Source organism: Pleurodeles waltl, chromosome 5 (genome assembly GCF_031143425.1).
Source record: "Pleurodeles waltl isolate 20211129_DDA chromosome 5, aPleWal1.hap1.20221129, whole genome shotgun sequence".
NCBI classification, from domain to species: Eukaryota; Metazoa; Chordata; class Amphibia; order Caudata; family Salamandridae; genus Pleurodeles; species Pleurodeles waltl.
This window is the reverse complement of record NC_090444.1, coordinates 16,494,103-16,638,281: the sequence shown is the minus strand read 5'-3', so window position 1 is coordinate 16,638,281 and position 144,179 is coordinate 16,494,103. Positions and strand designations below refer to the sequence as shown.

The 144,179-nt window shown below is 48.2% G+C and overlaps 2 protein-coding genes across 2 annotated transcripts; both read right to left on the bottom strand.

The window, feature by feature from the left end:
* Nucleotides 1-49,055: 49,055 nt before the first annotated feature.
* Nucleotides 49,056-143,132, bottom strand: LOC138295290 (zinc finger protein 420-like). Its single transcript, XM_069233495.1, has 3 exons — nucleotides 142,952-143,132; nucleotides 78,141-78,188; nucleotides 49,056-52,071 (listed from the first exon to the last, which is right to left on the bottom strand). Exon 3 carries the CDS (start codon nucleotides 51,606-51,608, stop codon nucleotides 49,917-49,919), a length of 1,692 nt encoding a protein of 563 aa, XP_069089596.1. The 5' UTR covers nucleotides 51,609-52,071; nucleotides 78,141-78,188; nucleotides 142,952-143,132; the 3' UTR covers nucleotides 49,056-49,916.
* LOC138296929 (octapeptide-repeat protein T2-like) lies at nucleotides 141,999-142,484 on the bottom strand. The gene has a single exon (XM_069236450.1). It carries the CDS (start codon nucleotides 142,482-142,484, stop codon nucleotides 141,999-142,001), a length of 486 nt encoding a protein of 161 aa, XP_069092551.1.
* Nucleotides 143,133-144,179: the final 1,047 nt, after the last annotated feature.

The following is a 144,179-nucleotide window of genomic DNA, read 5'->3' as shown; positions in this document are numbered from 1 at the left end:
GTGTCCAGAGCTCCTCCAGTGTTCTCCAGACCTCTGCCATCTTGGAAACAGAGGTGCTGCTGGCACACTGGACTGCTCTGAGTGGCCAGTGCCACCAGGTGACGTCAGAGACTCCTTCTGATAGGCTCCTTCAGGTGTTGCTAGCCTATCCTCTCTCCTAGGTAGCCAAACCCTCTTTTCTGGCTATTTAGGGTCTCTGTCTCTGGGGAAACTTTAGATAACGAAGGCAAGAGCTCATCCGAGTTCCTCTGCATCTCTCTCTTCACCTTCTGCCAAGGAATCGACTGCTGACCGCGCTGGAAGCCTGCAAAACTGCAACATAGTAGCAAAGACGACTACTGCAACTCTGTAACGCTGATCCTGCCGCCTTCTCGACTGTTTTCCTGGTGGTGCATGCTGTGGGGGTAGTCTGCCTCCTCTCTGCACTAGAAGCTCCGAAGAAATCTCCCGTGGGTCGACGGAATCGTCCCCCTGCAACCGCAGGCACCAAAGAACTGCATCACCGGTCCCCTGGGTCTCCTCTCAGTACAACGAGCGAGGTCCCTTGAATCCAGCAACTCTGTCCAAGTGACTCCCACAGTCCAGTGACTCTTCAGTCCAAGTTTGGTGGAGGTAAGTCCTTGCCTCCCCACGCCAGACTGCATTGCTGGGAACCGCGACTTTTGCAGCTACTCCGGCCTCCGTGCACTTCTGGCAGAAATCCTTTGTGCACAGTCCAGCCTGGGTCCACGGCACTCTAACCTGCATTGCACGACCTCCTAAGTTGTTCTCCGGTGACGTGGGACTCCTTTGTGCGACTTCGGGTGAGCACCGTTTCATGCATCCTCGTAGTGCCTGTTTCTGGCACTTCTCCAGGTGCTACCTGCTGCTGAGAGGGCTCCTTGTCTTCCTCGACGTCCCCTCTGTCTCCTGACGCAATTTGCGACATCCTGGTCCCTTCTGGGCCACAGCAGCATCCAAAAACCCTTACCGCACAATTTGCAGCTAGCAAGGCTTGTTGGTGGTCTTTCGGCGGGAAAACACTTCTGCACGACTATCCATGGCGTGAGGGATCCGTCCTCCAAAGGGGAAGTCTCTAGCCCTTGTCGTTCCTGCAGAAACCTAAGCTTCTACTGTCCAGTAGCAGCTTCTTTGCACCCACAGCTGGCATTTCCTGGGCATCTGCCCATCTCCGACTTGCTTTTGACTTTTGGACTTGGTCCCCTTGTTCCACAGGTACCCTCGACTGGAAATCCATCGTTGTTGCATTGCTGGTTTGTGTCTTTCCTGCAGAATTCCCCTATCACGACTTCTATGTCCTTTGGGGAACTTTAGTGCACTTTGTACCCACTTTTCAGGGTCTTGGGGTGGGCTATTTTTCTAACCCTTACTATTTTCTAATAGTCCCAGCGACCCTCTACAAGGTCACATAGGTTTGGGGTCCATTCGTGGTTCGCATTCCACTTTTGGAGTATATGGTTTGTGTTGCCCCTATCCCTATGTGTCCCCATTGCATCCTATTGTAACTATACATTGTTTGCACTGTTTTCTAAGACTATACTGCATATTTTTGGTATTGTGTACATATATCTTGTGTATATTTGCTATCCTCATACTGAGGGTACACTCTGAGATACTTTGGCATATTGTCATAAAAATAAAGTACCTTTATTTTTAGTATATCTGTGTATTGTGTTTTCTTATGATATTGTGCATATGACACTAAGTGGTACTGTAGGAGCTTCACTCGTCTCTTAGTTCAGCCTAAGCTGCTCTGCTAAGCTACCATTATCTATCAGCCTATGCTGCTAGACACCCTGTACACTAATAAGGGATAACTGGGCCTGGTGCAAGGTGCAAGTACCCCTTGGTACTCACTACAAGCCAGTCCAGCCTCCTACATTGGTTGTGCAGCGACGGGATAAGTGCTTTGAGACTACTTACCACTCTTGTCATTGTACTTTTCATAAGAGAAAAATATACAAAACAAGTTCAGTGTGTGTACACATAACTAAAAAGTTTTGCATTTCCTCTTTTCACTCTTTTCTAAAGTGCTGAAAAGTACTTCTAAACTTGCTAAAAAGTTCTACAAAAGTTTTAAAAGTTTTTTTTCTCTGTCTTTCTAAAAGCTCTGACAAACTTTTTTCTCTTTTTCTATCACTTTAACTCTCTCTAAAAAATGTCTGGCACAGGCCAAAATGTTGATCTGTCCAAACTTGCATATGATCACCTTAGCTGGAAAGGAGCAAGGAGTCTCTGCATAGAGAGAGGTTTGAGTGTAGGGAAGAATCCTTCCTTGGAATTGTTACTTAACATGCTTAGAGAACAAGATAAGGCTAAAAGTGCCCCATCTGTTGAAAAAGTAGCTAATGGTTCCCAATCTGATCCAGGGACTCCCCCAGGAAAAGATTCAGGAAAGAAACTTCCTAGCCTGCCCATTACTAGACAGTCTAGCATAGTTGGTACTGAGGTTGAGTCACATCATACAGATGGTGTGCTCTCACATTACACTGTCAGCCAAGCTGTTAGGGTGCCCTCTGTAAGGGACAGGTCTCCTTCTGTTCATTCTCATCATACATCTGTGTCTAGGAATGTCCCTCCCACCAACCCTGATGACAGAATGTTAGAAAGGGAACTCAATAAGTTGAGGGTGGAACAAACCAGACTGAAGCTTAAAAAGCAACAGCTGGATTTGGATAGACAGTCTTTAGAACTAGAGAAGGAAAGACAGAAGATGGGTTTAGAAGTCATCCTGCAAAAGAGCATGATTCCAGGAATCTGCACAAGATAGTTCCCCCTTATAAGGAGGGGGATGACATTAACAAGTGGTTTGCTGCACTTGAGAGGGCCTGTGCTGTACAGGATGTCCCTCAAAGGCAGTGGGCTGCTATCCTATGGCTATCATTTAGTGGAAAAGGTAGGGATAGGCTCCTTACTGTGAAAGAAAGTGAAGCCAATGATTACAAAGTTCTTAAGAATGCACTTCTGGATGGTTATGGCTTAACCACTGAACAATACAGGATAAAGTTCAGAGAGACCAAAAAGGAGTCTTCACAAGACTAGGTGGATTTCATTGACCATTCAGTGAAGGCCTTGGAGGGGTGGTTACATGGCAGTAAAGTTACTGATTATGACAGCCTGTATAACTGGATCCTGAGAGAGCATATTGTTAATAATTGTGTATCTGATTTGTTGCACCAATACTTGGTGGACTCTGATCTGACCTCTCCCCAAGAATTGGGAAAGAAGGCAGACAAATGGGTCAGAACAAGGGTGAACAGAAAAGTTCATACAGGGGGTGACAAAGATGGCAAGAAGAAGGATGGTAAGTCTTCTGACAAGGGTGGGGACAAATCTAAAAAAATGAGTCTTCATCAGACCCACAAAAACACTCTGGTGGGGGTGGTGGGCCCAAATCCTCTTCTAATCAAAACAAGGAAAAGAAACCATGGTGCTATTTATGTAAAATAAAAGGCCATTGGACAACAGATCCCAGTTGTCCAAAGAAAAGCACCAAGCCTCCTACCACTACAACCCCTACTGCTACACCTAGTGTCCCTTCTAATAGCAGTGGTGGTGGGAGCAAACCTACTAATAGCCAATCCAAGGGAGTAGCTGGGCTCACTTTTGGTAACTTAGTTGGGGTTGGTCTGGTTAGGGAGACCACAGAGGCTGTGTTAGTCTCTGAGGGGGCTATTGATTTAGCCACCTTAGTTGCTTGTCCCCTTAATATGGATAAGTACAAGCAGCTACCCCTAATAAATGGTGTTGAGGTCCAGGCCTACAGGGACACTGGTGCCAGTGTGACTATGGTCATAGAGAAACTGGTCCACCCTGAACAACACCTACTTTTGGGTGAAGGGGGGCCTGCCAGGGAGGAGCTGAGTGTGGCACAGCAAACCTGTCCCACACTAGAGGGTCTAAGACAGCAAGCTGTCAAACAGGCTAATGGGGATGTCAGTGACTCTCACAGAGTTTACTGGGAGGACAACCTCTTGTACACTGAAGCAAGGAATCCTAAACCTGGAACTGCCAGGAGGTTAGTGATTCCTCAGGAGTACAGAAAGTTCCTCCTAACTCTAGCCCACGACATTCCCCTAGCTGGACATCTGGGACAAATGAAAACTTGGGACAGGCTTGTTCCCCTGTTTCTTTGGCCTAGGATGTCTGAGGACACAAAGGAATTTTGTAAGTCCTGTGAAACCTGTCAAGCCAGTGGCAAGACAGGTGGCACTCCAAAGGCACCCCTTATTCCACTGCCTGTGGTTGGGGTTCCCTTTGAAAGGGTAGGGGTTGACATAGTTGGCCCCCTTGACCCTCCTACTGCTTCAGGCAATAGGTTTATCTTGGTGGTAGTGGACCATGCCACAAGATATCCTGAAGCAATTCCTTTAAGGACCACTACAGCACCTGCAGTGGCAAAGGCCCTCCTGGGAATATTTTCTAGGGTGGGCTTCCCAAAGGAAGTAGTATCAGACAGGGGAAGCAATTTCATGTCTGCATACTTAAAGGCCATGTGGAAAGAGTGTGGTGTGACTTACAAGTTCACTACACCCTATCATCCACAAACAAATGGACTGGTGGAGAGATTTAACAAAACTCTCAAAGGCATGATTATGGGTCTCCCATAAAAACTCCGCAGGAGATGGGATATCCTGTTACCATGCCTCCTTTTTGCCTACAGGGAGGTACCCCAGAAAGGAGTGGGCTTCAGCCCCTTTGAACTCCTCTTTGGACACCCTGTTAGGGGTCCACTAACACTTGTCAAGGAGGGTTGGGAACAACCTTTAAAAGCTCCAAAACAAGATATTGTGGATTATGTACTTTGCCTCAGATCAAGGATGGCTGAGTACATGAAAAAAGCCAGTAAAAACCTTGAGGCCAGCCAAGAGCTCCAGAAGCAATGGCATGACCAGAAGGCTGTTTTGGTTCAGTACCAACCAGGGCAGAACGTGTGGGTCTTGGAGCCTGTGGCCCCAAGAGCACTCCAAGATAAATGGAGTGGACCCCACACAATTGTTGAGAAAAAGGGTGAAGTCACCTACTTAGTTGACTTAGGCACTGCCAGGAGTCCCCTTAGGGTGTTCCATGTCAATCGCCTAAAACCCTACTATGACAGGGCTGATCTCACCCTGCTCATGGCAACTGATGAGGGACAGGAAGAAGACAGTGATCCTCTACCTGATCTCTTCTCTTCCACAGAACAAGATGCTCTTGTGGAAGGGGTAGTTTTGGCTGATTGTCTTACTGCTGAGCAGAAAGACCATTACATAAATCTCCTGGGTCAGTTTTCTGAACTCTTCTCTACTGTGTCAGGTACCACTTCTTGGTGTGAGCACACTATAGATACTGGAGACAGCTTGCCTGTCAAAAGTAAGATCTATAGGCAGCCTGACCATGTCAGGGACTGCATAAAGCAAGAGGTGCAGAAAATGTTAGAACTGGGAGTGGTTAAGCACTCTGAAAGTGCATGGGCTTCTCCTGTGGTACTGGTACCAAAACCCCATTCCAAAGATGGAAAGAAGGAAATGCGATTTTGTGTAGACTACAGAGGTCTCAACCAGGTAACCAAAACTGATGCTCACCCTATACCCAGGGCAGATGAGCTCTTAGATACACTGGCATCTGCCAAGTATCTAAGCACTTTTGATTTGACTGCAGGGTATTGGCAGATCAAATTATCAGAAGATGCTAAACCTCAAACTGCATTTTCAACTATTGGAGGACATTACCAGTTCACTGTAATGCCTTTTGGATTGAAGAATACACCTGCCACTTTTCAGAGGTTGGTGAACACAGTCCTGCAAGGGCTGGAAGCTTTCAGTGCAGCATATTTGGACGATATAGCTGTCTTTCGCTCCAGTTGGGATGATCACCTGGTCCACCTATGGAAAGTTTTAGAGGCCCTGCAAAAGGCAGGCCTCACTATCAAGGCTTCTAAGTGCCAGATAGGGTAGGGTAAGGTGGTTTATCTGGGACGCCTTGTTGGTGGGGAACAGATTGCACCACTACAGGGGAAAATCCAAACAATTATTGATTGGGTTCCCCCTACTACACAGACCCAAGTGAGAGCCTTCCTAGGCCTCACTGGGTATTACAGGAGGTTCATTAAGAACTATGGCTCCATGGCAGCCCCTCTAAATGACCTCACATCCAAGAAAATGCCTAAAAAGGTATTATGGACAGCAAACTGTCAGAAAGCTTTTGAGGAGCTGAAGCAGGCCATGTGCTCTGCACCTGTCCTGAAAAGCCCTTGTTACTCTAAAATATTCTATGTCCAAACTGATGCATCTGAATTAGGAGTAGGGGCAGTCCTATCACAACTTAATTCTGAGGGCCAGGATCAACCTGTTGCTTTTATTAGTAGAAGTTTGACCCCTAGAGAAAAGCGTTGGTCTGCCATTGAGAGGGAGGCCTTTGCTGTGGTCTGGGCACTGAAGAAGTTGAGGCCATACCTGTTTGGAACTCACTTCATTGTTCAGAGAGACCACAAACCTTTACTTTAGCTAAAACAAATGAAAGGTGAAAATCCTAAATTGTTGAGGTGGTCCATATCCCTACAGGGAATGGACTATACAGTGGAACATAGACCTGGGAGTAGCCACTCCAATGCAGATGGACTCTCCAGATATTTCCACTTAGACAATGAAGACTCATCAGGTCATGGCTAGTCTTATTGTCCTTCGTTTGGGGGGGGTTGTGTAGGAAAGTACCATCTTGCCTGGCATGTTACTCCCATTTTTCACTGTATATATGTTGTTTTAGTTGTATGTGTCACTGGGACCCTGTCATCCAGGGCCCCAGTGCTCATAAGTGTGCCTGAATGTGTTACCTGTGTAGTGACTAACTGTCTCACTGAGGCTCTGCTAATCAGAACCTCAGTGGTTATGCTCTCTCATTTCTTTCAAATTGTACCTAACAGGCTAGTGACCAATTTTACCAATTTACATTGGCTTACTGGAACACCCTTATAATTCCCTAGTATATGGTACTGAGGTATTGGGGTTCCAGGAGATCCATATGGGCTGCAGCATTTCTTTTGCCACCCATAGGGAGCTCTGACAATTCTTACACAGGCCTGCCACTGCAGCCTGAGTGAAATAACGTCCACATTATTTCACAGCCATTTTACACTGCACTTAAGTAACTTATAAGTCACCTATATGTCTAACCTTTACCTGGTAAAGGTTAGGTGCAAAGTTACTTAGTGTGAGGGCACCCTGGCACTAGCCAAGGTGCCCCCACATTGTTCAGGGCCAATTCCCCGGACTTTGTGAGTGCGGGGACACCATTACACGCGTGCACTACATATAGGTCACTACCTATATGTAGCTTCACCATGGTAACTCCGAATATGGCCATGTAACATGTCTATGATCATGGAATTGCCCCCTCTATGCCATCCTGGCATAGTTGGCACAATCCCATGATCCCAGTGGTCTGTAGCACAGACCCCGGTACTGCCAAACTGCCTTTCCTGGGGTTTCACTGCAGCTGCTGCCAACCCCTCAGACAGGTTTCTGCCCTCCTGGGGTCAAGCCAGGCTTGTCCCAGGATGGCAGAACAAAGGACTTCCTCTGAGAGAGGGTGTTACACCGTCTCCCTTTGGAAAATGGTGTGAAGGCAGGGGAGGAGTAGCCTCCCCCAGCCTCTGGAAATGCTTTCATGGGCACATTTGGTGCCCATTTCTGCATAAGCCAGTCTACACCGGTTCAGGGACCCCTTAGCCCTGCTCTGGCGCGAAACTGGACAAAGGAAAGGGGAGTGACCACTCCCTTGACCTGCACCTCCCCTGGGAGGTGTCCAGAGCTCCTCCAGTGTGCTCCAGACCTTTACCATCTTGGAAACAGAGGTGCTGCTGGCACACTGGACTGCTCTGAGTGGCCAGTGCCATCAGGTGACGTCAGAGACTCCTTCTGATAGGCTCCTTCAGGTGTTGCTAGCCTATCCTCTCTCCTAGGTAGCCAAACCCTCTTTTCTGGCTATTTAGGGTCTCTGTCTCTGGGGAAACTTTAGATAACGAATGCAAGAGCTCATCCGAGTTCCTCTGCATCTCTCTCTTCACCTTCTGCCAAGGAATCGACTGCTGACCGCGCTGGAAGCCTGCAAAACTGCAACATAGTAGCAAAGACGACTACTGCAACTCTGTAACGCTGATCCTGCCGCCTTCTCGACTGTTTTCCTGGTGGTGCATGCTGTGGGGGTAGTCTGCCTCCTCTCTGCACTAGAAGCTCCGAAGAAATCTCCCGTGGATCGACGGAATCATCCCCCGGGCAACCGCAGGCACCAAAGAACTGCATCACCGGTCCCCTGGGTCTCCTCTCAGCACGACGAGCGAGGTCCCTTGAATCCAGCAACTCTGTCCAAGTGACTCCCACAGTCCAGTGACTCTTCAGTCCAAGTTTGGTGGAGGTAAGTCCTTGCCTCCCCACGCCAGACTGCATTGCTGGGAACCGCGACTTTTGCAGCTACTCCGGCCTCCGTGCACTTCCGGCGGAAATCCTTTGTGCACAGTCCAGCCTGGGTCCACAGCACTCTAACCTGCATTGCACGACCTCCTAAGTTGTTCTCCAGCGACGTGGGACTCCTTTGTGCGACTTCGGGTGAGCACCGTTTCACGCATCCTCGTAGTGCCTGTTTCTGGCACTTCTCCAGGTGCTACCTGCTGCTGAGAGGGCTCCTTGTCTTCCTCGACGTCCCCTCTGTCTCCTGACGCAATTTGCGACATCCTGGTCCCTTCTGGGCCACAGCAGCATCCAAAAACCCTTACTGCACGATTTGCAGCTAGCAAGGCTTGTTGGCGGTCTTTCGGTGGGAAAACACTTCTGCACGACTCTCCACGGCGTGAGGGATCAGTCCTCCAAAGGGGAAGTCTCTAGCCCTTGTCGTTCCTGCAGAAACCTAAGCTTCTACTGTCCAGTAGCAGCTTCTTTGCACCCACAGCTGGCATTTCCTGGGCATCTGCCCATCTCCGACTTGCTTGTGACTTTTGGACTTGGTACCCTTGTTCCACAGGTACCCTCGACTGGAAATCCATTGTTGTTGCATTGCTGGTTTGTGTCTTTCCTGCAGAATTCCCCTATCACGACTTCTATGTCCTTTGGGGAACTTTAGTGCACTTTGCACCCACTTTTCAGGGTCTTGGGGTGGGCTATTTTTCTAACCCTTACTATTTTCTAATAGTCCCAGCGGCCCTCTACAAGGTTACATAGGTTTGGGGTCCATTCGTCCAGCCGCCACCTCCCCTACCAGCACCGCCCTACCAGCAGCCCCTCAGCGTTCGCCCCGTGCCCGCTCACCCAGGAGGGTGGGCATCACCTTCGCCCCAGGCACCTCAGGCCCTGCCACTGTCACCCCTGCTGCCCTCAGTCTACCATTGTGAATGCCATCCAGGGTGTAGATCGAGAGTTGCAACACGGTAATGCATTCCTGGAGGGCATTCATTCTGGTCAGGCTGCCCTTCAGCGAACCCTGCAATCTCTGGCCTCAGCATTGATGGCAGCCATTGTCCCTGTGTCCAGCCTCCCCCCTCCAACTTCCTCCATCCAGACCCAATCCCCTGTACCCCAGCCCATCCCAAGAACACCTACAGACCAGCATGCACACAAGTCAACACACACAAGTAGCTCAAGCAAACAGAGGCACCACACACACCACAGGCACTCACGCAAGCCTCACCCACATACAGACACAGCAACATCCACTGTCTCCACTGTGTCCCCCTCCTCCTCTTCTCCCTCCTCCCTCCCAGTCTCGTCTACACACACACCTGCATGCACCATATCTACAGGCACTAGGACTCGCACCAGGACACCCAGCACCACAAGCCGCTCACCTGCACTCACCACCTCCACTGCCATTTACACGTCCCCTGTGTCCTCTCCCAGTGTGTCTGTGACGCCCCCTCCCAAAGTACACAAACGCCGGCAATCACTCACCCAACATCCATCCACCTCACGACAGCCTCCAGTACCTGCACCTGCACCCAAAACACCTAAAGTGACACCTCCTACAACCACCTCCTCTTCCTCTACTCCCAGAGCCCCTCCAGCTACCCATCCCAGTGTCCGTCAGAAACTGTCCCTATGACAAATTGACCTTTTTGCCCCCCCCTCCAATTCATCAGTCCAGTCGTAGCGCCTCAGCCAAAAAGTCTCCAGTACCAGTGGTGCGTGTTCCAGGTTTTTGGAGTGCACCGTCCACCAGGGCAGGCAGTAGGACCCAGAGCCAAGCACTGGCAGCCCACCCCCTGTAAAGGCTCTGAAATTGGGCAGTGGACGACGGGACCGTGTCAAGACTCCTGGTGGGACAACAAGTGAAATGGGGTCCAAGGCGATCGGTGAGTCAGCTGTAAATCCAAAGAAGGTGGGGAAGGTCCAGAGGAAGTCTCCCCAGCCTGTTGTGAGTGTCACGGCGGAGAAGTGCGCCATCATTTCTGGCGGTCCAGACACAACCGCCGGAGTCAGTGCCCAGGAGGGCCCAAGTATCGTCACTGGTCAGGAGACCATCGCCGGAGTCAGTGCCCAGGAGGGCCCAAGTATTGTCACTGGTCAGGAGACCACCGCCACCGCCGGAGTCAGTGCCCAGGAGGGCCCAAGTATCGTCACTGGTCTGGAGGCCACCGCCAGAGTCAGTGCCCAGGAAGGCCCAAGTATCGTCACTGGTCAGGAGACCACCGCCAGAGTCACAGCCCAGGAGGGCCCAAGAATTGTCACTGGTCAGGAGACCACCGCCGGAGTCCTAGCCCAGGAGGGCCCAAGTATCCTCACTGGTCAGGAGACCACTGCCAGAGTCACAGCCCTGGAGGGGACAGGATGCCAACAGCCCCGCTGGCCAATGATGGAACGTCATGCCACACACCAATGTCCAGTGTGGAGCTCGTCATGCCACACACCAATGTCCAGTATGGAGATCGTCATGCCACACACCAATGTCCAGTGTGGAGATCGTCATGCCACACACCAATGTCCAGTATGGAGATCGTCATGCCACACACCAATGTCCAGTGTGGAGATCGTCATGCCACACACCAATGTCTAGTATCAGAGCCGCCATGGCAAAGCACCACTGAACAGTCCTGAACCGCCATGGCAAAGCACCGCTGAACAGGGCAAAGACCGCCATGTCAAAGCACCGCTGAACAGGGCAGAGACTGCCATGTCAAAACACCACTGAACAGTCCTGAACCGCCATGGCAAAGCACCACTGAACAGTCCTGAACCGCCATGGCAAAGCACCGCTGAACAGGGCAAAGACCGCCATGTCAAAGCACCGCTGAACAGGGCAGAGACCGCCATGTCAAAGCACCACTGAACAGTCCTGAACCGCCATGGCAAAGCACCACTGAACAGTCCTGAACCGCCATGGCAAAGCACCGCTGAACAGGGCAAAGGCCGCCATGTCAAAGCACCGCTGAACAGGGCATGCACCGTGTAGGAATGAATGTACCGCCACATCAGGCATCCTTATCCCATGTGCAGCTGGGACAGTGACAGGACAGGAACTTTCACGGGGATACTCATCCAGTCTGGGCACCAGTCCCCCTCCAGAACCAGTGGAGACCTGCATCTACTTGAGAGACTGTGGCTTTGCACTCTCCAGGATGGCACAGTGGGCAAACCACCCACTGTAGAGACTTGAGAGACTGTGTCTTTGCACACCCCAGGATACATCAATGGGCATGGAGCCCCGTCGTGGATGTGGCTTTGCAGTCACCTGGCTGAGGTGCCCCCACTTCCATTCCCCCTGAGGTGCCTGTAGTATTTCTATCTGATACCCCGGCAGTGTTCTCTCGGATTTTGGTCAGGTATCTATTGTGGGCCTCGCCCATGCATTTTTGCACTGTTGGTGCACGGACATTGTTGTGTACATATCTGCACTACTTCTTGTATTGTATATATAATTATGAGTGATTTAGAGATATATATCTGTATATTTTTGTATGACATGTATATTGGCACATTACAATGTTTGACCGAAATTCACATTGATTGTGGGTTGTTAATGTGATATTTTTGACTGCATTGGTGTGTATGTTGTAATATGCGAGGGTGGGGGTGTTTGGTGGGTGTCCCCCTGACTTTTGCCTCCCTCCTCCCCCGTGTCGTAGATGCAGTACTCACCGGTATCTTCTGCGCCTACGTCGCTGTTGGTCGTAAACGAGCAGAAAGACAAGGGCAGGTAGTATTTGGAGTTCCGGGTCCATGGAGTCGTCGTTCCTCGTGGGATGTGTTGAGGTGAGCGTTTTCCCATAGCAAAAGCTGTTTCCGCCGTGTTTTTATCCATGGTGAATCCGCCCCGGAAAAGGTGGCGGATTGGCCTGTTGTAATACTGTGGGCGGTACATTGTCTCCCGCCTGTCTGTTGGCGGTAACCGCTGCGCTGCTTGTCTGTACCGCCGTGGCGGGCGGTGTGTTAAAGTGGCTGTCTTTGTTGCCGGTTTCCGCCAGAGTCAAAATTCCATTTTTTTGTCCGCCGGCCTGTTTGCGGTATTACCGCATCTTTTCCACCGTCCGCCAGGGTTGTAATGACCCCCTAAGTCTCTTTGCTTCGGAAATATCTGAGCGAGTGACTGAAAGGCAATTCCGTCGGAAACGTAACCAATGAATGACCTTATTGATCCAAGACTCCTGATCCTCAACTAAATCTGATGACAACTTAGGAACATCGGTCATGAAGATAATATTATCTCCACACTTTATACCTAGTATTTTAGTGTTGGACCACCTAAGTCATTACCAAGGGGAGAGTCAATGATGGTGGGAGGTTCTAATGACCCATTCGCAAGAGTATAAGTAGTGGAAGTATCAACCCCCTTAACTACAGGATCAGCAATGGCTTTACACCCCCTTGATCTTTGCCTATCTAGAGTGGCATTAGGCCGAATAGATTTACTGGCAGAACTCACCATAAAATCCCTATTTATAGATGTAGTATTGAGTCCCCATCTCTTGTTTGTGGAAACATTTACAGGATTTGATTGATAGACCTCCGGATGAGGCAGACACAAATCCACACTCTGGGAAAAATTTGCAGGTCCCCCAAAAGTGGTATTAGAAGGGGTAGTTGACTTAATCACAACAGACTTAACATCCCCCTTTCCCACCACCTCATCCTGTAGGCTACTACAACCACACTGGTGTGCCATTTTGCCCTTCACTAGTTTAGCTAATTGCAGTACCAGGTGCTTGACTTCATCGACCCTCTGTAAAATAAGGGCCATATTAACTTCGCAAACAGGAGGAGGCTCTAAACCATTAGATAAGAAGGGACAGTTCAGTAAAGAAGCATTAGACAAAATAGCATCCTCAGTAGCAGAATTAGTCAGAGGGTGTACCTGATCCATGATGATATCACTACCCTCAGCCAAGAGACCATACCGATTAGAACATATTATATTGGAATCGCCCTTATTTCGAGGCTAAGGGGTAGAGGTACAATTGTTGCATCTTCTACATCTTCTACTGGTGTTACCCCCTGTCTAGGAGGGGAATTGGGAGCACTATACAGAGTTCCTTGGGAGGGTAATAGAGTAATAGGACTTGGGTCCAACAAACCTTCCTCACCATCACCCTTAGTAACTGAGTCTAATTTTCGACCCCTCCTCTTCCTCGAAAACAACTCTGGTATTTTCCTTGCTTGGGTCGGAGCCCTCTTTGTAGACAGGCCTCCATTGGTATTTAGATCTGAATCACCTTTCAAAATGGCCTCTACTTCCTCAAGTAATATATCAATCTCGTCTAGTGCTTTAGGGTCACAATCCCTACCCGTTGCTGGTATCCTGGGACGGGTTTTCAGTTTTTTTTGTAATTCAAGGGCACGGGCAAATCCACAGCCTTTCTTTTCCTCATAGTAATAGGAAAAAGTGATAATAATTAACAACCAAATAGGGAGAAAAAGAAAAAAGAGAAAAAAATGCCACAGGCTCTTACTGGATGCTTAAACCTTCTCCCAAAGAGAAATGCCCTGCCTGGCCTCGATCGGGCGATGACAGGTGAAGATGGGCCCGTCTTGGCCCGGTCTTGGCCCGGGCACGTGCCCAGGCGCGTCCTGCATCCCACGAGGATCTCGTCAATTTCAGTCTCCAGCCGGGGCCAGGGAAGCCGGGATATGAAGTTCTCCCCAGGCAGCGAAGGTTTTGCTAAATGTGTGCTGGTTTTTCCTTTTGTTTACCCACCCAATTTATTGGCAGCCTACTTGTGTCATGAGTGTGTCTCACACTCTTTGCCTTCATCTTGTTTCCCCATTGCCAGGTGGAAACATTAAATGCATACTCTGATGTGGTGTCTTGAACCACACGCAACTGTTTTACTTTGTCTAGGTCTGGCTTTCATTTCGCATCAACACTTCATCAGGTAAGAATGAAAACTGCCCATGGTTATATTTTCCGAAGAGTCCAACTGCATTTATGGTGGTTGGCACTGAGGAGTGGCTCCTGAAGTGCTTTTGGCAGCCAAGCATCGTCCAGACTGTATTTTCACTACTTTAACTAATTCAGTTATATCTTATTGCTAATTTAATAATAATGTTACATTCAAGAAAGGTTGCTAACATATTTTATCATTAACTAACAAATATATAATTTTAAAAATGATTTTTAACGTTATATTATATTTATTTCTAATTATTTAAACTTTTTTTGTTTAACATTATTAGCAATAGGCTTTTATTTAGAGTCCCTCTTTCCATTATTTAAAATGGAATGGTGTTGTAATACCAGTGGTTGGCATGGCGTGTCACTGGACTCACTACAGTTTGTTTGTTTTTTCAGCAGCAACTTTAGAAGTGCAGTTTGTGAACAGCAATGTACTTACTCTTTTGTTGGTGGGTGACATTTCTCCTTAAACGTCTGCATAAACCCCTTTCCTTTAGCAGAACTATTCTTCTATTTCCAGCCACTTCACGTGCCCCTCCCACATTCACTGCTAAGGCCTATACTTCGAGTGAATCCCCTGTTATGATTAAGTCCCAGGTTGCTTAGCTTGTTTTAGGCCTGTTAGAGTTGACACTATTGTTTCCAGGACGCTTTTCCTCCTCACCAGGTAACGATGAATATAAACATCAAATAGGACCAGTGGTGGTCTTGTATCTTTTGACCAGTGGGGTGACATTTATTAGTTGTAGGCCAGAATCAGCTGAGTGTAGTTCCTGTGTGCAGATGTCTAAGAAGAGACACACATATATATATATATATATACACACAGCAAGGACACTCGAAAGCCTTCTGTGAAGTATTTTGGTGGCCGGAGAATGGTAGTGTATAAACCCACCTAGTGGCAGAGATTCTATGGCACAAGTCTCTTGCAGTGCAATAATGTCAAAAATGTTCCAGTTTTCCGGTGGTGATCCATCCTGCAATAAGGTTCTGGCCACAGTAATATTCCAGGCCAAATGTGCTACAAAGTGTGGTTTGTGAATCAGTCCCTTAGACTTGATTCCTCAAATATCGGGAAAACCGTTGTGTGTTTTTGGCTTGACTTACCCAACTGTGCTCAGATCCCACTTGAAAGAGATATAGACTCACTGGAAAAAATTAAAGGATAAAGTGAAGTTATAGGTAGGTTTTTAAATAAGTTAAAAACATTAAAAAATACAAATTCACCAGTTAGAGTTTACTGCACTAAGTCCAACTTCCACTCCGCCATACACATCTTCTCACCTGACACAGTACACCACTCATGACATGTTAAGTCACATCAGTGATGACATAAGTCAATACATAATTCTTCTAGGGATCGAAATGTTGTTGACACAAGGGGTTACTGTTTGATAAATTACTTTCAGAGCACTTATGAACAATCAATAATCTTGTTTCCTCTTGGATTTCATGGCCAATGAGTCCTCTTTTTCTTGGCACGCTCATGCGCTGCACTGAGCTTCCCTGTGTGACCACTGGTGCCCACAGCACTCGAGGACCTACTTGGGCCCTTTATGTTGGCAGAGGGTACCTTTGGTGTATTCAGTGACATGTTCATCTTTTGATTTCACCGGTTGATTTTATTTTTAGACATGATATTGCTTTCAGCCTTGTTGTTTGTATGTAACCAAACAATCTCAGCCTCTTCGAAGAGAACATCTTCTCTTTACCAACTTGGATTTCAGCCTGGTGGTAGCACACACTCTGCTTAGATTGCTCCCTGAGAAGACAGATCATTGTTGAATCCAGTGATGCCACTGCGGCTCTGCTACTGGCCCTCTCAGTGCCCTTTGGTGGTGTGCCACAATACAGGAATACATAGGAGTAGAGGGCACTGATTGCCCTCTGCCTGACAGACAGGTCACCGGTTCCCTCCTTGTCTGCAGCTCAGGTATTGTTTCACAATGTTTCATTATCACACTACTGCTCTTTACGTAGCACCACCCATTTATGGGGAGGGAGAGGGAGGTCACCGTGACACGCCGGCTGAATCGCAGTCCTTCAGAGGGTAGGTGCACGCCTGAAATAGTGCACTTGCTCACTGCAGAAGCACACAACAAACACTTGCAATGTCAATGCACAATGTTCAACCTGCGGCCCCAGGAGTGGATCGGAGCGCGTTTAAGGGGTGGCGTGGCACATGCTGGGAGAGGGGCGGAGAAAAATGAATTTTAAAAAAAAACGAAACACTTGCCTGAATCGCTGCCGCCACCACTACCACACCGCTCCTCTTGTCTTTACTGCAGCTGCAGGCACAGGCTCCCAGCCTGCCTTGCGGCCAGTCTGAACGCTGCTCTCATGCTGCTGGCAGCATGACAGCAGCGTTCGGATTGGTCGGAATGCCCAGCTAGGGCGCTCCAAGGCAGAGTGGGAGTCTCTGCCTGCTGTCTGCAACCTAGCAACACAGTGCCTAGTGCGCAAGTGTGTTTGGCCAGCCCGAGACGCCAGCCAAACATAGATGAGCACTGAAGGGGAAGTGCTGTACACTTCCCCGTCATGCTTGTCACAGCCCCATGGCCCTGCCCCTTTTACAATAAAACAATAATAAACATTTATTTTTGTTTTCTAGTAAACGTTTTGCAGCTGCTGCTGCTGGCGGGGGGCAATGCTTCTCCACCCTAGCAGAGAAGCCGCTCGTGTGGGGCCCATGGCAAAAGCAGGAGATTCCGGTACAGTTTCATCTGTTGGCTTGGCTCGGACTGAATATCTCTCTCAGCTTTCTTTAAAAGTGCATCAAAAGGGGAACATTAAGGCCCTCATTCTGACCTTGGCGGGCGGCGGAGGCCGCCCGCCAAAGTCCCGCCGTCAGGTTACCGTTCCGCGGTCGAAAGACCGCGGCGGTAATTCTGACTTTCCCGCTGGGCTGGCGGGCGGTCGCCTTCAGACCGCCAGCCAGCCCAGCGGGAAAGAGGCTTCCACGATGAAGCCGGCTCGGAATCGAGCCGGCGGAGTGGAAGCTGTGCGACGGGTGCAGTTGCACCCGTCGCGTATTTCACTGTCTGCGCAGCAGACAGTGAAATACATGTAGGGGCCCTCTTACGGGGGCCCCTGCAATGCCCATGCCAGTGGCATGGGCACTGCAGGGGCCCCCAGGGGCCCCGCGACCCCCCCTACCGCCATCCGGATCTCGGCGGTCCGACCGCCGGGATCTGGATGGCGGTAGGGGGGGTCGGAATCCCCGCGGCGGTGCAGCAAGCTGCGCCGCCGCGGAGGATTCAATGGGGCCGCGGTACACTGGCGGGACCCCGCCAGTGGTGCCGGTCCGACCGCGGCTTTACCGCCGCGGTCGGAATCCCCATTGGAGCACCGCCGGCCTGTCGGCGGTGCTCCCGCGGTCCTCCGCCCTGGCGGTCAAAGACCGCCAGGGTCAGAATGACCACCTAAGTGTATTTTTGCAGAACTGTGCGGCCACTGACCGGGTTAGGCCTGCCACAGCGTTGGTCGAAGAGGGAGTGTGAGAGCAAAATTTGCCATTGCCTGAGTTCATGTGATCCATCAGTAACGCCAGATTCTTGTGGTCACAGGCAGGTACCTGCGACAAACCACGCCTTCTGTCCATTGAGGGGTTTTGACTCTTACCCGCTCTATTTAGTGAGCATCATCCGGGGCTGAGGCAGCTAGAAGACAGCAAGAGGTGAGGACACTTCCACCAACAAGAACACCTGAGCAGTATTTTACATGATCACGTGAAAGCACAATTAGTACCTGAATCACAGCGCGAGCAGCCGACGGCCAGCGGAGGGGCACCAATCAAAGCAACTTAATTTGTACTTGGTCCAGATGCCACAGGAAGTGATGCATGGCAAAGGCTGCCAAATGAGAAGACAGCAAAGAGCGACAATTATGCGAACCAGTGATAAGCAATGGGGGGTTCCATGCCCAGAGCTGAATATAGGAGTCTCAAAAGCGAGAGAGCATGCACCAGCGCATGCGCTCACAGGCTCGACCTCAAAACGGAACCTAGATTTGAGGTGAGTGCCTGCAACTCCATTACACTTGAGAGAGAAAATACAATAACCATTTTGATTGGGAGATTTGACATTAGTCAAACAAGGGCCTGGTAGCATTTTCTGTTGAGCTGCCGGATCATGTAAAATTGAAAGAAATAAACAAAAAACATTCTGCTTTTTATTAAAAGAGGCAATTTTGCCTACGAGTTCCAGGCCCTGAAGGGGACTTCTCTTTAAGCTCATATGCACATTGTGCACAGGAGAATTGCACTCACTCTTGGTAGGATAACTCAATGGCCAAAGTGGGTTGCCCTCTTGCCCCATGCTGTACCTTGTGGTAGGCAGGAACAAAATGTGAATGACAGTTGAACAGACTAATGAGTGAAGAGTGTTGACTGAAAGCCCTTGTATTTAATATATGTTTATGTATTTTTAACACCTATTGACTAATGCCAGACTTAGAACGAAAGATAGTGTGGGGGGCAAAAGGCAAACCTTCTTCAGCAGCTCAAGGCGGTGCTACTACCAAGACTTACCAATGAAGAGGGGTCCAAAGATATGTACACATACCCTGTAGTCAAAGTGATCTTGCTACATTTACTAAACATTTACCGAGATTGAGGGAGAATCCTGACAGTGGTCTTTAGGGGGGGTTTGAATGCCGTTTTTGATGTTGTGGTTTCAAGTGATTTGTGGGTTGACTGTAAAGTGGCAATACACTGGGCCAATTCTGGGCTTCCCAGAAATACCCAGACACATCAGGCTCATCTCCTGAAGTGATAGAGAAATATGAACAAGTGATTCGTTTCTCGAAAGGGAACGTCCCACAGAAAGAGGTTGATTGGCTAAAGATTACTGAAACCACCCAGGAAGCCAAGGAATCAGTGCATGCTTATTATGGGCATTTGTTGCAGGTGTTTAAAAAACATAGCAGCATTGATAACCCAGAAAAAGGAAACATGAGTAATTTTGTGCCACAGGTTGTTCTTGGGTTGCGTCAGGAGCTTAGCTTTGAGATTCAGCAGAACAAGATTTGTTGGCAGAATAAACCATTGGATGAGACTCTTCAGTATGCGAAGTATTGTCGTGATGAACAAGAAATGAAACAGAAACGACTTAAGGAAAACCCATGAAGGGACATCAGAATCCTAACATGCCTCAAGTCCGGATGATGCAGCTTCCTCAAGCCAGATGCCCCAGCAAAATATGAAGAACCCTAGGTTCAATGCGAACCAGGTTCCAAGAGGAAATCAGAACCCTTTTGCAAATTAAGCTTTACTCCAACAGTTCCATGTCTATGATGCTTCTGATGGTTACGGTTCTGATCAATCACAATGATGGGACCTGAGGGGGGGCACAGGACTGTGTTCTTAGCACAGTCCTGGAGGTAGACCAGAGTAGTTCATTTGTAGAACTTCAGGTTAATGGCCATCAAGTGTCCTTTTAAAGAAACGTGTACTACCCATTCCACTGTTAGAACAGTGGAAGTCCCAAACTTACCCTACAGATCCAAGTTGTAGGTGTTGCCAATAAACAAGTGATAAAACCCTGCCCCTGTCTTACAAAGCGCCCCAGTCAATGGGTCTTTTGAAGAAAACCATTGATTTGTGAAATGCCCGTCAACTTGCTAGGACAACATCTTTTGTGCAAGTTAATTTGCACCATTTATTGTACATTGGACGGTGATGAGTTTCAAACTCATGATGAAGATGCTAATTTTAAAATCATCAAGCAAGGAATGGTTGTTGGGCTATTTCCCATGGTGACTGTGGGCTCGATTGACAAAGAGACTTACAGAGCGAGGTTTCTGCACTCTCAGTGGAGTCTCTGCACTCCCGCTGGACCTCCGAATTTAGGGCAGAATCTCCATATGGCACAATCTCTGCAGTGCTAAGTATCTCTGAACGCCACAGTACAATCTCACACCTGAGACAGTGTCTGGAATTGCCCCATTGATTGAGTCCATGATACAACATGGAATCTTAAAATAGATTATGGGGATCCAAGTTATTCCCCTAATAAGGGCCTGCAGAAACTCAATGGCAAGTATCACATTATGCAGGATCTGTGAAATATTAACAGCATTGTTGTTTCAAGTTGTTGTGTGGTACTGAATCATGCTGTGATATTGTATCAGATACCCTGCGAAGCTGAATTGTTCTCTGAAGTTACTGTGTAGCTCAGCCATTGTGCAATTCAATGGTGTGGTAATAGTGTTGATGTCACAAGAAGTATGCAAACAAGACACCATCATCTTGTTGAATCACTTGGCTGAGAAAGGACATAAAGTGTCCTGAGTAAACTGCAGTACTGTCAGAAAGAAGTCTTGTAGCTAGGACATCACATTGAGAAGGGTGCAAGGAAGGTGCTCCAAGAGAGGATCTCCACCCTTTTGAAAATGAATCCTCCAAGCATGCAGAGAGAAGTAAGGATGTTTCTGGGAACGGTGGGCTGCCCATATTTTTTCAAACCTCTCTACAGAGGTTGAAACACAAGGGTGTGTCTGATCCATTACCATGAGACGATAGCATGGATGCTTTCCAATAGTTGAGAGAAACTTTGTCCTGCCCGACTCTTGGAATGCCAGATTACATTGAAGAATTTGTATTATTTTGCAGTGAAAGGGAGGGAGGTGCTTTGTTAGTGCCCACCCAGATGCATGGTGGTTCCTGAAGACCTGTTGCCTACTTTGTCTGCTCCCCTTGATCCTGTAGCTACAGGACTACCGGCTACCTTAAAGCAGTCTCAGTGGTTGATGTTGGCGTTCAGCAGAGTGAGAATATAGTTATGGGCCATGCTCTGATAGAGAGGGTCTCTCACTCTGTAGAAATATTGCTTACCTGTACTAAGACCCAACATTTGACCAACAGTCATCCTAACTGTTATGAATAGGTCATACATGCTGCTGAAAATATCACTTTAAAGTGATGCTGCAGCCTAAACCCTGCTATTTTATTTTTTTAATAACACATTTTATTGTTTTAAACGTAAGACACAAAACCATAAACATATAGACAGCATACATGTCTGCAGTCCCAGAAGCCCCTCTTCCAGTGCATAGGGTCTTATTCTCAAGATAGTCGGTAATGCAGGAGGGCACAATGCAAGTGGCGGCAGTCCAAGCTGAGCATAGCAAAAGGTGCTGGTCACCTGCTCTGCTGCCCGCCCATGAACGGAAAGTTCTATTTATCTGCAATAAAGTTCAAAATGGTGGCTTTAGCCTGAGATTCCAGAGAGTCCATATGTGGTCGTCTTTATGAGGGATCCCCCTGGCCTTCCACCAGTATTTCCATTGTGGACCAGTAATCCATACCCCTTATCCATTCATGCAGGGGTGGGGCCTATTTGTCTCCCCAGTGTTTAGCCAGGTCTCTCTTGGCTACTGAATAGGCTGTGGCAATAAGGGCATGCATGGACTGGGTCTCCCCAAACGTAGCCATAATCTGCTATAAGATGATTTTGGGGTCTAGTGGTAGGCTATGGCTGACTACTCACCTAATCCTACTGTTGACTTCCTTCCAGTAGTCCAGCACCCCTGACATTCCCATATGACATGGTAGAGGGAGCCCCTGGAGCAACAGCATTGGAGGCTGTCCAGGGTGTAGTAAATCCTATGAAAATAACTGAATTGAATCAAGCGCAGGGGCATGGATAGAGCCAGTCCATGTGCAGCCATCTTTGCCTCTACCCACTCAGCGTTGTCCAGAGTACCCACGTCTGCCTCCCAGTGGGCCCTGAGAGTGAGTAAGGGGTCTAGTATGTTATTGACTAGGGTATTGTAAAGGTGTTATGATGCAACCCCTACCCAGTTCGACAGTAACCAGTTTGCAGTCTACAGGCCTGTATTCCTGGTGGGTGTCTAGTCAAGATATGTCGAGTGCATGACACAGTTGGAGGCACTTGTACAATTGTGATTAGTGTAGGCCGAGCTCTGCAGTAAGTTTCTGGAAGGATTTCATGTGCCCCTCTGCCCAAACATCTCCCAGCATAGATATATACCTATGAGGTCACCGGAGCGAAATACTGCAAGCCTATCAAGCTTGGACAGCCACATCCAGTGCCAGAGAGGGGGTTGGCCTGGTATGTGTACCATACTATTTCATGTGGTAAAGGGCCGAGTACCAGCACTGGGTGGGGACCTGGAAAGTAGGTGGCAATGAGTGGGAGAGAGTTCTGCAATATAGCAGTGTAAACATACCATGGAGGCACGGCAGCTCCAATTCTAGCCTATTGGCCAGGTCATTTCTGTCTGCTCAGAACCAGTCATTAATGGCAACAAGCTGAGAAGCCCAATAGTATAGTTAGACAGCCGCCCACCCAAGGCCCGCATCATTTGGAGAAGACGTGCATTTGACAAAAAAGACTCCGGGAGATTTGCCTGCCTACAAGAAGCTTGTAATTCTTTACTTTGGCACTGTGAACTGCGTAGAAACTTTCAGCTTCATTTCAGTACTTGACTTTTAGGTGCTAATATATGGGGGGGGGTGCTTTCAAGTCTAAGATTGTGATAAGCCGGAATTTACTGTGATGAATCACATAGGAACACTTGACCTTGCTGCTCCAGTGGGCGTGAAATTTGGTAGCACTTGATTGGAGCCTCTCCTCTAAACCAGTTCTGTGATTAGTTCAAGTTATCCAATAAAGATTGGTTTCTTGATGTCCAAGCAGGGACCCTCACTCCAGTCAGGGCAATGGAGATACAAACTTAGATAACCCCTGCTCACACCCTTGGTAGCTTGGAACAAGCAGTCAGACTATCTCAAAGACAATGTGTAAAGTATTTGTATTAAAACATACAGTAATACAGTGACAACACTACAAAATGGGCACCACACCAGTTTAGAAAAAATAGCCAATATTTATCTAACTCAAACAAGACCAAAACAAAAAAAAATCCAAAACACACAAAGCAAGATATGAATCTTCAAAAGAATAGATTCTAACGCCATAGAAAACAATGGTAACATTGTTGCTACACAAAGTACCTGGTTTGCATAAAAAATAAAGCCACACAAGTGAACGTGTGTCGGAAAAGTCAGCGATGCGTCAATTCCTTACTCGCAAGTGAGGGCGTGCGTAATTTCTTCTCTGGTCGGGTAGGCGATGCGTCGTTTTTCTCTCCCGCAAGAGAGCGATGCATTGATTTCCGGACAGGCACCTCGGATCCGAGCAGGTTCACAATGATTTTGACGCCAAGGGATGATGCGTGTGAAATATGGTCGCAGGGTGATGGAAAACGTGCTGCATGGGGTTTGCGTCATTTTTAGCAGCTGCAAGTGGCTGTTGTGTCTTTTCCCTAGCCGTGGTTCATGTGATGCTTTGAATTTCCCAGCCGCAATACAGGTGGTGCATCGATTTTAGTTGCAAGGCAAGAGGTGCGTCATTTTTACAGTCACGTTGCAGGTGGTGCGTCAAATTTTCCCTGCACGGCTTCCTATGCATGGATTTCAGTCCTTGTTCTACCAGCTTCACCTTTGAAGGGCCCAGGGACTGGATGGGGCACCACTTGGAATATACCACAAAGCCCAGTCTTTGTCCCCTTTCACAGGCAGAAGCAGCAACTGCAGGATAGCCAGAAGTAATCTAAAGATCTGAGGTTCTAGGTCCACTTCTTATACCTCTGTCTGCCTTTGAAGTAGGCAAACTTCAAAGGAAAGTCTCTGTTGTTCACAGGATCCTGCCTTGCCCAGGCCTGGCCCCAGACACACACCTGGGGGTTGGAGACTGCATTGTGTGAGGGAAGGGACAGCCCATTCAAGTGTTAGTGGCCTCTCCTCCCTCCAGTCCAGCCCAGATGGGTCATCAGGATATGCAGGCTACACCCCAGCTCCCTTTGTGTCACTGTCTAAAGGGGATTCACAAACTGCCCAACTGTCAGTCTGACCCAGACAGGAAATACACAAGCAGGCAGAGTCATAGAATGGTTTAAGCAAGAAAAATGCCCACTTTCTACAGGTGGCATTTTCAAAAAGACATTTTAAAAACCAACTTTACCAAAAGGTTTATTCTTAAATTGTGAGTTCAGGGACCCCAAAATCCATACCTCTATTGGCTCTCAAAGGGAAACTTCACCTAAAAGATATTTAAAGGCAGCACCCATGTTAACCTATGTGAGAGATAGGCCTTGCAACAGTGAAAACGAATCTGGCAGTATTTCACTGTTAGGACCTGTAAAACACATCAGTACATGTCCCACCTTTAACATACGCTGCACCCTGCCCATGGGCCTACCTTAGGGGTGCCTAACATGCAAAAAAAGGCAACGTTTTGGCCTGGCAACTGGGTACAATTACCAGGTCGAATTGGCAGGTTAAAACTGCACACACAGACACTGCAGTGGCAGGTCTGAGCCATGTTTACAGGGCTACTCATGTGGGTGGCACAATCAGTGCTGCAGGCCCACTAGTAGCATTTGATTTACAGGCCATGGGCACCTCTAGTGCACTCTACTAGGGACTTACTAGTTAATCAAATATGCCAATCATGGAAAAGCCAATTACACATACAATTTACACAGGAGCACTTGCACTTTAGCACTGCAGTGTAAAATGCCCAGCGTACCAAAAACAGCAAAGAAAGAGTCCAGCACACAGTCAAAACATTGGAAGCAGAGGCAAAAAAGACAGGGGAGACTATGCCAAGGATGCCAGGTCTAACAACCTCATTGCTCCAGGTGGCTTGAAATCACCAGCACTGGATTAGTGCCCCTTTTACACCACTATACTCTTGTGATGGTTTAAGTACCATCCAATATGGATTGGCGCTTTGGATAGTTGAGACAGTAGAGACACTTGGGTGGCTATTGTTTACATTGGCACTGCAGACCACATAGGAACATTTAGCCTCATTACTGTATTTGACTTGCAAGCACAGATATATGAGGGGTGCTTTCAAGTCTAAGATTGTGATTGGTCAAGGTTTACTAATGGTATGATGAGAATCATGTAGGAACTCTTGACCTCGCTGCTCCAGTGGGCTTGAAATCGGTATCACTTGATTGGTGCCCCTCCTCCAAATCTCTGGTTGGTTTAAGTACCATCCAATACGGATTGATGCTTTGGATACTTGAGATAAAATGAACACTTGACCTCACTGCTTCAGTGGGCTTGGAATCTGTAGCGCTTGATTGGTGCTTCTCCTCCAAACCAGTTCTGTGCTTGGTTTATGTTTTATCCAATACAGATTGGTGCCTTGGATACTTGAGCAAAAAGGAACATTTGACCTCGCTGCTCCAGTGGGCTTGAAATCGCTAGTGCTTGATTGGTGCCCCTCTTCCTAACCCGTTGTGTGACTGGTTTATGTATTATCCAAAATGGATTGGTGCCTTGGATATTTGAGCAATTAACTTTGTTGCTCCAATTGGCTTGTGGATTAGTGTCCCTTTCATACTCTACTCTTGTGATTCGTTTAAGTACTATCCAATATGGATTGGTGCCTTTGACAGTAGAGCTTGTGAATTTCGTTGCTGTAGTGATCTTCAAATTGGTAGTGCTGCTTTGGTGTCCTTTTTTAAACTAACCTTGTGATTAGCACAAGTACTATCCAATACTTCAATACCACTTTACGATGTATGGAGCGTGATGATTGGCTACATTACTTGTTAAATGGAGAGAAAGCTATTTCAGCTTACAAAGCTTTTTACTATTTGGGTGCTGTGGTGTGCAGTGGCTGTTATTCTTTATGGGTAAGTCAGGAGCATTTGGTGTTGTATTTTCGAGTTGGGCGATATGTGGCTCATGAGTGTGTATTTTTGTTGAGCTTTGGTATTCATATTTTTATTTCCCTAGATATAGAAGTGAAATCTTGAGTATCAGGAAGGTTTGGTTCTTGTTGTAGGGATGACTTTCTTTTGATTTTATGATGGAATGCTACATATACAATGAATTTATGATCTCTCTATATACTCTATATGTTTGTGCTCAGATTCCACTGGGAAGAGATATGATCTTGCAGGACTGATGACTCGAGGGAATGTTGGGAACCTGTTCATATATGAAATTATCATGGATAGAAGAAGTTACTTTTTTACTGTTTGTGATATACATTTTTGGTATGATTTCTCTAGAAAAATAAATTTGTCAGTAGGTTTAAAGGATTGTTACGCAATCCTTATTCAGCTTGTGATAAAATATTCTAATCCCTAATAGATTCATTTATTGGGAAGGGGTATGACTGTGAAATATGTTGTTTAATACTTGAACTAGTTGGCATTCCCTTTTCTTTGTTAGTCTTATTCATAGGAAGTTACTCTTAAACAGTAGAGTCATAGAAAGGTTGTGCACTAAGATACTTATATATCTAAACACTAGCACCTGTGTGATTCTCTGGGGCCCAAACTGTTCTAAACTGGTGACTCATTTACAGAAGTGGTAATGATTATGTGACAGCTGGTAACCAGTAAACAGATGGGTAACAGGGTACTGTATTTGTGATTCCTGTGCATTTAACTGAGAGTATACAAATGAACCTGAAAACACGACCAATCTCACTCTATTGTCGTCTGTTGCTGATACTTGGGAGGAAGTCAAGAGGTTGAGCAGCAAGGTTGGACCAGAGCAGGCTGTGTGAAGAATGAGGATGAGAGGGCTATAGCAGACGGGAGACCTAATCGCTAGATAATTCAATGGTCCTGCACATATAGGGAGAGACACCATGCTCAGGCTGTTCAGACAGAATTGGTTCAAACACCAATTTAGAATCATTACCGAGAATTAGTGTCAGAGATGTGTCTGCCAGTAGATAAACGTAGGGAGAAGAAAACCAGTAACCATGAGTCACATAGGCTGATCAGGAGGTCCCTTTCACAGAATGCAGTTGTGTGTAATGGGCTGAGATATGTTCTTGTTATAGCATGCATGTTCTCCCGTTGAGTTGAAGCATACTTGATGAGAAGGAATGACTGCTTCACTGTAGCTAAACTGTTTTTGTCTGAACTGATGCCTAGGTTTGGTTTCCCAGTTTCTCTGGAATCTGACAGAGGGACTCATTTTAACAATGAAGTACTGAAAATGCTATGTGTAGTCCTGCAGGTAGAACAGCGACTATACTGTAGTTACCAACCGGAAACTTCTGGCATTGTGGAACAAATCAATGGGATGCTGAAGTCCCAGCTAGCAAATGTGTGTGTGTCTACCTCTTTGATGTGGCTGGATGCTTTTCTGTTGGGGAGTCTCCAGAGTAATCCTGATAGGTGAAAAGGCTTGTCACCCCACAAAATCCTCACGAGGAGAGGCATGAGGTTGGCAGCTGTGCCTGCTAAAACACATGTGAATGTGACAGAATATATGATTCTCAACTACTGCATAGGACTGCCTGATGTGGTGCATTCTGTCTTTCATCAGGTTGGAGCTGCCACTCTCCTCCCACACCAGGAGCAGTGCTATGACCTTAGTCTGAGGGACTAGATTCTGGTGAAAAAGCACATTCAGAAGTCGTGCTTGGAACCAACACTGCAATGAAATGTGGTGGACTGCCTAAATGGGTGCATGCCTCTCATACCCAGCGAGTGAGTTGTCCAATTGAGAAAGTGGTGATGCCCACCTCTGATCCACAGACACCATCTGATGATCACCCTGAAGGAGTAGGGGGGAGTGAGCCCTCAAAAGCCTCAGAACCTGCCTTCAGAACTAACCCAGAATCAAATTGAGATGGGACCTGAGCCTATGGTGAGTGAGCCTGGAGTAGCCAACCCTGAATGCTGTGAATGTGAGGAGGTTTCAGATGTGGACATAGTTCCCTCAGAGATATAATTCCACCACTTTTGCTGGGCATCATCCTAACGTAGAAGGGAATATATACTTGGAGAAAGGAAATCCTGCCAATGGGTGATGCCTTCACTGTAACAATTCAGTTATAGTGTGGACCTGGTGCCAGCTCCTCTGGATCATTATTTCTCCACACGCAGCAAAGTATGCCAGATCCTGGAAACCTGTTTCTTGGTGTCTTGAAAATCTGTGTGTTCCAGATGAAGGCTGCTCATGCCGAAATGCACACAGATTATATGTCACGCTTGCCACAAATGTTGAGGAAAATGATCACATTGTTCCAATAAAAATAAATGTAAACGTAAACAAACTTCACACTTGTATAGCGCACTACTCACCTGTTAGGGCCTCAAGGTGATGTATGCATACCACTGTGGAACCCCTCCTGGCTTTTTCCCTGTGAGGCGCCCACTCCTGGGCAACCCCCAGGGTGAAGCCAGGCATCCAAGCGCTGTCAGGGCCATTGTGGAGATTAAGCAAGCTATTGCCCAGAGTTACAGAGTGGGTCCCAATAATTAGATTAGGCACCGATGCGAGAATTATCTGGTCCAAGGGAATTGAGCCCAAGACCCACCGAGGTGGGAATTGAACGCTGGTCCCGGGCCAGATCTCTGCATCAGGGTCTGCCGCTCTAACCATTGTGCCGCACTTCTCCACAAAAACAAGTCAAATAGTGTGAAAAGGAGTTAACAAGAGATTTGATTTTATGTGAATGTATATTTAAGTATTGACTACTTTGATGTGAAAAGTGTTATTCGAAAAAAATATCCTCAAGACCTATTTTGATGTGGAAAGGATGACTATGAATGAGTAGGTAAGGGTTCATGTAGTTTGCATGGATATGAATTAGAGGAGCGCTATTGTGGTTTTATGCATTGTAATCATGTTTACAATATATTACCAAAAGTTCATTTGGACCTATGAACCGAAATAAATATCAAGGAGATAAATATATATTTGTGCACTGAAGAATATAGACACTGAATGAAGCAAATCATATCATCTGACCCTTGTATATGTATTCATGAGAGACATTTCCAGAATGTTGAATAAAAATGTAGACTGGCCTTCTGAATCCTAGTTGCTGTTTTGCCCTGTCCCAGTGACCATATCGAAACAGAGGGTCACGTTATTTTGATAGTAGCCACGGAGGCCTAGCAGGATGCGCAGGTAGGTGCCTACAGTCATTTGTGTGAAGTACAGAACAGTCTGACCGGAGGGATCTGAGAAAGAGACAAGCGGCTAAGAGGGCGAGAAAGACTGAGATTAAGCCTGTCCATTGAGCACATTCCACCATAAAGGTGAGATAAGGTTCCACAACACAAAGATCATGGTGTTCCCCGATTATAGCCGAGAGGTACAGCGCCAACCACGTACGTTTAAATTTGTAAAGACAAAACTGAGACCCCTTCAGCTTCAATACATGCTGCTGTTCCCTGCTAAACTTGAAGTTCTTTACCAGGGATAATCTATCTTCTTTCAGACTACGGAGGAGGCATAGCTGGAAGAATGACCCATCTTCCTTCCACAGATGACCGCAGACATGGGGCAACGATTGTCCTGAGAGCTAGGTGCCAGACCCAAAAGCAGCCAGCGACTAAGTGGGCGACGGGACAAAGTGTCAACATCCAGTCACGGGGGACTCCGTACGTCACGAAAAGAGCAGGATGCAAGCTAGGACTGACATCAGGCATGGAGGGCGAACACAGACAGACACTTAAGAGCTCTGGAAAGTCCACCTTATTAAGTAACATCCCCTCGGAATCCACAGTGGATGAGCAGTCTACAGACTCTGAAGGCCCACACCCACTTGTGACAGAGATCACAGCGCTGGAAGAGGACATGAACAGCCAGAGACAGTTGATACAATTGCAAGACCTGGATATAGAGCAAAATGACGCCTGACAATATCACTAAAAGCCGGGGTTCAGAGTGTGGGATACACTCCGGCCCATTATGATATATACCGAAGACCTTGGTGGTATACAGAGTGCTTCCACTCCCAACGTTCCCACTTTTTCCACTCCTCTCCCTTTCATTCCCCACACTTCTCCCTTCTGTCTTTTTCCCCTATCCCTTATTCCTCCCCTTCCTGACCTCTTCTTACTTTTAGTTCTCTTAATTGTTTTTAGGAGTATTCCAGTATTGGGATTTTCAGTGTTTGTAGAGGGTTGGCAACAGACCCCACCTATTGTTCTTACACCCAGTTTTGATTGACAATGTGGTTGCATGTTGCAGGGAGACAGTGGGGATGGGAGGGGTCTGTTGAGTAGGAATGAACTTTAGTGGTTTATATTTCCCTAAGTTGTCACAGTTTGTTTCTAGAGGATGCCCACACAAGCAGCAATACATAAATCCTGCACGATCCGTACACTCTGAAAAACAGTCAATAGAACCTTTAATGACACTGACCACCACCTTAGAGCACTTTTGCAGCTCAGCATTAACATAGGGAATAAAAATTAAGCAGAGGCTGGTAGCACAATACATCAAACGTATACAACCCGACATAGTGATGTTACAAGAGACACACCTCAGGGCACCCAATGCCGATTTCTCAGAAGAGGGTCATACACAATACTAGCTCACACACAACACACCTCGGGGTCCAGAGGGATGGTGATCTTGATCAAAAAATCCTCCCTCCGTGGTGACCCAAAGATGAATGGACCCACTGGTCAAATATTTTTGAGTACTGGGTTGTTGGGAGCGACTCAAGGTCACCTTGATATGCGTGTATGCCCCACCTGATTACAGGCCCCTACACTAGACGGGTGGTAGATATCCTCCGAGAGATACCCACGTCCCTTCATATTATAGGTGGGGATTTTAATGATGTCATACCTACATCAATAGATAGGTCATAAACCCATGCGACAATGATACAACACACTCCTTTGGTCCTTCGCTGACACTATGTGATTGTCCAACCTATTGCGATATAAGCACCCACGAGACCGACAGTAGTCTTACGTTTCTGGGTCATACGGGGCCTACTCACACTTAGACTGTATATTTATACCCATGGATGAGATGGGACCTGTGACACAGGCAGAATACCTGGCCCAGGGACTATCAGACCATTCTCCTCTATTGGTCAAATTGGGTATGACCACTAGACACTCACAGACAGGGGGGGAAACTTAGGCGGTCATTTTGACCGCGGCGGGCGGCGGTCGACGCCCGCCATGCGGTCACCGCGAAATGGCCGGCCCAGCGGAAAAGCCCCTGCAACATAGAAGCTGGCTCCGAATGGAGCCGGCGGTGTTGCAGGGGTGCGATGGGTGCAGTAGCACCCGTCGCGATTTTCACTGTCTGCAAAGCAGACAGTGAAAATCTTCATGGGGCCCTGTTAGGGGGCCCCACGACACCCGTTCCCGCCATCCTGGTTCTGGCGGTGTAAACCGCCAGAAACAGGCTGGCGGGAAGGGGGTCAGAATCCCCATGGCGGCGCTGCAAGCAGCGCCGCCATGGAGGATTCCCTGGGCCAGGGGAAAACCGGCAGGAAACCGCCGGTTCCCCTTTTCTGACCGCGGCTTTACCGCTGCGGTCAGAATGGCCCTGGAAGCACCGCCAGCCTGTTGGCGGTGCTTCCGTGGTCCCCGGCCCTGGCGGAATGACCCCCTTAATGCCTGGGATCTTTGGGACAAAGAGGTGGATAGGGGTCTGAGGGCAGTCACACAAATCTTCTTTGTTTAGAATAAAGAGTCTGTTACATCTCATATTACTGTATGGGAGGCGTATAAGACCGGATTTAGGAATAGGGCTCAAAATCTGATCTCCCAAAAAAAGAAATGGGAGACTGCGAGAACAGAATGCCTAGAAAGACAGATCCTACATTTACAGAAAACAGTCCATAGCTACATGTAAACCCATGGTCCTTAGGCAGCTTGAGATGTTACACACAGAATACTGCGACTTAGCATAAGATAATGCCAAACAACAACGACTAGCCACCCTTCACTTGCTCTGTGAGGTAGGCAATAAGGCCAAAAAGCTCCTAGCCTGGTTCAGCAAAAAAGAAGCCGAAGCTACATGGGTACACAATATACAAGATAGTGAAGGGGTTACTCACACCACAGACACACACATAGTCTAGACGTTTGTTTCTTGTTATAGGTCATTATATGAGGCCTGCCCCCTCAACAACCCCACTGAAATGAACGCATACCTGGAAGATGCGGCCACTGAACTATTGGAGGCCCTGTTCAGCGGTGCTTGAGATGGCGGTGCCCTGTTCAGCGGTGCTTCAGATGGCCTTGCCCTGTTCAGCGGTGCTTGAGATGGCCTTGCCCTGTTCAGCGGTGCTTGAGATGGCCTTGCCCTGTTCAGCGGTGCTTGAGATGGCGGTGCCCTGTTCAGCGGTGCTTGAGATGGCGGTGCCCTGTTCAGCGGCGCTTGAGATTGCGGTGCCCTGTTCAGCGTTGCTTGAGATGGCCTTGCCCTGTTCAGCGGTGTATGAGATGGCGGTGCCCTGTTCAGCGGTGCATGAGATGGCCTTGCCCTGTTCAGCGGTGCTTGAGATGGCGGTGCCCTGTTCAGCGCTGCTTGAGATGGGGGTGCCCTGTTCAGCGGTGCTTGAGATGGCGGTGCCCTGTTCAGCGGTGCTTGAGATGGCGGTGCCCTGTTCAGCGGTGCTTGAGATGGCCTTGCCCTGTTCAGCGGTGCATGAGATGGCGGTGCCCTGTTCAGCGGTGCTTGAGATGGCCTTGCCCTGTTCAGAGGTGCTTGAGATGGCGGTTCCCTGTTCAGCGGTGCTTGAGATGGCGGTGCCCTGTTCAGCGGTGCTTGAGATGGCCATGCCCTGTTCAGCAGTGCTTGAGATGGCGGTGCCCTGTTCAGCGGTGCTTGAAATGGCAGTGCCCTGCCCTGAGCAGATTTTTTGGTTGGGGGTCTTCACCCTCTCCCGCCGGCACTGGCCATTTTCAGATGTTTCTCGGGGGGGGGGGGCTGGCTGTGCTCTGGCTCCATGCCAGACTGGCTGCCCTGGTGGCCGGTGCACTCCACAGTCCTCGGACGACACGTACCACCGGGCCCGGAGATGTAGTGGCTCAGGTGCTAGCTCAGGACCTATGTCCTGGACGGGGTGGGGGAGTTGTGGGGAAGAGGTCAAGTTTAGCCAGGAACAATTTTTTGGGAGCAGTGGGACGGGTAGGTGGAGGGGGTTTGGGAGTCGAGGAAGAGGTTGTGGTTGTAGGAGGTGTAAGTCTGGTGGCTTTGGGTGCAGGTGCTTGGGCTGGAGGCTGTCGTGAGGTGGATGGCTGTTGGGTGGGTGGCTGCCTGCGTTTATGTATATTGGGAAGTGGTGTCACAGACACACTGGGAGAGGACACAGGGGACGTGTAAATGGTAGTGGGGGTGGTGACTGCACGTGTGCGGGGTGTTCTGGTGTGTGTGCTGCTGAGGGACGTAGTGGCTGATGATGTTGTGCATGCAGGTGTGAGTGTAGATGTGACAGGGAGGGAGGAGGGAGACGTGGAGGAGGGGGACACAGTGGAGGCAGTGGATGTTGGTATGTCTGCATGGGTATGATGCTTGTGTGAGTGCCTGTGGGATGTGTGGTGCTTATGTTTGCCTGAGCTTCCCTTGGGTGTTGAGGTGTGTGCAGGCTGGTCAGATGGTGTGCTTGGGATAGGCAGAGGTACAGGGGATTGGGTCTGGGTGGAGGAAGTTGGAGGGGGGAGGCTAGAGACAGGGACAATGGCTGCCATCAGTGCTGAGGCCAGGGTCTGGACGGTTCGATGAAGGGCAGCCTGACCAGAATGAATGCCCTCCAGGAATGCATTTGTGTTTTGCAACTCCCTTTCTACACCCTGGATGGCATTCAAAATGGTAGACTGCCCAACAGTGAGGGACCTGAGGAGGTCAATGGCCTCCTCACTGAGGGCAGCAGGGGTGACTGGGGCAGGGCCTGAGGTGCCTGGGGCGAAGGAGACGCCCACCCTCCTAGGTGAGCGGGCACGGGGCAAACGCTGAGGGGCTGCTGGGAGGGCGATGCTGGTACGGGGGTGGCGGCTGTACCTGTTGATGCGGGGGGCACAGATGTTGCCGCCACCACAAGGGAGCTCCCGACAGAGGACGAGTCCGTATCGCTATTATCCGCTCCTGTCTCCGCCGTGGAGCTCCCCTCGCCCTCCGTCCCTCTGGTGACATCGGTGTCCGTTGTGTGGCCCTCCATGGCCATGTGGGATGCAGCTCCCTCATGCTCCGGTGCCACTGCTCCTCCGCTTGATGATGCTAATGCACACATGAACAGGAAGACCACAAAAAGGGGGGGGGGAACAGAATGAAGACATGTTGAGTGCATGCATTACCGCTACCGTTGGCGGACAGGACAGACACAGAAGCCCCCTGCACTACACCACGCACTTGGGGTCCACTATTCAATCCCTGGGACATTGCCTACATGGCTATGGATGACATCTGCACACATAGATGCACTACACCACGCACTTGGGGTCCACTATTCAATCCCTGGGACATTGCCTACATGGCTATGGATGACATCTGCACACATAGATGACACTGGGGCATGATTAGCTGTACTTGGCACCCTACAGAGGTGGGGTGGGGGGCCACAGGGCCATGACTTACAGAGGGGCCTAGCCTACGGGACTCGCCCTGGCCTCGGAATACCCACAGCCCTCCTCCCCCACCCAGACCCCTCCACTGCGCGCAAAGTCAGCGGAATGAGAGTGTACTCACCCCCTTGTGTCTGCTGTGATGCCCTCACGCGCCCATCCAACTTGGGGTAGGCCACCGCCAGGATCCAGAACATCAGGGGGGGTCATGGTGCGACGGGCACCCCTCCCACGTTGGGAGGCCATCCCCAGCTGAGCCTCCGCCGTCTTCCTGCTCCAGCAGCGAATGTCCTTCCATCTTTTCCGGCAGTGGGTGCCCCGTCTGTGGTGGACCACCAGGGTCTGGACGTCCTTGGCGATGGCACGCCAAATATCAGTTTTCTGGTGGGCGCTGACCTATATGAAATGTACAGGGGGAGAAGAGAAGTCATTACCTTCTACACCGTCAATGTGAGTGGCCCCCATCCCTACCCTTGCCATGTGGCACATGCACTCACCGTCGTTTCATGCACGCCTCAATCTCTCCCCCCCCCATCTTTCATCCACCCCACTCCACACAGGCATAGCCCATACAGCATGCTCCCAGTGTATTTACCTGTTTGTCTGGAGGACCGTAGAGTAGCGCGTACTGGGGGAGGCCCCATCCACAAGTTTCTCCAACTCCTCCGATGTGAAGGCAGGGGCCCTTTCCCCAGACGCATGAGCCATTGTCTCTTCCAGACCGAGGTCACAGCAGCACTTGCAGTGTAGGCCCTCTCCTGTCGAAGATCAGGTATCGAGTGATTGAACAGATAGAAAATGGCGGTCACGACCGTGGCGGTGCGTACCGCGACCGCCGGCGTACATCGTCATTGGCTCCTGAGACCAATAGGGTCCAATGTTAACCAATGCAGCATTGCGCCGTGGTCTTCGACCGCCTACCGCGGCGGTGTACAACGCCAGCGCAGTTACCTCACATCCCATTGTCCCACTTTACAGGTCAGGCAGCCGCCATTTCAGGGGCCCACATGCCTTAATTGTTTACTGCGTCACACATACATAGGCCTTGCCTCAACACTCATACAAGCCATTATCTGGATTAAGAATCGTGTTCTGTGCAAGCTGTGGTTAAATACCTCTGGGTTATTTGACTCTGTGCTCGCTGTTGTCCTTCATAGGCACCGTCCGCTGGGACATGTGAGGAGATGGCGGCATCCTACGGTGTACAGACCGCTGGTGGACCTGTCGACAATGGAGGAAAGACATGTCATCATGACCTACAGGCTTGACCGTGCCACAATCCAGGAACTGTGTGCCCAGCTGGAGCCAGACCTGATGTCAGCTATCCGCCATCCCACAGGAACCCCCCCTCAAGTGCAGGTGCTGTCAGTTCTGCATTTCCTAGCAAGTGGGTCATTTCAAACAACAATGGCCATTTCATCAGGGATGTCCCAGCCTATGTTTTCCAACGTGTTGTCCAGAGTGTTGTCTGCCCTGCTGAAACACATGCGGAGCTACATCGTTTTTCCTGAGGTGGAGGATTTGGCTACAGTGGCTTTGGTCCCCCCCCCACAGGAGTGAACAGGTGTACAGGAACCGGAAGAGTTATCATTCGATGAATGTACAGATGGTATGTTTGGCAGACCAGTACATCTCCCATGTGAATGCCAAGTTCCCTGGCTCAGTGCATGACGCCTACATCCTGCGGAATAGCAGCATCCCTTATGTGATGGGTCAACTCCAGAGGCACCGTGTGTGGCTAATTGGTGACTCTGGTTACCCCAACCAGTCATGGCTACTGACCCCAGTGAGGAATCCCAGGACCAGGGCAGAGGAACGCTACAATGAGGCCCATGGGCGAACTAGGAGGGTGATCGAGTGGACCTTCGGCCTCCTGAAGGCCAGGTTCCGCTGCCTCCATATGACAGGTGGATCCCTATTCTACTCACCAAAGAAGGTGTGCCAGATCATCGTGGCCTGCTGTATGCTTCACAACCTGGCTTTGCGTCACCAGGTGCCTTTTCTGCAGGAGGATGGTCCAGATGGTGGTGTTGTTGCAGCTGTGGAGCCCGTGGAGAGTGAAGAGGAGGAAGCAGAAGAAGACGACATAGAGAACAGGACAACGGTGATCCAGCAATATTTCCAGTGAGACACAGGTAAGAAAACAAACCGGCCTACTACATATACTTATACACTACTACCTCTGTACTGTCTGTTCTTTTCACCCAGTGTAAGGTAACTGAGTTGTGACTTTCCCTTCCGATTTCATAGATGTGTTTCCCACAGTGTGACATCTGCTTTGTTTCCCCATGGACTACAGCTGTGTGACATTGGTATGTTGGCATCACAATTTCAATAAGCATTTTGGCACTGTAATTACTAATACAGTTTTTCAAAATCACAGACTGACTCCAGATTGTTTTGTGCTTTGACGGTATTTATTTACATGGATACTATTGGAAGGGGTTTGTAAAATGGTGAGGGGTGATGGTGGAGGAATGTCCATGGCAGAGTCCAAGCTATTAGTCTCACAGGTGCATTGTCCAAATGGGCCTGGGAAGTGGAGCTGGGGCAGTTTGTGGACGAACAGGGTGACAAAGTGGGACAGTGGGATGACAATCAGGGTGGTCTCATTTCTTGCCGGGGGTCTTGGCATCTTTCTCTGTCTTGTTCCTGGATCTCAGGGACCGCTTGCGGGGTGGTTCTCCTTCTGCAGGGGGTGGGGTGCTGGTGGCCTGTTGGTCCTGTGGCGGGGCCTCCTGTCCACTAGCGCCAGTGGAGGTGGTGGGCAGTTCTTCGTCCATGCTAGTGTGAGGGGCACTTTGTGGTGCCACAGTGTCCCTCAAGGTGGTGACCACTAGATTCAGCACCCCTACGATGGTGCCCAGGGTGGAGCTGATGGTTCTGAGTTCCTCCCTGAAGCCCAAATACTGTTCCTCCTGCAGGTGCTGGGTCTCCTGGAACTTGGCCAGTACCGTTGCCATCGTCTCCTGGGAGTGGTGGTAGGCTCCCATGATGGAGGAGAGGGCCTCGTGGAGAGTGGGTTCCCTGGGCCTGTCCCCCCGTTTCGCACAGCAGCCCTCCCAGTTCCCCTGTTTCCCTGGGCCTCTGTCCCCTGGCCCGTGTGCCCACTGCCACTGCCCCTGCCCCCAGCTCCCTGTTGTTGTTGGGGTGGTGGGATTGCCTGGGTTCCCTGTAGTGGTGGACACACTGCTGATTGACGAGTCCTGGGCACAGAGGTATGGGCCTGCTGGGTGGGTGCTGTGCTGGTGTGACCAGAGGGGGTAAGGTCTGCAGTGGCCTGTGGCAGTGTGAGGGGAACCGACTGTCCTGAGGTCCCCGATGGGCCGGGCTGGTCATCTGGATCCAGTTGGACAGAGGTGCTGTCATCACTGTGGGCCTCTTCTGTGGGTGGAGTGGACATGTCTGGACCCTCCTGTGCGGTGACGTTGCGTAGGGGTCCTGCAGGGGGTATAATAGCATGACTATTGCATCTATGTGTGTCATGGTGTGCAATGGGTGGGTGCCCGTGTACCCCAGTGCTTGCATTCCTGTGTGGGGGCTTGTGTGATGGTGGTTTGAGGGGGGCTATGGGTATGTGCAGTGGGCATGCTTTGGTGATGGGTGTCCATGCTTTGTGGTTGCATGCAGGGCTTTGTGTTGGGATGGGTGGGTTGTGATAGTGGGACATTTGTGAGGAGTAGGAGTGATGAGGGTGAGGGTGAGGGTGGGGGTATGTGTTTGCATGCAGGTAGGGTGGGGGATGAAGTAGTTAAAGCTTTGACTTACCAGAGTCCATTCCTCCATCTACTCCTGCGAGGCCCTCAGGATGCAGAATCGCCAAGACCTGCTCCTCCCATGTTGTAAATTCTGGGGTAGGAGGTGGGGGTCCGCCACCAGTCCTCTGCACTGCCAGCTGGTGTCTTGAGACCATGGACCGTACCTTCCCCCGTAGGTCGTTCCACCTCTTCCTGATGTCATCCCTAGTTCTTGGGTGCTGTCCCACTGCGTTGATCCTGTCGACTATTCTGCTCCATAGCTCCATCTTCCTGGCAATGGATGTCTGCTGCACCTGTGCTCCGAATAGCTGTGGCTCTACCCGGATGATTTCCTCCACCATGACCCTGAGCTCCTCCTCCGAGAACCTGGGGTGTCTTTGCGGTGCCATGGGTTGGCGTAGGTGATGTGTAGTGTGGATTGTGTGGTGATAAGTGTGCTGATGTGTAGTGGTGTGTTGTGTGAGGTGCGTGGAAGTTGTGTGGATGATGGTAATGTGTGTGTGTGGGTGCTCAATTGTAGTTTTTCGTGTTTCCCTCTGGCCTTCGGTAGATTTTTGGTCGTAGGGGTTTGTGGGTGATGTGGGTGTGTGTTTTATATTGTATTGGGTGTGTGGGAGTGGTGTGTGTATGTGTCTCAGGTGTGTGTATTTCAAATTGTCCAATGTGGTAGTGTTTTGTATTTGTGTGTGTATTTTGAGCGCAGCGGTGTGTACCGCCAATGGAATACCGCGGTTGAAAGACCGCCGCGTGGATTCGTGTGTCGTGATACCGTGGGCGTACTTCTGTTGGCGTGACGGTGGAGGTTTTGTTATCGCCAGTTTATCACTGACCTTTGGTGTGGCGGACTTCTGTAGGTGTCTGTATTTTGGCGGTTTCTGAGCTGTGGGTCATAATGGCTGTGGCGGTTTAACGCGGCCGCGGCGGTGTGTTGGCGATCTTCTGCACGGCGGTAAGCGGCTTTTACCGCCGATGTTGTAATGAGGGCCTTATTGTCTTATAACAAGTTAAAAGGGGGCTGCAATACAGAGGTGTAAACATAACTGTACCACAATATCAAGGCCTAAATTATTAAAGACAAAATTTTTGTCAAGTATATATTGGCAAGTATGCATTTACCTTAATTCCACATCTACGAACTTTGGCGATATGCATGTGGCTTTAAGATTAGTTAATTTATACTTATATGCACTTACTTACCTGATATTCTTTACTTTGATACTCATACAGTCTGGCCTAGTGCTCCTCAAACATTATTGTCACAGGTGCTGAACCATGGCTCTCTGGTCCTTTGAATTCTTCCTTCAGGTGTGCCAAGCCCCTTCCGCTGTCCTCTTCACACTTTGTGTCCAAGTGCCTGAGCTCCTTACGGTACACCATAAGTGACTGTCGGCCTAGCTCCTGGCTAGCTCACAGTGCCTCATCCATACCCTCAAACCCACTGGGGGTAAAAGGTGACTATGGCAACCTGAACATGACACTTCAACTCCCCAGGAAAGCAGTGGAAACAGATTTTATCATATGGTTACTCATGCATGCCAAGGCAAAACACAAAAGATGCAAGATAAGTTTTCAATTTATTTATTGAAACAATCACAATCTAGCACATGGAGAATGAGCTTAGATAATTCGCTGGATGAAACGAAGCAAAGTAATCAGCATTACAAACATGGTAAAGGAGATAAACAATCCAACCGTGATGTATGTGGTTCTATATGTTCTAGAGGTTCCTACCTAACCCAAGTCTATGCTAAGAGTTTAGCAAGTGTGCCCTTCTGCCTGGCCTGATCTCTAAGAGGTCAACCCCATACCTGGAAACAGTGTCAGGAATCAGTCTGTGGTAGATCAGCACCAGCCAAGCTGCATGCCACACAGCGTGCATCCTGTGGTAGTCGTGACCAGAATACCCTCTGCCCTCCCTGGGTCAGTGCATGTTGGAAGTACAATTCTGATGCAATGCTCTGTCTAGGTGATAGAAGCTGTCTCCTGAACAGGCAACACAAACTACTAGCATATTGTGTACGATGTTCTTTAGCCTTGGACAGAAAGTACTGATTACATGTTGTGCAACGGGTGACTAAACAAGCAGCTTGTTTCTCGTTTTCCTAGAATAAAGGCAAGCTGATAAAAATATGTAAAAATCATTGCTATAAGCAGCCTTACTGAAATGAATAAAATATGAACCGTAAACTGAAGCTAAAACAGGGGTGACCTACACGGATCCTAGAAGTCCTCACAACAGTTCTCTGAGTGTTTCTTCTCTGAGGACTTTAGTAAATTGTGATAGGGCCATGCTAAATTCTTCTCCAAAGTACCTAGGGGCCTATTTACAAGCAGGTTTGCATTGCTCTTGAACCATGCACCGTGCTGCAAGAGTAACGCAAACCTTATGTCAGATTTTTGAAGCCACGCACAGCCACTTTACATTGCTAGGCAAAAGGGGGGCCAGCACAGGGGAAAGGAAGAAATGTACTATACTGCCTTAAATACTGTGCATTCTTGCAATTCCCGTCACGCAGCACAGCCCAGCAAGGTGACTTGCTGTGCTGCCCTGCATGACTTCTGCATAAATAGGCCCCCTAGTATTTTATGTCACAGAGAGTATTTATGAAGCACAATGATATACTATAGGGTTCTCTTGGCATTACAGTAAAATAGAAAACAGTTGCAGACATAGGTTAATCATAAAACAAAAATGTTTTGAGCCTTTTCCTAAAAGGGGATAAGATGGGGAACGATTTTCTACAATACAAAGATTTCTGAAAAGTGGGACAATCAAGAGAGAGGAGTGTAATGTACACAAGTGAATAAATGTAATAAGTTTAGAACTCTGATTATTAGGGGAGGATTTATAAAGGCGTTTATATGGACAAGGTAGAGAATTTAAAACTTGACTATTGTGGATGTTATGTCCAGGACTGGAACGCTGCATGCTGACACAGTGGTTGCAGCTCTTGCTCTGCTAGAGTGAGTACGCAAACCCTCTGGGGTTTGCTTTTTAGCCAATGCGTAGCACATTTTAATGCAGAAAACAACCCATTAGGAGATGGTTCTTTTCTGCACTGCCCAGCCTTTCTTTGTACCCACATAAACAACAAAGAGTTGATCATCCACCCGGAACTCTCTGGTACAATCAAGGCAGAATGTCAATGCTCTTTTTGGGTCCAGGCGGTGGAGTCTCTCCTCTTCCTTAGAAGGATGTGGAGGTACGTAAAAGGTAGGCAATGTGATGGATTGGCCGACATGAAAGGGTGTAACCACCTTGAGGAGGAAAGAATCCCTAGTGTGAAGCACTACTTTATCAGGATAGATGGTGATGTAGGGAGGCTTAGATGACAATGCATGCAGCTCACTCAACCTGTGGGCAGAGGCAATGGCCACAAGGAAGGCTGTTTTTGAAGTCAGTAGGCTTAGAGGACAATTATGGAGTGGCTCAAAAGGAGCGCACATTAGGGAGGTCAGAACCAAATTTAAATCCCATTGGGGCATGATGAAAGGGGATGGAGGAAACATGTGGGTAAGGCCCTTTAGGAACCTATTAACACTTGGAGACTTAAAGAAGGTTGATAAGGTAATCTAAAAAATGCAGAGATAGCAGATTGATCCTCCCGAAGGGGCAGTCTGATCGGAGGATCGATGGCCATGCTGAACAGCTCAGGATACCAGACTCTTTGTGCCATGTCCAAAGCCACAAGGATTACTTGGACCTGGTTGTTCCTGATCTTCTTGAGAACTCTGGGCAGAAGTAGTATGGGAGGAAAAGCATAAAGGAAGCCTGAACTCCACTCACAATGAAAAGCGCTGTCAAGCGAGTACTGCCTTAGAAACACCAAAGCGCAAAACTGCTGACATTGCACTTTCTCTGTGGAGGCAAACAGATCTAACCAAGGCTTTCCCCACTGCTGAAAGAGACATTGTGCCACCTCCGGATGAAGACGCCATTCGTGGTCAACCAGGTGGAGTTTGTTGGCTCTGGTATTCAGAGAGCTCGCCAGATGTTGAACCACCAGTGAGATGTCCTGATGTTCCATTCATATCCAGAGGCACAGAGCCTCCTAACAAAGGGTCCACGACCCACCCTGCCCTGCTTGTTGCAATACAACATGGCGTTGATGTTGTAGGTGAACACCTGTACTACTTTCCCTTTGAGAGAGGGAAGGAATGCTTTCAATGCCAGTCTGATTGCACAGAGCTCTAAAAGATTGACGTGGAGCCCGGACTCCACCGGAGACCAGGCGCCTCTGATGTCTGCCTCTCCCATGTGGCTGCCCAATGTGATGCATCTGTCACTACTGTCAGATCTGATTGGGGAAGGAAGAGGGATCTGCCTCTGACCCAATCGCGGTTCGTTAGCCACCACTACAGATCTTGCACAGTTCCCTTGGAGACCTGGATCAAATTGGAGGGATTTCCCTGATGCTGCGCCCAAAGGAACTTCAGGTACCACTGCAGAGCCTTCATATGCCATCTGGCATGTGTCACCAGCAGGATGCAGGTGGCCCTGAGGCCCAGCAGCCTCAATGTTATTCTCACCAAAATCCAGGATAGAGACTGAAACATCTGTATCACAGCCTGAATATCCTGGACTCACCGCTCAGGAGTAGAAGCTCGAAACTGCACCGTGTCCAGAACAGCTCCAATGAAAGGGAAAGTCTGAGAGTGAGTCAGGTGTGACTTCAGGACATTTATTGTGAACCCCGGTGGATGCAGGCAGTCCGCCGTAGTGTGGAAGTGGGAGACGACCACCTCGGGCGATCCTGCCTTCAATAGCCAGTTGTCAAGGTAGGGAAAGACTGAAACCCCTGACCTGTGGAGATGAGCTGCAACCACCGCCATCACCTTGGTGAAGGAGAGCACAGTAAACTGAAAGTGCTTGTGGCCTACCGTGAACCGCCAGTAACGTCTGTGTGCAGGCAGGACGGGGGGGGGGTGAAAATAAGCATCCTGCAAGTCCAGTTCTACCATCCAATCTCCTGGGTCTAGGGCAGATAAGACCTGAGCCAGAGTGAGCATTTTTAACTTCTCCTTTTTGAGGAAGCGATTGAGGGACTAAGGGTCTAGGATAGGGCGGTGGCCCTTGTCCTTTCTGGACACCAGAATTTTCCAGGTATAACAACCACAACCTACTTCTGGCACAGGGATTCTCTCATGGCTTACTTGGCCAAGAGAGCCGTAATCTCCTTGTGGAGAATTGCCAGGTGATCCACCATCATCTGATCATAGAATGGTGGCATGGATGAAGGGAGAGTCTCAAAGGGGAGGGAGTAGCCCTTTTGGACTAATTTCAAAACCCACCTGTCTGACGTGATGGACTCCCAGCGGGGCAGGTGAGGGTGAATCCTGCCTTCAACTGGTCCAAGCATCAGACTAGGAATGTTTGGAGGCTGCTGCAGAGGCTGCGGGGGGGGTGGTGGACTGGCTAGACTGCTTGCTCCCAGATCCATGAGAACAGTGGATCCCACGTCCCTAGCCATGAAGAGACTGGGCAGCATGGGTGCTACGGTGGCTGGAGGGGACGTGGTTGGAGGAAAAGGATCTGTCCAAATAAGTGAGATAGTTGTAAAGAATAAGTGCTATCAGAAGGGGCCAAAATTACAATATGGAGCTGGCCCCCAATGTTGGTGAGGAAGTTAGTTATTTGACAAAATTTTGCAGCACATTTGTAACTGGGAAGCTATAGAGTCATCTTGCTTCTTTAAAAGAACAGTGAGATCTCCCTAAATATAAATAAATCATAAATGTAAAGTAAATGTTAACCAGACATATTGTTCATAAAATTACATTTCAACACTGACGTACCAAAACAGTTTAGATTTATGCTCACAATTTCTGCACGGACGCTTAAACTACTCCACACCTTGAACCCATTTTGCATACATGTCAACATTTTACAACAATTGGAAAGTGGTCTGGTCTGGCGAATATATTTTCCCACTGACATACATAGAAGAATAGAAATCTAGTATACATGGTATAATAGAAAGATAGAATAAAGGCATTATTTGAGCAGGAGGTAGCACACTTGGAGGAGAAATAGACTTTAGTACATATATACACAAGCTATTGAAGAAGGGGTACAATGCCACTATGCTGATAATTTAACCATTTCGGTGCACAAGGACAGAGAAATGCGGGCACTCCGGACGCAGTGCAGTCAGGCTTCTTGTTATACCTCCTACTGTTTATGTAACAACACTTAATAATCGGACTACATGTTACACACTGAATAGCGCTGTCATAAACTGTATTAGAAAGGGGGGTGTAGCAGGAAGGGAAGGGGGGGCTCTCGTTCTAATTACTCTGGTTGATTTGGTTGAATGTTCAGCTCTTTATAAACAAAATGGCCCCACAACACAGGGCTTTGTATGCATAATGATGCTCACTTACTTATCTTAAGAGATGGTGATGCTGCACTGTGCTATGCTGGATATGTATCTGATAATGATGACTCGACAAGTTTTCATATCTCCTGTGAATGTTGCAATTCTGTGACACTACAAAATGCCAATAAAATGATTTGCAAAAAAAAAACATTATTTGCTTCAAAAAGTGGAAGTCTTCCACCTGAATGGGGTCTATTGGCACGTACGCATTTGCCCACCCACCCTCTGCCACTCACAGTACAGCTGTCGTAAACTCTGACGCGTCTTCCGGGTTTCACTTTTTTCGAATCCCTGATACTCTTTTTTTCTCAACCTTTATCTCCCTCTTTTCCTTTTCAAGGTACAACCATATATCTTTTGAGAGGTACGTTCTTCTTTTCTGACCTCATTTCAGGACTCACCTCACTACTCTGCAAGTTCACCTCATGTTCTGGACAGTAACAGAATTCATTGCGAGCAGACAAACGGTCTGCCACTTTATGTGGCAAGAAAAGCCCAGTTCTGAATTTACAATGCCAAACTCAAGAAAATGCGAGACCTATTGCATTGCAAATGCTTGTTTCTTTTTGCCAGAATCCTTTGCTACCAACCCCCTTTTCCCTGCTGGTCCTGCTACATTTAGTACGTCTTTTTGATGAACCAAAAGGATCAATTCTCCCACTATTGCTGCCGACTTTCTTTATGACAAACTTTAAATCAACATACTGATCATATATATATATATATATATATATATATATATATATATCCATACCATTCAGTCCAAGTAGAATGCTCACTCAAGAAATTGGAAGCTAATGTTTATTGCTGCACAATTGTGCAGTTGTACTTGTGCAACAATAAACATTAGCTTCCACTTTCTTGAGTGAGCATCATAATTGGACTGAATGGTATGGATTAATGCCAGCGGGCTCCACTGGCAGTGATGCTCTAACCCCCCATGGTTACTGACTCCAGCAGGAGCAAGTATGTTTGAGATAGTTATATATATTACATAGTGCCAGTTGCCACTAGGTAGCTATAGGTAGGACCACGTTCCTATCCAAAAGTGTTATTTTACTTGCCTATATCTTTGGCACCGCTTGTCGAATCTTCACAAAACTTTCCCAAAAAAATTGCCAGTTCCGTCAGCTGTTGCCTGGAAAGGTTTGGGGTGATCTGTCCGGGAGGAGGGGGAGGGACGACCAAAAAGGGGGGTCCCAAAACATGTTTTACCCATTTGTTTTTCCATATGGATTTTGAACAGCGATAAAGCAAAAACTACTGGATGGAATTACACTAAATTTGGCAGGAATGTAGGTCCTAGTCCAGAAAGAGTGCTTTTTTGTTTTGGTGTAATTCCGTTCACTAGTTTTGAGAAATTAAGGGGAAAACAAATTTTTTACCCCGCCGATCTCAGGCAGAGATCTGATTGGCTGATAACAATTCAACAACCGAAGTCGTTGAAGTGTTGTCAGCTATCTTGGGACTCAGCATCAGCAGAGTCCCAGAAAAAAAGTTAAAAAACAAAAGGGGCTAGGGTACGAACAGCCTGAAGCCTTAGCTCTGGTGGTGAGTTCCCAAAGGGAACCCCCAGAGCTAGAAAGCATTTTTTTATTTATTTTATGAGCAGAAACGCACGCTCCCGCGCTTCGTTAGTCTAATGCCCCCTGGTTAGGCCAAGTCCTGGGTGTTTTAAAAAAAAGAAAAGCAGGGGGCTCCTCCTCCCCAAAGCTCTTTTTTTTTATTTGTTTTGGATGCGGGCCTGTGGTCCCTTATACCCTGGGGACTGCCACCCTCCAGGGCTTTATTGTAATCTGTGGCAAGGCCCCCTCCCACTGCCCCAGGGACCACCACATCCCTGGGGTGATCTTATAATTAATGCGGGGGCTCTGTGGCCCCCCTGCTGCTGGGCGAGTACCACCCCCAGGCCAAGACTGTAGTTGGAGCGGGGGGCCACGGGGACCATCAGCCCCCAGGGCAAATGCTTAAAAAAATAAAGGGGGTCCCTATGTGACCCCTGCACCCCAGGGCTAAGTTCTCATTGGAGGGATGCTGCGTGGCCCCCCTTGAGGAGCCTCTGATTGCCCTGGGGACCTCCACCCCCCAGGGCTAGCTCCTGCTATGTCCCAGGGTACCTATCCCCGAGACACAGCTGTTTGCTGTGGCTTGGCTGCAGCGCTGCAGCGAAGCCACAGCGAACACTTTGGGTTTTGACAGCGGCTTCCCCAGCAGTGCCAGGTATCCCATAGGGTCTTTGTTTTAGAAAAATACAAATAAAAAAAAAGTAGGGACTGCGGGGGCAGCCCTTGAGGGTTCTCTCGCAGTCCCACAAAGCCCGTCAATAAAATAAACCCCCCCCATAGCTCAGTGTCAAGGTCCCAGACCTTGACACTGAGCTATGGGTGTTTCAAGCCCATTTTCACCTGTTCATGCACCAGCACCAGCACCAAGTTACATTATTCAAGTTTGCTCTTTAAGTGTTCTTTTCACATTTGCAGTGTCAAACAAGTGTTTCCTCCCTATTGCACAAGGGAAACTTCTCTACTCACTTTGAAAAGGAACCTCCTAGGTGTTTTTCACTTATCTCATCCACGTGCACCATCTTCCTTTTGTTTTTTAAAAATAAGTTAAAGAGGCTTACTATAATTGCTTTATTGTTTAAGTAATGGGGTATCGCTTTTCTGGTCGAATATTCGTGTATTCCGAAGGGTTCATCCCCCGTGCAAAAATGTGTATCCATGTGACAGATCCTCATACATTGTATCATCTCATGTATAAGAATTGCCATCTGTTTATGTTTCAGCCTTGAAAAAGTCCTTTAGGACGAAACACGTGTTGGCTGTTGTCTGTTCTTGGATTAAACACTCCATGCAACTCTACTCTTTTTGGACTATATATTTATTTTAGAGACTCAGAGTGCCCTGGTCCCTGTTTCCTTCTCAACTTGTATCTCACAGCACAGTCCATGGGTGGTCCCCTCTGGGGTTCCATCTACGAAACCTGTGCAATTTGGAAACCCTTTGTGGTTGGGTTTCTACGACCAGGTTTGCACCGCGCACAAATACAGGCTACGCGACTTTAAATTGATTGGTTTCAGATGTGCGACAATATAGCATTAACCACTTCCTTGTTATAAATAAGTGTTTCCACATGCCTGCTGCGCCCACTTCATTTTTGGCTGAACAGTGAACCTTAGCTTGAACTGGTTACTTGTCTCATTTTTATCCTTATCCAATTTGAATATGCTATACAATTATACAATCGTCTAGCCTTGAAAAATCCTAAGCCTACACATCAATATGTGGCAAAACGTGTTGGACATCTATTACACACTATGTCCACTAAAACAAGAAAAAAGTGAAATAAAGACAAAAAAGAAACAACCCTAAGTTCAGTCATTACAAAAATCATGGTAGACAAGCCTAAAAGGTCACTGCCCACCACCAAAACTTCGGTTTTATCCATGTTTATCTTTAACCAGGTAAAATTAATCATTTTTGTATGTTACATTGGCAGTCAATAACAGACTAATGGCAACCAAGACGGTTTAACTTTTCTGGTCTTCATTTTGGTTTATAATTTTCGTTCTCCCATTATATGTATATGCACAACATTTGTCTTGGCTGGATTAGTTATTCCTTTAGAAGGTATAACATTAGGGGGTTGTATGGATGATTTGAGTAAAAGATAAGCTTCTATGTTCTTTCCTTGTTGTTGACACCATTTCAGGGTTTTGGCTTCACCAGAGATGTTTTGCTTTGTCATTATGTACTATGAACATCAGGTCTTTTTCCAAAAGGGTATGGTTCTGTGTTTAATTACCTAAATATTCCTGAAGAATTTATGCGTCCTTATTCAATTCTAATATGCTTTGAGTTTGCAAAGCATTCTCTATGTGTTTCGATTCTGTTTATGTAATATGTATCTAACCTTTTACAATTGCATTGTGATTTTAGGTGTCAGCCTAAGGGATCATTTATTTTTATGTAATTACTTGGTTTATGTATCAGTGGAGCCAGGTTATTTACACAATGTTGTCTGAATTCCTTCTAATGTGTGGATTTCTACGGACTTCAAGTTCTCTGACTATTGCATTATGTTACAAGACTAAAATGTGTAAATACAAGTGTGTTACATATTGTGATTTCATTTCTCCACACAGTCCTGCCTCCACTTACATACACTGTTCTGAAGATGTGTGTTGGGTAATACGCTTGATATCCTCTTTTTTTATTTTGGTTTTGTTAATCGGTACAGCATTTTCGTTACTAGTGTTTCTGCAATAAATTGGTCTAGTATAACTGCTCTGTTGTAGATTTATTTTCCTGCTATTTTTCTTAGTCCTGAGTTTTTTAGAAGCAATAGATAGGTTTGAATATATATTTCGCTATGGTCATATTTCGAGGATGAACACAATCTCCTATATTTCAAAGTTAAAGTGACCAAATTCAGCTCTCACCTTTTTTCCTTGTTTTGGAACCTCAGCATTGACATCATGAACAGAAACAAAAAGGGCTGGCAATACAGTCACCTATTTTATGTACACCATAAGTAAGGGTTGATCTACATTTTATATTAACTTTTGTACTTATATTTCTGTAATTGCATTTTTATGATTTTAGTTACAGAGTAAGTAAAGATTCATTTATTTACAAATGTTGAGTTGTCATTTCTAGAAGTATTTCCACTAATTCGACTACCATAAACAATCCTAGTAAATAGGTTGAGTTGTGCACATTTTGATTGTGGGCCTTGTGCAGCCAGTATCTTATTTTATTTTCCTTTATTCATACTGTATAATAGTTTTTAACCGTCTGAGATTTGATAAATATTTTCTACAAATACTCAAAACAAACTTAGGAGTAGGGGAACCTTTCATCTCATTCCCTTACTTCTAAAGATGTGTCTATAAGTTTTGTTTTAACAAACATGTAATGATTTGAATCTCATTCTTAAGTATGACTTTCTAATGCTGCATTAAATGCCCCTTTGTAGACCTTTGTAGAGAATGCCTGTTCAGATTCAGTACATTCAAAGAGTTTGACTCCAGTGTAGCCATTCTGGTGGTGTATTAGACCACTCTTTGCAAAAATTGTTTTTGTCGCATTCAGTATACCAGAACGTTTTCTCTTGCATGCATTTTCTGATGCTGTCTTAGGTTCCCCTTTGTACTGAATACCTTAGTACATTCAGTACAATCATATGGTTTTATCCCTGTGTGGGTTTTGTGATGTGATGTAAGTTCCCATTTTGTCTTGAATGCCTTATGACATTCAGTACATTTATGCGGTTTTAGACCTGTGTGTACTGCATGATGTACCTTTAGAGAGTCAATTCTAGTGAATGTCTTTGTACATTCAGTACACTTATATGGTTTTTCCCCAGTGTGGATTTTCTGATGTCGCATTAGGAGTCTATATGTTGAGCAAGCTTTTCCACACTCAATGCAATTGAATGGTTTTTCCCCTGTGTGAATTTTCTCATGGTCCAATAGCCCATATTTTGCCTTGAATGCCATGTCACATTCAGAACATTTATGCGGTCTTAGTACCTGTGTGATAAATGACTTGTCCCTTGTAATGAATGCCTTGTCACCTTCACTGCATCCAGAAGATTTCTCTCTGGTGTGAACTCTCTGATGTTGTGATAGGTTTCCCTTGTTAATTAATGCCTTGTCAAATTCAGTGTATTCATATGGTTTTTCTTCAATGTGGATTTTCTGATGTCGTACTAGTGTGTTTTTTTCTGCAAACTTCTTGTCACATTCAGTACATTCATATGGTTTCTCCCCTGTGTGGATTTTTTGATGGCGCATTAACTGTGTCTTAGTAACAAATGCCTTGTCACACTCAGTACATCCATAAGGTTTGTCCCCTGTGTGGATTTTCTGATGCTGCGTTAAATGTGCCTTTCTACTAAATGCCCTGTCACATTCACTGCACTCATATGGTTTCTCCCCTGTATGGATTGGCTGATGATGCATTAACTCTCTCTTTGTAACAAATGCCTTGTCACACTCAGTACATCCATATGGTTTCTCCCCTGTGTGGATTTTTTGATGGCGCATTAACTGTGTCTTAGTACGAAATGCCTTGTCACACTCAGTACATCCATAAGGTTTGTCCCCTGTGTGGATTTTCTGATGCTGCGTTAAATGTGCCTTTCTACTAAATGCCCTGTCACATTCACTGCACTCATATGGTTTCTCCCCTGTATGGATTGGCTGATGCACCATTAACTCTCTCTTTGTAACAAATGCCTTGTCACATTCACTGCATTCATAAGGTTTCTCTCCGGTGTGAAACTTTTGATGTCGATTTAGGGCTTTCTTTGTAATGAACATCTTCTCACATTCAGTACATGCGTATTGTTTCTCACTAGTGTGAACTCTTTCATTTTGCATTAGGCTTTGCTTTTGAATGAATGTCTTGTCACATTCAGTGCTTTCATATGGTTTCTTCACAGTGCGGGGTGTCTGATGCTGTAGTAGCGTGTCTCTTCGTGCAAATGCCTTGTCAAATTCAGTGCATTCATATGGTTTCTCCTCTGTGTGGATTTTCCAATTTTGCATCAGGTTCCCCTTTACACTAAATGCCTTATCATTTTCAGAACATTGATATGGTTTCTCCCTATTATGGACTTTCTGATGTTGCATTGGTTGTCTCTTTAGCAGAAAACTCTTGGCATATTCAGAACATTTATATGGCCTTTGTCCTCTGTGGCCTGCCTGATGCCTCTTTAGAAGTATTGTTTTATTGGACGTTTTGTCCCATGTTGAACAGATATAAAGTCTCTCCATTGTGTAGAGGTTGTATTACAACTGCTATCACTTTTACATCATATCCTTATTAGGATTCAGTACACGTATAATTTCTCCAATATCATCTTTCTGTTGGCCAAAAGACAGGTAGTTAAAATGTCAGGGCTTTGAACATTTATAATGCTTTTCTCAGGGAACACTTTAGTTCATTACTGTGGGAGGTCTTCTATGTATAGCCTTGAATATTTTGTCACCATTCTGGAGTGGAGGACTCGGAGTCAACTGACATCATATCTATTGTAAGCTCTTCTGACAAAAACAACCATCCTGGACTCTGGGTAGTTTGGATTCTTTGTTGTCAGAAAATACTTTCCTGGGACTTTATTGCTGTCACTGAAAGTTGTATTTACTGCCAGGGTCTTAAAAGCTATTTTTACACTAGACTGTAATTGAAACCTTTTCGTGTTTGATTCATTTTCCTTTCTTACTGTGTAGGTTTCACCTGTTGGAGTGAAAAAAATGAATCTTGAATTAGGTAAAAGTACACTCCACATGAATGAAACTGATGCGAAGGAGACAAGAGATACGCTCAAAAAAAGAGTAAGGATGTCTGAAGTAAAGGATATCAAAAGGTAATGAAGAGTCAAACCTCATTAGTTAAAATCACTAGGAGAACAAACAACACCAAAAATCCAGCAATCATAAGCAACAGTGAGAGTCAGTCAGCGCCTTTATTCAACACCAAAACTGTCTAAAAGGAACACTCCACCCCAACACTCTGTAGACTGAAAGAATAAAGGCAACAGCGGGGGGATCAAACAGAGACTGAAGGAATGTACCAAGGACTATGTCTCGCAACAAAACAATCAGAATTATTGGCTACTCTGACCCCATCTTTTCCACTGCATGAAGTAATCAGGAGGTTTATATCAATCAACCAAACTCCTCCTCTACTTGTTGATTGTGATAGTAATTGTATTTATGCTGTGTTTACTACCTCTGCTGAGGCGTTACAGCGCTTTTCGGCAGTAGCACGCTACTCCGAAACCCAAAGGTAGATCCGTGGTGGATTTGTAAAGGGAAGTATGGATTGGTATTGGGAGTGGTGGGAGTAGTAGACATGCAAGTTTTTTAGCTGGATGAATAGCATAAAGGATGGACAGAGAAGCGAAGAGTTTAGAAAGGGTTGTTTGGGAGTTCGTAGTAGTAAAAGAGGTTTGGGAGGAGTCTGAGAGTAGAGGGTGGGCTATTTTAGAAGAGGAATAGCATGAATCATATAGAGGTGATTTGATGGGATTTGAGGAGGTTAGTTTTTTTTCTTCATTGCAGTGGGGGGAAAATATATAAATAAGTAGCTACATGACCACAGATAAGGGGTATACATACATGGAGATTTTAACATGATGCGCATATAGAAAAAACCTGGAGATATAAGCTTGCACTAGAAAAAGCCCCATATGTCCATACACAGATAAATATTCACAAACTCCGGCTTTCTGATTTTGCTGTAAATTAAGTTTTCTTTATCTATAATTATGATTTTTTTTTGTATTACAACCTGAATTTTGATTGCTATGGTTCAGAAGTCTTGAGCAAGACAGACCACTAGCTAAAATTGCAGAGAGTACAGACTGCTAGTTAAACTTGCAGGGAGTACAGACCGCTAGCTAAACTTGCCAGAGAGTTCAGACCGCAAGCTAAACTTGCCAGAGAGTACAGACTGCTAGCTAATCTTGCAGAGAGTACAGACCGCTAGCTAAACCTGCAGAGAGTACAGACCGCTAGCTAAACTTGCAGAGAGTACAGACTGCTAGCTAAACTTGCAGAGAGTACAGACTGCTAGCTAAACTTGCCAGAGAGTACAGACTGCTAGCTAAACTTGCATAGAGTACAGACCGCTAGCTAAACTTGCCAGAGGGTACAGACTGCTAGCTAAACTTGCCAGAGGGGATCTGACTTCTCAGTGCACAGTGCCAATGTCAGGGATGCCGAAGAAGGGAGATGTTTGTTTCTATGGGGAAACGTTTTGCTGGACGCACCAGTCCTAGACAGAATGCAACAGAGTCTATGAAGACCCTAATGGCCCTTCACCTTGTGGCCACTGAATACCTCTCCCCTGGAACCTGTCAGCAGATCAAACTGAAACAAGATCCTGGGTATTACAGGAAAATAGGCATAGCAATCCAATGTATTCATACACTTCGGGATAACCATCTTTAGTTGAATGAGGAGGAGGAATCTTAGATGTGATCCCTCAATTCCTGAAAAGGTGCTTGGTACCATGCCCGTTTTGTGAGCCTCCATATTATCTCTTGCCTTTTCTGACAGAATGAGATTCAATAACTCCTGCAATATGGGGTTCCCTTCAGGTGTGCATCGGAGGGTTGCTCTCCATGCAAGACACACATAATTAGGTGAATTGGCTGCTTCAAATATCTTGTGACAAACAGAGATAATGTGAACTGAGAGCATTGCTGCACAGACTGTCAGCATTGAAGATGGAGAGAAGAGAAAAACAGAAAGACATCCAAAAACAGAGCAAAACACTGGCTGCCGTAGTATGAACCTGTCGACTGTAGTTTAGAGAGAGTGGCTCCTCCGTAATAGCGGAGGAGCACAGCCTCCTGCTCAGTCAGGCAGTGACTAATAAAATGATAATAAAATAATTGTATTTTCATTTTATTTGTCAGTGTCTGACCCACGTACATCTAGGGCGGGGTGGGGCTGGTCCATAGGAAGTAGGCGTGACGAGCACTGTAAAGTGCACATGTCGGTTTGGAATGTCTCCCTCTCTCTAAAATAACCCAGATTCTTTGAGAGGGACAGTGATAAAGCCTATTTTTATTTTTTATTATCAGCTTATGTCCTGCTGATTTTGTTATCTAAACTTTATGTTCAGTGATATCCTTTAAGGGTGCGTTTTAGGACCCCCTGCTCTCTAGTGTTTTTATGTCTGACCTCCCAGCACCTTTTGGTGACACCAGGGCCCAGATTTATGTTAATGTGGTGCAGCGCGATGCTGCGCCAAAAATACCAGTGCTGCACCACTTTAGAAACGCAGAGGTGCGCCGCATTTAGAGGAATATGGCGCACCCCTGCATTTCGCCCTGCGCTGACGCTGAATTAAGCTGCCTGCGCCAACGCAAGCGTCCTTGTACCATACTGCAAGGGTGTCTCTGTTAAGGGGATAGATTGTTTATGTTGAGGAAGGTGTCCCTTCCTGCACATAAACAATCTATAATGGCGGTTTGGCACTTCTATGTGTGCTGCACACACATAAGTAGGAATGCGTAATTTTGAATGATTGTTTATGTGCAGGAAGGTGTCCCTTTCTGCACGAAAACAATTGTCCATGACATTTTGCTTCTTCTATGTGTGCTGCAGAACGCAGTACTCATGGACAAGCAAAAAATGAGGAGGAATAAAAGCATTCCTCCTCGTTTTGCCATGCAAACGCCACCTCGACAACTCGTAAATCTGAGGCAGCATCAAAAGCAATGAGTGTTGAGGTGAAACGCCTACCGCAACACCAATTGCACGCCCTTTTAACGCAGAAAAGTGTGTCAGAGGGGGCCATGTTTACAAGGAGGTGTAACGCCACAAAAAAGTGGCTTTACACCTCCTTGTCAATATGGAGCAGGGCTTAGCACCACCGGTGTGTGAAGGGAAAAATTATACTGTGTCCTATGTTTGAGAAGTATGGAATAAGAACTCTCAATGATGCACAAGTCACTTCATTTGCAATTAAGGGGGTCATTCTGACCCCGGCGGTCATGGACCGCCGGGGCCAGGGTTGGCGGGAGCACCGGCAACAGGCTGGTGGTGCCCCGCAGGGCATTCTGACCGCGGCGGTTTGGCCGCGGTCAGATGCGGAAAACCGGCGGTCTCCCGCCGGTTTTCCGCTGCCCATTAGAATCCTCCATGGCGGCGCAGCTCGCTGCGCCGCCATGGGGATTCTGACAGCCCATACCGCCATCCTGTTCCTGGCGGTTCTCCCGCCAGGAACAGGATGGCGGTATGGGTTGTCGTGGGGCCCCTGGGGGCCCCTGCAGTGCCCATGCCAATGGCATGGGCACTGCAGGGGCCCCCGTAAGAGGGCCCCACTTTGTATTTCAGTGTCTGCTTTGCAGACACTGAAATACGCGACGGGTGGCACTGCACCCGTCGCACCTTCCCACTCCGCCGGCTCAATTCTGAGCCGGCGTCCTCGTGGGAAGGGTGGTTTGCACTGGGCTGGCGGGCGGCCTTTTGGCGGTCGCCCGCCAGCCCAGTGCAAAAGCCAAAATACCCTCAGCGGTCTTTCGACCGCGGAGCGGTATTTTGGAGGGGGGAACTCTGGCGGGCGGCCTCCGCCGCCCGCCAGGGTGAGAATCACCCCCTAAGTCATTTAGGGCCACATGTACAAAGATCAGGTTTTGCGGCTCGCAAATTGCGAGACTTAGCGACACGCAGTTTGCGAGTCGCAAAACCTGATGTACAACAGTGTCAATGGCACTGTTTGAGATTCGCAATGGGGTCGCAAATGACCTACCTCATGAATATTCATGAGGTAGGTTGCAATTTGCGACCCCATTGTGAATGGTGGCACTCACAGGGATGGTGGCCTGCTGGGGTCAGCAGATCACCATGTCTGTGACTGCTTTTGAATAAAGCAGTATTTTTTTTTTTAAATGTAGCCATTTTCCTTAAAGGAAAATGGAATGCATTTTGAAAAAAAAATGAAATGTTTTCTTTTCATTTTTTCAGAACAGGCAGTGGTCCGTGGGACTCCTGTCATCAGATGATGTCCATGATGGATCCACACCACGTGTACTTATGGTGTTTAGAGCGTGACCATGACCCAAAGTCGTGCTCCGAGTGCCAGGCCATGAACCCGAAGGCTTTGAGGGAGTGGTCCCTAAAACTCATGGCAGCCTGGCACTCCAAGTCACTTCCGCTCGAGAGGAAGGTCATTAGACTGCTTGCGGAGTCCTCATGACTCATCCTCGTCCCACTTGAGACCTTCAGGACATTCGGGTAAGAAGAAGTCAAAATGTTTTTCGACTTTATCTTGTCAGTCAGCTGACGCAATGCGGGACAAGGAGCGTTGACGCTCTATGCCTCCATCCTCAGAGCCTTCTTCTACCTCGGCTCCACGCCTCCCCGAGTTTCCGGAAGCAGAGGCCACCGGCTCACCGACAAAGAATTTGACAAGGCCTTGTGCCTCATCTTCTGGCAGTCTGACCCTGTTGGAGCACCTTCAGGCCCCGCGGGGTTAGCAGGGCCCCCCTCGGGTTCCAAATTGGCAGCTTCAGCCTCGACTCTGGAAGGCACCCTAGGATCCGCTTCCGGATCCGAACCATCATCAATTGTGCCACTGCAACCTTCCCTGATGACGGTTCCAACATTGATGCCGACAAGGTCCACCATCTGCAGCGATCCCATACTTATTGCTGACACGGAGCCGGACCAGCATTGCGCTATGCTGATTCTGATTTCGACAGGGACTTTGCTTCCTAGGTAGGATCCAGACTCTTATTCCTATGGGTACGGATACAATGAGAGTATGGAGGGGCCACTGGACCCTTTAGAACGGACTGGGCTCAGGAACTGGCTGAAGCCAGTGGATTTGACACCTCCCCTGATGCTGGCATGATTTCTCCTGAACATAAAAAACAGAAGATCTTCACTTGAGTATTTTCTCACCATCTATGGATTTTAGAGGTATTGACCCGAACACAGTTGTGAAAGAAGGACGATCTTTATAGGCTTACAGGTGTGGAGAGTGCTAAATCACACAGACCTTGAAGACACTTTAATAACTGTAATTAAAATGTAAGAAGTTTTTTTTTATTTAATACAAAAATGTAGTAACAGCTTGTTTTTATTGAGTAAATCTTTTTAGTTGGTTTAAAAAAGTTACTAATAAAGATTACATGCACAACATCCGGGTAAGAAACATTTGGCGACCACATCCTTATCCTGCAAATGAAGCAACATAATTGAGGATATAAATGCCTGCATTCAACTCTACAGACCGAGGGAGGATTATTTTCAGGATCCAGACTGCATTAGGACACTAATAAGTTGTTCTTGCTCTCTGACGCATAAATTACCACTGTAAACGTTAATCTCCCACTAGACCTAATCATATAGAAGACTTACTCTCTTCTATAAACAACTTTTCAAGCTGAAGAGTTGTTACTTTTGTGTCCAGAATTAAGGAAAGGATTAGAACATGAGTTCATGCAGCATTCAAAGTGGATAAAGTCTTGTATGCGGCTCTGTTCAGTGCAGTATTGTGAGCTGTGCTATGATCAGAGCAGTATTGTCTGTTTGTTGGCTCTGTCCAACATCTCCGCACTTGTTGGAGCTCAGAAGGGTTGTTTGCAGTTAGCGTATGGCACAGAGTTGGTGAGTTTCCTTGCCTCCAGAGTACCACATAGAAAATGGACTGTCAAACTCAGGCTGCTTCTTGGGATCATGGATGCCATGAGTTCCAGGAAGAAGGAGAAGCTTGACCACATAAAGTGCCCATACCAAGATGGTGGTCTCTGCTGAAATTCTCAATCCAAAATGCATCTGATGCTCTTCCTCTGAGGGCACTTTCGGTGTCAAGTACGTAAAAGAGAGTAGAGAGGGTGGATGCATCACAACACATTTAGTTCAGACTATTCGCGGCATTCCACACCCAAATGGCTATACATTTTTGTTCTGATTTCTTGCAGTAAGTTTGTATATTTTTTGTTGAATTATTCTTTTAATTGTTGCATTGTAGCATTTTGCTATTTTGCTATTATGGTTTCCTCTGAGCAGTTGGATCAATTTCCTGATGGATCATCTGACTCTGGACTTCTTATACTGTATAGCTGATTCTCACCAATACAATCTACATCATCATTCAACATCCACACAGTCTACCTCTACCACATCTCAATCTACCTTTGTGAAAAGCCTCCTAGCTGTGACTTTCCAAAGGTGATGTGTTTTACCTCTAACATACATGACTTTGTTAAAAATACCAAGGTTTCTGGGGGGAGTCCTCATTTCTTAAGGCAATCTTGAAAGCTAGTCGACCAAACTAGCATTCAGTCTATGATGGATTGCAACATCTTCAGTTCTGCAGGTTCTATGGCACTATGGATCCACTTTCAGACCAAGTACACAAAGTTCAAAAATAGCTCCTTGAGAATCTCTCCCCTAAACATCTCTTAGTGTTATGGTTTAGATTAACGGGGTCATTTTGAGTTTGCACCCGTCAAACTCCCGCGGTCAGGTTGCCGCCAGTGCGCCTGCCTTCCCGTGGGCCTCATTAGGAGTTCCCCACTGGGTCAGCGGGTGGAAACTGTGTTTCCGCCTGCTGGCCCAGTGGGAAATAGCCCACAACATTGACGCCAGTTCCTGGCTTGGGAGACAGTGAAAAGCACAATGGGGCTGTCAATGGTGGCCCCAGCACTGCCCATGCCAAGTGCATGGGCAGTGCAGGGGCCCCCAGGGGGCACCCTGCACCCCGTCTCTGCCGGCTTATACATGGCAGTGCAACCGCCATTTGAAAGCTGGTGGTGAGGGGCCTCGTAATACCCAGAGCGGTGCTTCATGCAGCTCTGCCCTGGCGTAATGCGACTGTCAGCACTGCCAGTTCCTCCAGTGAAGGGAAACTGGCTGTGCTGGCGGTCTGACCGTGGCCGAACCGCTAAGGTCATAATGTGGTGGTCTGACCCCCGCCAAAGCAGTCCGACCACCGCTTTGGCAGCAGTCAGACCGCCACTGTGGCCCTATGGGTCAATAGATCGTCAGAGTCATAACGGGCCCCTAAGTGTCCAAGTAGTCCAATCAAAGTCCCTGCTCTTTTCTGTGAATCCACTTAAGTTATAAGATAATTTTCTGCTTCTCTTTCTTTTATTCTTCACCCTGCGCCGGTTAAGCAAGATCTAACTAAAGTGGGTCCTTTAATTACTTTCTTGTCTGGTCCAATTTAACTCAGGCAGCCCGCTAGTAGCCAACTCTGACATTTCAGTGCAGTCCTTTGACGTCTTCTGTCAGCTTTTAAAGAAAAGGTTTGAATGACTTGGATAGGAGTGTTCTGCTGAAGAGGTTTTATGTGATATTCTGTAAGGAACAACGGAAGTGGCCCATTTTTGTCAACTGGATTCTGTGTTGAAGGAACTCGAGTGATTAGATTCATCTTGGTTTAAGAGGAGAAGAACGGAAGTACAGGTAGAATCTCAGCATCCTGCTTCATTTGCAGAACTTATTGGTTTAACACATTGATCAAACATTAGTCACAAGAATGGTAAGAAGAAATTAAAAGGCTTAATTGAAAGCCCCCTGCACCATCCGAGCACCACTTTTTTGATGCTTCTGTGGTGCACAGTGCAGACCCATATCTACAAGGCCACGTAAAGCCACCCTGCGTGGCTTTACATGGCGTTGTAGATGTGGTGTAAGGCAACGCAGTGCAAGTTGGTGCGTTGCCTCACTCTGCGTTGGGGGGACATGCCATGGGGGTTACTGTGGGTGCTCCCACTCAACACTCATGGTTTTTGACACTGCCCCAGATTTACAACATTGTGAAAATCTGGGGCAGCGCCAAAAACATACATCTCCCCAGAGCAGGCGTAACAAGGAGAAATGTTTACACTTCTCCTTGTTTTTTACCCTTTTCATGTAGAATGAGGAAAACGCCTCTTGTGATTATTTTTGTGCTTAAAAGTGTCCCTTCCTGAACAAAAACAATCATGTCATCAACACAGACACCCTTGAATCATGGTGCCTGGGTGCCTGGGTTGGCGCGCAGCTGTAATTTGTGCGCTGGCGCTGGCTGAAAGGACAAGAATGCACCGTACCTTGTAGAAATGGTGCATTCCTGCCCTTTCTAATTGGCGTAGGGCAGCACAGCAAGATACTCAGATTTCTCGAAACCTTTGTCGCCTAGAAAATCTGAAAATTTCAGAGCCACTGTCAGCAGGTTAGTGTTAACAATGGTCTAAGGGCATTCAATCAATCAGGAATTTGTAAAGTGCACTACTCACCCATGAGGGTCACAAGGCGCTGAGGAGGGGAGGGGCAGAAGGGGAGGGAATGGTGCTACTACTGCTCGAACACCCAGGTCTTGAGAAGTTTCCTGAAGGTAAGGAGGTCTTTGGTCTGGCACAGGTGGGTGGGAAGAGTGTTCCACGTTTTGGCGGTGAGGTGCAAGAATGATATACCGCCTGTTGTAGTTCTGCAGATGCGTGGGATGGTTGAAAGGGCGAGGTCAGCGGAGTGGAGATGCCGGGTCAGGATGTAGAAGGGACACCTTCAGACCTAATGAGCGTGAACAAGCAATTTCACCAGCATTATGGAGAACCTGGCACAACTTCAAGAACAGATGCATTATTTGAGGTGTACAGGGCTGATGTGAATCAGTTGTTGTGTTCGATAGTGCTGAGTGAAGTGAGAGGGAGAGACTGGTGGAAAATGTGCCATGGTGGAGAGTGGACCCAAGGAGTGATGGGGAAATGAATGCAGCAATGGATGCTTTCTGAATGAGATTCTGGAGAAATGTCCAGTGAATAAGGATTGCGCAAATATCCCGAAATGTAAGCAGAATAAGGATGAGGCACTGGCTGATTATATGGACAGGCTCAAGGGGCCTCCTGAGATGTCTTCGGGAGCTGTGGGGCTGCCTTTGCACAGGGATTGTTGCAGAACATTAAGAATCAATTACTGTATGTACTGGATGGCAGACTAATTAATAACTGTTGTGCATCGCTGTGTTGTATCACAGGAGGAAAATACATTTTATATGGAATCAAAATGGATGTTGTTAAAACTGCAGAATGGGCAGAAAGTGGTCAAAGGGGTATGACAGGGAGAACCCAGGGGGTGAAGGGTGCTGGGAAGGTCAAAGAACTGGAAGTTTTGGAAGAGAAGAGGAAGGGGCAGGGAGAAGTCCCAGGGCTAGGAGACTCTTGTCTTACATGTGGGCAGCTGGGGCACTGAAGGTGCGAATGTGGCTACTGGAAGCACGACTAATATTATATCCAGTTAGCCGGGGCTGTGGGACCAGTCAGGGTGCCACTGACCTGGACTGAAGTTCAGTTTTAGGACAGCCGAGAGGTTCATACTGGGAAATAAATAACCCAGTAGCCGTAGATGAAAAGGGCCCTTATGTAGACCATATAATGATGAGAAACACATCAGCTGCTTCTTTGACACAGGCACCAGTCACTTGGCCCTCAAGAACTCCTGCCACTGTTGGGCTTTCACATAGATGACGTTGGTGTTTTTAATACAAGAATCGCCTGTCATATCACAAATCACATGTACATCCCTGTGGGACCTATTAGAAATAAATCCTCCTTTTTGCTCTTCTCCACCTCAGACTAACTCACTGAGTAGTGACATAGGGGGTCATTCTGACCCTGGCGGTAATTACAACAGGCTGGCGGTGCTCCGCCGGGCATTCTGACCGCGGCGGTACAGCCGCGGCCAGAAGCGGAAAGCCGGTGGTGTACCGCCGACTTTCCGCTGCCCATGGGAATCCGCCATGGCACATGGGGATTCTGACAGCCCATACCGCCATCCTGTTCCTGGCGGTTCACCCGCCAGGAACAGGATGGCGGTATGGGGTGTCGTGGGGCCCCTGGGGGCCCCTGCAGTGCCCATGCCAATGGCATGGGCACTGCAGGGGCCCCCGTAAGAGGGCCCCACAAAGAATTTCAGTGTCTGCTTTGCAGACACTGAAATTTGCGACGGGTGCAACTGCACCCGTCGCACCTTCCCACTCCGCCGGCTCCATTCTGAGCTGGCTTCCTCGTGGGAAGGGTGTTTCCCGCTGGGCTGGCGGGCGGACTTTCGGCGGTCGCCCGCCAGCCCAGTGGGAAAGCCAGAATGACCGCCGCGGTCTTTTGACCGCGGAGCGGTCTTTCGGCGGGAACCGCTTGGCGGGCGGCGACCACCGTCCGCCGCGGTCAGAATCACCCCCATAGTCTTCAAGCTCCACTGCACAGTCTTTTGTAATCCAGAGGGAGTGGGGAGGGTTCCTAAATATGCCTCAGAAACAAGAGAGCAAAGCACTTACTTTGTTATTTGAGAGTCTGAATCATACTGAAGGAGCGAAACCTGTTGTCATGTCTCCGTATAAGTACAATTGGCTTTACAGGTACCACCCACTCTCTGCTCAACAGGAGCTAAAGATGTAGGGTTCTCCGTAAATATGAATACTGAACCAGTGAAGAAACTGCCCAGAATATCTAAATGCCCTTTAAAACTGTAGGTGGGGGTGGTATCTGTCCTGTAGTAGGGGATGTGATTAAACAAGGTGCACCAGTCCCTTTTGTCAGTGGGTGTAAGAACCCAACTATCCGGATACAAAAGGCGGGTAATGCCAACCTGTCAGGTTCTTAGTTGATCTCTGGGTGATTATTAACGTGGTTTTCCCAAGCTTTCCTGTTGTGATGGCCCATCTCCCATTCTCTCCTGCATCATGGCCTGCACACAGTGATTAACTCTGGTTCATCTTTGCTCTGCTTTCTTTTCCATCCCAATAGGCGATGAGAGTCTGGTCCTTTCCTCTTGCATATTCTGAGGTTTCTAACTTTCTTGAGCTTGCTTTCCACAATGATTTACAGGGACTCCTTCAATCTTTTCCCAAGCCTAAAAGAAGGATTGGTCCACACTGGCTTTCTCCACATGGGTTTACACTGATTCAGATTGTTGATGATTTGTTCTTAGCTTCTGTTGCACTAAACCAGTGAAAGGTGGAGCAGAAAAGAGCCGTTTCCTACAACTCCTCTGCACTGGACCCAGTCGTGGCCAGGCTCAGGCCTTCCTTGCATCCTGTGGCAGCTGCTTCAAACCTTGCTGAAGCTTCTAGAGATGTTAAACTCCCTCTATTTATTGCTTTGCCCCCGCTCCCTGGTTGCACTTCTCCTTACTTCAAAAATGCAACCTATGTCCACAGCCCAATTGGCTTGCTATGAAATTCTACTGGTATCTGCTTCTCATGTTGCTTCGGTCCTTTGTCCCCCAATGGACCCTGCTACATTGGTGCCCAAAAGTGAAGATGGGGAGACGCACAATTGAATTTTAACTATCACACAGGTTACTGAGCCACAGACAGATTTGACCAATAGATCATTCTCAGGTTGTGAATTGATTTTGTGGATGGTTCTTGTCTCAGGAATGAAGACAGTTGTGCTGTGTGCACTGTATGTGATGATGCTGAGAGCTGCACCTGCCCTAGGTTAAATCGGTTCAGGTTGCAAAGTTGTGATGTTCACAAGTGCATGCATCCTAGCCAAAGAAAAAACGTTCCTGCACACACCGACTCAAAATCTGCATTTAAGGTAATGCATGATTTTAGGCTCCTGAGTGAAAAGGGGGTTACTGATATCGGTGGGGACCCCATAAAAAATGGAAAGTATGTTCAGAGTCTCTGAAATGGTTTGCATTTGTCAGGAAAGATAGTGTAAAGTAGTTTAGTATAGTGTGCAGCCAATCAACACCATCAAGATGATGTCTCGAGAGGAAATGCTTAAGCTGATTCGGTTCGTGCAAATGCAGCTTTATCAGTTGGAGAGCTGTCTCTGCTATTTCTAGATTCCTCATGGCCCTGACCCCCATGTAGGGTATGACTATGACCCTAGACAGGAGAAGGAGCAAAACTGGGAATTTGAAGAAATAGTGACTTCCCCTGCAGTAGCCTTGGGGATGGTGACAGAGCAGCTAGGCGCGTGTGCCAACAGTTTTGTTCAGAACAGAATGGCCTTAGATTATTTTCTAGTTGCCAAAGGGGGCGGGGAGGTTTGTGCCACTGTAGGTAGTGGATGTTGTGCTCACCTTCTTGACACTTGCCTCGACACACTCGAGCAGATAATATAAAAAAGAGTGCAAAGAAATTGCATGAGATGCAAAGTGCCCCTGGTTTGAGCCCAAATTATATCTAGGTATGGCTAGGGGAAGTCTTCGACCCTTGTGGCATGAAGGTGCTTGATTTTATCTTTGGTATCATTCCAACTCTGTTTGCAATTAATGTTCCTATTGTTGCGTATAATCAAGCGCTCATGCAACAATAAAGACATTGCCAACATCTTTACGGTTTGCTACTCCTCAGGTTGGATCAAGTTCTTGTAAGCTTGAGTCTTTCCTTCTGGAAAAAGAGGGCTGTGGGTGCTGAGAAAACATCCTCAAACTACGTTGTATTGTATTCATTATCCATCCATTATCTAGAGGAACATCTGTAACCATACCTACAGGTTTGCAAATATATTCATTATAAATCAAATGTGAATGTTGTTTTCCTCTGTCTCATTTTCCTTTCTTTCAAAGCTATTACTATAGCGGAAGCTCAGAAGCCACGTCGCTCACATTGTACATTGCAGATTTCCAGCAAATGTAACTTTGTATTCAAACCTGGCAAGAGACGTAGGGTTTGGTTTCATGAGAAGGATGGAGTTAGTATCTGTGGATATGAATTATATATCCCTTTAAAGACCTGCCCTGCCCCATCCACCTCCAAATGGCTCTACTGTGTTTTTTGTCCCTCGAGGAAGAGTCAGATTGTGAGATCGACATAGGGGATGTGGAGGTGGGAGAGCGGGTGGCAGAAAGCACACTAGACACCAGAGATATTTCCTTTTTTAGGAAAAATAATAGGGGATGGAGTGACTTGCTCAGGCTTCAGATTTATACCCTACCCCTAAACACCAGAACAGTTGTTGCCTCCATGGGGCCCACAGCATCCACTTCTCCATGGTAAGCAAGAGGAAATTGGGTTGGGTTGGGTTTCTTTAGGGCATAGTTTTGACATATGCTCTTGCTGACAGGTGTCTGGCATGCGAATCCCAGTTTCCCCTCACTTTCCATGGTGAGTGAGCGCACTATTTTGGATCTAGGTCAGCCGCCACATGGGAAACCTATCAAACCTGGAAAACTAGACACCGAGGGGAGCGTAGGTTGTGACTTGCATGCATCCTTTTATGCTGTCTTACCTAGAATTCCCCACAGTCCTCAAACTTCTGCTGAAATAATGCATTTTCATCACATCTTTGTGAGATAAACTTCCACAGTCTGTGTGAATCGACAATCGTCATGGTATCCCCACACGTCTTCTAATAAAAACGGTACCCTACTTGTGAGGGGGGGGGGCCTATCACCCACGATGTAAATGGACCAAACCAGACCATGGAAAGACCACATTAGCTTCATATGGTCAGAGTTTTCACCCGCTCCTGAATTTGAATGGCAGAAAAAAGATGAACTAACAATACTGCTGCTCTTGGGACCAAGCTGAAGGAAGTACTGCTGGGTTCTGGGAATCCCGTGACTGTGAAGCAGATGGGAATAGTATGTTTGAGTTGGTACCTCATCATATTCTACAGATTTTATACTTTCTATTATTAAGTTAATATATTAGAGTTTAAATTAAGAGCATAAAGAGTGGAATTGTCTTGATTGAATTGGCAACACTATACCCATATACACTTCAGAAGATTAGATCATCCCAGGAGGAGGTACGGAAGCCTTGGTATGGGCTTCAGCAAGTTCTAGTACTGTCTCAGCCTGAGGTTACAATAACACCTACTGGTTCACCGTTGTTAACAATAGTGTAAAAAAGAACTTGGAGAACAGCAATAAGATATGGACAAAAACATCACCTTAACTGCAGACAATGCCTTCCCTGATCCATAATGTACTGTAAACTGGAAGCCAAAGGGTCCTTGCTGCAGGGAGTGGGCCTACTTGTCCCAAGGACAAAATAAACTTGAAAACGTGTTGTCCTTGACCCCAAACCATGTGTCCTGGGCATCGGGCTATAGGAATTCCACACCCCTGCATAGAATGTGCTGGACAGTTGGTGTTGTGGGTTTTGTGGTACAGATGAGGGTATGAGAGAGCAGAGTATCATCTGTGAGGAGATTCGGAGTGAATCTTCGATAGATCATTAAGGAGAAGTATCCTATGCAAATAATGACGCCAACAGATTTGACCCATAATATCCTAGATAAAACATCTATTATAACCTTCAAAAAGTAATTCAGAGTTTTTAAAATCAAATCTAGTCTTATTACAAAAAATTAACTTTTGGATAACATAGTTCACTCTGTCATTTTACGTATAACTCAACCCAAAGAGCCACCTCCCTCTTGGAATCCACTTCTGAAAAATGCAGATCCATCGAACCCTTGGTCATAAGGATTCAGTTCATTACTTGACAAAATAAGAGGGGTTATGTCTTAGTATTGAACACGCTGGGTGCTGGGTATGTCATGGTTACTACAGCCCTTCTTTGCATCTGGAGTGTGGTAAGAAAGGAGTTGACCATTCATCTGTCTGCTTCTGGGAGTTTCGTGCTGTATTCATCCAGGTGGATTGGAGAACTTTGTGCTCAAAACTGATTCAGATGGGTGCTCCCTTCAAATTAATCACAATTCTGGAGACCTTGGATGAGAAAACTTAGACAAAGGTATATGTGAATAAGGGGAAGACTTTGGCAACTACATTTAAGATAAAAATTGGGTAAAACAAGGGTGTATTCAGCCTCACTTTTATAATGCTTTTGTGGCAGACTTCCTGGGGCCACCAAAACAGACGAAAGCATATTCCCTCGAAGTTTAGGTTTAACACTTACGAGGGTTGTTACATTCAGACATTGGGCTTTCAGACTGAGCTTCTGAAGCAACTGCATACATGAAAGGAATAGTGTGTGTGAAACTGTGTTAAAACTGAGCAAAAACACAATTGTGCCACATGAGGCAAGAAAATGGAAAAAATTTAGTTGGTCTCTTACCAAAAGTAAGATTTTTGTTGTAATAAAAACGTAAGATGTCTGGGAGTCAAATTTTAGGGTAATTTGAATTGGATTTAGAATTGAGATTTAAGGTTTTGTAAAATTTATATTAGATTATGAATGGTTTAACTCTGTTTATAGCCATTCATTCATTATGATTTATGGGAGTGCAGCATTAATTTAAAATATATACCGGATTTCAGTAAGGTGACAGTGCATTGTTTGAAGAAGGCCTTGAATCTACCACTTTTCGCAAGCACTGAGGAGATAAGATCAGTGCTTAATTTGTGGTTGTTGTTTCCGGTCGTTGCTGCACTTATTTTTGAAGGCCGGCGCTTAGTCTTCTGCCTCAAGCATTTGCTTTTGAAAAGACGGAGGAAGAGAAAAACGAAAAAGCATCACAATGGGAGAAAGCAGAAAGCTGTTAGAGTGAGCTGAAGGGGCAGGGAGGGTCTGTAAATGGATTGAAGAGACCAGCTCGGTGGAGTCTGGCGGGAATGAGGTAGACATAGTAAAGATTGTAGGTCTCCACCAGGCGCAGCCTTGAGCCAGGTTTAAGAAGTTTGGAAGCAGAAACAGAAAGATTGGGTCTGCAGTTTTTAGGAACCCTCCTAACAGAAGAAACACCAGGAGCAGGGGGGGGATTTTTGGAAAAATAGCTGTAAAAGAGGAGTGAGCTGGTCTAGGTTAAGCATATGGGAATTATTTTGTTATTTCAAAAATATGGAATGTCCAACGTTCACCAGGTTTACGAAAATGTGAGGATCAATATGGTATGTAGAATGCTTACCTCTGTCGTACTGTCTCCCTCAAGCGTTTGTGAATGTATTAATAAATCTATAGAGTGAAATGGATACAGAACAGAATCAATGCTCCTCAAGGTTTTGCTCCCATTAAACAAGTCTACAAAATAAATGTCTGTGAGGCTCATTTCACAGTTCTGTGATATAAAATGTAAAATAAAGAAATAAGGATATTACATTGTAAGTCAATCAATCAATCAGGATTTATAGAGTGCAGCGAATCCCCGAGAGGGTCTCAAGGCGCTGGAGTTGCTAGCTTCTTCGCGGTGCTCTGTTCATTTGAAGAACCAGGTCTTGAGTCCTTTCCCGAATTCCTAAGCTGCAGTGGGAGTCAGTGCTAGAGTGATGAAGCATCCTGCCAGTCAGACCTTTCAACTACACTACGTAGGCACTCGACCTCCCTGTATGCCTGTCACTTGAGGGAATCCAGAAATACATATGCATAGTGGTTGGATAGAAAGGGGTATTCACCAGTGATTCCAATTCACTGCATCTAGGCAGAACTTCACTGCATTTTGGGAATTGTAGTCTGTGATGCTTTCATTAAACAACAGGCTAATATTGGAAAATTACTTGCAACAGACAAGCCCAGGCCTGGAAACATGAGAACGCGTAGCATGCTGGCAGTTTTGGCATATGCCTTCTGTGCCATGCTTAAATCTATGTGGTCAGCCCTACCATGCTCCCACCGTCCTGCAATTTGTTTTATTTCACAAACACCTAAGTGTTTAAAGACAAAGCCTACAGGTGCTCCGTCCATCCCCTGGAACTAGTTATGGGGCAAGAAGTACAAATCCCTGTTAAACAGAGGACTGAGGAATGAACAGTGTACGAGCTCTGGTTACAACCAGACTACAAGTGAGGCCAAGAGGTGCAAGGGAGGGTTGGAGTTGGAACACATACTTGGCAGAACTTTGTGCTAGACACGTCCATGAAAGCATCATCATATGTTGTCCACCTACAGGTAAAACCTGGGTCTGTTGGTGGGAAGAGGGTTATCAGTTCTTCGACAAAGGGGACCTGGGTGCAGGTGTAAATGCAGTGATCGGTTTCAAGACATGAACACAAGAATCAGGTCAATCACCACCACTCTTTCTTGGTAGCGGTAAAACCAGCCGATGGCCACCACTGTTGTTACTAGTTACAGCGGTACAAACACCTTGAATTTCTAACTCCGATGCCATCCCTTGTGAGTAACAAACATGTGTACTACGTAGATCATTCTTAGAATATACAAACTGCAAGAAATAGGAGCCATTAGTTGAGGAGGCTGAGAACCCACCATAAATAATATTCACAGTCCTTGTGAGGATGAACCACAAAAGTCACTAAGTAAACCTGTGCTTAACCCTCTGCCAGCTTGGCACAAGAGCAGACAGGCGTACCTTGGAGTGATGTGTAAAGTATTTATGTTGCACTCCAACAGTCATAAAGTAGTACCAGAGATATGAATGTTTTAAGTTTGAATTAAAAAATAGCACCAAAAAGAATAAAGCACAAACCACAGTTACCTCATTGCGCAATTCCGGGTCAAAGTCAAAAGGTAAGACTGACTCGTAGGAGCGTGGGTTGAATATAAGGGCCATGTTGGTCCTGGACCAAGAGTTACCTTTGGACAAAGAAGAAATCCTGAGAAGTTAAAGTCCTCCAGCACCTCTACAGGAATTTCCCTGGTTGGGACTCTCTTTGAAAGAGTGGGTGTGGACCTGATAGGGCATTTGGTTACATGCTCAAAAGACATACATTCATCTTCATCCTCGTTGATCGCACAACCAGATATCTTGAGGTTGTTCCTTCAACAGTTGCTGTTTACAAATTGTTCTAGTCCCTAAACCAGATGGAAGAAGTCACCTTTGTATTAACTTCAGAGCAGTTAATAAGGTGTCAACATTTTATAATTATCTGTTACCCGGCAAAGAACTCATAGAATCGCTAGGGGGCTGCTACTGACCTCACAGAGGGCTTTCGGAAAACTCCTTTAGGACCAGAGGACAAAGAGAAAGCAGCAGTTGCCACTCCATGTGGCTGTTTCCGATTTACTGTCCTTCCTACTGGTGTGCACGGGGAACCTCTGGCTTTTTAAAAGCTTATGGATAGAGTTTTAAAACCACATCATAAACACACCTCGGCGTATTTAGATTACATTCAGATTTTTGCAAAGGGTAGGATGAACACCTAGAACATTTGACAGCTGCACTGCTTTCCCTTAAAATGGTGAATTGAACATTAATACAAAGAAAACACAACTTGTCAACAATAAAGCTAGGTAACTTGGATGCTTCCTGGAAACGGAAAATTAGAACCCCAAGGAGAGGAAGTAAAGACCATCGCCACTGTTCCATCCCCTAACTAAAAGGGACATGTAGACCTTGTAGGAAAATGGCTCCCTGTTGCAGTTACCCCCCACTTTTTGCCTGATACTGATGCTGACTTGACTGAGAAGTGTGCTCGGACCCTGCTAACCAGGCCCCAGCACCAGTGTTCTTTCACCTAAAATGTACCACTGTTTCCACAATTGGCACAACCCTGGCACACATATAAGTCCCTTGTAAAAGGTACCAGTGGTACCAAGGGCCCTGTGACCAGGGAAGGTACCTAAGGGCTGCAGCATATGTTGTGCCACCCTAGGGGACCCCTCACCTAACACCTGCACACTGCCATTGAAGATTGTGTGTGTTGGTGGGGAGAAAAAGGCAAAGTCGACATGGCATCCCCGCAGGATGCCATGGACACAAAATACCGCCTGTGGCATAGGTAAGTCACCCCTCTAGCAGGCCTTACAGCCCTAAGGCAGGGTGCACTATACCACAGGTGAGGGCATAGCTGCATGAGCAATATGCCCCTACAGTGTCTAAGTCTATTCTTAGACATTGTAAGTACAGTGTGGCCATATTAAGTATATGGTCTGGGAGTTTGTCAAAAACGAACTCCACAGCTCCATAATGGCTACACTGAATACTGGGAAGTTTGGTATCAAATTTCTCAGAATAATAAACCCACACTGATGCCAGTGTTGGATTTATTAAAAAATGCACACAGAGGGCATCTTAGAGATACCCCCTGTATTTTACTCAATCCTTCAGTGCAGGACTGACTGGTCTGTGCCAGCCTGCTGCTGAGAGACGAGTTTCTGACCCCCTGGGGTGAGAGCCTTTGTGCTCTCTGAGGCCAGAAACAAAGCCTGCACTGGGTGGAGATGCCTAACACTTCCCCCCTGCAGGAACTGTAACACCTAGCAGTGAGCCTCAAAGGCTCAAGCTTCGTGTTACAATGCCACAGGACACTCCAGCTAGTGGAGATGCCTGCCCCCTGGACACAGCCCCCACTTTTGGCGGCAAGTCCAGGGGAGATAATGAGAAAAACAAGGAGGAGTCACACACCAGTCAGGACAGCCCCTAAGGTGTCCTGAGCTGAGGTGACCCCTGCCTTTAGAAATCCTCCATCTTGATTTTGGAGGATTTCTCCAATAGGATTAGGGATGTGCCCCCCTCCCCACAGGGAGGAGGCACAAAGAGGGTATAGCCACCCTCAAAGACAGTAGCCATTGGCTACTGCCCTCCCAGACCTAAACACACCCCTAAATTCAGTATTTAGGGGCACCCAAGAACCTAGGAAATCAGATTCCTGCAACCTGACCTACAAGCCTGCAGAGAAGGAGGAAGACGATGACTGCTTTGGCCCCATCCCTACCGGCCTCTCTCCAACTTCGAAAACCTGCTCCAGAGACGCATTTGACAGGGACCAGCGACCTCTGAAGCCTCAGAGGACTGCCCTGGACTAAAGAAACTCCAGTGAATAGTGGCCCTGTTCAAAACCAGCTACTTCTTTGCAACAAAGAAGCAACTTTCAAGGACTGCACGTTTCCTGCCGGAAGCGTGAGACTTCACACTCTGCACCTGACGCCCCCGGCTCGAGATCCAGAGAACAAACACCTCAGGGAGGACTCCCCGGCGACTGCGAGCCCGTGAGTAACCAGAGACGACCTCCCTGAGGCCCCACAGCGAACACTGCAGAGAGAATCCAGAGGCTCCCCCTGACCGCGACTGCCTGTAACAAGGGACCCGATGCCTGGAACCACCACTGCACCCGCAGCCCCCAGGAACTGAAGGAACCGAACTTCAACGCAGGAGTGACCCCCAGGCGACCCTCTGCCTAGGCCAGGTGGTGGCTGACCCGAGAAGCCCCCGTGCCTGCCTGCATCGCTAGAGTGACCCCTGGGTCCCTCCATTGTTTCCTACCTAAAAACCGACGCCTGCTTTGCACACTGCACCCCGGCCGCCCCTGTGCAGCTGAGGGTGTGTTTTGCCTACTTGTGTCCCCCCAGTGCTCTACAAAACCCCCCTGGTCCCCCCCCCGGACGCGGGTACTTACCTGCTGGCAGACTGGAACAGGAGCACCCCTGTTCCCCATAGGCGCCTATGTGTTTTGGGCACCTCTTTGACCTCTGCACCTGACTGGCCCTGAGCTGCTGGTGTGGTAACTTTGGGGGAGCCTTGAACCCCCAACGGTGGGCTGCCTATGCCTCAGGACTGAGACTTGTAAGTGTTTCACTTACCTCCTAATATAACCTTTACTTACCTCCCCCAGGAACTGTTGATTTTTACAGTGTCCACTTTGAAAATAGCTTATTGCCATTTTTACAAAGACTGTATATAATATTGCTTTTATTCAAAGTTCCTAAAGTATCTAAGTGAAGTACCTTACATTTAAAGTGTTTGATGTAAATGTTGAACCTGTGGTTCTGAAAATAAACAAAGAAAATATATTTTTCAATATAAAAACCTATTGGCCTGGAGTAAGTCTTTGAGCGTGTGTTCCTCATTTATTGCCTGTGTGTGTACAACAACTGCTTAACACTACCCTCTGATAAGCCTACTGCTCGACCACACTACCACAAAATAGAGCATTAGAATTATCTACTTTTGCCACTATCTTACCTCTAAGGGGAACCCTTGGACTCTGTGCACACAATTTCTTACTTTGAAATAGTATATACAGAGCCAACTTCCTACAGACCTTCTTGGTTATCATAGTAGATTTATACCTCATTACTCAAACATTTCAGGTCCCTTGATAGATCTACTTAAAAACAGCCACTAAGAGAGATTGTAGACAGCTTTAGATGGGGAATTTCCAAAGAGTAGCTCCTGAGCTACCGGTAGCTGTCCAGCTGCCTCTCTGCGTCGCTCTCTGGTGCGCAGCCCAATCTAATAAGTTAGAAGCTTTCGCTAACTTGCATTATTAGTTGTATCAAAACATTGAAAAGCCTGATACGCTGAGGTGATCGCTGCTGGTAACCCTGCCTGATGCGCTGAGGTGATCACTGCTGGTAACCCTGCCTGATGCACTGAGGTGATCGCTGCTGGTAACCCTGCCTGATGCACTGAGGTGATCCCTGCTGGTAACCATGCCTGATGCTTTGAGGTGACCACGGCTGGTAACCCTGACTGATGCACTGAGGTGATGGCTGCTGGTAACCCTGCCTGATGCGCTGAGGTGATCACTGTTGGTAACCCTGCCTGATACGCTGAGGTGATCGCTGCTGGTAACCCTGCCTGATGCACTGAGGTGATCGCTGCTGGTAACCCTGCCTGATGCACTGAGGCGATCACTGCTGGTAACCCTGCCTGTTGCACTAAGGTGATCATTGCTGCTAATCCTGCCTGATGCACTGAGGCGATCGCTGCTGGTAACCCTGCCTGATGCACTGGGGTGATCGCTGCTGGTAACCCTGCCTGAGGCACTGAGGCGAACACTGCTGATAACTCTGCCTGATGCACTGAGGTGATCGCTGCTGGTAAACCTGCCTGATGCGCTGAGGTGATCACTGCTGGTAACCCTGCCTGATGCGCTGAGGTGATCGCTGCTGGCAACCCTGTCTGATGCGCTGAGGCGACCACTGCTGGTAACCCTGCCTGATGCGCTGAGGTGATCACTGCTGGTAACCTTGCCTAATGCGCTGAGGTGATTTTCTGCTGATAATCCTGCCTCATACGCTGAGGCGATCGCTGCTGGTAACCCTGACTGATGCTGCTGGTAACCCTGACTGATGCGCTGAGGTCATCGCTGCTGGTAACCCTGCCTGATGTGCTGAGGTGATCACTGCTGGTAATGCTGCTTGATGTACTGAGGTAATCGCTGCTGGTAGCCCTGACTGATGCACTGATGTGATCGCTGCTGGTAAGCTTGCCTGATGCACTGAGGAAATCGCTGCTGATAACCCTGCCTGATGCACTGAGGTGATCGCTGCTGGTAACCCTGCCTGATGAGGTGATCGCTGCTGGTAATGCTGCCTGATGCGCTGAGGCGATCAGTGCTGGTAACCCTGCCTGATGCGCTGAGGTGATCACTGATACGCTGAAGTGATCACTGCTGGTTACCCTGCCTGATGCGCTGAGGCAATCGCTGCTGGTAACCCTGCCTGATGCGCTGAGGTGATCGCTGCTGGCAACCCTGCCTGATGCACTGAGGTGATCGCTCCTGGTATCCCTGCCTGATGCACTGAGGTCATTGCTGCTGTTAACCCTGCCTGATGCACTGAGATGATCGCTGCTGGTAACCATGCCTGATGCTTTGAGGTGACCACGGCTGGTAACCCTGACTGATGCACTGAGGTGATGGCTGCTGGTAACCCTGCCTGATGCGCTGAGGTGATCACTGTTGGTAACCCTGCCTGATACGCTGAGGTGATCGCTGCTGGTAACCCTGCCTGATGCACTGAGGTGATCGCTGCTGGTAACCCTGCCTGATGCACTGAGGCGATCACTGCTGGTAACCCTGCCTGTTGCACTAAGGTGATCACTGCTGCTAATCCTGCCTGATGCACTGAGGCGATCGCTGCTGGTAACCCTGCCTGATGCACTGAAGTGATCGCTGCTGGTAACCCTGCCTGAGGCACTGAGGCGAACACTGCTGATAACTCTGCCTGATGCACTGAGGTGATCGCTGCTGGTAAACCTGCCTGATGCGCTGAGGTGATCCCTGCTGGTAACCCTGCCTGATGCGCTGAGGTGATCGCTGCTGGCAACCCTGTCTGATGCGCTGAGGCGACCACTGCTGGTAACCCTGCCTGATGCGCTGAGGTGATCACTGCTGGTAACCTTGCCTAATGCGCTGAGGTGATTTTCTGCTGATAATCCTGCCTCATACGCTGAGGCGATCGCTGCTGGTAACCCTGACTGATGCGCTGAGGTGATCCCTGCTGGTAACCCTGCCTGATGTGCTGAGGTGATCACTGCTGGTAATGCTGCCTGATGTACTGAGGTAATCGCTGCTGGTAGCCGTGACTGATGCACTGATGTGATCGCTGCTGGTAAGCCTGCCTGATGCACTGAGGAAATCGCTGCTGATAACCCTGCCTGATGCGCTGAGGTGATCGCTGCTGGTAACCCTGCCTGATGAGGTGATCGCTGCTGGTAATGCTGCCTGATGTGCTGAGGCGATCAGTGCTGGTAACCCTGCCTGATGCGCTGAGGTGATCACTGATACGCTGAAGTGATCACTGTTGGTAACCCTGCCTGATGTGCTGAGGTGATCACTCATGCGTTGAGGTGATCACTGCTGGTTACCCTGCCTGATGCGCTGAGGCAATTGCTGCTGGGAACCCTGCCTGATGCGCTGAGGTGATCGGTGCTGGTAACCCTGCCTGATGCACTGAGGTGATCGCTGCTGGTATCCCTGCCTGATGCACTGAGGTGATTGCTGCTGTTAACCCTGCCTGATGCACTGAGATGATCGCTGCTGGTAACCCTGCCTGATGCACTGAGGTGATCCCTGCTGGTAACCTGCCTGATGCACTGAGGTGATCACTGATGGTAACCCTGCCTGATGCGCTGAGGCGATCGTTGCTGGTAACCCTGCCTGATGCACTGAGGCGATCGCTGCTGGTAGCCCTGCCTGATGCACTGAGGTGATCGCTGCTAGTAACCCTGCCTGATGCACTGAGGTGATCGCTGCTGGTAACCCTGCCTGATGCACTGAGGTGATCGCTGCTGGTGACCCTGCCTGATGCACTGAGGTGATCATGACTGGTAATCTTGCCTGCGTTGGCCACTAATGTAATCTTGTCTGACATGGTCACTCTTACAACACTAACTTTATTATTAGCTCGTATAATTTTCATTGAACATAAGTAGCTCTTATTATTACAGAAAAGGTTGGAGACTCCTACCTTAGACCCAGCTCTACAGGCATCCAATACCCTTAAATATATTACAGCAATCAAACCAATCTTTCAGTCACCAAACGTAAACTCCACTTTCATACTACAAACAGATGCTCCAGATGTAGGCATAGCAGCAGTTTTGTTTAGCTGCATAGGAAACAGGAAGACACCCCTACACAATTCATTAGTTGTAAACTCTTTTCCAGAGAAGAAAAATATCCAACAACATAAAAAGAATGCCTCGCCATCAAGGGGGCTGTTCAGAAGTGACAGCATTACCTGGAGGGACATATTGTATACAGACCGTGCCCCACTCACATAGATGAGTACGAACAAATGGGACTAATCCAAGAGTATTAAGGTGGCTCTTGTCCCTGCAGCCATACAAATTTGAACATACGGTGGGAAAACAACAAATCAGTGCAGACTTTCTTCTAGATACTCTGTTGTTTTTCCCTAGTAGAAAAGCCTAAGAGAACGGAAGTGTAACAAAGATGGAGCCTTACCTGAAGGGTTTTGGCACACGTAGGGCCAGATTTAGATGTTGGTGGAGAGATGACTCTGTATAATGGTGATGATATCCCTTCCACCGAAATTTAAATCCCATAGGAAGCAAAGTGTGATTTAGATTTCAGCGGATGAGATATCCATCCCCGTTGTGATGGAGAAACCCCTTCGCTGACATCTAGGTCATGCGAGGACCTCCTTCTAATTTTATACACTTTAAGAGGTCGGATTCCCTTGGACATACATGCATCACTGTGTTTTAATCTATTTCATTCATCAGCCTCATTGGAAGCCATTTTTTAAGATGAGTTATCGTGTCGTGTGATATTTGTCTCTTTTATAATTTTATCTTTGAATTTGGAATGATACACTACGTTTCCTTAGTTTATAGGTATTTCCTTGTCAGGGTTTACACCTCGGTATATTAATGTGCTACTGAGAGAATCCCCAAGACCAGGGAAGATCACGCAAAGCAATAATTCTGCTCAAAAACCACTTAGGGGAATCAACCAGCTACCAGAGACCTAGGGCCAGATGTAGCAACGTAACAATTTGCGAGGTGCAAAGTGCGAGTCCATGCGACTTGCAATTTGCACCTCGTAAATTGGTATGCAGTACGGTGTCTCAGACACCGACTGCAACTCGCTATGGGGTCGCAATGACCCACCTCATGAATATTCATGAGGTGGGTCGCAAATTGCGGCCCCATAGCGAGTATAGGCACTCGCAAACATGGAGGCCTGCTGTCGTCAGCATACCTCCATGTCCGTGACTGCTTTCAATAAAGCAGTTTTTTTTTTTTAAGTGTAGCCCGTTTTCCTTAAAGGAAAACGAGCTGCACTGCAAAAAAAACGAAACCTTTTGTTTCGGTATTTTTTCAGGGCAGGGAGTAGTCCCTTGGACCACTCCCTGCCCTGAAAAAATATTTTTGGGTCCATTCACAAAGTGGAAGGGGTCCCATGGGGACCCCTTCCAATTTGCGAGTGGGTTACCATCCACTCGAAGTGGATGGTAACTGCGATACATTACGCGGTCGCAAATGGTATTGCATCCCACTCAGACTCGCAAATAGGAAGGGAACACCCCTTCCTATTTGCGATTCTGAAATGCATATTGCGAGTCGGTACCGACTCGCAATATGCATTTCTGAATAGCAAAGAGGCTTTTGCGCCTCGCAAACGCCGATTTTTGCCGTTTGCGAGGCGCAAACCCTTTGCTACATCTGGCCCCTAGTTTTCTTTGTTTTATGTCTTGATGATAAGACACGTCCCTAGAGTAGAACAGAAGAAAGTAAAGGGCTCATATTTTGTCTTTTCAATGGTTTATTTTCCCCTCATACTTACCAATGTTCACCGGCTCTTCCGAGGCCTTCCCCGCTCCGCCGCACCCGACTGTGGAGGAAAACAAGATCGAAGATCACTAGATGTGAACCCAAAGAACTGTGGGTGAAGATCTACAGATCTACAAAAATATATATCTCTCTTTTGACTCCAGGGTACTTTCTTTTTTGTTGGAATCAAAAACTAGTAAAACCCTTAAAGGTCTCCCGGAAATTCAATTTTTGTCACAACTGGCTCCCTACAACACCTTGCAGAAGAGGCACATTTCCAATATGTACGAAAAGCCAATAGGAATGACTCCTCTCAGAAAACACTAGCTTCCTCTCAAAATATGCAGAGTAGGCGGCCTCAAAAAAGGACTGATCCTGCTGCGCATCAGTTTAACACCAGCCACCCATGTGCTTGCTTGGCTCGGGTTATTCTGTATTCCCACTACCACAGTTTACATTTTAAAATATGTGGTCAGTCTCTCTGGTACGGCCTCTGTTCCCACTCAACATCCAGACCAGAATAAAGAGAAATCAAACAGTCACCACAGGCAGCACAAGCAGGGCCGGCTTTAGGGCTGGTGGTGACCTGTGCGACAATTTATTGTGGCATCCCCCGCTCCCAACACCATGACCTCCTCCTCGGTTTCACTCACTACCACTCGGCAAATGTGCCGCTCATCTCTCCATCGCACCCCTTTCACGTACGTTCATGTGTTTTAAAGCACCTGTAAAGGCTGGCTTTACTAATCCACTCAGCTACCCACATACAATATAGGGGCATATTTAAGAGCCCCTAGAGCCATTCTAATGCCACATTAGCGTCATTTCTGTACGCTAATTTGGCGTTAAAAGGCCAAAAACGCTGTGCCATATTTACAAAGTGGAGCAATACATGCACTGCGCCACTTTGTAACCCTTTGCGCTACATTATGCCTGCGGCAGGCATACTGTATGCAAAGGTGGCATCCCCCAAAAAAATGGCGCAAAGAAATTGGACAGATTTCTTTGCGTCATTTTTTTCTGGCACTTTTAACGCCTGCTCAGAGCAGGCATTAAAAGGAGGCTTTCATTGGGTACAATGGGCCTCTGGGTGCTTTGCAGGATTAGCGCCAACATTTTTTATGCTAATCCTGCAAAGCACCAGACTAGCGTAAAAAATTCTGACGCTAGTCCCCCAGCTACTGCCATGGTGCACCGTATTTTAAATATGACGCAAACATGGTGGTGTTGCAGGGGCGCTAAGAGGCTCAAGAAAAGTGGCGCAGCACTGCATGCAGTGCCACCTTTTTCAAATATGCCCCATAGGGCAGTGCTTAATTTGTAAATAAAAAGGTGCTGATGCCCAAAGCCCTCCTCTTAAACACGCTGCTGCTGCAATTAAATTGTGAACAAGGAATACAGAGGCAGCGTAATGCTGAAGCCATCGCGGGCCTCTTCAATCCATTTACAGGCACTCCCTGCCCCTTCAGCTCACTGTCATTGTGACGCTTTTTTATTTTTCTCTTTCTCCGTCTTTCCCATATGTGTCTTTTTCTCACAGTCCCTTGAAAATAAGTGCCGGTGTTCTGCACCGGAAATAACAAACACAAATTAAGCACTGCCATAGGGGCATATTTAAGAGCCCCTAGTGCCATTTTAACGGCACATTAGTGTAATTTTTTGACACTGCACCATATTTACAAAGAGGCGCAATGCATGCATTGCGCCACTTTGTAACCCTTTGTGCTACATTATGCCTGCGCCACGCATCCCCGTCATTTTTTTCTGCCACTTTTAACGCCTGCTCAGAGCAGGCATTAAAAGGAGGCTTCCATTGGTTACAATGGGCCTCTGGGTGCTTTGCAAGATTAGCGTCAACATTTTTTACGCTAATCCTGCAAAGCGCTGGACTAGCGTAATAAATTCTGATGCTAGTCCCCTAACTACTGCCGTGGTGCGCCGTATTTGAAATATGACGCACACATGGTGGAGTTAGGGGGGCGCTAAGGGGTGCAAGAAAAATGCACCCCTTTTCTTATATATGCCCCATAGTTCTGTTTTTTGCAGCAGGCATATGAACCCTCTAGGCTACTTTATGTTGAGTCAATGCTGCCACTAGGCAAAACTCCCATCTCTCTCCCTAGCAGGAACATTAATCAAAAGAGGTATCTTGACATTTTAATTGTTTGTTGAAGGCTAAACGCACAAGGAACTTTTCAGCAGGTGCTTTTAAATCTCAAGTTTCGGATGTTATTGCAAAACACAGCGCTGCCCTGAGGTCAGCGTCCGGTGCCCAAAAGCCGGCTTTGATCACAAGTATGGAGCGGAGGAGAGGTTTGTAGGCATGAGATGTCACCAGGATCCCCTTAGGCTTCACACATCTCAGCAATAATGACTTTTCCCTTTTAAGGCATTTGTTTTTGAAACTCTTACGTATAAGGCTGAATGCAAGTGTTTGGGGCAGGAGAGGGTCAAAGGGGGAACTTGTGGGGAGAAGCAATGCAGAGCAGGAGAGGGCCATAAAGTGGTTGGAAGGAGGAGAGGAAAAGCAACATACTTGGGGTGCAGTGAAGAGAGGCACATGAAAGAGACAAGAACACAGAGTGCAGGAGGTGGAGGAGAAGCTTCTGGGTGACAGAGAGAAATACAGACCATGAGAGGGAATAGAGCACATGGGGAACACATCTGGAAAACACATGCACTCTCTTTTAGTACTTATCCCAAAAGATAAAAGTCGTGCTTGAAAAAAGCAAGCAATGGAAGCATAGAAACCAGCCCATCAAGGTAAAGAGTCTTTTCTCCATATGAGGAGGAAATACAAAACTGACAAGCTGGGATACCAATAAGAAGGAGCAAAAGGGAGTGATAGGAAAGGCACTCAATGTAAAGCAATGGGTGAAGCCCTGGTATGTCTTGGTAAGCTGTGTGTCCTGGAAGGCTTGAACTTAAAAAAAAGTATAGTGAAACACTCACTCAAGGAGGTAGAAATCATAAGGATTTATTGTTGATTAGGACTGCCGCACCATCGCCAATGCGCTCAGTCGACTCCGCTCCTCACTTCCACTCAACTGCCTTTCACTGCATCAACATTCTGCTCTTGAGTCTCGTGTATGACATAGAGCACGAGACCCCCACACGAGAGCAACACACATTATCCTCTTCCCTTACAAAAGGGACATTACATTACAAATTCATTTCGAACTACCCACCAAGAAACAGAAAACATAAGAACATAAAAACAAAAAAAACAAAAACAAAAAAAATAAAGAACATTAAAGAACAGCAACAAAATATTAACAAATACACTTGAACAACAACATACTAATACATTTCAGCCGAAACTGTAATGTAAACCTCACTGAAGAGTTGGCATCAATAAACTAGATGAAATTACAAAATCAACGGTATCTCAAAGATTTGGCCCTTTTCCTACCACTTCTACATACATACAAATCTGGATTAAACCTATTTACATCTCTTGGATTTTTTTGATCAACAACACGTTTGCTTAGAACTTCATTTCTCTGAAACACAAAAGATTGATTAGAATCATTTGTTCTGTTACACTCATCCTTGACCTTGACCACCTTATCAACATTCCACCAATTTCGCATATTGACCCTGACAGCATTACCACATGTCTTGTCAATAACCTTTGGTTCAGAAATCTTCTTTTCTCCTTTCTTCTTGTGAACAGGTATTTTAATTCCAATTTTATCCCCAACCACCTACTGGTGGGAACAAACTTTCTTAGATTAATCAAAATAAATATTTGCCATCTGAACATTTTCCTGACCATACCATCAATCACACTCCAGTCACTTTGTTTAATCCACCTGGACATCCAACCAGGACAGATTTTTTAAGATGGTTTCCTGCCACGCAGCAGCTCAAGAGGAAAAAATCCAGTGGACGAATGGGGAGTTGTGCGATAAAACCAAAGCATGGATCGTACTGAAATTTGAACGTTAGACTTGTTAGCAATAGCCAACTGCACAAAATTCCCTAACACTCGATTCATGCGCTCCACAAGACCATTAGTTTGAGGATGGTATAGTGAACTCCTTATGTGCTTTACATCTCCTTCTAGCAAAATTTCCTTAAATTAATGACTTACAATTTGCACACCATTGCCAGACACAATAGAAGAAGGAAACTCCTCACGTAGAAACACATCTCTCAAAAATTCAATCACATTCCTCGTTGAGGGATCACCTATAAATTTATTTTTTGGCCACTTAGAATAATAGTCAATTAAGATTACAGTAAACCTCAAAGAAACTTGTAGCGTGTTGATTGGACCAATTAGGTCAAATCCCAACTTTTCCCAAGGTCTTTAGGGTAAATCAATAGGTTGTTAAGGTGGGGACCTCACCTGGAATCCCTTTTCACAATTGTTGCATATTGCACATTCATCAACACACTGGTCCATTCCAGGCCACCAAATTGTTTCACATAACCTAAGCTTAGTAAGTATCCTGTCTAAGTGACCCTCGTGCGCACCAGCAACAATTCTTTTCCTCAAACTCACCGGGGGAACAAACCTCTCACCCCTCATCAGAATGTCATCTTAAACAGACATTTCTTTGGATACTTTAACGAATGTCCGGAACTAAATTGGAACATTTCACTCTCTGAGCCAACCATTTTTTACAAACTTCATGACCTGTGCCAATGTCATATTCTTTGCCAATTCCTCCTTCCACTCACTGCACACCTACCTTCCAAATCTACTGCTGCTATAAAACAGTTATCTACATCATCTTCAGCTCCATCCTCACAAACAATAGCTTCTTCAAATGACGGGCACCTCGATAAAAAATCTGCCCTAACATTCTTGTTGCCTGGAATATAGTGAACTTCACAATCATACTGCAATAACTTTGTGACTAGTCTTGAAATACGAGGTGTCAATTCCTTAATCTTGTCACCTGTCAAAATAGAAACAAGGGCTATGACAAAACAAACTTGTTCCCTCATATATACGGCTGAAACTTCCTAATGGCCCACCAACACACCAACAATTCCTTTTCAATAACTGAAAAATTAAGTTCAGATCCTCTCAAAACCCTTGATGCATAACACAAGGTATTTCCCACGCTCCTTTCATTTGAGTCAACACCGCACCCACACCAAAACTGCGAGCATCCACAGTTATAATACACTGCACATCTGGATCAAAGGGTTTCAAAATCCCTGCTCCAACTAATTGGGACTTGACCCAATCAAATGCCTCCTGACAGTCTTTTCTCCACTCAAATGCAACATTTTTCTTTAACAAATTTGTCAAAGAACTGGTTTTAGCTGCATAATCATTTATGAAACGTGAATAAAATTCACACAATCCAATAAAGGACTTCAACCCAGCCTTGTCACAAGGTGGTAATGCATCCATAATTGCTTTGACTAAACCAGGTTTAGGTTCAATTCCTTGCTCAGACACAGTATGCCCCAAATACTCAACTTTATTTTTCAAACATTTGCATTTTTCACATCTCAGAATAAACCTCTTATCCTGCATGCTCTTTAGCAAACTTCTCACAATGAGGTCATGTTTCTCTCTGGATGCTGCATGAATCGAAAATCACCCTGAAAAACAGCTACACCCTTACTGTCCTTTAACATCTGAGACATAACCCTTTGAAAGATAGCTGCTGCAGATGCTAATCCAAAAGGCATTCTACAGTATTGAAATATACCTAAAGGTGATACAAATGCATTGAGATGTCTTGAAGTTGGATCTTAAACAATTTGATGGTATGCTGCCGCTAGATCCAATATAGAACATAATTTAGACTCTCCAGTAGTAGCTAACATCTATGTAATTTTGGGTAGAGGATGCAAATCTACCCACATATGCTTGTTCAAACCCCGAAGATCAACACAAACTCTCAAATTGCCATTTTTCTTCCTGGCGACCCGCAAAGGAGATAACCATAGAGTGGATTCTATGGGTTCAATAATGCCTTTCTCACTCAACTCCTTCAATTCCTTTTCTAGTTTGTCTCTCACACTGAATGGTACACTCCTGAATTTATGCTTTATAGGCATGACACCCTCTTTGACTTTTGTTTGATGAGTAAAGTCTTTAATGGTGCCCAATTTCTCTGAGAAAACTAAAAGAAAGTCTTCCTTTAAACTCCCCAAACTTCCTTACACAGTTCTTGGGTAATCACTGTGATCCTAGCCCCAGAATCCACTAACAATTTAGCAACTTTGTCACCTACGCCAATTTTCACTTACGGATCTACACACATTGTAGGATCACCACTCACTATCTGACCCTCCGTAACAATCATCGCCATGTCTCTGAATTCCTCTTGGATTTTATCAAAATCATTGTCAACCAATTCTGAGACATTGGCTACCCCAGTACTATTTGTATACCTTCCTGAATTCTGATGAGGCCCTGTACTGATTGTGCCACTCTGGCACAGTTTGGCAAAGTGCCCCATTTTGTTGCATTTCCTACATGTAACATTCCTAGCATGACAGACTCTACCTCTCTTAAATTGGTTTGGGTTACCACACCTAAAACAAATATTATTTTATTTAAAGAATGGTTTAAAAGAAACCTTAATCAATTTTTATGTTTTTTCATCTTGAGACTTCACCAGTCCTATATTCTCTGTCGTGCTGCACTCCAATTCCTTCACCGACAACTTAGACGTCTCAATGCTTTTTGCCAATCTTATTGTCTCATCAAGCGAAGGATTGCTCATGGAAAGTAGCTTTCTCTGAATGGTTTTATCTGTGCATTTGGCAATACATTGGTCTCTCACTAACTGGTCGCTAAACTTCTGAAACCGACAGTCAGCTGCAAGCTTTCTCAATGCTGATATAAATGTATCCACATCTTCACCAGAATTCTGTTCCCTTTTGAAATACTTGTGTCTGATTCCCACCAAACTGGGCTGAATGTCAAATCTTAGTTCCAGTTTCTTGACTGTCTCAGTATACTCATCAACCTCTTCTCCTTCATCCAACACCAAAGGTGGAAGATGTTTGAATACCGATCTCCCTTCAAACCCTAAGGAATGTAGAAGTAAAAATGTTTTCCTCTCAGGATGGAAACGAGATGCACCAATTGTTCCTAGGTACACTTCAAAGGCATCAAACCAATTTTTCCAGACAATTGGTGGACTCCCGGGTGTCTCTAGAAAAGGTGGTGGTGGATTTACAGACTGCATTGGAAAACACCAAAAAAACAAATTGCAAAGCAAGTTGATCACAGTTCTGAACACAAAACTTGCTTGATCTAAAGCAAACTACAAAATGTCAACATTGTAGGAGGCTGGCCTGGCTTGTAGTGGGTACCAAGGGGTACTTACACTCTGTACTAGGTCCAGTTATCCCTTATTAGTGTAGAAGAGGTGTTTCTAGCAGCTTAGGCTAATAGAAGGTAGCTATAGCAGAACAGCTTAGGCTGAACTAGGAGACATGCAAAGCTCCTTCTATACCACTGGTGTCATAAGCACAATATCATAAGAAAACACAATATACAGATATACTAAAAATAAAGAGACTTTATTTTTATGACAATATGCCAAAAGTATCTCAGTGAGTACCCTCAGTATGAGGATGCCAAATATACACAAGATATATGTAGACAATACCAAAAATATGCAGTAATAGCAAAAGGAAGTAATGCAAGCAATGTAAAGTTACAGTAGATTGCAATAGGAGCACATAGATACAGGGGCAACACAAACCATATACTCCAAAAGTGGAATGCGAACCACAAATGGACCCCAAACCTATGTGAGCTTGTAGAGGGTCGCTGGGACTGTAAGAAAACAGTGAGGGTTAGAAAAATAGCCCACCCCAAGACCCTGAAAAGTAGGTGTAAAGTGCACCTATAACCCCCAGAGAGCACAGAAGTCGTGATAGAGGGATTCTGCCAGGAAAACCAACACCAGCAGAGCAACAACAGTGGATTTCCGGACCTGAGTACCTGTGAAACAAGGGGACCAACTCCAAGAGTCGCGACAGTGTCGAGAGTGGGCAGATGTCCAGGAAATACCATCTGAGGGTGCAAAGGAGCTGCCACCGGATGGTAGAAGCTGTGGTATCTGCAAGAACGAAGAGGGCTAGAAACTTCCCCTTTGGAGGATGGATGTCCCACGTCGTGAAGAAGCTTGCAGAGGTGTTCCCACGCAGAAAGACTGCAAACAAGCCTTGCTAGCTGCAAGGGTTGCAGTTAGGGTTTTTGGATGCTGCTGTGGCCCAGGAGGGACCGGGGTGTTGCCACTTGGATGAGGAGACAGAGGGGACACCCAGCAAGTCAGAGAGCCCTCACAGAAGCAGGCAGCACCCGCAGAAGTGCCAGAACAGGCACTACGAAGAAGAGTGAACTGGAGCTCACCCGAAGTCACAAAAGGAGATCCCACGACGCCGGAGGACAACTCAGAAGGTTGTGCACTGCAGGTTAGAGTGTCGGGGACCCAGGCTTGGCTGTGCACAAAGGAAATCCTGGAAGAGTGCACAGGAGCCGGAGCAGCTGCAAATCACGCGGTACCCAGCAATGCAGTCTAGCGTGGGGAGGCAAGGACTTACCTCCACCAAACTTGGACTGAAGAGTCACTGGACTGTGGGAGTCACTTGGACAGAGTTGCTGAGTTCCAGGGACCACACTCGTCGTGCTGAGATGGGACCCAGAGGACCGGTGATGCAGTCTTTTGTTGCCTGCGGTTGCAGGGGGAAGATTCCGTCGACCCACGGGAGATTTCTTCAGAGCTTCTAGTGCAGAGAGGATGCAGACTACCCCCACAGCATGCACCACCAGCAAAACAGTTGAGAAGGCGGCCGGATCAGCGATACAAGGTTGCAGTAGTCGTCTTTGCTACTTTGTTGCGGTTTTGCAGGCACCCAGAACAGTCAGCGGTCGATTCCTTGGCAGAAGGTGAAGAGAGAGATGCAGAGGAACTCTGATGAGCTCTTGCATTCGTTATCTAAAGAATTCCCCAAAGCAGAGACCCGAAATAGCCAGAAAAGGAGGTTTGGCTACCTAGGAAGGAGGATAGGCTAGCAACACAGGTAAGAGCCTATCAGAAGGAGTCTCTGACATCACCTGCTGGCACTGGCCACTCAGAGCAGTCCAGTGTGCCAGCAGCACCTCTGTTTCCAAGATGGCAGAGGTCTGGAGCACGCTGGAGGAGCTCTGGGCACCTCCCCTGGGAGGTGCAGGTCAGGGGAGTGGTCACTCCCCTTTCCTTTGTCCAGTTTCGCGCCAGAGCAGGGCTGGGAGATCCCTGAACTGGTGTAGACTGGCTTATGCAGAGGCTACTCCTCCCCAGCCCTGACACCTTTTTGCAAAGGGAGAGGGTGTAACACCCTCTCTCTGAGGAAGTCCTTTGTTCTGCCTTCCTGGGCCAAGCCTGGCTGGACCCCAGGAGGGCAGAAACCTGTCTGAGGGGTTGGCAGCAGCAGCAGCTGCAGTGAAACCCCGGGAAAGGCAGTTTGGCAGTACCCGGGTCTGTGCTAGAGACTCGGGGGATCATGGAATTGTCTCCCCAATGCCAGAATGGCATTGGGGGGACAATTCCATGATCTTAGACATGTTACATGGCTATGTTCGGAGATAGCATTGTGACGCTATACATAGGTAGTGACCTATGTATAGTGCACGTGTGAAATGGTGTCCCCGCACTCACAAAGTCCGGGGAATTTGCCCTGAACAATGTGGGGGCACCTTGGCCAGTACCAGGGTGCCCACACACTAAGTAACTTGGCACCCAACCTTCACCAAGTGAAGGTTAGATATAAGGGTGACTTATAAGTTACTTATGTGCAGTGGTAAATGGCTGTGAAATAACGTGGACGTTATTTCACTCAGGCTGCACTGGCAGGCCTGTGTAAGATTTGTCAGATCTCCCTATGGGTGGCAAAAGAAATGCTGCAGCCCATAGGGATCTCCTGGAGCCCCAATACCCTGGGTACCTCAGTAGCATATACTAGGGAATTATATGGGTGTACCAGTATGCCAATGTGAATTGGTGAAATTGGTCACTAGCCTGTTAGTGTCAATTTGGAAAGCAGAGAGAGCATAACCACTGAGGTTCTGGTTAGCACAGCCTCAGTGAGACAGTTAGGCATCACACAGGGAACACATACATATAGGCCACAAACTTATGAGCACTGGGGTCCTGGCTAGCAGGGTCCCAGTGACACATAACAAAACATACTGAAAACATAGGGTTTTCACTATGAGCACTGGGCCATGGCTAGCAGGATCCCAGTGAGACAGTGAAAACACCCTGACATATACTCACAAACAGGCCAATTGTGGGGGTAACAAGGCTAGAAAGAGGCTACTTTCTCACACAACCCCCCCCAAACGAAGGACAATAAGGCTAACTTTGGCCAGTTGAGACTTTATTGTCTAAGTGGTGATAAGTGGAGAGTAGCTCTGCAATAGACTGGTTACTCCCTTTATCATCCACTATATGGTTACTTCCCTGTGGGGATGTAAACCACCCTGTTTGAAGTTTTTTAGCTAACCAACAATGTGAAGATATATTTTCAGAGTTCCTATCAATACGTTTTAGTTTAGAACAGTGGGAATTGTCCACTGGACCTATTTCTAGTGATGAGAATGCCAGACAGGGATGCTGTCTCAGTAAAGCCATAGCTGGGCAAAAACGTTGTCCATATGGCTGGAAGAGAGAACAGGGATGCTGTTTCTCTTGAGTTGGAGCAGGGCAGGGATGCTGTCCTATGAGCTCCACACTAGGGCAGGGTTGCTGTCCTAAGTGTTGTGAGGCAGTGCAGGGTTTCTGCGCTAAAGTTTCTCTGGGAGGGTTGGAGGGATGCTCCATGTTAACTAAAATGGTGCTCTTTTTCTCACCAATATTAGTTATCCCACAGAGAGGTACTTCTACCTCAGGGAGTACAGCTATGCCAGCTGATGATTCCCTTGGTACAGGTGCCACACCAGGAGAGGTTTCTCCCACCACAGGAATGGTTTCCTGAATGGCAGGGTGGGTAGGGGATACTGTGATACCCTTTTTACCTGTTGTTGGAGAAGGATCCTGAGTTTTCAGGCCTTTTTCTCTCCTTTGCTTTTTCATTTCAGTAGAAATGAGAGGGAACAATTCCTCTGGGATACCCAGCATGGCTGCATGGGTATAAAACTCTACCTCAGCCCAACCTGAGGACTCAAGGTCATTACCTAAGAGACATTCTACAAGTAAGCTAGGTGACACTACCACCTGCTTAGGGCCAGTAACTCCACCCCAACTAAGCTGAACTATAGCTAAGGGAAGAAACTTAGTGGAGTTATGGACATCAATAATCTTGTACTGTTGTCCAATGATGTGTTGTTCAGGAGGCACAAGGTTTTCAGTCACCAAAGTGATACTGGCACCTGTGTCCCTGTAGGCCTGGGCCTCAACACCATTTCTTGAAACTGTCTGCCTGTACTTATCCATTGTAAGGGGACAAGCAGCCAGTGTGGCAAGGCCAATGCCACTAGGTGTGACAGAAACTGTCTTGGGACTGACTACCCCAGTTTCTATGATGGACCCATAGGTGAACCCAACTACACGCTTAGCTTGACTGTTGCCAGCAGTCCCACCACTATTACAACTACTGCTAGGGGCACTAGAGTTTGATGTATTAGTGGCGGTAGGCTCAGGGGGTTTACCTGGACAGGACTTATCCCCTGGCCTATGGCCTTTATTTTTACACACAAAGCACCAAGGCTTTTTAATGTGTGTATGTTGTGATGAAGAGGAAGAATTTGATTTATCCCCACCCCCTGAAGAGTGTTTAGGATTTGAAGAAGGATCTTTGGTTTTACCTTTATCCCCATGCTTATCCTGAGATTTCTCACCATCTTTCTTCTTGCCATCCTTGTCAGCCCCTGTATGAACTTTTCTGTTCACTCTTGTTCTGACCCATTTGTCTGCCTTCTTTCCCAATTCTTGAGGAGAGGTCAGATCTGAGTCCACTAGATATTGGTGTAACAAGTCAGACACACAGTTATTCAGAATATGCTCTCTTAGGATTAGATTGTACAGGCCTTCATAGTCAGAAACTTTACTGCCATGTAACCACCCCTCCAAGGCCTTCACTGAATAGTCAACAAAGTCTACCCAGTCTTGTGAGGACTCTTTTCTAGTTTCTCTGAACTTAATCCTGTATTGTTCAGTGGTTAAGTCAAATCCATCCAAGAGTGCATCCTTCAAAACTGCAAATTTATTGGCATCACTTTCTCTAACAGTAAGGAGCCTATCCCTACCCTTTCCACTGAAAGAAAGCCATAGGATAGCAGCCCACTGCCTTTGAGGGACCCCCTGTACCATACAGGGCCTCTCAAGTGCAGCAAACCACTTGTTAATGTCATCCCCCTCCTTGTAAGGGGGAACTATCTTGTTCAGATTCCTGGAATCATGCTCTCTCACAGGATTGCTATCAGGAATACTGCTGCTGCCACCATGGGGTCCAAACCCCAACCTCTGTCTCTCCTTCTCCAGTCTCTTCGGAGGCGTGGGTTCGAATCCCACCGCTGCCACCAATGTAGGAGGCTGGTGGCCTGGCTTGTAGTGGGTACCAAGGGGTACTTATACTCTGTACCAGGTCCAGTTATCCCTTATTAGTGTAGAAGAGGTGTTTCTAGCAGCTTAGGCTGATAGAAGGTAGCTATAGCAGAGCAGCTTAGGCTGAACTAGGAGACATAAAAAGCTCCTACTATACCACTGGTGTCATATGCACAATATCATAAGAAAACACAATACACAGATATACTACAAATAAAGGTACTTTATTTTTATGACAATATGTCAAAAGTATCTCAGTGAGTACCCTCAGTATGAGGATGCCAAATATACACAAGATATATGTACACAATACAAAAAATATGCAGTAATAGCAAAAGGAAGTAATGCAAGCAATGTAAATTTACAGTAGATTGCAATAGGAGCACATAGGTATAGGGGCAACACAAACCATATACTCCAAAAGTGGAATGCGAACCACGAATGAACCCCAAACCTATGTGAGCTTGTAGAGGGTCGCTGGGACTGTAAGAAAACAGTGAGGGTTAGAAAAATAGCCCACCCCAAGACCCTGAAAAGTAGGTGTAAAGTGCACCTATAGCCTCCAGAGAGCACAGAAGTTGTGATGGGGGATTCTGCCAGGAAAACCAACACCAGCAATGCAACAACAGTGGATTTCGGGACCTGAGTACCTGTGAAACAAAGGGACCAAGTCCAAGAGTCGCGACAGTGTCGAGAGTGGGCAGATGCCCAGGAAATGCCAGCTGAGGGTGCAAAGGAGCTGCCACTGGATGGAAGAAGCTTGGTGTTTTGCAAGAGCGAAGAGGACTAGGAACTTCCCCTCTGGAGCATGGATGTCCCACATCGTGAAGAAGCTTGCAGAGGTGTTCCCACGCAGAACGACCGCAAACAAGCCTTGCTAGCTGCAAGGGTTGCGGTTAGGGTTTTTGGATGCTGCTGTGGCCCAGGAGGGACCAGGATGTCGCCACTTAGATGAGGAGACAGAGGGGGCACCCAGCAAGTCAGGGAGCCTTCACAGAAGCAGGCAGCACCCCCAGAAGTACCGGAACAGGCCCTTGGAAGAGGAGTGAACCGGAGTCCACCCGAAGTCAGAAAAGGGAGTCCCACGACGCCGGAGGACAACTCAGAAGGTTGTGCACTGCAGGTTAGAGTGTCGGGGACCCAGGCTTGGCTGTGCACGAAGGAAATCCTGGAAAAGTGCGCAGGAGCCGGAGCAGCTGCAAACCATGCGGTACCCAGCAATGCAGTCTAGCGTGGGGAGGCAAGGACTTACCTCCACCAAACTTGGACTGAAGAGTCACTGGACTGTGGGAGTCAGTTGGACAGAGTTGCTGAGTTCCAGGGACCACGCTCGTCGTGCTGAGAGGGGACCCAGAGGACCGGTGATGCAGTCTTTTGTTGCCTGCGGTTGCAGGGGGAAGATTCCGTCGACCCACAGGAGATTTCTTCAGAGCACCTGGTGCACAAAGGAGGCAGGCAACCCCCAGGAAACAGTCGAGAAAGCCGGCAGGATGAAGCGATACAAGGTTGCAGTAGTCGTCTTTGCTACTTTGTTGCGGTTTTGCAGGTGTCCTGAGCAGTCAGCGGTCGATCCTTTGGCAGAAGGTGAAGAGGGAGATGCAGAGGAACTCTGGTGAGCTCTTGCATTCGGTATCTGAAGAATTCCTCAAAGCTGAGACCCTAAATAGCCAGAAAAGGAGGTTTGGCTACCTAGGAAGGAGGATAGGCTAGTAAGAAAGGTAAGAGCCTATCAGAAGGAGTCTCTGACGTCACCTGATGGCACTGGCCACTCAGAGCAGTCCAGTGTGCCAGCAACACCTCTGTTTCCAAGATGGTGGAGGTCTGGGGCACACTGGAGGAGCTCTGGGCACCTCCCCTGGGAGGTGCAGGTCAGGGGAGTGGTCACTCCCCTTTCCTTTGTCCAGTTTTGCACCAGAGCAGGGCTAGGGTATCCCTAAACCGGTGTAGACTGGCTTATGCAGAGATGGGCAGCATCGGTGCCCATCAAAGCATTTCCAGAGACTGGGGGAGGCTACTCCTCCCCAGCCGTGAAATCTATTTCCAAAGGGAGAGGGTGTAACACCCTCTTTCTGAGGAAGTCCTTTGTTCTGCCTTCCTGGGCGAGGCCTGGCTGGACCCCAGGAGGGCAGAAACCTGTCTGAGGGGTTGGCAGCAGCAGCAGCTGCAGTGAAACCCCGGGAAAGGTAGTTTGGCAGTACCCGGGTTCTGTGCTAGAGACCCGGGGGATCATGGAATTGTCTCCCCAATGCCAGACTGGCATTTGGGTGACAATTCCATGATCTGAGACATGTTACATGGCCATGTTCGGAGTTAGCATTGTGACGCTATACATAGGTAGTGACCTATGCATAGTGCACGTGTGAAATGGTGTCCCCGCACTCGCAAAGTCCGGGGAATTTGCCCTGAACAATGTGGGGGCACCTTGGCTAGTACCAGGGTGCCCACACACTAAGTAACTTGGCACCCAACCTTTACCAGGTAAAGGTTAGACATATAGGTGACTTATAAGTTACTTAAGTGCAGTGGTAAATGGCTGTGAAATAACGTGGACGTTATTTAACTCAGGCTGCAGTGGCAGGCCTGTGTAAGAATTGTCAGAGCTCCCTATGGGTGGCAAAAGAAATGCTGCAGCCCATAGGGATCTCCTGGAACCCCAATACCCTGGGTACCTCAGTACCATATACTAGGGAATTATAAGGGTGTTCCAGTATGCCAATGTTAATTGGTGAAATTGGTCACTAGCCTGTTAGTGACAATTTGGAAAGCAAAGAGAGAGCATAACCACTGAGGTTCTGGTTAGCAGAGCCTCAGTGAGACAGTTAGTCATCACACAGGGAACACATACAGGGCACACTTATGAGCACTGGGGCCCTGGCTGGCAGGGTCCCCTGACACATACAACTAAAACAACATATATACAGTGAAATATGGGGGTAACATGCCAGGCAAGATGGTACTTTCCTACAGAGGCCTACCTTGATATTCAAGGCCTGCCCTCATTATATTGGTGATCCTTCAGCAGGGGGGTAAGGCGGAGGTCGGGCCAGGTCCCCGACCCCCGTTCTCAAAGACATTTGAGCTTTGGGCCTAGTTGTGAAACTCTCAGTGTACGCGATCGTTTCATGGCATTTGCATATTTCTTGTTCGAATCGGCAGAGTGCGCGATTCAACCCTGGCATATAACTCTTGGCTTTTAGATCGGCAGTGTGCGCGATCATTTCATTACTTTGAAAAGTTTGGTGTGCCGTGTTTGTTGAGGTGCACACATTTATCCTGAGCTTTTGGATTTTTTTGAAACGCTTAATTCAAAGTGCGACATTCTTTGTGCATATTAAATTCCTAATACAGTTCCTGTTGTTTCCAGGGAATGTTCAGATAGCCTTTGTTCTCATGTAAAAATGCAATGTTTATTCTGAAACAATATTGATGAAGGTTCTTGTATTCTAGACAGTATGTGATATTTCCTGAAAAGCTCATATGAAACATTGTATTAACCCATTCTTGATTTTTCCAGGTACCTAGATTTCTTGAGGTCTAGTTATAGTCATTTCTTAGGTATCCATGTTTACAGTATAAGATCTCTTAGAACCATAGTCTATTGAAAGTCAATGTGATTATATCTTGACATTGTGTTGTTTAACCTCTTGCTTCCTACAGGTCTCCTTCCCAGCTGTTCCCTACCTAATCCCCTTTTCCTGCACTAGGAATCTCTCAGGCTCTGTGGTATATCTATCGGAGCTTTGGAGGTGTCTAGTGGTGGACATGTTGGGAACGTGCGCAGGCCCCGAGGATCTGGTCTCCCTGACACAAAATCAAGCACTTTATTATCACTGGGTGTACACTCCCGAAGATAATAGAAGAATGGTGTAGAATTTCCAAGTACCCAGGTAAAAATAAAATATGTGTCTTTTTCCTTTTGGGACAGTAGCCACATGTAACTTATAGAGTATACATCTTCCTTTTGTATATTATTGTATCATTATAATTTTCTTTAGTTGAAGACACGCCACTCTACTTGGTTGAAAACCACTCTTGACCTCCTTACCCCAATGCGCTCGAATACTGCTCGCTCTGGTTCAGTTACGACCCAAAAATTAAAAAAACACACGCTTGATCTCCTCTGATTGGCGTGCTCACGCGGGTTAGCTGTCTAGCTTCTTCTGTTTGAAAAGAGGTTGAGCCAATTATCCAATTATCTGCCTTGCCGCATATCGACGTTCCTTCCTGGACAGGAAATCAGAGTCCATTCCTCTGATGCTGCGGAACTACGACAGGAAAGGAGCCTCGAGCAATAGCGATTATTCAAGTAAGTGGATTCCGGGCAGCGGTCCTGAATGACCGTCACCAATTTCCTTGTAATGAAACTCTCACTCAAGGAGGTAGAAAACATAAGGATTTATTGTTGGTTAGGACCGCCACACCATCATCAATGCACTCAGTCGACTCCGCTCCTCACATCCGCTCAACTGCATTTCACTACATCAACATTCTGCTCACAAGTCTTGTGCATGACATGGCGCACAAGACCCCCACACGAGAGCAACACACTACAAAAAGTAGTTTCCTAAATGTGAGCAATGGAAAGATAAAAATCAGCCAATCAAAAGTCTTCAAAAGAGGATATGCTCCAGGGGAGAGACAAACACAAAAAGGGAGGAAAGCCACTGAATAAGAAACATCCAAATGAGAGTGACAGTAAAGCCAACCAATGGCAAGCAATGAGTGGGCAGTAAATTCACAATGGGTCTTTCAGGCAGCTTCTGGGGTCTGGTAAGTTTCACCTAAAAAGGTGCCCTGAAAGCAGGGAGTGTCCACATTGAGGGGCAGCTCCTGATATGTTGACCATGTTGCTCTGGATGTGTTTACTGGAAAAATAAAAAGGCGCAATCTCTTTATTTATTGACAATTGGCCTTATTTAGTGGTTGCTTTAAATAATACTGCATGGGTGATGTGTTGTAAGAGTCACTGGTTAATATGGCATGCGTCAGTTTAGTCTTTGCAGTTAATCCCCTTCCTCACACAATTATCAGTAATTGTGTTTTTGAGGTTCATTTTAGAGCTACTTTAGAGGGGATCTTTGGCCACATGTTGGTCATAAATTGTTGTTTTAATGTTTTAATGCACATTGGAGCCACTGAGACCACAGGTTTGCTGAGAGACTATTTCCACCAATTATATAACGCAAGATGTTTTTGAAAGCACTTTTGTTTGCATGTCTCAAGCAGAAACATAACTTCATGAAAATGGCCTTAATTACCAAATCCTGAACCAAAAGGCCAAATTCTAGATGGATCTGGGCATATTGGGGAATCAGAAAATTCTCTGATAGGTTTTACACTGCCATTGATTGATAGCAACTGCCCACACCCCAGGGCTGGAACTAACCTGGCACTGTGTCTGCCAAATGACTGATTATCTTGGCAATAACCCTGCAAATATGGAAAATGAGAGAAGTTCCTTTGCCCTTTGTTTTTATTAAATGAGACCCTATCAAGAGTCTTTTGTTAATCCACATACTTATGTACAGTGCTTAATTTGTAAATAAAGAGGTGCCGGTCCTCACAGCCCTTCTCTTAAACACGAGACTGCTGTAATTAAATCTGCCAGCACTGAATACTGAGGCAGCGTAAACCTGAAGCCATCTCGGGCCTCTTCAATCCATTTATGGCCACCCCTGCCCTTCAGCTTATCCTGCAACTTTCTACTATCTCCCTTTATGACGCTTTTTAGTTTTTTCTTCTTCCGTCTTTCCCATATGTGTCTTTTGCTGGTAGTAAATGCTTGAGGCAGAAGAATAAGCCCCGGCCCTCACAAATAAGTGCCGGTGCTCATCACCGGAAACAACGAGCACAAATTAAGCACTGCTTAAGTAGGTATAAATGTGTATGTATCTTATTTTATATTTTATACTGACCCCCAAGATGTTTGCTTTGTCTTTCTCCTTTCCAACTTTTCAAATACTATGACCTTGATTTCACCCTCATTGACGATCAGTTTGTTGTCCTGCTTCTAGAGGCTTCACAGATTTAGGGTTTGACGTAATCCCACCATTGTTTTCTGCAACATGTTCAGGCTGCCAGACTTTTGCAGAATTTGGATTTTGTTGGTGCCACTTTTGTGCAGTGTGGAGGGGGTTCTGTAGGCTAGCAAGCTTTGACTAATATCTTCAGTCTAAAAGGTTGAATAATAATGGTGCGAGTGTGCATCCCTGTTTTAATCCCATGCTTATGCAACCACATTCTGATACACTGTTGGGGCCGTTCCCAACCTTGACTCCTACCCACCTGTTGGTATAAACAGAAGTCACAGCCTTTAGAAAAGATGGATGAATGCCTCACTTTGTGAGCCTGGCCCTCAGAGCGTGCCAGTCAATGCCATCGAAAGCAGCTTCATCATCAATGAAAGAGGCATGCACAGGTCGGTTACGGGGGAGTTGACATTTATGCAGTAGGTATGATAATGTTCAAATATTACCTGTAGTACCTGAAGTGTGTTTGATAGAATGGGATTAAGTCCCTTTCTTCTGCCCAATTCTCAAGTTCTTCCAAAATACTTTTAGCATACGCTTTGACCTCAACTTTCAAGAGCGAAGTCAAGCGATAGTTGGCGGGGTCACTTTTGTCACCCTTCTTAAAGATTAGATATAAGATGACCCCTTCCAAGGCTCTGGTACATTGACTTGCTGGAAGCCAATCACTCTAGTAGTCAAGGCGTTCTTAAATAGAGATCCTGGTATCCCATTTAGTCCCGTACTCCACTGGATCTGACTGACTTAGAGCCTTAGTTAGATCTCAGCACATGGAATACTCACAGATATCCCGTGAGCCATATTATGATCTCCACAGGATATAATGGGATCGTAATACGGTGGACGGGATATCCGTCACATTTCTGACAGAGTATTCCACTCCGGCAAGATTTGAATCAGGCCCTTATTCCCAATATCTGTGCTGTAAAGTGCCACTAGATTATAGACCGTTGGCTAAGGGATTGTAGGCATCAGCTGTGACTTGGAACATAATTGTTGGTGTGGTCTACTCTATAAAGAAGCTTTTGTGTATTTTCTACCCATTGTTCCTGACCAACTCAGCTTTCCCTGCCATCCTGTCGATCATCGTCTCATCTATTTACAAAACGTCAGAACCTCGCTTAATTCTTTGTCTGAATAGGTTGTGCATCAACTGCCACTGAGGATCATTACATTTCTTTTCCCATGACAGCTTTGGATGTTTTTTTACTCGTGGTGACTAGCCTGTCCACAATTTCAACATCATACTTTTTGTGTAATATTTCTATTGTTTTAAGCCTGAATTTGAATGTTTTAATTTCTAGTGTGAACCACAGATTTTTGTTATGAAAGTTTGTATTAACAGTAGAATTTAAGACTTTCACTACAGCTGTAATACCCCGTGGCCACACTTTAAGGGAAATAGGAGAATCGTGTAGACCTCCTAACATTGCAGTAGTTGTGTTTAAATATTTTCATTCTCTGAATTTGAGTGGACAAGACGTAGACCAATGTAGCCTTCTTAAGCCAGTGACTGGTGGACTGGGGCTAGATAGTAAACTGCTGAGTGAGATGCATCTCCCCAGAGTAAGTGGAGATCTCTGAGGAAGATGTTATGCAAGTTATTGGTTAGTCTGATAGCAATTAATTTGATCAGGTGTTTGACAAATGAGAGTTTGTTCCCGAGTGGGTGATAGATTTTATTTAAAATTCTGGGCTTCTGTAGAGGTGTCTTTAGTTCTACTGATAGACATCCAAATCCCAGGGATTGGGTTTGTTTTAGGCTTGTACGTTTGAGGGGGGATGTCTACGGATAAGACCTACACCTCCTCCTGTTTTGCCAGATGGGTCTTGACAGATGATGTCAAACCCAAGGGAAGTTGCGAAGGATGAGTATGTGTTGAGAGGTGTCAGAAAGTCAGGTTTCTGGTAGAAATAGAAGTCGAGGCTGTGGGATAGAATAAGGTCAGCAATTTCAGTGCAGTGGCTGGAAGCTGATCTGCAACTGTGTAGCAGGAATTTATGGGAAGAAGAGGGAAAATTGAGAATGGGAGAGCAAGTGATGGGTACGCAAACAAGATTTTGAGGATTTAAGTGGAGCGTTTTAGGACATGTAGACCTGTCACATTTTAGAGTGGTAAAGGAGGAAAGAGTAGGAAAGAGGGAGTTGGGAGAAAGCTATATGGTGTTGGGCTTAGATCTGATGGGGTGGGGAGGTAATTGTCATTGAGAGAGAAGGGGGGATGGAGAGGTGAAGGACTGAAGGAGAAAGTTATACTTCTGGTCGAAGTGTGCCAGCAGTTTGTCTGTACACTGGATTATTATCTTGCGGTTATTGTAGATCGAGATCATTTTCCAGTTGGAGGACTAGAGGAAATGGTGGCAAGTTTTTTTCCATGTGGAATTTTGTTGACCTCAGTTACTGCCAATTCTTTGAAGAGAACCTCTTCCCATATCGCAGGATGGAAGGTGAAGAAAAGAAGATCTGTTTTTAGACATCCTTTACATCCAGAGTAGTAGTGTACCACCAATAGTGTTTCTGGAAAGTCTCTAATGAGTTTGTGTTTGAAGTTCTTCGTAACACACGTACAGATGTTAAAGAGAAATATTATTCTGAAAGAGTTGGGACCACTTTGGAGATTTTGTCAGAGCAAGGAGAGTTGGATACTTCTGTCATGGTTGGGTGTGTGAAGGAGGAGGATTTGAAGCAATGGAATGAGGATGGGATAGTACAGGAGGCCAAGTTAGAGTCCCGGTGAAATCTTTGTTAACAGAGTTGAAGGTTCAAGCGTCTTGCTTAGATTTCCACGGATGCCTGGAATGGAAGCAGTAGCTTGGGAGATACAGGTAGTTAGAATACAATTCCAGCGAGACAGAGTATCCACCAGACTTCCAAGAATGATTAAACAAATACCGTATTTTTCGGGAAATCTGATATTTATAGTAGAATTCCTGAGGGGACTGGGGTGGTCATAAGGTGAGAACTGTTCAATACCTCTCGGTGACACCTTTTTATAGTTGTATTCCCCCTTATGGAAATGTAGCTTTCTACATCCAAACTAATTCTTTTATAGTTTGTAAACTAATTCTTTTATAGTGTGTTTATTCCAGTTGACTAATGTGGCCTCATTCGTGGGATGCAATTGAAAGAGGTGATTTTAGACATATGCGTTTTAGACGTATGCGTTTGAAGCATTTTAGAAGACTGCCTCAGTTTAATGTGTTTTTCCTGCCTTGTGACAAGTACTCCTGAATAAATACTGTTAGAAATGGGGTCTCTAGTTGGCAGTGTATACACCCTTGTTCAAGTAGTGACCTCTATCCTAGTGAGGGTAACTCACACACAATCCAAATTATCCTGTGCCCACCTTCTGGTAGCTTGGCACTGAGCAGTCAGGCTTAACTAAGAAAGCAATGTGTAAAGTATTTGTGCAATGAATCATGCAATAACAAAGTCAAAACACCACACAAATACACCACACAGGTTTAGAAAAATATGAGATATTTATCTGAGTAAGTTAAGGTCAAAACAATCAAGATTTGATGAGTACAAGTTGAAATATCACTTTCGCAATGATAAGAAGAGTTTTAAGTCTTTAAAAATCAATAAATGTCTCTTGTGTGCACAACGTACCTGGTATGCGTCAAAATTATACGCATGAAGACTACAGAGGAGGAGGTACTTGGAAAAAGGAATGTGTCCATCGGATTTCCTGACGTGCACAGATGATGCGTCGATTCTTCCCACGCTGCAAGAGCTTTGTGTCGATTTCCAGCACGCAGTCTTGGGTCCTCACTGCGATGCGGGGTCTTTTGATGCCCAGGGATGATGCGTGGAAATCCTGGGCGTGCGGGTTGAAGTCACAGGTGCTGCGTCGATCCGGTATGGTGATGCATAGGAGTTTCTGTCGCACGGCAGGTGCTGCGTCAATTCCTCACGCGGGAAGTCAGGCTGCATCGTTCTGGTTCGACGATGCATCGATCCACTATGGCTGTGCGTCGAAGTTCTGGTCACAACGCAGGCGCTGCATCAATCTCCACTCGGGAAGCTGGGCTGCGTCGTTCCAGTTCGGTGATGCAGTGATTCTTTCACCGCTGTACAGGCTGTGCAGGCTGTGCGTTGATTCCGGCAGGCTGTACGTCGGTTTTCGCTGCGCAAGGAGTTTTCGTGAAGAGTAGAAGTCTTTTTGGCCCTGAGACTTCAGAAACAGGAGGCAAGCTCAATCCAAGCCCTTGGAGAGCACTTCTCAGCAGAGCCAAAGGCCAGCAAGGAAGCAGGGCAACAACAAGGCAGCAGTCCTTCACAGCAAAGCAGTCCAAGTGAGTCGTTTGGGCATCCAGGCAGCTCCTCTGGCAGGTTACAGGATCTGGTTCAGAGTGTCTGTCCCAAGAAGTGTCTGAGTTGGTGGGCTCAGGTTATATACCCAAAAGTAGAGAAAAACTACTATGAGAGCTACTAGAATAACCATGAAGATACAATCGTCTTCACGTACCAACACTAGGGTCTAGAATGATGCTAACTATATATAGCTGACCAATTAATTGTTTATAATACCAGGCTGCTACAATTAGGTACTCAGTTACAGATAAAATGATCCTATTGCATAATTAGTACAAACTTATTTTACAAATATAAATGTTTTATTATTCCATAATGATACAATCATAAAAGATATAAACATTAAATCAAAAAGATAAGAAGAACATACATACAAAGCACCTAAGACAAACATACCACATAAACACTGGATTATATAAATAAGAAAACGTGTCTTATTTACAGGTGAAACACCACAACAAGGAACTAATCCAAATAATAAGATTGAGACAATTTAGAGTGATAAAAATATACAAATACATTGGTCATTTCCCTGTTTGAGCTACGCTTATTTAATTCAGGGAATCCCCTTATAATTATTGCTATATACCCAAAAGTGCCTCTGAAGTAGGGGGGACTTCAAAGAGTGATTTTGAAGTGCACAAGGTTCCCTTTCAGTAAAGGTCTGTCTGTCAGGGTCCCAGTAGGGGGTTTGGCATTATATTGTGTGAGGGCAGGCCACTAGCCTTTGAAATGTTAGTGTCAGGCTCCTCCACCCTTCCAGCCCAGGAAGACACATTCAGTATGCAGATGAGTACAGGTGTGACTGAGTATCCTGTGTTTGTGGTTGTCTGGGTGAAATGCACAATGGAGCTGTCAACCAGCCCAACCCAGACGTGGATTGGAGACAGGCTGTAAGGCACAGATGGATTTTAAGTGAAGAGAAATTCTCACTTTCTAAAAATGGCACTTCTAAAATATTAATATAAAATCCAACATCACCAGTAAGCAGGATTTTGTGTTACTATTCTGGCCATACTAAACATGATCTGTTTACCCCTTTCTGATCAGAATTACTCAGACAGTATATGAGGGTAGCCTTAATGTTAGCCTGTGAAAAGAGGAAGCCTCACAGTCATGGAAAACGAATTTAGGAGTTTTCCATTACCAGGACAAATAAAACACATAGGTACATGTCCTGCCTTACAGCGCACCCTGCCCCATGGGTTACCAAGGGCCTAACTTAGGGGTGACATATGTAGAAAAAAGAGAGTTTAAAGCTTGGCAAGTACTTCTAAATGCCTAGTCGAATTGGCAGTGAAATTGCACACACAGGCTTTGCAATGGCAGGCCTGAGACATGGTTAAGGGGCCACCTATGTGGGTGGCACAACCAGTGCTGCAAACCCACTTGTAGCATTTAATCTAAAGGCCCTGGGCACATGTAGTGCACTTTACTAGGGATTTACAAGTAGATCAAATATGCCAATTGGGTATGATCCAATGTTACCATGTTTTAAGGGAGAGAGCATATGCACTTTAGCACTGGTTAGCAGTGGTAATGTGAGCAGAGTCCTAAAACCAGCAAAAACAGTGTCTGAAAAGTGGAGGGAGGCAGGCAAAAAGTTGGGAGATTACCACCCTACGGCTGCCAGGTCTAACATATACCAATTTCGTTTCTTCTGCTGGCAAGATGGGCTCACGTGGGCATTTTATACCATGTAACTAATTTATTTCATTGTTTTGGGGGCTTTCATATAGTTTTATGTGTTGGGTTTGATGATTAGTCATGGTTTCTGCCACCACCTGAAGACTCCTGATGACATTTACTGACTGGTGATGGTTGATGGTGTCCAAGGTTACAGTGTGATTAAGTATGGAAGTGCCATGCTCTTGGCTGATGAGTTTCTGACAATCAATATTTGTAAGGGCTTGGGAAACGTGATGCCAGCGCTCATTATGTTGATCTTTTAACAAATTTGTGCCTTTTGGTGCTACTAATAATAAACTAACTTGGCTCGTTGTCTGTTTATAAGTAAGTGTCATCGATTTCTTCAAATTTTCTGTGCTTGTGAACAAAGGAATGTCCAAGGATATATCCGGCCATGTGGTTTGTGGAATTTTAGGTTGCATATTGCTCTGTTTTGTGGGTCGTTGAGACTTTTTTTGAGAGCTGTTATGTCTGAATATTGGAACAACTTCTTGTCTCCTGGACTTTTGTTCAAGGGTAGAACCTGATGCCCAATGTCCTCCAATGATAGGTTGGTCTTTTCTGGACATGGCTTGGATGGCCATGTTTTTGTTTTTCAATGTTTTATTTTTTCATTAATTGTTTAGATTCTATGACCCTTTCTTCAGGTGTAGGTCACTTGTCTATGGGTCAAAGGTTCCAGGCATTATTCTCCTGGGATCCCATTTTAACTATGTCCAAGTTCTCCTGGATATTATGTTATTTGTTTTAGTTGGTGTAACACTGATAATATGAATGGCTATTATCTGATTTTTAAGGTGTCTATTAAATATTGTAGAAGACTGGGAAGGGTGCAAAGTTTGTCTACTATCGGTATGCAAATGCAGGAACTGATCAGTTTCGGGGTTAAAATATTTGCCATAGTTGACTGTAGATTTTAAATTTTAGAATGAGGACAAGTAATACAGTTATCTGAAGACTGAATAGGCCCATCTGCAGTTTCAATTTGTGAAGTTGCCACGTTAGGGCTTTAACTACAGCTGACAGAGTGAAATTGATGGAGCTGATCATAGCATAGGCTGCCTCCATGGTTGTGGCATCAGCTGCACATGGGGTTTACATATCACATGTGATGGTGAGTGGGTTGCCTCTTCAAGATGTCTGGCACCAGCATCATTTAGGAAAAACAAGCTCACCTTGCACCACAAAGAGATATTATTCTCTCCCGAGTTTGGATGGGATGATGTTTGACTGATCCCATAGAGGAAAGAATAATACATGGGATTTCCACCTCTCATTGCTTCACGCTATAAACGTGTGCTACAGCCTTCAGTGGTCTGCATGGAGGTGCACTCTCCTTCTTCACCGCTATAAACGTCTGCTACAGCCTTCAGTGGTCTGCATGGAGGTGCACTCTCCTTCTTCACCGCTATAAACGTGTGCTACAGCCGTCAGTGGTCTGCATAGATGTGCACTCTCCTTCTTCACCGCTATAAACGTGTGCTACAGCTGTCAGTGGTCTGCATGGAGGTGCACTCTCCTTCTTCACCACTATAAATGTGTGCTACAGCTGTCAGTGGTCAGCATGGATGTGCACTATCCTTCTTCACTCTATAAACGTGTGCTACAGCCTTCAGTGGTCTGCATGGGTGTGCACTATCCTTCTTCACGCTATAAACGTGTGCTACAGCCTTCAGTGGTCTGCATGGCGGTGCACTCTCCTTCTTCATGCTATAAACGTGTGCTACAGCCGTCAGTGGTCTGCATGGAGGTGCACTTTCCTTCTTCATGCTATAAACGTGTGCTACCGCCTTCAGTGGTCTGCATGGAGGTGCACTCTCCTTCTTCACTGCTATAAACGTGTGCTACAGCCGTCAGTGATCTGCATGGATGTGCACTCTCCTTCTTCACCGCTATAAATGTGTGCTACAGCCTTAAGTGGTCTGCATGGAGGTGCACTTTCCTTCTTCACGCTATAAACGTGTGCTACAGCCTTTGGTGGTCTGCATGGAGGTGCACTCTCCTTTTTCACTGCTATAAACGTGTGCTACAGCCTTCAGTGGTCTGCATGGAGGTGCACTCTCCTTCACCGCTATAAACATGTGTTACAGCCGTCAGTGGTCTGCATGGAGGTGCACTCTCCTTCTTCACCGCTATAAACGTGTGCTACAGCCTTCAGTGGTCTGCATGGAGATGCACTCTCCTTCTTCACGCTATAAACGTGTGCTACAGCCGTCAGTGGTCTGCATGGATGTGCATTCTCCTTCTTCACGCTATAAACGTGCTACAGCCGTCAGTGGTCTGCATGGAGGTGCACTCTCCTTTTTCACCTCTATAAACGTGTGCTACAGGCTTCAGTGTTCTGCATGGAGGTGCACTCTCCTTCTTCACCGCTATAAACGTGTGCTACAGCCTTCGGTGGTCTGCATGGAGGTGCACTCTCCTTGTTCACCTCTATAAACGTGTGCTACAGCCTTCGGTGGTCTGGATGGAGGTGCACTCTCCTTCTTCACCGCTATAAACGTGTGCTAGAGCCGTCAGTGGTCTGCATGGATGTGCACTCTCCTTCTTCACCGTTATAAACGTGTGCTACAGCCGTCAGTGGTCTGCATGGAGGTGCACTCTCCTTCATAGCTATTAACGTGTGCTACAGCCGTCAGTGGTCTGCATGGAGGTGCACTCTCCTTCACCGCTATAAACGTGTGCTACAGCCGTCAGTGGTCTGCATGGATGTGCACTCTCCTTCTTCACCTCTATAAACGTGTGCTACAGCCTTCAGTGGTCTGCATGGATGTGCACTATCCTTCTTCACGCTATAAACGTGTGCTACAGCCATCAGTGGTCTGCATGGATGTGCACTATCCTTCTTCACGCTATAAACGTGTGCTACAGCCGTCAGTGGTCAGCATGGATGTGCACTCTCCTTCTTCACTCTATAAACGTGTGCTACAGCCGTCAGTGGTCTGCATGGATGTGCACTCTCCTTCTTCACTCTATAAACGTGTGCTACAGCCTTCAGTGGTCTGCATGGATGTGCACTCTCCTTCTTCACGCTATAAACGTGTGCTACAGCCATCAGTGGTCTGCATGGAGGTGCAGTCTCCTTCTTCACCGCTATAAACGTGTGCTACAGCCTTCAGTGGTCTGCATGGAGGTGCACTCTCCTTCTTCACGCTATAAACGTGTGCTACAGCCGTCAGTGGTCTGCATGGATGTGCACTCTCCTTCTTCACGCTATAAACGTGTGCACAGCCTTCAGTGGTCTGCATGGGGGTGCACTCTCCTTCCTACACCGCTATAAACATGTGCTACAGCCTTCGGTGGTCTGCATGGATGTGCACTCTCCTTCTTCACCGCTATAAACGTGTGCTACAGCCTTCGGTGGTCCACATGGAGGTGCACTCTCCTTCCTTCACCGCTATAAATGTGTGCTACAGCCGTCGGTGGTCTGCATGGAGGTGCATTCTCCTTCTTCACCACTATAAACGTGTGCTACAGCCTTCAGTGGTCTGCATGGATGTGCACTATCCTTCTTCACGCTATAAATGTGTGCTACAGACATCAGTGGTCTGCATGGAGGTGCACTCTCCTTCTTCACTGCCATAAACGTGTGCTACAGCCTTCAGTGGTCTACATGGATGTGCACTATCCTTCTTCACGCTATAAACGTGTGCTACAGCCTTCAGTGGTCTGCATGGAGGTGCACTCTCCTTCTTCACGCTATAAACGTGTGCTACAACCGTCAGTGGTCTGCATGGATGTGCACTCTCCTTCTTCACATCTATAAACGTGTGCTACAGCCTTCTGTGGTCTTCATGGAGGTGTATTCTCCTTCTTCATTGCTATAAACGTGCGCTACAGCCGTCAGTGATCTGCATGGAGGTGCACTCTCCTTCCTTCACCACTATAAACGTGTGCTACAGCCTTTGGTTGTCTGCATGAAGGCGCACTCTCCTTCTTCACGCTATAAACGTGTGCTACAGCCTTCAGTGGTCTGCATGGATGTGCACTATCCTTCTTTACACTATAAAAGTGTGCTACAGCCGTCGGTGGTCTGCATGGAGGTGCACTCTCCTTCTTCACCACTATAAACGTGTGCTACAGCCTTCAGTGGTCTGCATGGATGTGCACTATCCTTCTTCACGCTATAAATGTGTGCTACAGACATCAGTGGTCTGCATGGAGGTGCACTCTCCTTCTTCACTGCCATAAACGTGTGCTACAGCCTTCAGTGGTCTACATGGATGTGCACTATCCTTCTTCACGCTATAAACGTGTGCTACAGCCTTCAGTGGTCTGCATGGAGGTGCACTCTCCTTCTTCACGCTATAAACGTGTGCTACAACCGTCAGTGGTCTGCATGGATGTGCACTCTCCTTCTTCACAGCTATAAACGTGTGCTACAGCCTTCTGTGGTCTTCATGGAGGTGTATTCTCCTTCTTCATTGCTATTAACGTGCGCTACAGCCGTCAGTGATCTGCATGGAGGTGCACTCTTCTTCCTTCACCACTATAAACGTGTGCTACAGCCTTTGGTTGTCTGCATGAAGGCGCACTCTCCTTCTTCACGCTATAAACGTGTGCTACAGCCTTCAGTGGTCTGCATGGATGTGCACTATCCTTCTTTACGCTATAAACGTGTGCTACAGACATCAGTGGTCTGCATGGATGTGCACTGTCCTTCACCACTATAAACGTGTGCTACAGCCTTCGGTGGTCTGCATGGAGGTGCACTCCCCTTCCTCACTGCTATAAATGTGTGCTACAGCCTTCGGTGGTCTGCATGGATGTGCACTCTCCTTCTTCACTGCTATAAACGTGTGCTACAGATGTCAGTGGTCTGCATGGATGTGCACTCTCCTTCCTTCACCGGTATAAACGTGTGCTACTGCCTTCGGTGGTCTGCATGGATGTGCACTCTCCTTCTTCACTGCTATAAACATGTGCTAAAGCCTTCAGTGGTCTGCATGGAGGTGCACTCTCCTTCTTCACGCTATAAACGTGTGCTACAGCCTTCAGTGGTCTGCATGGAGGTGCACTCTCCTTCTTCACCACTATAAACGTGTGCTACAGCTTTCAGTGGTCTGCATGGATGTGCACTATCCTTCTTCACGCTATAAATGTGTCCTACAGCCATCAGTGGTCTGCATGGAGGTGCACTTTCCTTCTTCACGCTATAAACGTGTGCTACAGCCGTGATTGGTCTGCATGGGTGTGCACTCTCCTTCTTCACCACTATAGGCGTGTGCTACAGCCTTCAGTGGTCTGCATGGAGGTGCACTCTCCTTAGCCATGTCTATGACCTTAGGAAGTGTTGGTGGGTTGTGTGATTTATAAAGAGGGAGGGCAACTTTATCTGGACTCATCAGGGGTTCCCTTGGTTTCAGGATGAAATACTGAGTTATGCAGTAAGTAGTGGGTGGATGTTGGACCTCAAAGAATTTTGAAAATAATTTGGTTTGTGAACATTGTCCGGGGAGTTTGTGGTTGCAGAACATCTTGTTGCATGCTTCATGTTTTTATGTGCTTTAGGGAGGTGTGCAATATATGACTTTTTAGCCTTTTGGTCATTGTGTGCTCAATGTTCATTGCAGTGTCCTGAAGGCCAACAGCCACTAAACCCTCTCGGACGAATCTGTGAGTGCGTCTACCGCCACCCACTGCAGCATCAAGGTGTTGAACGTCAGATGTTGAACGTTGGAGGTGGGCTCAAGCCAGCAGTCTGAGGAAGGAGACTTCCCAAGAATACTTAGGCCCTCATTACAACATTGGCGGTAAAAGCCGCCTACCGCTGTGCAGAAGACCGCCAACACACCACCACGGCCGCGGAATTCCACCACAGCTATTATGACCCACAGTTCAGAATCCACCAAAATTCAGACACCCACACAAGTCCGCCACACCAAAGGTCAGTGATAAACTGGCGATAACAAAACCTCCACCGTCACGCCAACAGAAATACGCCCACACTATCACGACCCACGAATCCACGCGGCGGTCTTTCAACCCCGGTATTCCATTGGCGGTACACACTGCCGCGCTCAAAATACACACACATTTACAAAACACAGCCACATTGGACAATTCGAAATACACATACCTGATACACATACACACACCACTCCCACACACCCAATACAATGTAAAACACACACCCACATCACCCACAAACCCCTACTACCAAAAATTCAGAAAGAAGGCCAGAGAGAGACAGCACCAGCAAGAACAACAGCATCCACAGGTACACAACACCATCACCCACAGAACTTCCACGCACCTCACACAACACACCACTACATATCAGCACACTTATCACCACATACTCCACCCCACACATCACCTACACCACCCCATGGCACGGCAAAGACACCCCAGGTTCTCGGAGGAGGAGCTCAGGGCCATGGTGGAGGAAATCATCCGGGTAGAGCCACAGCTATTCGGATCACAGGTGCAGCACACCTCAATTGCAAAGGAAGATGGAGCTATGGCGAAGAATCGTGGACAGGGTAAACACAGTGGGACAGCACCCAAGAAATCGGGAGGACATCAGGAAGAGGTGGAACGACCTACGGGGGAAGGTGTGTTCCGTGGTCTCAAGGCACCACCTGGCGGTTCAGCGGACTGGCGGCGGACCCCCACCTCCTCCCCCACAACTAACAACATGAGAGGAGCAGGTCTTGGCGATCCTGCATCCTGAGGGCCTCGCAGGAGTAGGTTGAGAAATGGCCTCTGGTAATTCAAATCTTAACTATTACATCCCCCACCCTACCTGCATGCCAGCACATACCCCAACCCTCACCCTCACCCCCATCACTCTAACTCCTCACAAATGTCCCCACATCACAAACCACACATCCTAACACCAAGCCCTGCATGCAACAACAAAGCATGGACACCCATCACCAAAGCATGCCCACTGCACATACCCATACAACCCCCTAAACCATCATCACACAAGGTCCCACACAGGAATGCAAGCACTGGGGTACACGGTCACCCACCCATTGCACACCATGGCACACACAGATGTAATAACCATCCTTTTATACCCCTGCAGGACCCCTACCCAACGTCACTGGACAGGAGGGTCCACACATGTCCACACCACCAACAGAAGAGGCCCACAGTGATGACAGCAGCTCTGTCCAACTGGATCTAGATGACCAGCCCGGCTCATTGGGGACCTCTGGACAGTCGGTTCCCCTGACACAGTCACAGGCCACTACAGACCTTCCCCCCTCTGGAAACACCAGCACAGCACCCACCCAGCGGGCCCATACCTCCGTCCCCAGGACACGTCAATCAGCAGTGTGTCCACCACTACAAGGAACCCAGGCTAACCCACCATCCCAACAACAATAAGGACCTTGGGGCAGTGGCAGTGGGCACACGGTCCAGGGGACGGAGGCCCAGGAACACAGGGGAACTGGGAGAGCTGCTGTGCGACAGGGGGCGGACAGGCCAAGGGAACCCACTCTCCACAAGGCCCTCTCCTCCATCATGGGAGCCTACCACCACTCCCAGGAGACAATGACAACGGTACTGGCCAAGTTTCAGGAGACCCAGCGCCTGCAGGAGGAACAGTATATGGGCTTCAGGGAGGAACTCAGAACCATCAGCTCCACCCTGGGCACCATCGTAGGGGTGCTGAAGGAACTCGTGAACACCAGGAGGGACACTGTGGCACTACAAGGGGCCCCTGACACTAGCATGGACAATGAACTGCCCACCACCTCCGCCGGCACTAGTGGACAGGATGCCCCGCCACAGGACCACCACACCAGCACCCCACCCCCTGCAGAGGAAGAAACACCCTGCAAACAGTCCCTGAGATCCAGGACAAAGACAGAGCACTATGTCAAGACCCCCGCCAAGCAATGAGACCACCCTGATTGTCATCCTGCTGTCCCACTTTGTCGCCCTGTCCATACTTAAACTGCCCCAGCTCCACTTCCTATGCCCATATGGGCAATGGACCTGTGAGACTAATAGACTGGACTCTGCCATGGACATTCCTCCGCCATCACCCCTCACCATTTTACTACCCCCTCCAATATTGAGCACTTAAATAAACACACTTAAAGCACAAAACAATCTGGAGTCTGTCTGTGATTTCGAAATAGTGTATTAGCAATTACAGTGACAAAATGCTCTTACAATTGTAATGTCAACATACCTATGTCACACAGCTCTAGTCCATGAGGAATCTAAGCAGATGTCACACAGTGGGACCCACATCTGTGAAATCGTAAGGGAAAGTGCCAACACACTGGGTGAAAAGGACAGACAGTAGAGAGGTAGCAGTGTTAAAGTACATGTAGTAGGCAGGTCTGTACTCTTACCTGTGTCTCACTGGAAATATTGCTGGATCACTGAGTCCCTGTTGTTCATGTCTTCTTCCTCTGCTTCCTCGTCTTCACTGTCCACAGGCTTCACAGCTGCAACAACACCGCCATCTGGACCATCCTCCTGCAGAAAAGGCACCTGTCATCGCAAAGCCAAGTTGTGAAGCATACAGCAGGCCACGATGATCTGGCACACCTTCTTTGGTGAGTAGAATAGGGCTCCACCTGTCATATGGAGGCACCGGAACCTGGCCTTCAGGAGGCCAAAGGTCCACTCGATCACCCTCCTAGTTCGCTCATGGGCCTCATTGTAGCGTTCCTCTGCCCTTGTCCTAGGATTCCTCACTGGGGTCAGTAGCCATGACAGGTTGGGGTATCCAGAGTCACCTGCAAATGGCGAGGGACAACTGTTAGACAAGCACTAACCTGTAGGGATATCCCCAGACCCAGACAACCATTCCCACTGTCTTGCTCCCAGGTGCTCACCTAACAGCCACACACGGTGCCTCTGGAGTTGCCCCATCACATAAGGGATGCTGCTATTCCGCAGGATGTAGGCGTCATGCACTGAGCCAGAGAACATGGCATTCACATGGGAGATGTACTGGTCGGCCAAACATACCACCTGTACATTCATTGAATGATAACTCTTCCTGTTTCTGTACACCTGTTCACTCCTGTGGGGGGGGGACCAAAGCCACATGGGTCTCATCAATGGCACCTATGATGTTGGGGATATGTCCCAGGGCATAGAAATCACCTTTCACTGTAGGCAAATCCTCTACCTGAGGGAAAACGATGTAGCTCCGCATGTGTTTCAGAAGGGCAGACAACACTCTGGACAACACGTTGGAAAACATAGGCTGGGACATCCCTGATGCTATGGCCACTGTTGTTTGAAATGACCCACTTGCAAGGAAATGGAGCACTGACAGCACCTGCACTTGAGGGGGGATTCCTGTGGGATGGTGGATTGCTGACATCAGGTCTGGCTCCAACTGGGTACACAGTTCCTGGATTGTGGCACTGTCAATCCTGTATGTGATAATCACATGTCGCTCCTCCATTGTCGACAGGTCCACCAATGGTCGGTTGTAGGAGGCTGGACTGGCTTGTAGTGAGTACCAAGGGGTACTTGCACCTTGCACCAGGCCCAGTTATCCCTTATTAGTGTATAGGGTGTCTAGCAGCTTAGGCTGATAGATAATGGTAGCTTAGCAGAGCAGCTTAGGCTGAATTAGGAGACGTGTGAAGCTACTACAGTACCACTTAGTGTCATATGCACAATATCATAAGAAAACACAATACACAGTTATACTAAAAATAAAGGTACTTTATTTTTATGACAATATGCCAAAGTATCTTAGAGTGTACCCTCAGTGAGAGGATAGGAAATATACACAAGATATATGTACACAATACCAAAAATATGCAGTATAGTCTTAGAAAACAGTGCAAACAATGTATAGTTACAATAGGATGCAATGGGGAAACATAGGGATAGGGGCAACACAAACCATATATTCTAAAAGTGGAATGCGAACCACGAATGGACCCCAAACCTATGTGACCTTGTAGAGGGTCGCTGGGACTATTAGAAAATAGTGAGAGTTAGAAAAATAACCCTCCCCAAGACCCTGAAAAGTGAGTGCAAAGTGCACTAAAGTTCCCCTAAGGACAAATAAGTCGTGTTAGAGGGATAATGCAGGAAAGACACAAACCAACAATGCAACAACTATGGATTTCCAATCTAGGGTACCTGTGGAACAAGGGGACCAAGTCCAAAAGTCACAAGCAAGTCGGAGATGGGCAGATGCCCAGGAAATGCCAGCTGTGGGTGCAAAGGAGCTTCTACTGGACAGAAGAAGCTGAGGTTTCTGCAGGAACGAAAAGGGCTAGAGACTTCCCCTTTGGTGGACGGATCCCTCTCGCCGTGGAGAGTCGTGCAGAAGTGTTTTCCCGCCGAAAGAATGCCAACAAGCCTTGCTAGCTGCAAATCGTGCGGTTAGCGTTTTTGGACGCTGCTGTGGCCCAGGAGGGACCAGGAGGTCGCAAATTGGACCAGGAGGTAGAGGGGACGTCGAGCAAGAGACAGAGCCCTCTTAGCAGCAGGTAGCACCCGGAGAAGTGCCAGAAACAGGCACTACGAGGATGTGTGAAACGGTGCTCACCCGAAGTCGCACAAAGAAGTCCCACGTCGCCGGAGAACAACTTAGGAGGTCGTGCAATGCAGGTTAGAGTGCCGTGGACCCAGGCTGGACTGTGCACAAAGGATTTCCACCGGAAGTGCACAGGGGCCGGAGTAGCTGCAAAAGTCGCGGTTCCCAACAATGCAGTCTAGCGAGGTGAGGCAAGGACTTACCTCCACCAAACTTGGACTGAAGAGTCACTGGACTGTGGGAGTCACTTGGACAGAGTTGCTGGATTCGAGGGACCTCGCTCGTCGTGCTGAGAGGAGACCCAAGGAACCGGTAATGCAGCTTTTTGGTGCCTGCGGTTGCAGGGGGAAGATTCCGTCGACCCACGGGAGATTTCTTCGGAGCTTCTAGTGCAGAGAGGAGGCAGACTACCCCCACAGCATGCACAAGCAGGAAAACAGTCGAGAAGGCGGCAGGATCAGCGTTACAGAGTTGCAGTAGTCGTCTTTGCTACTATGTTGCAGTTTTGCAGGCTTCCAGCGCGGTCAGCAGTCGATTCCTTGGCAGAAGGTGAAGAGAGAGATGCAGAGGAACTCGGATGAGCTCTTGCATTCGTTATCTAAAGTTTCCCCAGAGACAGAGACCCTAAATAGCCAGAAAAGAGAGTTTGGCTACCTAGGAGAGAGGATAGGCTAGCAACACCTGAAGGAGCCTATCAGAAGGAGTCTCTGACGTCACCTGGTGGCACTGGCCACTCAGAGCAGTCCAGTGTGCCAGCAGCACCTCTGTTTCCAAGATGGCAGAGGTCTGGAGCACACTGGAGGAGCTCTGGACACCTCCCAGGGGAGGTGCAGGTCAGGGGAGTGGTCACTCCCCTTTCCTTTGTCCAGTTTCGCGCCAGAGCAGGGCTAAGGGGTCCCCTGAACCGGTGTAGACTGGCTTATGCAGAATTGGGCACATCTGTGCCCAAGAAAGCATTTCCAGAGGCTGGGGGAGGCTACTCCTCTCCTGCCTTCACACCATTTTCCAAAGGGAGAGGGTGTAACACCCTCTCTCAGAGGAAGTCCTTTGTTCTGCCATCCTGGGACAAGCCTGGCTTGACCCCAGAGGGCCAGAAACCTGTCTGAGGGGTTGGCAGCAGCAGCAGCTGCAGTGAAACCCCAGGAAAGGCAGTTTGGCAGTACCAGGGTCTGTGCTACAGACCACTGGGATCATGGGATTGTGCCAACAATGCCAGGATGGCATAGAGGGGGCAATTCCATGATCATAGACATGTTACATGGCCATATTCGGAGTTACCATTGTGAAGCTACATATAGGTAGTGACCTATATGTAGTGCACGCGTGTAATGGTGTCCCCGCACTCACAAAGTCCGGGGAATTGGCCCTGAACAATGTGGGGGCACCTTGGCTAGTGCCAGGGTGCCCTCACACTAAGTAACTTTGCACCTAACCTTTACCAGGTAAAGGTTAGACATATAGGTGACTTATAAGTTACTTAAGTGCAGTGTAAAATGGCTGTGAAATAACGTGGACGTTATTTCACTCAGGCTGCAGTGGCAGGCCTGTGTAAGAATTGTCAGAGCTCCCTATGGGTGGCAAAATAAATGCTGCAGCCCATAGGGATCTCCTGGAACCCCAATACCCTGGGTACCTCAGTACCATATACTAGGGAATTATAAGGGTGTTCCAGTAAGCCAATGTAAATTGGTAAAATTGGTCACTAGCCTGTTAGTGACAATTTGAAAGAAATGAGAGAGCATAACCACTGAGGTTCTGGTTAGCAGAGCCTCAGTGAGACAGTTAGGCACCACACAGGGAACACATACATATAGGCCACAAACTTATGAGCAATGGGGTCCTGACTAGCAGGGTCCCAGTGACACATAACAAACATACTGAAAACATATGGTTTTCACTATGAGCACTGGGCCCTGGCTAGCAGGATCCCAGTGAGACAGTGAAAACACCCTGACATACACTCACAAACAGGCCAAAAGTGGGGGTAACAAGGCTAGAAAGAGGCTACTTTCTCACATCGGTACACCGGAGGATGCCGCCATCTCCTCACATGTCCCAGCGGATGGTGCCTATGGAGGACAACAGCGAGCACAGAGTCAAACAACTCAGAGGTACGTACCCACAGTTTACACAGAACACCATTCATACACAAAAGGTGGCCTGTATGTGTGTTGAGTCTAAGCCTAGGTATGTGTGACATAGTTGAAAATTAATCCTTGTGGGCCCCTGAAATGGCGGCTGCCTGACCTCTAAAGTGGGACAATGGGATGTGAGGTAACTGCGCTGGCGTTGTACACCGTCGCGGTAGGCGGTCGAAGACTGCGGCGCAATACTGTATTGGTTAGCATTGGACCCTATGGGTCCCAGGAGCCAATGACGATGTACGCCGGCGGTGACGGTACGCACCGCCGCGGACGTGACCGCCATTTTCTATCTGTTCAATCACTCGATACCTGGTCTTCGACAGGAGAGGACCTACCCTGCAAGTGCTGCTGTGACCTCAGTCTGGAAGAGACAATGGCTCGAGTGTCTGGGGAAAGGGCCCCTGCCTTCACATCGGAGGAGTTGGAGAAACTTGTGGATGGGGTCCTCCCCCAGTACACGCTACTCTACGGTCCTCCAGACAAACAGGTAAGTACACTGGGAGCATGCTGTATGGGCTATGCCTGTGTGGAGAGGGCTGGATGTAAGAAGGAAGGGGGGAGAGTGCGGCGTGCATGAAACAACGGTGAATGCATGTGCCACATGGCAAGGGTAGGGATGGGGGCCAATCACTTTGACGGTGCAGTTGGTAATAACTTACTCTTCCCCCTGTACATTTCATGTAGGTCAGCGCCCACCAGAAAAAACATATTTGGCGTACCATCGCCAAGGAAGTCCGGACCCTGGGGTCTACCACAGACGGAGCACCCACTGCCGGAAAAGATGGGAGGACATTCGCCGCTGGAGCAAGAAGACGGCGGAGGCTCAGCTGGGGATAGCCTCCCAATGTGGGAGGGGTGCCCGTCGCACCATGACCCCCCGATGTTCAGGATCCTGGCAGTGGCCTACCCGGAGTTGGATGGGCGCTTGAGGGCATCACAGCTGACACAAGGGGGTGAGTACACTCTCATTCTGCTGACTTTGCGCGAAGTGGAGGGGTCTGGGTGGGGGAGGTGGGCTGTGGGTTTCCCTAGGCCAGGGCGAGTTCCGTAGGCTAGGCCCCTTCGTAAGGCAGGCCATGTGGTACCCCACCCCACCTCTGTAGAGTACCAAGTACACCTAGTAATGTCCCTGTGTCATCTATGTGTGCAGATGTTGTCCATAGCCTTGCAGGGCATTTCCCAGGAATTGAACAGTGGAGCCCAAGAGCGCGCCGTAGTGCAGGGGGCTTCTGTGTCTGTCGTGTCCGCCAACGGTAGCGGTAATGCATGCACTAAACATGTCTTTCTTCTTTCTTCCCCCCCCCTTTTTGTGGTCTCCCTGTTCTTGTGTGCATTAGCATAATCAGGCAGAGGAGCAGTCGCACCGGAGCACCAGGGGGCTGCATCCCACATGGCCGTGGAGGGCCACACTACGGACTCGGACTTCACCAGTGGGACGGAGGGCGAGGGGAGCTCCACAGCGGGGACAGGAGCTGGGACCAGTGACACGGACTCGTCCTCTGATGGGAGCTCCCTTGTGGTGGCGGCAACATCTGTGCCCCCCCATCTACAGGTACAACCGCCACCCCCCCCTTCCAGCACCGCCCTCCCAGCAGCCCCTCAGCCTTCGTCCAGTGCCCGCTCACCCGGGAGGGTGGGCATCACCTTCGCCCCAGGCACCTCAGGCCCTGCCCCTGTCACCCCTACTGCCCTCAGTGAGGAGGCCATTGACCTCCTCAGGTCCCTCACTGTTGGGCAGTCTACCATTTTGAATGCCATCCAGGGTGTAGAAAGGCATTTGCAACAAACAAATGCATTCCTGGAGGGCATTCATTCTGGTCAGGCGGCCCTTCAGCGAGCTTTTCAGACTCTGGCCTCAGCACTGATGGCAGCCATTGTCCCTGTGTCTAGCCTCCCCCCTCCAACTTCCTCCACCCCGACCCAATCCCCTGTACCTCAGCCTATCCCAAGCACACCTACAGACCAGCATGCACACACGTCAACACACAAGGGAAGCTCAGGCAAACATAAGCACCACACATGCCACAGGCACTCACGCACGTCCCTCTCCAGCACACCCACCACCACACCCCGCTCACGTGCAGTCACCACCCCACTACCATTCACACATCCTCTGTGTCCTCTCCCAGTGTGTCTGTGACACCCCCTTTCAAGATACACAAACGCAGGCACACACCCACCCAACAGCCATCCACCTCACGACAGCCTCCAGCACACGCACCTTCACCCAAAGTCAGCAAACGAACACCTCCTACAACCACCACCTCTTCCTCCACTCCCAAACCCCCTCCAGCTACCCATCCCAGTGTGTCAAAAAAACTTTTCCTGTCCAACCTTGACCTCTTTCCCACACCTCCCCCACCCCGTCCGTCTCCTAGGTCCCGAACTAGCACCTCAGCCACAACATCTCCGGGACCAGTGGTGCCTGTAGTCACCGGAATCTGGAGTGCACCGGCGACCAGGGCAGGCAGTGTGGCACGGAGCTACAGCACAGACAGTCCCCCACCTGTGAAGCATCAGAAGTTGGCCAGTGCCCGGCGGGAGATGGGGAAGACTCCAGCCACCAAAGCCGCTCCCAGGGGTCCCGGTGGGAGTGTGGACTCAGCTGTGACACCCTCCAAGGTGGGGAAGGGTCACAAGAAACCAGGAAAGTCTGGGAAGAGCAGCATGGCGGAGAAGACCGCCATCATCCCCGCTGCCCAGGAGGCCACCTGCAGCACCAGTCCAGCTGCCCAGGACAGGACCGCCAGCAGGATGAAAAACTCTGGGCACAAAGCCCCCTCCAGAACCAGTGGAGACTGTCATCCACTACCTCTGTCCTTAGCAGGATGAAGCTCTCTGGGCACAAAGCCCCCTCCAGAACCAATGGAGTATCACATCCACTACCTCTGTCCTTGGCAGGATGAAGCACTCTGTGCACAAAGCCCCCTCCAGAACCAGTGGAGTATCACATCCACTACCTCAGTCCTTGGCATGATGAAGCACTCTGGGCACAAAGCCTCCTCCAGAACCAGTGGAGTATCACATCCACTACCTCTGTCCTTGGCAGGATGAAGCACTCTGGGCACAAGGCTCCCTCCAGAACCAGTGGAGACTGTCATCCACTTGAGAGACTGTGGCTTTACACTCCCCAGGATTGAACAGTGGGCAAACCACCCACTGTAGAGACTTGTAAGACTGTGGCTTTGCAGTCCCCAGGATTGAACAGTGGGCAACCCACCCACTGTAGAGACTTGTGAGACTGTGGCTTTGCACTCACCACGATTGAACAGTGGGCAACCCACCCACTGTAGAGACTTGTGAGACTGTGGCTTTGCAGTCCCCAGGATTGAACAGTGGGCAAACCACCCACTGGAGAGACTTGTGAGACTGTGGCTTTGCACTCCCCAGGATTGAACAGTGGGCATGTGGCCCCCTCCTGGATTTGGCGTCGTGCACTCAAGCGGCTGAGGTGCCCCCCGTTTGCCTCCCCCTGAGGTGCCTGCTTAGTTGCTCTCTGATGCCCCTCCAGTGTTCTCTCCGTCATGGTCAGGGATCTTGTGGGGCCTCGCCCATACCGTGTGGTCCCAGTGTTCCACAGACTTTATTAGAGCACTACCTGGACTACTATGCTTGGTATATATTTTGTACATGGTGTATATATATGTTTCTGCCTACTTGCTTTTAATATATTACAATGGTTACACTCATTTTCTATTGTCTTTGCATTCTTCCAGGGGGTTTGGTGGGTGTAACTGTGATGTATTGATATGCATTAGTGTGCGTGTTGTGGTGGGTGAGGGTGGGGGTGTTGCGTGTCCCTGTTTTTTTCCTCCCCTGTGTCGCAGGTGCAGTACTCACCGTGGTCTTCGCCGCCGGCGTTCGTGCTCCTGGTAGAGGAGCAGGAAGACTATTGCAGGTAGAATTTGGAGTTCCGGATCCATGGCGTCCTCGTTCCTCGTGGGGTGTGCAGAGGTGAGCATTTTTCCTTCGGGATTCCTGTTTCCGCCGTGTTTTTATCCGCGGTGAATCCGCCCCAGAAAAGGTGGCGGATTGGCCTGTCATAATAGTGTGGGCGGTACATTGTCTCCCGCCTGTCTGTTGGCGGTGACCGCCGTGCTGTTTGTTTGTACCGCCGTGGCGGTCGGAGTGTTAAAGTGGCTGTCTTTGTTGGCAGTTTTCGCCACGGTCGTAATTGCTCATTTTTTACCGCCGGCCTGTTGGCGGTCTTACCGCCGCTTTAACACTGACCGCCAGGGTTGTAATGACCACCTTAATTTGGACTCACAGGGAAGCCAAGATTATGCATGCTAGCTGGTCTCGTCCAGGCACACGGTTCCCGTGTGCCCTGGACGAGACCAGCTCGTCCTGAACTTGGCCCATCATGGGCCCCCCACCCACACCCCTCCATCAGGGGTGAAAGGGGAATCGCTAATATTATTCGGCCAATCTGTCCCAGGTGGGGCAGGAACCACTAGACACCAGGGATTATTTATTTTATTCATACTTGCGCATAAGAGGAGCGGCCCCTTGGGCAAGGGCCACTCCCCAGGGGGGCAAAGGATTTTTAGGCCATTTGTGCACCCCCCACCCCCCGGGCAGATCGGCCTAATATTGTCAGGCCGATCTGCCCCCGGGGGGGCAGAAAACCACTAGACACCAGTGATAATGTGTTTTTGTTTATTTTATTTTTTTATGTTTGGGGAGCGACCCCTTAGGCAAGGGTCGGTCCGGGTGGGGCCAAAATATTTTTAGGCCATTTCTGCCCCCCCTGGAGGCAGAAACCACTAAACACCAGGGATTATTTATTTTATTCAAACTTGCGCTTAAGGGGAGTGGCCCCTTGGGCAAGAGCCGCTCGCCAGGGGGCCAAATTATTTTTAGGCCATTTCTGCCCTCAGTGGGGGCAGAAAACCACTAGACACCAGGGCTAATTTTTTTTTTGTTTATTTTACTTTTTTTATGTGTGGGGAGCGACCCTTTAGGCAAGGGTCGCTCCCCTGGGGGTCAAATTGTATTTAGGCCATTTCTGCCCCCCTTGGGGGCAGATCAGCCTATTTTTGTTAGGCCAATCAGCCCCCAAGAGGGGCAGAAACCTCTAGACACCATGGATTGGTGTGTGTGTATGTGTGTGTTTTGTTTGTGGGGGGCAGCCCCTTGGGCAAGGGTCGCTCTTTATGGGGGCACATTACTGTTGGCCATAACAGCCCTTCTTGGGGGCAGATTGGCCTATTTTTGGAAGGCCCATCTGCCCCCAAGGGGGGCAGAAAGCCCACCAGGGAAGATTTTTTTCAAAATAAGAGGTTGGGGGTATGGCCATACCCCCACCCCCAAATAAATGGGGCCAAAGTTGTTCTGCCCACCAGTGGGCAGATTGGGCAAGTACCCCGATCCAAATCCCGGGGGGACAGAAAGTCTACTAGATGCCAGGGAATAAAAACAATAAAATAAAATAGTGGGGTGGTGGCTATCAACCAGTATGGGCCTGGTTATGCCCCCACCCGAACTGAAGGGACTAACAGTCTTTCAGCTCTCCCCCGCACATTAAAACATCTTATCCCATGGCAAGCAAGAGGACATTTGATTATTTTTGTTTTTTGTTTTACATTTGGGCCATGAGAGCTTGGTAACTCTCAAAATCGTCCCACTTGGAATGGTCAGGGCTGCACTTTTTTTTTGTTTGGGACGCTGCCATGTAGAAAAATCCACAAGACCTAGACACATCTGAAAACTAAACATCTGGTTGATACTAGGGTGGTGTGCGTCACATGCACCCCTCACCATTTTCTTACCCACAATGTCCTGCAAACCTGCAACTTTGCTGGAAAGCACACATTTTTCCCACATTTTTGTGATGGAACCTTCCGGAATCTGCAGGAATCCACAAAATTCCTACCACCCAGCATTGACTCATCTATACCGATAAAAATTCTGCCCCACTTGTCAGCCTAAAAATGTTTTTTTCAAACTACTGTTTTGGACCCACTTTGGTTCCCCCTCAATTTCGACATGTTTTTGGGTCTTCCCTGTCAAAAACACTTGGCCCACCTACACAAGTGAGGTATCACTTTTACCAGAAGACTAAGAGGAACGTTGGGTGGTAGGAAATTTGTCCCTGGGAAGTGATCCCACACAGAAATGTGGGAAAGATGTGATTTTTTTAGCTAAATTTGAGGTTTGCTGATGATTCTGGGTAAGAAAACATTGGGGGATCCACGCAAGTCACACTTCCCTGGACTCCCTCGGGTGTCTAGTTTTCAGAAACGTCTGGGTTTGGTAGGTTTTCCTAGATGGCTGCCGAGCCCAGGACCAAAAACGCAGGTGCCCCCACAAAAACAGTTTGTTTTGCATTTGATAATTTTGATGTGTCCAGATAGTGTTTTGGGGAATTTCCTGGTGCGAGCACAAGACCTACCCACACAGATGAGGTACCATTTTTATCAGGAGACTTGGGGGAACGCTGGGTGGAAGGAAATGTGTGGCTCCTCTCAGATTACAGAACTTTCTGCCACCGAAATATGAGGGAAACGTGTTTTTGTAGCCAAATTTTGAGGTTTGCAAAGGATTCTGGGTAACAGAACCTGGCGAGAGCCCCACAAGTCACCCCTTCTTGGATTCCCCTAGGTCTCTAGTTTTCAAAAATGCACAGGTTTGGTAGATTTCCCTAGGTGCCGGCAGAGCTAGAGGCCAAAATCCACAGGTAGGCACTTTGCAAACAACACCTATGTTTTCTGTGGAAAAATGTGACGTGTCCACGTTGTGTTTTGGGGCATTTCCTGACGCGGGCCCTAGACCTGCCCACACAAGTGAGGTACCATTTTTATCGGGAGACTTGGGGAACGCTGGGTGGAAGGAAATTTGTGGCTCCTCACAGATTCCAAAACTTTCTGTCACTGAAATATGAGGAAAAAGTGGGTTTTTTTGCCAAATTTTGAGGTTTGCAAAGGATTCTGGATAACAGAACCTGGTGAGAGCCCCACAAGTCGCCCCATCTTAGATTCCCGTAGGTCTCTAGTTTTCAGAAATGCACAGGTTTGGTAGGTTTCCCTACGTGCCGGCTGAGCTAGAGGCCAAAATCCACAGGTAGGCACTTTGCAAAAAACACCTCTGTTGGCTGTGTAAAAATGTGATGTGTCCACATTGTGTTTTGGGGCATTTCGTGTCGCGGGCACTAGGCCTACCCACACAAGTGAGGTATCATTTTTATCGAGAGACTTGGAGGAATGCTGGGTGGAAGGAAGTTTGTGGCTCCTCTCAGATTCCAGAACTTTCTGTCACCGAAATGTGAGGAAAAAGTGTTTTTTTAGCCAAAGTTTGAGGTTTGCAAAGGATTCTGGGAAAAAGAACCAGGTGAGAGCCCCACAAGTCACCGCATCTTGGATTCCCCTGGGCATCTTGGATTCCCCTAGGTCTAGTTTTAAAAAATGCACAGGTTTGGTAGGTTTCCCTAGGTGCCGGCTGAGCTAGAGGCCAAAATCCACAGGTAGGCACTTTGCAAAAAAACACCTCTGTTTTCTTTGGGAAAATGGGATGTGTCCACGTTGTGTTTTGGGGCATTTCCTGTTGCAGGCGCTAGGCCTACCCACACAAGTGAGGTACCATTTTTATCTGGAGACTTGGGGGAACACAGAATATCAAAACAAGTGTTATTGCCCCTTGTCGTTCTCTACATTTTTTCCTTCCAAATGTAAGACAGTGTGTAAAAAAGACGTCTATTTGAAAAATGCCCTGTAATGCACTTGCTAGGATGGGCACCCCAGAATTCAGAGATGTGCAAATAGCCACTGCTCCTCAACACCTTATCTTGTGCGCATTTTGGAAATACAAAGGTTTTCTTGATACCTATTTTTCACTCTTTATATTTCAGCAAATGAATTGCTGTATACCCTGTATAGAATGAAAACCCACTGCAAGGTGCAGCTCATTTATTGGCTCTGGGTACTTAGGGTTCTTGATGAACCTACAAGCCCTATATATCCCCACAACCAGAAGAGCCCAGCAGACGTAACAGTATATTGCTTTCAAAAATCTGATATTGCAGGAAAAAGTTACATAGTAAAACATAGAGAGAGAATTGCTGTTTTTTTCACCTCAATTTCAATATATTTTTAGTTCAGTTGTTATTTTCTGTAGGAAACCCTTGTAGGATCTACACAAATTACTCATTGCTGAATTCAGAATTTTGTCCACTTTTCAGAAATGTTTAGGTTCCTGGGATTCAGGATTGGTTTCATACCCATTTCTGTCACTGACTGGAAGGAGGCTGAAAGCACAAAAAATCATAAACATGGGGTATGTCCCAGAAAAATGCCAAAATTGTGTTGAAAAATTGGGTTTTCTGATTCACGCCTGCCTGTTCCTGAAAGCTTGGAAGCTGGTGATTTTATCACCGCAAACCCTTTGTTGATGCCCTTTTCAGGGAAAAAAAACACAAGCCTTCTTCTGCAGCCCTTTTCCCCCATTTTTTTTTTTTTTAAACGACATTTTCACTGTATTTTGGCTAATTTCTTGGTCTCCTTCAGGTGACCCACAAAGTCTGGGTACCTATAGAATCCCTAGGCTGTTGGGAAAAATGGACGCAAAGTTGGCGCGGGTAGTTTATGTGGACAAAAAGTTACGAGGGCCTAAGCGCACCCTGCCCCAAAAAGCCAAAAAAGGCCTGGCACCTGAGGGGGAAAAGGCCTGGCAGCAAAGGGGTTAAATACCATGTCTCCGCATTCTTCAGCTTCCATCTAGCTCACTAGACCTCTACTGGGATGGTTGTTACCTTTTCAAAGAATCTGAAGTACAGGTGGTAGTTCTGAAAATAAATCTAAAACATGTACACCCTGATTTACCGTCACCCTTATACCCAAACAGAAGTCTCCTAGTGTATCTGGACATGCAAAGTGTTATAGAAAGTTGGACACCCCTGACGGAGCCCCAAAGTCTGTGGTACAAATAGTGAAGCTGAGCGGATGCACAGAGCACTCGCATGGGCAGGCTATGGAGGGACCTGCTTTGTCCTCCAGACTGAAAGACCAGGGATCACTTCCAGATTACAACAGGATCTAGTTCTCGCAACATAAGAATAAAGACAGAAGCCATGTTCCTTGACATCCTCTGAAGGGCAGTTTATCTAAGGTGATCAGGTGTACTCCTTTCTACATCTTGTCTTCCATGCTTTGTAGTATGCACCTTGCCCACATCTCATCCTCCTTCCTTCCTCTGCTGAGTCTTCAAACCTGACATTAACATCAACAGTCAATCCCCCTCATAGAGCTGGAAGGGGTCAATAAACCAAAGTACCCCCGAGTCCCAGCCTTGCACCCAATCACAGATTCATCTATCCATGTCCTGCCTCTTTGTCAACTGCTCCTCTCCCTGTGTCACCTGCTCCTCTCCCTGTGTCACCTGCTCCCCTCCCTGTGTCCCCTGCTCCTCTCTTTGCATATACCTCTGCTCCTCTCTCTATCACCTGCTCCTCTCCCTGTGTCACGTTCTCCTCTCCCTGCATCTACCTCTGCTCCTCTCCCTGTGTCACCTGCGCCTCTCCCTGTGTCACCTGCTCCACTCCCAGCATGTGCCTCTGCTCCTCTCCCTGCATCTACCTCTGCTCCTCTCCCTGTGTTATCTGCTCCTCTCCCTGCACGTACGGCTGCTCCTCTCCCTGTGTCACCTGCTCCTCTCCCTGCATGTACCTCTGCTCCCCTCCCTGTATCATCTGCTCCTCTCGCTTTGTCCCCTGGTCTTCTCCCTGCATGTACCGACGCTCCTCTCACTGTGTCACCTGCTCCTCTACCTGCATGTACCTCTGGTCCTCACCCTGTATTATCTGCTCTTCTCCCTGTGTCACACGGTCCTCTCCCTGCATGTACGGCTGCTCCTCGCCCTGAGTCACCTGCTTCCCTCCCTGCATGTACCTCTGCTCCCCTCCCTGTGTCACCTGCTCCTCTCCCTGTGTCACCTGCTCCTCTCCCTGTGTCACCTGCTCCTCTCTCTGCATGTACCTCTGCTCCTCTTCATGTCTCGCCTGCTCTTCTTCCTGTGTCACCTGCTCCTCTCCCTGTGTGTACCTCTGCTCCCCTTCCTGTGTCACCTGCTCCTCTCCCTGTGTCATCTGCTCCTCTTCCTGTGTCACCTGCTCCTCTCCCTGCATGTACCTCTGCTCCTCTCCCCGTGTCACCTGCTCCCCTCCCTGTGTCACCTGCTCCTCTCCCTGTGTTACCTGCTCCTCTCCCTGTGTGTACCTCTGCTCCTCTCCCTGTCACCTGCTCCTCTCCCTGCATGTATCTCTGCTCCTCTCCCTGTGTCACACGGTCCTCTCCCTGCATGTACGGCTGCTCCTCTCCCTGTGTCACCTGCTCCTCTCCCTACATGTCCCTCTGCTCCTCTCCCTGTGTCGCCTGCTCCTCTCCCTGTGTCACCTGCTCCTCTCCCTGCATGTACCTCTATTCCTCTCCCTCTGTCACCTGCTCTTCTCCCTGTGTCACCTGCTCTTCTCCCTGTGTCACCTGCTACCATCCCTGTGTCACCTGCTCCTCTCCCTGTGTCACCTGCTCCTCTCCCTGTGTGTACCTCTGCTCCTCTCCCTGTGTCACCTGCTCCTCTCCCTGCATATACCTCTGGTCCTCACCCTGTGTTATCTGCTCCTCTCCCTGTTTCACCTGCTCCTCTCCCTGTGTGTACCTCAGCTCCTCTCCCTGTGTCACCTGCTCCTCTCCCTGTGTCACTTGCTCCTCTCCCTGTGTCTCCTGCTCTTCTCCATGTGTCACCTCCTCCCCTCCCTGTATCACCTTCTCCTCTCTCTGTGTCACCTGCTCCTCTCCCTGTGTGTAACTCTGCTCCTCTCCCTGTCACCTGCTCCTCTCCCTGCATGTACCTCTGCTCTTTTCCCTGTGTCACACGGTCCTCTCCCTGCATGTACGGCTGCTCCTCGCCCTGAGTCATCTGCTTCTCTCCCTGTGTCACCTGCTCCTCTCCCTGCATGTACCTCTGCTCCTCTGCCTGTGTCACCTGCTCCTCTCCCTGTGTGTAACTCTGCTCCTCTCCCTGTCACCTGCTCCTCTCCCTGCATGTACCTCTGCTCTTTTCCCTGTGTCACACGGTCCTCTCCCTGCATGTACGGCTGCTCCTCGCCCTGAGTCATCTGCTTCTCTCCCTGTGTCACCTGCTCCTCTCCCTGCATGTACCTCTGCTCCTCTGCCTGTGTCACCTGCTCCTCTCCCTGCATGTACCTCTGGTCCTCTCCCTGTGTTATCTGCTCCTCTTCCTGTGTCACCTGTTCCCCTCCCTGTGTCACCTGCTTCTCTCCCTGTGTCACCTGCTCCTCTCCCTGTGTCACACAGTCCTCTCCCGGCATGTACGGCTGCTCCCCTCCTTGTGTCACCTGCTCCTCTCCCTGTGTCACCTGCTCCTCTCCCTGCATGTACCTCTGCTCCTCTCCCTGTGTCACCTGCTCCCCTCCCTGTGTCACCTGCTCCTCTCCCTGTGTGTACCTCTGCTCCCCTCCCTGTGTCACCTGCTCCTCTCCCAGTGTCACTTCCTCCTCTCCCTGTGTCACCTGCTCCTCTCTCTGCATGTACCTCTGCTCCACTCCCTGTGTCACCTGCACCCCTCCCTGTGTCACCTGCTCCTCTCCCTTTGTGTAGCTCTGCTCCTCATCCTGTCACCTGCTCCTCTCCCTGCATGTACGTCTGCTCCTCTCCCTGTGTCACACGGTCCTCTCCCTGCATGTACGGCTGCTCCTCTCCCTGTGTCACCTGCTCCTCTCCCTACATGTCCCTCTGCTCCTCTACCCTGTGTCGCCTGCTCCTCTCCGTGTCACCTGCTCCTCTCCCTAAATGTCCCTCTGCTCCCCTCCCTGTATCACCTGCTTCCCTCCCTGCATGTACCTCTGTTCCTCTCCCTGTGTCACCTGCTCTTCTCCCCGTGTCACCTGCTCCTCTCCCTGTGTCGCCTGCTCCTCTCCCTGTTTCACCTGCTCTTCTCCCTGCATGAACCTCTGCCCCTCTCCATGTGTCACCTGCTCTTCTCCCTGTGTCACCTGCTAACCTCCTGTGTCACATGCTCCTCTCCCTCTGTCACCTGCTCCTCTCCCTGTGTCACCTGCTCCTCTCCCTGCATGTACCTCTGGTCCTCTCCCTGTGTTATCTGCTCCTCTCCCTGTGTCACAAGGTCTTCTCCCTTTGGCACCTGCTCCCCTCCCTGTGTCACCTGCTCCTCTCCCTGCATGTACGGGTGCTCCTCTCCCTGTGTCACCTGCTTCCCTCCCTGTGTCACCTGCTCCTCTTACTGTGTCACCTGCTCCTCTCCCTGTGTCACCAGCTACTCTCCCTGCATCACCTGCTCCTCTCCCTGCATGTACCTCTGCTCCTCTCCCTGTGTCATCTGCTCCCCTCCCTGTATCACCTGCTCCTCTCCCTGTCACCTGCTCCTCTCCCTGTCACCTGCTTCTCTCCCTGCATGTATCTCTGCTCCTCGCCCTGTGTCACCTGCTCCCCTCCCTCCATGTACCTCTGCTCCTCTCGCTGTGTTATTTGCTCCCCTCCCTTCATGTTCCTCTGCTCCTCTCCCTCTGTCGCCTGCTCCTCTCCCTGTGTCACCTGCTCCTCTCCCTGTGTGTACCTCTGCTCCCCATCCTGTGTCACCTGCTCTTCTCCCTGTGTCCCCTGGTCTTCTCCCTGTGTCACCTGCTCCTCTTCCTACATGTCCCTCTGCTCCTCTCCCTGTGTCGACTGCTTCTCTCCCTGTGTCACCTGCTCTCCTCCCTGTGTCCCCTGGTCTTCTCCCTGTGTCACCTGCTCCTCTCCCTACATGTTCCTCTGCTCCTCTCCCTACATGTTCCTCTGCTCCTCTACCTGTGTCGCCTGCTCCTCTCCCTGCATATACCTCTGCTCCTCTCCCTGTGTCACCTGCCCCTTTCCCTGTGTCACCTTCCCCTTTCCCTGTGTCACCTGCTCCTCTCTCTGTGTCACATGCTCCTCTCCCTGCATGTACCTCTGCTCCTCTCCCTGTGTCACCTGCTCCCCTCCCTGTGTCACTTGCTCTTCTCCCTGTGTCACCTGCTCCCCTCCCTGTATCACCTGCTTCTCTCCCTGTGTCACCTTCTCCTCTCTCTGTGTCACCTGCTCCTCTCCCTGTGTGTACCTCTGCTCCTCTCCCTGTCACCTGCTCCTCTCCCTGCATGTACCTCTGCTCTTCTCCCTGTGTCGCACGGTCCTCTCCCTGCATGTACGGCTGCTCCTCTCCCTGTGTCACCTGCTTCTCTCCCTGTGTCACCTGCTCCTCTCCCTGTGTCACCTGCTCCTCTCCCTGCATGTACCTCTGCTCCTCTCCCTGTGTCATCTGCCCCCCTCCCTGTATCACCTGCTCCTCTCCTTGTGTGTACCTCTGCTCCCCTCCCTCTGTCACCTGATCCTCTCCCTGTCATCTGCTCCTCTCCCTGTCACCTGCTTCTCTCCCTGCATGTACCTCTGCTCCTCGCCCTGTGTCACCTGCTCCCCTCCCTCCATGTACCTCTGCTCCTCTCCCTGTGTTATTTGCTCCCCTCCCTGCATGTTCCTCTGCTCCCCTCTCTCTGTTGCCTGCTCCTCTCCCTGTGTCACCTGCTCCTCTCCCTGAGTGTACCTCTGCTCCCCTCCCTGTGTCACCTGCTCTTCTCCCTGTGTCCCCTGGTCTTCTCCCTGTGTCACCTGCTCTTCTCCCTGTGTCACCTGCTCCTCTCCCTACATGTCCCTCTGCTCCTCTCCCTGTGTCGCCTGCTCCTCTCCCTGTGTCACCTGCTCCCCTCCCTGTGTCCCCTGGTCTTCTCCCTGTGTCACCTGCTCCTCTCCCTACATGTTCCTCTGCTCCTCTCCCTACATGTTCCTCTGCTCCTCTCCCTGTGTAGCCTGCTCCTCTCCCTGCATATACCTCTGCTCCTCTCCCTGTGTCACCTGCCCCTTTCCCTGTGTCACCTGCTCCTCTCTGTGTCACATGCTCCTCTCCCTGTGTCACCTGCTCCTCTCCCTGCATGTACCTCTGCTCCTCTCCCTGTGTCACCTGCTCCCCTCCCTGTGTCACTTGCTCCTCTCCCTGTGTCTGCTGCTCTTCTCCCTGTGTCACTTGCTCCCCTCCCTTTATCACCTGCTTCTCGCCCTGTGTCACCTTCTCCTCTCTCTGTGTCACCTGCTCCTCTCCCTGTGTGTACCTCTGCTCCTCTCCCTGTCACCTGCTCCTCTCCCTGCATGTACCCCTGCTCTTCTCCCTGTGTCGCACGGTCCTCTCCCTGCATGTACGGCTGCTCCTCTCCCTGTGTCACCTGCTTCTCTCCCTGTGTCACCTGCTCCTCTCCCTGTGTCACCTGCTCCCCTCCCTGTGACCTGCTCCCCTCCCTGTGTCACCTGCTCCCCTCCCTGTGTCACCTGCTCTCCTCCCTGTGTCCCCTGGTCTTCTCCCTGTGTCACCTGCTCCTCTCCCTGTGTCACCTGCTCCCTTCGCTGTGTCCCCTGGTCTTCTCCCTGTGTCACCTGCTCCTCTCCCTGTGTTGCCTGCTCCCCTCCCTGTGTCCCCTGGTCTTATCCCTGTGTCAGCTGCTCCTTTCCCTGCATGTACCTCTGCTCCTTTCCCTGTGTCACTTGCTCTTCTCCCTGCATGTAGCTCTGGTCCTCTCCCTGTGTTATCTGCTCCTCTCCCTGTGTCACCTGCTCCTCTCCCTGTGTGTACCTCTGCTCCTCTCCCTGTGTCACCTGCTCCTCTCCCTGCATGTCCCTCTGCTCCTCTCCCTGTGTCACTTGCTCCTCTCCCTGTGTCTCCTGCTCTTCTCCATGTGTTACCTCCTCCCCTCCCTGTATTACCTGCTCCTCTCCCTGTGACACCTTCTCCTCTCTCTCTGTCACCTGCTCCTCTCCCTGTGTGTACCTCTGCTCCTCTCCCTGTCACCTGCTCCTCTCCCTGCATGTACCTCTGCTCTTCTCCCTGTGTCACACGGTCCTCTCCCTGCATGTACGGCTGCTCCTCGCCCTGAGTCACCTGCTCCTCTCCCTGTGTCACCTGCTCCTCTCCCTGCATGTACCTCTGCTCCTCTCCCTGTGTCACCTGCTCCTCTCCCCGCATGTACCTCTGGTCCTCTCCCTGTCACCTGCTCCTCACCCTGCATGTACCTCTGCTCCCCTCCCTGTGTCACCTGCTCCTCTCCCTGTGTCACCTGCCACTCTCCCTGTGTCACCTGCTCCTCTCCCTGCATGTACCTCTGCTCCTCTCCCTGTGTCACCTGCTCCCCTTCCTGTGTCACCTGCTCCTCTCCCTGTGTGTACCTCTGCTCCCATCCCTGTGTCACCTGCTCCTCTCCCTGCATGTATCTCTGCTCCTCTCCCTCTGTCACCTGCTCCCCTCCCTGTTTCACCTGCTCCTCTCCCTGTGTGTACCTCTGCTCCTCTCCCTGTCACCTGCTCCTCTCCCTGCATGTACGGCTGCTCCTCTTCCTGTGTCACCTGCTCCTCTCCCTACATGTCCCTCTGCTCCTCTCCCTGTGTCACCTGCTCCTCTCCCTACATGTCCCTCTGCTCCCCTCCCTGTATCACCTGCTTCCATCCCTGCATGCACCTCTGTTCCTCTCCCTGTGTCACCTGCTCTTCTCCCTGTGTCACCTGCTCCTCTCCCTGTGTCACCTGCTCCTCTCCCTGTTTCACCTGCTCTTCTCCCTGCATGAACCTCTGCTCTTCTTCATGTCTCACCTGCTCTTCTCCCTGTGTCACCTGCTCCTCTCCCTGTGTCACCTGCTCCTCTCCCTGTGTGTACCTCGGCTCCTCTCCCTGTGTCACCTGCTCCTCTCCCTGTGTCACCTGCTCCTCTCCCTGTGTGTACCTCTGGTCCTCTCCCTGTGTTATCTGCTCCTCTCCCTGTGTCACAAGGTCCTCTCCCTGTGGCTCCTGCTCCTCTCCCTGTGTTATCTGCTCCTCTCCCTGCATGTATGGCTGCTGCTCTCCCTGTGCCACCTGCTCCCCTCCCTGTGTCACCTGCTCCTCTCTCTGTGTCACCTGCTCCTCTCCCTGTGTCACCTGCTCCTCTCCCTGTGTGTACCTCTGCTCCTCTCCCTGTGTCACCTGTTCCTCTCCCTGCATGGACCTCTGCTCCTCTCTATGTGTCACTGTAGGAGGCTTTTGCTGCTGCTGCCACCATGGGTTTCTAAACCCAGTTTCTGTCTCTCCTTCTCTACTTCTAAAGTCTGTCTATCCAAATCCAGCTGTTGCTTCTTGAGCTTCAGTCTGGTTTGTTCCACTCTCAATCTATTGAGCTCCCTTTCTAACAATCTGCCATCAGGGTGGGTGGGAGGGACATGCCTTGAAACAGAAGTATGGTGAGAATGGACAGAAGGAGACCTGTCCCTTACAGAGGCCACCCTAACAGCTTGGCTAACAGAAACATCACTACCAGTATGGTGGGAATAAATGCTTTTGCTATGATGTGAGACAACACTATTTATATGGTGTGGCTCATCATCATTACCAACTATGCTAGACTGTCTAGTAATGGGCAGGCTAGAAAGTTTCTTTCCTGAATCTTTTCCTGGGGACTGTCTCACTGAGGCTCTGCTAATCAGAACCTCAGTGGTTATGCTCTCTCATTTCTTTCAAATTGTCACTAACAGGCTAGTGACCAATTTTACCAATTTACATTGGCTTACTGGAACACCCTTATAATTCCCTAGTATATGGTACTGAGGTACCCAGGGTATTGGGGTTCCAGGAGATCCCTATGGGCTGCAGCATTTCTTTTGCCACCCATAGGGAGCTCTGACAATTCTTACACAGGCCTGCCACTGCAGCCTGAGTGAAATAACGTCCACGTTATTTCACAGCCATTTTACACTGCACTTAAGTAACTTATAAGTCACCTATATGTCTAACCTTTACCTGGTAAAGGTTAGGTGCAAAGTTACTTAGTGTGAGGGCACCCTGGCTCTAGCCAAGGTGCCCCCACATGGTTCAGAGCCAATTCCCTGAACTTTGTGAGTGCGGGGACACCATTACACGCGTGTACTACATATAGGTCACTACCTATATGTGGCTTCACAATGGTAACTCCGAATATGGCCATGTAACATGTCTATGATCATGGAATTGCCCCCTCTATGCCATCCTGGCATAGTTGGCACAATCCCATGATCCCAGTGGTCTGTAGCACAGACCCTGGTACTGCCAAACTGCCCTTCCTGGGGTTTCACTGCAGCTGCTGCTGCTGCTGCCAACCCCTCAGACAGGCATCTGCCCTCCTGGGGTCCAGCCAGGCCTGGCCCAGGATGGCAGAACAAAGAACTTCCTCTGAGAGAGGGTGTTACACCCTCTCCCTTTGGAAAATGGTGTGAAGGCAGGGGAGGAGTAGCCTCCCCCAGCCTCTGGAAATGCTTTGTTGGGCACAGATGTGCCCAATTCTGCATAAGCCCGTCTACACCGGTTCAGGGGACCCCTTAGCCCTGCTCTGGCGCGAAACTGGACAAAGGAAAGGGGAGTGACCACTCCCCTGACCTGCACCTCCCCTGGGAGGTGTCCAGAGCTCCTCCAGTGTGCTCCAGACCTCTGCCATCTTGGAAACAGAGGTGCTGCTGGCACACTGGACTGCTCTGAGTGGCCAGTGCCACCAGGTGACGTCAGAGACTCCTTCTGATAGGCTCCTTCAGGTGTTAGTAGCCTATCCTCTCTCCTAGGTAGCCAAACCCTCTTTTCTGGCTATTTAGGGTCTCTGTCTCTGGGGAAACTTTAGATAACGAATGCAAGAGCTCATCCGAGTTCCTCTGCATCTCTCTCTTCACCTTCTGCCAAGGAATCGACTGCTGACCGCGCTGGAAGCCTGCAAAACTGCAACAAAGTAGCTAAGACGACCACTGCAACTCTGTAACGCTGATCCTGCCGCCTTCTCGACTGTTTTCCTGTTTGTGCATGCTGTGGGGGTAGTCTGCCTCCTCTCTGCACCAGAAGCTCCGAAGAAATCTCCCGTGGGTCGACGGAATGTTCCCCCTGCAACCGCAGGCACCAAAAAGCTGCATTACCGGTCCCTTGGGTCTCCTCTCAGCACGACGAGCGAGGTCCCTCGAATCCAGCGACTCTGTCCAAGTGACCCCCACAGTCCAGTGACTCTTCAGTCCAAGTTTGGTGGAGGTAAGTCCTTGCCTCACCTCGCTGGGCTGCATTGCTGGGAACCGCGACTTTTGCAGCTACTCCGGCCCCTGTGCACTTCCGGCGGAAATCCTTTGTGCACAGCCAAGCCTGGGTCCACGGCACTCTAACCTGCATTGCACGACTTTCTAAGTTGGTCTCCGGCGATGTGGGACTCCTTTGTGCGACTTCGGGTGAGCACCGTTTCACGCATCCTCGTAGTGCCTGTTTCTGGCACTTCTCCGGGTGCTACCTGCTGCTGAGAGGGCTCCTTGTCTTGCTCGATGTCCCCTCTCTCTCCTGGTCCAATTTGCGACCTCCTGGTCCCTCCAGGGCCACAGCAGCGTCCAAAAACACTAACCGCACGAGTTGCAGCTAGCAAGGCTTGTTGGCATTCTTTCGGCGGGAAAACACTTCTGCACGACTCTCCACGGCGAGAGGGATCCGTCCACCAAAGGGGAAGTCTCTAGCCCTTTTCGTTCCTGCAGAAACCTCAGCTTCTTCTGTCCAGTAGAAGCTTCTTTGCACCCGCAGCTGGCATTTCCTGGGCATCTGCCCATCTCCGACTTGCTTGTGACTTTTGGACTTGGTCCCCTTGTTCCACAGGTACCCTAGATTGGAAATCCACAGTTGTTGCATTGTTGGTTTGTGTCTTTCCTGCATTATTCCTCTAACACGACTTCTTTGTCTTTAGGGGAACTTTAGTGCACTTTGCACTCACTTTTCAGGGTCTTGGGGAGGGTTATTTTTCTAACTCTCACTATTTTCTAATAGTCCCAGCGACCCTCTACAAGGTCACATAGGTTTGGGGTCCATTCGTGGTTCGCATTCCACTTTTGGAGTATATGGTTTGTGTTGCCCCTATCCCTATGTTTCCCCATTGCATCCTATTGTAACTATACATTGTTTGCACTGTTTTCTAAGACTATACTGCATATTTTTGCTATTGTGTATATATATCTTGTGTATATTTCCTATCCTCTCACTGAGGGTACACTCTAAGATACTTTGGCATATTGTCATAAAAATAAAGTACCTTTATTTTTAGTATAACTGTGTATTGTGTTTTCTTATGATATTGTGCATATGACACTAAGTGGTACTGTAGTAGCTTCACACGTCTCCTAGTTCAGCCTAAGCTGCTCTGCTAAGCTACCATTATCTATCAGCCTAAGCTGCTAGACACCCTATACACTAATAAGGGATAACTGGGCCTGGTGCAAGGTGCAAGTACCCCTTGGTACTCACTACAAGCCAGTCCAGCCTCCTACATCCACTATATGGTTACTTCCCTGTGGGGATGTAAACCACCCTGTTTGAAATTTTTTAGCTAAGCAACAATGTGAAGATGTATTTTCAGAGTTTCTATCAGTAAGTTTTAGTTTAGAGCAGTGGGAATTGTCCACTGAACCTATTTGTAGTGATGGAAATGCCAGACAGGGATGCTGTCTCAGAAAAGCCATAGCTGGGCAAAAACTTTGTCCATATGGCTGGAAGAGAGAACAGGGATGCTGTTTCTCCTGAGTTGGAGCAGGGCAGGGATGCTGTCCTATGAGCTCCACACTAGGGCAGGGATGCTGTCCTAAGTTTTGTGAGGCAGTGCAGGGTTTCTGCACTAAAGTTTCTCTGGGAGGGTTGGAGGGATGCTCCATGTTAACTAAAATGGTGCTCTTTTTCTCACCAATGTTAGTTATCCCACAGAGAGGTACTTCCACCTCAGGGAGTCCAGCTTTGCCAGCTGATGATTCCCTTGGAACAGGTGCCACCCCAGGAGAGGTTTCTCCCACCACAGGAATGGTATCCTGAATGGTAGGGTGGTTAGGGGATACTGTGATACCCTTTTTACCTGTTGATGGAGAGGGATCCTGAGTTTTCAGGCCTTCTCTCCTTTGCTTTTTCATTTCAGTAGAAATGAGAGGGAACAATTCCTCAGGGATGCCCAGCATGGCTGCATGGGCATAAAACTCTACATCAGCCCAACCTGAGGCCTCTAGGTCCTTACCTAAGAGACAATCTACAGGTAAGCTAGGTGATACCACCACCTGCTTAGGGCCAGTAACTCCACCCCAACTAAACTGAATTATAGCTAAGGGAAGAAACTTAGTGGAGTTATGGACATCAATAATCTTATACTGTTGTCCAATGATGTGTTGATCAGGATGCACTAGGTTTTCAGTCACCAAAGTGATACTGGCACCTGTGTCCCTGTAGGCCAAGGCCTCAACACCATTTATTGAAACTGTCTGCCTGTACTTATCCATTGTAAGGGGACAAGCAGCCAGTGTGGCAAGGCCAATGCCACTAGGTGTGACAGAAACTGTCTTGGGACTGACTACCCCAGTTTCTACTATGGACCCATAAGTGAACCCAACTACACCCTTAACTTGACTGTTGCCAGCAGTCCCACCACTAGTACCACTACTGCTAGGGGCACTAGAGCTTGATGTATTAGTGGTGGTAGGCTCAGGGGGCTTACCTGGACAGGACTTATCCCCTGGCCTATGGCCTCTATTTTTACACACAAAGCACCAAGGCTTTTTAAATTGTGTAGGTTGAGAAGAAGAGGAAGAATTAGTTTTATCCCCACCCCCTGAAGAGTGTTTAAGATTTGAAGTGGGATCTTTGGTTTTACCCTTGTCCCCATGCTTATCTTGAGATTTTTCACCATCTTTCTTCTTAATGTTCTCTTTGTCACCCCCTGTATGAACTTTTCTGTTCACCCTTGTTCTGACCCATTTGTCTGCCTTCTTTCCCAATTCTTGGGGAGAGGTCAGATCAGAGTCCACCAAGTACTGGTGCAACAAATCAGACACACAATTATTAAGAATATGCTCTCTCAGGATCAAGTTATACAGGCTGTCATAATCAGTAACTTTACTGCCATGTAACCACCCCTCCAAGGCCTTCACTGAATGGTCAATGAAATCAACCCAGTCTTGTGAAGACTCCTTTTTGGTCTCTCTGAACTTTATCCTGTATTGTTCAGTGGTTAAGCCATAACCATCCAGGAGTGCATTCTTAAGAACTTGGAAATTATTAGCATCATTTTCTTTCACAGTAAGGAGCCTATCCCTACCTTTTCCACTAAATGATAGCCATAGGATAGCAGCCCACTGCCTTTGAGGGACATCCTGTACAACACAGGCCCTCTCAAGTGCAGCAAACCACTTGTTAATGTCATCCCCCTCCTTATAAGGGGGAACTATCTTGTGCAGATTCCTGGAATCATGCTCTTTTGCAGGATGACTATGGGGAATACTGCTGCTGCCACCATGGGTATCTAAACCCAACTTCTGTCTTTCTTTCTCTAGTTCAAAAGACTGTCTATCCAAATCCAGCTGTTGCTTTTTAAGCTTCAGTCTGGTTTGTTCCACTCTCAACTTGTTGAGTTCCCTCTCTAACATTCTGTCATCAGGGTTGGTGGGAGGGACATTCTTAGACACAGAAGAATGAACAGAAGGAGACCTGTCCCTTACAGAAGCCACCCTAACAGCTTGGCTAACAGAAACATCACTACCAGTATGGTGAGAATAAATGCTTTTGCTATGATGTGAGACAACACTATTTGCATGGTGTGGCTCATCATCATTACCAACTATGCTAGACTGTCTAGTAATGGGCAGGCTTGGAAGTTTCTTTCCTGAATCTTTTCCTGGGGGAGTCCCTGGATCAGATTGGGAACCATTTGCTATTTTTTCAACAGATGTGGCCCCTATGGCCTTATCTTGTTCTCTAAGCATGTTAAGCAATAATTCCAAAGAAGGATTCTTCCCTACACTCAAACCTCTCTCTATGCAGAGTCTCCTTGCTCCTTTCCAGCTAAGGTGATCATATGCAAGTTTGGACAGATCAACCTTTTGGCCTGTGCCAGACATTTTTAGAGAGAGTTAAAGTGATAGAAAAAGAGAAAAAAGTTTTCAGAACTTTTTAGAAAGACAGAAAAAAAACTTTTTAAACTTTTAAGAACTTTTTGAAAGTTTAGAAGTACTTTTCAGCACTTAGAAAAGAGTGAAAAGAGGAAATGCAAAACCTTTTGGCTATTTGTATATACACTGAACTTGTTTTGTATATTTTTCTCTTATGAAAAGTACAATGACAAGAGTGGTAAGTAGTCTCAAAGCACTTATCCCACCGCTGCACAACCAATGTAGGAGGCTGGACTGGCTTGTAGTGAGTACCAAGGGGTACTTGCACCTTGCACCAGGCCCAGTTATCCCTTATTAGTGTATAGGGTGTCTAGCAGCTTAGGCTGATAGATAATGGTAGCTTAGCAGAGCAGCTTAGGCTGAACTAGGAGACGTGTGAAGCTACTACAGTACCACTTAGTGTCATATGCACAATATCATAAGAAAACACAATACACAGTTATACTAAAAATAAAGGTACTTTATTTTTATGACAATATGCCAAAGTATCTTAGAGTGTACCCTCAGTGAGAGGATAGGAAATATACACAAGATATATATACACAATAGCAAAAATATGCAGTATAGTCTTAGAAAACAGTGCAAACAATGTATAGTTACAATAGGATGCAATGGGGAAACATAGGGATAGGGGCAACACAAACCATATACTCCAAAAGTGGAATGCGAACCACGAATGGACCCCAAACCTATGTGACCTTGTAGAGGGTCACTGGGACTATTAGAAAATAGTGAGAGTTAGAAAAATAACCCTCCCCAAGACCCTGAAAAGTGAGTGCAAAGTGCACTAAAGTTCCCCTAAGGACAAAGAAGTTGTGTTAGAGGAATAATGCAGGAAAGACACAAACCAACAATGCAACAACTGTGGATTTCCAATCTAGGGTACCTGTGGAACAAGGGGACCAAGTCCAAAAGTCACAAGCAAGTCGGAGATGGGCAGATACCCAGGAAATGCCAGCTGCGGGTGCAAAGAAGCTTCTACTGGACAGAAGAAGCTGAGGTTTCTGCAGGAACGAAAAGGGCTAGAGACTTCCCCTTTGGTGGACGGATCCCTCTCGCCGTGGAAAGTCGCGCAGAAGTGTTTTCCCGCCGAAAGAACGCCAACAAGCCTTGCTAGCTGCAAATCGTGCGGTTAGCGTTTTTGGACGCTGCTGTGGCCCTGGAGGGACCAGGAGGTCGCAAATTGGACCAGGAGAGAGAGGGGACGTCGAGCAAGACAAGGAGCCCTCTCAGCAGCAGGTAGCACCCGGAGAAGTGTCAGAAACAGGCACTACGAGGATGCGTGAAACTGTGCTCATCCGAAGTCGCACAAAGGAGTCCCACGTCGCCGGAGACCAACTTAGAAAGTCGTGCAATGCAGGTTAGAGTGCCGTGGACCCAGGCTTGGCTGTGCACAAAGGATTTCCGCCGGAAGTGCACAGGGGCCGGAGTAGCTTCAAAAGTCACGGTTCCCAGCAATGCAGCCCAGCGAGGTGAGGCAAGGACTTACCTCCACCAAACTTGGACTGAAGAGTCACTGGACTGTGGGGGTCACTTGGACAGAGTCGCTGGATTCGAGGGACCTCGCTCGTCGTGCTGAGAGGAGACCCAAGGGACCGGTAATGCAGCTTTTTGGTGCCTGCGGTTGCAGGGGAAGATTCCGTCCACCCACGGGAGATTTCTTTGGAGCTTCTGGTGCAGAGAGGAGGCAGACTACCCCCACAGCATGCACAAACAGGAAAACAGTCGAGAAGGCGGCAGGATCAGCGTTACAGAGTTGCAGTAGTCGTCTTAGCTACTTTGTTGCAGTTTTGCAGGCTTCCAGCGCGGTCAGCAGTCGATTCCTTGGCAGAAGGTGAAGAGAGAGATGCAGAGGAACTCGGATGAGCTCTTGCATTCGTTATCTAAAGTTTCCCCAGAGACAGAGACCCTAAATAGCCAGAAAAGAGGGTTTGGCTACCTAGGAGAGAGGATAGGCTACTAACACCTGAAGGAGCCTATCAGAAGGAGTCTCTGACGTCACCTGGTGGCACTGGCCACTCAGAGCAGTCCAGTGTGCCAGCAGCACCTCTGTTTCCAAGATGGCAGAGGTCTGGAGCACACTGGAGGAGCTCTGGACACCTCCCAGGGGAGGTGCAGGTCAGGGGAGTGGTCACTCCCCTTTCCTTTGTCCAGTTTCGCGCCAGAGCAGGGCTAAGGGGTCCCCTGAACCTGTGTAGACTGGCTTATGCAGAATTGGGCACATCTGTGCCCAACAAAGCATTTCCAGAGGCTGGGGGAGGCTACTCCTCCCCTGCCTTCACACCATTTTGCAAAGGGAGAGGGTGTAACACCCTCTCTCAGAGGAAGTTCTTTGTTCTGCCATCCTGGGCCAGGCCTGGCTGGACCCCAGGAGGGCAGATGCCTGTCTGAGGGGTTGGCAGCAGCAGCAGCTGCAGTGAAACCCCAGGAAGGGCAGTTTGGCAGTACCAGCGTCTGTGCTACAGACCACTGGGATCATGGGATTGAGCCAACTATGCCAGGATGGCATAGAGGGGGCAATTCCATGATCATAGACATGTTACATGGCCATATTCGGAGTTACCATTGTGAAGCCACATATAGGTAGTGACCTATATGTAGTACACGCGTGTAATGGTGTCCCCGCACTCACAAAGTTCAGGGAATTGGCTCTGAACCATGTGGGGGCACCTTGGCTAGTGCCAGGGTGCCCTCACACTAAGTAACTTTGCACCTAACCTTTACCAGGTAAAAGTTAGACATATAGGTGACTTATAAGTTACTTAAGTGCAGTGTAAAATGGCTGTGAAATAACGTGGAGGTTATTTCACTCAGGCTGCAGTGGCAGGCCTGTGTAAGAATTGTCAGAGCTCCCTATGGGTGGCAAAAGAAATGCTGCAGCCCATAGGGATCTCCTGGAACCCCAATACCCTGGGTACCTCAGTACCATATACTAGGGAATTATAAGGGTGTTCCAGTAAGCCAATGTAAATTGGTAAAATTGGTCACTAGCCTGTTAGTGACAATTTGAAAGAAATGAGAGAGCATAACCACTGAGGTTCTGATTAGCAGAGCCTCAGTGAGACAGTTAGGCACCACACAGGGAACACATACATATAGGCCACAACCTTATGAGCACTGGGGTCCTGACTAGCAGGGTCCCAGTGACACATAACAAACATACTGAAAACATAGGGTTTTCACTATGAGCACAGGGCCCTGGCTGGCAGGAACCCAGTGAGACAGTGAAAACACCCTTACATACACTCACAAACAGGCCAAAAGTGGGGGTAACAAGGCTAGAAAGAGGCTACTTTCTCACAGTCACCTGCTCCCCTCCCTGTGTCACCTGCTCCTCTCCCTGTGTCACCTGCTCCTCTCCCTGTGTGTACCTGCTCCTCTCCCTGTGTGTACCTGCTTCTCTCCCTGCATGTGCCTCTGGTCCTCTCCCTACATGTCCCTCTGCTCCTCTCCCTGCATGTACCTCTGCTCCTCTCCCTGTGTTATCTGCTCCTCTCCCTGTGTCACACGGTCCTCTCCCTGTGTGTAGCTCTGCTCCTCTTCCTGTGTCACCTGCTCCTCTCCCTGCATGCCTCTGCTCCTCTCCCTGTGTCACCTGCTCCCCTCCCTCTGTCACCTGCTCCTCTCCCTGTGTCACCTGCTCCTCTCCCTGTGTCACCTGCTCCTCTCTCTGTGTCACCTGCTCCTCTCCCTGTGTGTAGCTCTGCTCTTTCTGTGTCACCTGCTCCTCTCCCTGCATGTACCTCTGCTCCTCTCCCTGTGTCACACGGTCCTCTCCCTGCATGTACGGTTGCTCCTCTACCTGAGTCACCTGCTCCCCTCCCTCTGTCACCTGCTCCTCTCCCTGTGTCACCTGCTCCTCTCCCTGTGTCACCTGCTCCTCTCTCTGTGTCACCTGCTCCTCTCCTTGTGTGTACCTCTGCTCCTCTCCCTGTCACATTCTCCTCTCCCTGCATGTACCTCTGTCGCTATCCCTGTGTCACATGGTCCTCTCCCTGCATGTACGGCTGCTCCTCGCCCTGTGTCACCTGCTTCCCTCCCTGCATGTACCACTGCTCCTCTCCCTGTGTCATCTGCTCTTCTCCCTGTATCACCTGCTCCTCTACCTGTGTCACCTGCTCCACTCCTTGTGTGTACCTCTGCTCCTCTCGCTGTGACCTGCTCCTCTCCCTGTGTCACTTGCTCCTCTCCCTGCGTGTACCTCTGCTCCTTTCCCTGTGTTATTTGCTCCCCTCCCTACATGTCCCTCTGCTTCCCTCCCTGTGTCACCTTGTCTTCTCCTCGTGTTCCCTGGTCTTCTCCCTGTGTCACTTGCTCCTCTCCCTACATGTCCCTCTGCTCCTCTCCCTACATGTTGCTCTGCTCCTCTCCCTACATGTTCCTCTGCTCCTCTCCCTGTGTCGCTTGCTCCTCTCTCTGTGTCTCCTGCTCTTCTCCCTGTGTCTCCTGCTCCTCTCCCTGCATGTACGGTGCTCCTCTCCCTGTGTCTCCTGCTCCTCTCCCTGCATGTACCTCTGCTGCTCTCCCTGTGTTTCCTGCTCCCCTCTCTGTGTCACCTGCTCCTCTCCCTGTTCATCCTCTTCTCTCTGTACCTCTTCTTCTACCTGTACATCCTCCTCTCCTTGTACCTCCTCCACTCCCTGTACCTTCTCTCCCTGTACCTCCTCTTCTCTCACTGTACATCCGCCTCTCCCTGTACCTCCTCTTCTCTCCCTGTACCTCCTCTTCTCTCCCTGTACATCCGCCTCTCCCTGTACCTCCTCTTCTCTCCCTGTACATCCACCTCTCCTTGTACCTCCTCTTCTCTCCCTGTACCTCCTCTTCTCTCCCTGTACATCCGCCTCTCCCTGTACCTCCTCTTCTCTCCCTGTACATCCGCCTCTCCCTGTACCTCCTCTTCTCTCCCTGTACCTCCTCTTCTCTCCCTGTACATCCGCCTCTCCCTGTACCTCCTCTTCTCTCCCTTTACATCCGCCTCTCCCTGTACCTCCTCTTCTCTCCCTGTACCTCCTCTTCTCTCCCTGTACATCCACCTCTCCGTGTACCTCCTCCAGTCGCTGTACCTTCTCTCCCTGTACCTCCTCTTCTCTCCCAGTACATCCGCCTCTCCCTGTACCTCCTCTTCTCTCCCTGTACCTCCTCTTCTCTCCCAGTACATCCGCCTCTCCCTGTACCTCCTCTTCTCTCCCTGTACCTCCTCTTCTCTCCCTGTACATCCACCTCTCCTTGTACCTCCTCCAGTCGCTGTACCTTCTCTCCCTGTACCTCCTCTTCTCTCCCTGTACCTGCTCCTCTCTCACTGTACCTCCTCATCTGCTCGTGTTTTCCTCCTCCTAAGCTACACATCTGGGCAGGTGGCATCTCTCCTCTGCTTCTCCTCCTCTCTCCTTGTGTGCCCTCCCCCTCCCCTGACTCTCCTCTCCATCTACCTCCACCCCTCCTGTGGAGCCATAACTCAGGGCTCTGATCACTTCCCCTTCCTCCTGCCAGGATGCTTCCTCTTTCTGTGCTAGCTAGGGAGGTCACTGGAGCTGAGAGGAAGCTATTTCTGTTCTCATTTCACGAGGCTGGTTCTGACAGGCTCATTTGCTGCTCAAGATACAAAATAAACCTCTGTGTCCTCACCTGTCTGCGGCAGAAGAAGAGCCTTTTCCAGTCACTGTGTTCAGATAAACCCCCTCTCAGCCTCTGGGCTTTCCACAGCCACTTCACGTGTCTCAGCCTCTGGGTTTTCCACAGTCACTTCACGTGTCTCAGCCTCTGAACCTGCACTGATAGTTATTTGCAGGATGCTCGTCATTTATCTGACTTTAGGTCGCGCCCCCCATCCTCTGAGCATGCGCAGATGAGGTTATGTCTGCAGGATTCTTGGGAGGACTGGGGGCTTCGGATTATGCTTCTCTGTCTTCACTGTTTATTTTACAACAGCCCACCAAACTGAACTTTAAACAAAAACCTCATCACCAGTTACACTCACACGGCCACCCATGGAGCACCAGCCCTACAGGACCTCCTTGCAGTCAATTCACTCCCTCTCTCTTTGCTGCTGCAGCCGTGCTTAAGGGATCCGATGTTGTGACTAACCATATTTACAAGTGATTGTTATTTGTGCTAATTGCTTTATTTGTGCTTCATCTTGGGACAGTGTAGCTGTGATCCGCGTGCGCTCCTGTTGCAGCGGGAGCCGGAGCATTAGGGGCGCTCTCCGCCCTGCACACGGGGACGGGTCACTCTTTCTACCCCCACTATGTGCGGAGAGCCGGAGGGGCCCTTCTCCGATCAGCTGTCCGTGCAGTGCGCCCTCCCAGGAGCGGGTCTTCTAGGCCCCTGAACGCCCGACGGGGCAGAAGAAATCGTTTTTCAGAGCTTGGCCCAGGGGAATACTTCTTTGCCCTCCTCATTTAAAGTTTTCAGAACAAAGAAATACTGATTTGGGCAGGTGGCTCCCTCCACAACAAACTCCTAATAGTTCACCAATGTAACCTCTTGGGTTGAGTTTCCCTCCAGAACCTTTTCCACTCATAGCTGACGGCAATGCCGTACTATGCCACTGATGAAGATGACCGGTATCAGGAGGATGAAGAGGCGGCCCGGACACACCAACTGGAAGGGAGACCTGTGGAGCACTGGGTTACCATGTGCAGGACTCCTTTAATTGGGGCCTGATCAAGGCCCTGAAGCCTTGTACACAATCTCCGGGTTAACTTTGGCACACGCTAAGTGCTGGGTGACTCCAGCCTGATGCCTCAAATTGTGCCCAGTGACTCGGATCCCTCCCTGCGACACCGCTTGGCGGCTCCTCATCTACAGACATCCTGGCACAAATGGCAGCCTCTGTGCTGCACGACCATGA

Coding starts and splice junctions, on each gene's coding strand:
- LOC138296929 (XM_069236450.1), bottom strand. CDS start 142,484: ATGTACTGGGAGAGAAGAGGAGGTACAGGGAGAGAAGAGGAGGTACAG.
- LOC138295290 (XM_069233495.1), bottom strand. CDS start 51,608: ATGGAGAGACTTTATATCTGTTCAACATGGGACAAAACGTCCAATAAA.